General features: G+C 40.3%; 4 protein-coding genes across 8 annotated transcripts; 1 reads left to right on the top strand and 3 right to left on the bottom strand.

The window, feature by feature from the left end:
• The first annotated feature begins 6,586 nt into the window (after positions 1-6,586).
• Positions 6,587-46,327, top strand: kmt2d (lysine (K)-specific methyltransferase 2D). 4 transcript variants are annotated; one of them, XM_084721011.1, is made up of 55 exons: positions 6,587-7,204; positions 10,218-10,300; positions 10,626-10,737; positions 10,869-11,071; positions 11,223-11,332; positions 11,977-12,139; positions 12,612-12,780; positions 12,945-13,059; positions 13,265-13,443; positions 13,551-13,846; positions 14,786-14,899; positions 15,042-15,823; positions 15,950-16,063; positions 17,289-17,402; positions 17,516-17,620; positions 17,707-17,888; positions 18,162-18,326; positions 18,533-18,642; positions 18,779-18,823; positions 19,378-19,566; positions 19,671-19,850; positions 19,946-20,068; positions 20,534-20,655; positions 20,757-20,892; positions 20,993-21,082; positions 21,171-21,248; positions 21,820-21,978; positions 22,076-22,145; positions 22,350-22,588; positions 22,717-22,790; positions 23,395-23,445; positions 23,554-25,185; positions 25,268-25,435; positions 26,294-26,436; positions 26,976-28,786; positions 28,882-29,005; positions 31,650-31,731; positions 31,822-31,888; positions 32,024-32,256; positions 32,352-35,315; positions 35,884-36,033; positions 36,135-36,299; positions 36,880-37,027; positions 37,139-37,208; positions 37,305-37,477; positions 37,641-37,765; positions 37,861-37,993; positions 38,942-39,063; positions 39,175-40,558; positions 40,642-40,778; positions 41,238-41,368; positions 41,681-41,966; positions 42,121-42,194; positions 42,282-42,390; positions 43,398-46,327. In XM_084721011.1, the coding sequence occupies exons 2-55, from the start codon at positions 10,252-10,254 to the stop codon at positions 43,488-43,490; spliced, it is 15,162 nt and encodes a 5,053-aa protein (XP_084577137.1). In that variant the 5' UTR covers positions 6,587-7,204; positions 10,218-10,251; the 3' UTR covers positions 43,491-46,327. The 4 variants fall into 4 exon arrangements, with proteins under 4 accessions (XP_084577137.1, XP_084577139.1, XP_084577135.1 ...); XM_084721013.1 differs by having other exon boundaries at positions 12,609-12,780; positions 18,782-18,823; XM_084721009.1 differs by having other exon boundaries at positions 12,609-12,780.
• Positions 46,328-50,716: 4,389 nt separating this feature from the next.
• Positions 50,717-71,738, bottom strand: acvr1ba (activin A receptor type 1Ba). The gene is made up of 9 exons (XM_084721008.1): positions 71,505-71,738; positions 56,935-57,171; positions 56,593-56,850; positions 56,092-56,322; positions 54,836-55,003; positions 54,515-54,671; positions 53,179-53,303; positions 52,967-53,097; positions 50,717-52,277 (listed from the first exon to the last, which is right to left on the bottom strand). Exons 1-9 carry the CDS (start codon positions 71,566-71,568, stop codon positions 52,152-52,154), a joined length of 1,497 nt encoding a protein of 498 aa, XP_084577134.1. The 5' UTR covers positions 71,569-71,738; the 3' UTR covers positions 50,717-52,151.
• A 4,601-nt stretch (positions 71,739-76,339) lies between these two features.
• Positions 76,340-93,448, bottom strand: acvrl1 (activin A receptor like type 1). Of its 2 annotated transcripts, none has more exons than XM_084721007.1 (10): positions 93,173-93,448; positions 85,104-85,175; positions 83,791-84,039; positions 82,402-82,607; positions 82,214-82,313; positions 81,987-82,133; positions 81,005-81,280; positions 80,519-80,716; positions 78,499-78,629; positions 76,340-77,424 (listed from the first exon to the last, which is right to left on the bottom strand). In XM_084721007.1, the coding sequence occupies exons 2-10, from the start codon at positions 85,171-85,173 to the stop codon at positions 77,278-77,280; spliced, it is 1,524 nt and encodes a 507-aa protein (XP_084577133.1). In that variant the 5' UTR covers positions 85,174-85,175; positions 93,173-93,448; the 3' UTR covers positions 76,340-77,277. The 2 variants fall into 2 exon arrangements, with proteins under 2 accessions (XP_084577133.1, XP_084577132.1); XM_084721006.1 differs by having other exon boundaries at positions 93,184-93,448.
• A 4,330-nt stretch (positions 93,449-97,778) lies between these two features.
• ankrd33aa (ankyrin repeat domain 33Aa) lies at positions 97,779-104,180 on the bottom strand. The gene is made up of 5 exons (XM_084721005.1): positions 103,918-104,180; positions 101,561-101,878; positions 100,417-100,546; positions 100,180-100,320; positions 97,779-99,072 (listed from the first exon to the last, which is right to left on the bottom strand). The coding sequence occupies exons 2-5, from the start codon at positions 101,816-101,818 to the stop codon at positions 98,246-98,248; spliced, it is 1,356 nt and encodes a 451-aa protein (XP_084577131.1). The 5' UTR covers positions 101,819-101,878; positions 103,918-104,180; the 3' UTR covers positions 97,779-98,245.
• Between the last annotated feature and the right edge of the window lie 447 nt (positions 104,181-104,627).

Raw genomic sequence — 104,627 nt, 5'->3', positions numbered from 1 at the left:
TCACTGTGCCACCAGCTTGACTTTATCACAGTCTGATTTTATCACATGGCTACTTCAGTGTGGTTAAAAGTTTCCTCAGAATCTTAAAGGAAACAGTTTTATTACATCCACAGGTCTATTTGGGTCGACCTCTACCCTTTAGAAGTTTAGCGCAGTTTATTGTTTGCAGGGCTTTGTATTTTGTTACATCCCATCTATGTCTACCAGACATCCACCAGTCTGTACTATAAATGTTGTTCACCACCAGTTCACCATTAACAAGTAAACATTTATTTATTTTTAATTTAAAACTTTTTAAAGGTCAGTAATGCTGTAATGTGTAAGGCAACATTCAGGACATATACAGTAGTACAAGGTTATACACCCCCTTGTGGAGGAAGTGATATTATGTCTGTGAATTTTATTTCATAGAAATGCGCTTGTACATATAATAACTACTCTAGATTAGTGGATCTCTAGTAGGGGTCTGTGGCCGTCCTTTAGGGGTTTTGTGAAACATTTTCAAAGTCATTCATTTAAATGATCATGATATTAAAAAAGATGATATATTTTTATTTTACAAAAGACTTTAATATAGCCTGCGTTTGTTTTAAGTTTAGACATTTTAGTAATCATAACTTACTTAGACAAACTATTTCCTTTTCCCAAACAATTTAATATGTATATTAACTCCCAGACTAGACTTATTATTGTCATTTCTTTATTCTTTATTGGCTTATTTTTTATATTTTCTTATTATTCATATTTTTTAGTGCACTATTAGTGATGTGTGTGCGACATCTGTGTTGACAAGGTACAAGTATTTTTAATACATGTCTAATATCCATCTATACATTACTCTTGTGTTGCTCTTTCACATAAGTGTAAAAAATAGACGAGGACTGTGTCAAATTACACCGACGTGAGACAGTCCCTGGTATACTTTCTATCTTGTAAGACACTGGTTCCCAACCTGGGGGTCTCGACCCCCACAAGAGGTCGCCAAAGCTTAATTTGGATGAAGTTTAGATTATTATTTAAGATACAAATGTAACACAGGATAAGGGCACCGTGACCTAAACTCTATATAAGCTACATTCAAAGAGCCTTCACTCTCTGCTAGACAGACATATAGTTAAAACCAAAGCATCAGAGGAAAGGAAACACTTTATTTGTAACAAAATAAGCCTACTGAATATGTTATATTGTGATTGTTAAAAGGTTTAAAAATACATAATACAGACAGAGAATTGTATAAAAAGTTATTTAAAATATCAGTAAAACTCATCTCTGATGCAAAGTTCACAGGAAATAATGTGATCAAAATTCACCCAAATCCCTCTTTTTACACAAATTTCCTGTAGTTACTGTCTTCAGTACTTGGGTTAATTATACCACTTTATCAGTTGTTCTGTACTGGAATCGTTATGCATCGAATATAATATGAAATATCCATAAAATATGTCACTTTGTCAGGGGAAGTCAGTTTACTGTCTTTTAAGGAAGAACGTTGGGAACTGCTGGTGTCAGGGGTCCTTGGCTGAGAAAAATTGAAACCTCTGCTTTAGACAATGAAATTCAACTTAAACCTTGATTTGCATTGTAATTCTTGTAGTTTATTGGAAATCATTCCTAAACAGTGAGATATTATTCATATGTGATTTTGTCAAGGAATACATTTTTATCGCAAATATTTGAATTGAACACTGTCCGAACTGTGCACTCAGACATAAGTAATATTAAGAAAACAAACCGAACTGCACCCTAATGATCAGTCTGCTCTGCTTTTTTTTTTAGTGCTTTTTACAGTTAAGTACTGTAACAAACTGCACAGTGAGTTCTCTTCTTCTGGTTTATGTTCTGTTGTTAACATCTGTGGAGGTACTGTATTTCTAGGGGATTATCCTTGAGATGCAGGAGGCAGATGGGAAAGCACCCGCTCTGTTGACTGACCAATAGAAAAAGCCCGGTGTCCTAATGCCACCCTCTATTTACTCTCATCGGCCAATCAGTCTTCCAGTCGGTCTCAGCCCCCCCTCCCCAAAATCTAATCCAATCTTGCTAAAGCTGAAAGGGGAGTTAACTAATCCTGTCAGAGGGGCCAGTAATAACCTATTTTCATAATGACAACCTGCACACCCCACATCCACAACCACTGAGAAACACACATTTATAGTCCAACTTTAATAATAACAAAACCTTTTTATGAGAATATTTAATGAGATGTGAAGGAGAAAGGTGCATCAATGGAGATGCCCAAACAAAAAGACCTTTTTTTTGACATGAAATAGTACACACAGGTGTTCCCAGTGATAGTGATTAAGGTTCCATTCCATTCAGGTCAAATAGAGTCTGGGTGCTGCTATTGAACATGTTGGTTCAATGGAAGGGCTCTGCTACACTAAATGGAACAGAACCTTAATTCATTGATTAGTGCTAATACTATTGTGAAGACAGGTTTCATATGAAATGCGCAAGACTGCAAAATTATTTTAACAAAGCAGTGCAAACAGAGCCCATGTGTATAGCTGAAATGTGAAATGCATAAAAAATGTTCAAAACAGTGACAATATTTATGGTTATGAAATGAAATGTATAACAAACAGTGCAAACAAGTTTCTGTATCACAGCTTATCACTCCAAATGTGACTGAAACCTAGACCTAGTCTTTTTATATGCTGATTTTTTTTAGTCATTTAAACACCTCATAATCCAATTATTTATTGTTTAATCTACTGGAGAATTATCAAAAACCATATGACTTAATTCAGTATGAAACCAGTTTTATTTTTTAGGAACCACTGTCAGTAGGATGTCAGCTAATGTGCTGATCATTTTTCAGGTCTGAAAATAAATACAGATTTTGAGCTGAATATACTTGAAATGAAAAAGCTCTTTAAATTTATGTTAAGTTAAACGAAAAGGTTAGCTGATTCCACTGAATTCCCTTTACTGTGTATTTAAGTGTTGTGTGCTCAAATAGCTTATGAAAATTCTGAAAAAAAAAAAAAATAAATTAAAAATCAATCTGTTCACCAGTGGAAAAAAAAAGGGAAAAATTAAAGCTTTAACTAAATTCTTTGGGTGTGTATCAGTTGTAGTGTGTCTCTTAAATTTTATCACAAACAAAACATTCACAGTTTCAGATGACATTCAGAAGACAGTTCTTATTTAGTTACATAAAGCTTCAGCGCTCTAACTGTATTCACCCTGTTGATAAGAACTCCAACATTTTTTTCTTCAGTATTTCTTATCTGAGCCCCGAGGTGCACATTCTGCACATAGATGCCTCTGCACAAGCATTACCACAGACGTTTCACAGTGCAGGGTCAGATGCAGATCAACCCCCGTGCAGCAGGTGGTTGTTCACTGCTTATGTAGCACACAATGTAATGCAGATGAGCTGTCAGGCATTCAAATGTGTGTTCACTAACGTTACCTGTACATTTAAGATCTTTAGCAAGATGCTCTTGTCGACAGTTACTTTAAAGTGTTGAGTTGTAGTGTAGGAAAACCATTTACCTGTAACATTTCAGTGTTTGGCTCCAGGGCATGACAGCAGATATATTGTATGGTAGCTGATGTGGATTAAACCTGTGACCTTCTCATAAAGGGACAGACTGTTACCCAACCTAATTTTCTCTAAGTTCACAGGATCATTCCAGTGACATCCAAGCTTCACTGCGTGTACTGCCTCAGGCTTTTAGTTCACATTGAGGCACATGAATGGATGACATCGGGAGGATTTGCAAGAGCTGATAGTGCGCAGCTTAGTAGTCAACAGAACAAAAGGATCTTTTTTTCAACAAAATTCCTTTTGGGCTGTGCTACAATTTCTGAAAAATAAAAAAGAGTCTTGCTAACACTGTATTTGAAGGTGTGTGCACAAGTCACTACCCCTGTCATAACCATGCCATGATGCCTGTCATGAACCTGAAGGAGTCTTGATGAATATTGTCATTAAGTGTCATTCTGTCAATTATGTCATTTTCAAAGTTAACATTGTCTGGGATGTCTTTGCTATGACCACTTGACACTAATTAATCAAATAATGTCAAGTTTATGTATAAAGCATATTTAAAGCAATCGAGGTTGACCAAAGTGATGTACAGTAGAATAATGAAGATAAGAAATACAACGTGGTAAAATAGCAAGAACAGCAGAGATAACATAAAGATATCATCCCAAACACAAGTAGATAAATAGAGAAACAGATAAAATATTAAATGCAAACAAGCAAACAGAAATAAATAAATAAATATTTTAATAAATAAATACAGAAATAAATAAAAGTGAGAATACAACCATAAGGACACTCAAAAGCCTGAGAGAACGTGTGAGTCTTAAGTTTTGCTTTGAAAATATCAACAGAGGGAGAACACTTTATTGAAAAGGGTAGGCTGTCTTTGTTATGACAACTTGACATTAACCAGGACAAAAATGTCCTTGTTATGACAACTTGATATGACACAAGACAACATAACCTGTCAGTGTCTTTGTCATGACAACTTGACATTATCAGAGTGTTTTATGTTTTAACACCATATTAAACTGTCATGTGGGATTGGTTTTGATATTGGCTGTCACAAGACCATTATAACTGTGTCATGAATATTTTCCTTAACCTCAATTAAAGTGGTACATTTTGGATTTATCATAAGCATGTCATTAAGTTTTATTACACTGTCAAATGCTTTTGTAACAGTGTCATGAATAATTTTCTGGACTTCAACTAAAGCGTCACCATTTGGACTTGTCATAAAAGTGTCTTTAAATGTTATAAGGCCAGTTTGACAACAGTGTACAATACAAAGGTGATTTAGTTTACAGAGTTAGCTGATGGACTGACAGCAGTTGGCTACTAAAGTAGGCTAACAGCTGTCTGCTGTCATCTGTGGCTTGTGTTAGCCTGGTTAGCTGTGGAGCTAGCTGCCTAATTAGCTGACTCAGTGATCACATTTGCATGAATGTATTTATTTGGGTATATTTTTATACGGATATTTTGCTCTACACAAAATTTACTAATGGTCCAGTACTTGGGGGATGGGGGGCATTGGGGCAGATGAATAGGAATTTCACTAAACTGTTTTTTGTTCAAGTTGTAATTTTTGTGATATATATGAAAAATAAACTATAACAATAAAAGAGCAGTTCTCTGCACAACTTTCTTGAACCTATCTTTTCTGGGTCACTCATGCCACTGTGATTTTCTCACAGTGATAAGGCAAACTAATGATAAGGATGACCCACCTCCCAACCCCACCCCCAAAAAGAGCTGTGTTATGTTCACCCACAGTGCAGCCTACGTTATAACTGTTCCTTAACTTTAGTTTAAGGCTGGATTTGGACATGAACAAGTAATAAGCAAGTCCACATTTTTCTTTTGTCTGTTTTATTTTAAGTTATTTATCTAAATATACAGGCCTATATATTTAAATTCTTCTGCTAATCTACATTTTTCTTTTGTTTTTATTTAACATGTGCTCCACTGAATTTGCTAAAAATTAATTTAACTAGAGCTGCAACAATTAGTCAGTCAGTCGATTTGTTGTCAACTACTAAATTAAGTTGCCACCTATTTTGATAATTGATTAATTGTTTTGAGTCAATTCTTATGAGTTAATTCTATGTTCATATTCTTTGATTTCAAACTTCACTTTTTTGACCATTTTATGACATTTTGTGGAACAAAAACTAATTGATTAATCAAGAAAATTATCATCAGATTAATCAATGTAAAAAATAATCTAGTTGTTAATTATAAAATTATACAGTGTCAGAGGATAAATGTTTGTCTCCATTCTGCTGGAGGACTGAGCATATTGTCGGCATTTTAAACACTATATAGTCTTTTTTAAAGTCAACAGAATTATTTTATTTTCATCATTCATGATGAAAATCCACATGGATGAGTATCGCATATAACTTGGTACTAAGGCAAAACAATGCGGCCACAACTCATAAGTGTAGCTACACAATACTACACATCAGAAACTGGATAAATAGGGTTTTCTGGCGTTATTATCAGTGAACCTGCTGAAACTCGGTCAATGTTTATTTCAGATCATGGCAGATTCAAGTCATTTCAGCCAAATGCGCAATGCTTAGCAGTACAGAAACAGACGCAGAATAAGGAATTAGCAACCATGACGAAGACCTCAGCAGCCTACTTGTTTATGTTAATCACAAAATTAATTTCGGAGAATTATGAACCTAATCGAACTCAATTAGGTCGAGGCTGAGTATTTATCAAAACACATGCATTCATCTTCAGGCATGTCAAAAAAGCTTTGGTCTTACAATCATAACAATCTAATGAAAAATGGCTTCCCTGGATCCGAAAATCTAATGACCTAATATCTGATATCTACCATATTTCAGTGGTCCTAGCTCTCCAGATTAAAACCTTGTGTTGTGTCGTGATTGACCAACCTCGCACAAAGTTGTCCACTGTTGGACTAAAGCTGCAACACACTTGACTTGTATCTACAAATAAAACACTCATTTTGCTCGTCTTTTTGCATGAATTAATTTTTGACGTAGTTGTTATTAGCTAGCATAGCTAGCAGCGGCGGCTAGCCACTCGGCGGAACAGCCGTGTGTGCAGACGCAACGCAGTTCAGCGAAGTGAAGAGATGCTAGTGACCCATACAAGGGTGTCCATGCAAAGTTGAGCTGCAAATTTTAGGTAGATGAATGTCTGCAGACGACTGAAACTTAAAGCAAAAATGTATTTACTGTCGTGTCAACAAAGTTTAAAGTTGTAATTGTCGGATGCACTATTTTGTGCAAACTTGCAGTAGCTTTAACGACCTCGCGAGCGAGATTCCAGAACAGAGCAGAGGCTAGCTTATTAGCATTCAAGCTAAATCAACAAGCAACGAGTCAGATAGATAGATTTGGGATTATGAAACTGGGGAGTCTTTCTCGGGACTGGTTGAAGGCTTGTCTCAGTGCTTAATAGTCCCCTGACCACTCGACACAAAGCTCAAGTTGCTGGTTAGCTAGGTAACCCTAGCATTATCCATCCAATTGAAGAGCTAGCTTAGCTAGCACCACCGCACAGCCTGCCTTCCGCCGACGTGCACTTCCCCCACTCTCCCTCCAGCCGGCTAGCCGCAGCGTTAGTCCGGTACATAAAATGAAGCGACCAGCAGCATTTTGGGAAGCTGTGTGGCTGTTTGGATTTTGCTGATGTATGAGGAGACGATATTGTTTTTGTGAGGTGAGCTCTTTTAATTATGGCCTCTTTGAACTTCTTGCACCAGACATACCTAAAGACACACCAACCCTGACCTTAGACCGGGTAATGTTAGCTCGGCTTTAGCTGTTAGCTTCCACCAGATGGGGGGTGTCTACTTGCTGAAGAACTAGCTGTGGTACCTGGAAGCTAACTTTAGGTTGGAATATGTTTAACGTTGACGGTGTCCAATGTGTGATCCACATGGTAGCTGATTGACAATAGTAGAAGTAAGTGTGCCTGTGCATAAGATTTGATTTATTTCTCATAGTTTTGCCTCTTCGGGACACTTTGCTGCTACGTCACCATTGGTAGTTGTTAGCTTTTCCGTATCAGCCTGTCGTTAGTGACAGGGACCAGGCTATTTGCTGGACAGAACCAACCCTTTGAAGTCGGTGTTTACATTGAGGAATAGTGCTTAGCTCTGCAATTATTTAACTATAAAACCTCGATAGTTTTTTACCGTGGCACTGCAACAAACAGCATTAACATTATAAAATAAGAGCAAACATATTGACCGTTAAAGTTAAAGTAAAACATTAACACTTCATGGTAACTCAGTTAGCCAGGATGTTAAGACGTTAACTCAGCCAACATGTCATCACTTTTTGCTGTGGACAACTTCATTTTAGAGACAAAGCATTTTTAGTACTCTCATTAGCTGCGTTATAACATCAGTTAATGTTAGGGTTTGTAGGACTTGTGGTTTGACGTTAGTTTGTTGTCGATGAGAGTGTGTGTTTCCAGTGTTGCTGCCACCGAACACATTTATTACGTTATTAAGATGTAACGTGAACGCTTCACAGATAAATTAATTTGTGCATTCTGCCTTTAACAGCTTTCGGTGCCATTTGATAAACAACGTTTTAATGTCGCGCCATTAGATTAATAGTGCAGGTGTGCTGGAATATAGGCTGTGTACCGTTAAAGTACTGACTGGACAGGCATTGAAAACACTCTGGAATGATTTCAACAAAGATGTATATATGTAGGTATTGGTTTGGTGCTATAAATCATTACATTCAGATCTTAATTTGTGATGGAATCTGCTCTTATACATTATAAACACGAGAAAAGCGCACCCGTCCTCGGATCTGTTTTCAACTGCCTGAGTAACGATGAACAAGGAACATTTCGAAATATGTGATATCGTTAGCTCACAGGAAGGGGTTTTTTAGTATGACTGCACAGCTTTTGTTTTGTAATGTAAACTGAAAACACTGCGAGACTCTGAGCTGGATCTATATTTCATTGTCACATTGTCATTGTCACATTTATTGTCTTTTGAACCCACTGGGACAGAGCATATAGCTCGGCATCGTAGGCTTTTCACTCGATTAGTTATTTTCTAACATTCGGTGTGATATTAACATATTGGTGAAGCAATTCTGTACTGTAGTGTCGAATAAACCATGCAAGTCAAAGCCGATTGACCCTTCCCTTTAAAGTATCATCCGTTAATAGCTCTCAACGTTAAAAGCGTGATATGACTTCCTTTTATTATCTTCATGGATGAATGAATGTTGAGCCCGTCCAGTCCTGCATTGTTGTTTTACTGTATTTTTTTTTTAATGGCGTGAATCTCACAGCGGAACTAAAATGCGAGCGACAAAGGTTCCGCACGAGCGGAGTCCCGCTGCAACAGGAAGTTCTACACACGGAAGTTGTGTTTTCTTTGTGTATCCCGATTTATGGTTGTTTTATTTAGGAAAACACCATTTCAGTTTTATCATTTCGTGCTTTTTCGCGCAGCAGTTTCACCGATTTGGATTATGCATTGCTGGGTAAATAATAACTCGAATTGTTAAAGCGGTTTCCGATTGATCTGTCTCATGTAACCCTCGCGCTATTTTCATGAGTTTGCGAGAAAGCTCGATTGCATTAGTGCTAACGATAGTCAGATTAACACACGGAAATCATCTAAAGTGAGGACATAACAGCCATATTTAATTGGGTGCATTGTTCGTTCTAGGTCTTCATGTGAGAAGGGGCTTTGCATAGTTAAGTAGAGTGGTGTGGCAAGAAAAGATTGATTTTTAAGGGATTGCTTTTAAATGATGATAAACATATGTTGGCTTATGAACAGTGTCATTTTCTATCGTGGTAAGTAAGTAAGACCTCTTTGACACTGAGCTGTTATTTTTTTTATGGGAACAAATCTAAATTTCCCAAATTTAGTAATTTTTCCCATATCATTATCAGATTCCCAGAGTACATGAATGTATGTGGAAGTCATGTAAAACACTGTGCTCTGTATGCCACTGCTAAATGGTCACCTCTGTCCACAGACTTTCTGATTGGTTGGTTTTAATGTATCAAACTTACTGGACTTGTTCATTGTTATCTGTGTACATACATGTGTAGAAAAGCAAAATAAATATGGCCTCTGATCTCAAAATATTTTACAGATGCTGGTCCCCAAGTTAGAACAAAGCTAAGCAAATAAAGCCCATTCATCCTGGAATAATTTACAGAAGGACCTAAAATTGTCAGAGCTGATCACTAGGGGGGGATTTAAGTCAGTTTTAAAAGATTTAGAGAACGTTATCCTTGAGCAGTGTGATTGCACATAAATTTACACCGAAATAGTTTTAGATAAATGTACCTGCGTCATAATTCTGTTTTTTTCTTGGAAAAAAAATCATATTCCATATTAATTGGATATTGTGTTTCACCCTTTGTAGTATCTGGCAGTTGAATTTTTCTGTCTGTATTATTTGTTTATTGTTGTAACAATGTTTTATGCGTCCTTCTTGGCCAGGTCACTCTTGAAAAATAGATTTTATTGTCAATTAGGCTTTCACCTGTTTAAATAGAATATCTTTCATTCATAGAATATCTTTTCATTCATTACACAGCAATAGCCGACCTGATCTTAATGGCTTACCTAGTTAGCAGATAAAATGCACACAGATTGTTTGCACACTGAATTGTTTTATTAAAGCATTCTGCAGATTAACAGTTACAAGTTGATTCTACTTATGTTTTTAAATTGCAGATCTCTGTCAAGGAGGTCAAAATCAGTACAGGGGATGGACGAGCAGAAATCAAACTGCGAAGAGAATGACTCTGAACCAACAGGTAACATGTTCTTTTTTAAAATTTTCCCCTGTCCTAATGTACTCTAATTTAAATGTTCATTATTCTGCAGGAAGATGAATAATATCACATGTAGTTTTGCTATGATAGAGAAATGTAATTGGTTGAGAAAGAAGGATTTTGTTTTCTTTTCCCACAATAGAGATGTGTAAATGTAATTTTTTACTATAGGTTATTATTATAAATTCTTTTTATGACCCCATAGGAGATAAGTCAATATGGGTTTAGTGAGAATTATTTATTCTAAATATTTCATGCAGTGTTTGCAATAAATCAGTTCTTTCCTTTTTTCCCCCTCATTCTCTAGCTGATGACAATGCCCCTTCAAAGCAGCTTGTCTCCTCTGAGGAGGAGTCCAAAGCCCTTCCTGCTGCTGAGGATGTGTCTGGTGCTACTGCAGCCTCTTCCAGCACACCTGTGTAAGTTTTTCATTCAGATATTAAATGATTTTGTGTATACCTTTGTTGTCTTCATCTCAAAAAACTCCTCATGCAACACCGAAAACTGAACCTTTGTTTTTTTTTGAACAATTTTGCTTGTGGCTGTACAGAGAGAGCGTTCGAGCCTGTGCGCTTTGTAACTGTGTGGAGCGGAGCTTGCATGGACAGCGGGAACTGAGACACTTTGGCCCATCTTCAGAGCGGCCGACCCTCAAGCCATCAGCTTCTCCACTGCCTCAGCCTGGGAATGATGACCTGTCTTCCATTGGATTTTCCGACTCCCCCTGTCTGGCGGCACTCTTTGACGACTCAGGTTGAACTACCACTAGTATCATTAGTGTGCAATAATTAATTGCTATTAATTAGTCATATTATGGTTTTCCATCTAGTATAAATGTAGAACACAGATGCAGAATTGAAGTTTGGTTAGGAATTTTACTGATGTAGGGCTTTATAATGAACAGGGGGCTGTTGGGTTCATCACTGGTGTGCGGTATGGTCGGAGGGAGTGAAGCGGATGGAGAATGAGGAGCTGGAGAACGTGGATAAGGCCGTTATCTCAGGGACACAGCGGGTAAGTGCACTGTCCATTAGTGTTGTCATGATTCTGGAATTTCTAATTTTGATAGAATAATTTGGAAATTTAGAAGAGCTGTCGAATTGTCTTTATGTGAAGATTGTTGGGGCAGAAAGCACTGATGAGATTAATTGTATTACAGCTATAAGGTTCATGTAGCACTCGGTTTCAGTTGTTCATGATGTTGCACTGTTGAGTCATTGTTAAGTAACATTATATTTATTTTACTTCTGTAATGGCAGTAAAGATTTGTTTCCTTGCCTTGCTACAAGTTTTAGTGTGATGTTATAGCCATCGTGGTTACTGCGACAGCTGATGTTAAGTATTCAGTCAGAGTATGCCAATCTCATTTTACAGTTCTTAAATGCTTTAAGTTAACGCTGATTATCAGCTGGTTTTCCCACACTCCGCCCTCTTGCTGTTTCTTCTGTTGCTATCAGAGAGGAGAGGGTGAGAAAGTGCAGCTGTTACTGGTGTATTAACATCTTTTCAAATATTCAGAATTGATAGGTATTGAAAGATTGATATTTTTGACAACACTACTGTTCATAAACTTACTTAAGACAGTATTGTGTGGGAATACAAGGATCACCAGATGCTTCCTTTACAAAATCTGACTTGTTACTATTGGATTGTTTCAGCTTTGCGAATACTGCAAAAGGCTGGGTGCAACCATTCGATGCCATGCTGAGGGCTGCTCACGGTTCTACCACTTCCCCTGCTCGGCAGCCAGTGGATCCTTCCAGTCCATGAAGCAGTTGGTCCTCCTCTGTCCAGAGCACATAGACAAGGCAGAGGAGCTGGGTAAGAAAAGCAGACATTTTTGTGATTGTCATTACTTAGGAGACGCTCACTCACAGTATAAGGCCTGTGCTGTGTGCACATTACAAAGATGATGACAAGCTGTAAATATCATCAAACAGCACTCATGTCCAATTTCTGTAAGAGAACCTGTGTACTGATTTTGGTGTATCAAATGTGTACTGTTATTCTGCCAAGGCTTTGAACATGTTTATGCTCCTTGCTGTCATAAAATATCAGCTGCCTGCATAAATTAAACAAAATCAATCATTGGTGGTCTGTTTTCTACAACTTATCTTAAAAAGAAAATTTCACTAAACAATAGGGATCTTTAAAAAAATGGCTACTACCTACCTTGTGGTTATTACCTGCTGACTTCCATGTTGAAGTAAGAAGAACAAAAAATAAATCATACTAATGTGATATTATTTTTTATAATACTAACTCATATGTATTTTTTTTTTTTTTACAGCAGGTGAAGAATCTTGGTGTGCAGTGTGTGACTCAGCTGGGGAGCTCACAGACTTGCTGTATTGTACGGGTTGTGGCCTACATTATCATGCGGCCTGTCTGGAGATTGGTGCCACGCCCATCCAGCGGGCAGGATGGCAGTGCCCAGAGTGTAAAGTGTGTCAGACTTGCAGGTGAGTCCAATCATGTGAATCAAACTACCCTGCACAAGCTATTCTTAAGTCCTGCCCAGCATTTTGCATGATATTTGCATAGTTTTAAAAATACATTTATCCTATTGTACACAAAACGTATTTTCCACTTCCAAGAGTAATGTCTGGATTATTAATTTCCTCAGACAACCAGGGGAAGACTCCAAAATGTTAGTATGCGATGCCTGTGATAAGGGCTACCACACCTTCTGTCTCCAGCCAGCCATGGATTCTCTTCCATCTGATCCATGGAAATGCAGAGTAAGTCACATTTATCATTTACATCTGTAGAGAGATGTGAACTTTTCTTGGAAACCTACTATGAAAACAAGGTCACATTCTTCTTTGAAACAGAATCTTGCGGTCAGAAAATGTTTTTATTTATTAAGACATTTAAAGAGTTATCAATGTGTTTTTTTTGACCATTCATTTTTACATTTTCTCTCCATAATCTGTACTATTTCAGAGGTGTCGCGTATGTACGGAATGTGGTGTCCGTGGACTTGTGCTGCCTGGTTCTGCCCAGTGGTTTGACAACTATGCTGTGTGTGAAGCCTGTCAGCGTCACCGCAGCTCTACGTGTGGCGTGTGCAGCAAAGCTGCCAACCCATCTGTCACTCTGCAGTGCTGCAGCATGTGCCACAGGTTAGTTTAATGCACATGCGCAATAGTGTTCATTGGAGGAAGCTATCATGTGTGGTCTTCTAGCTCATATTGTCATAAAATATTTTCTGATGTCTTTGTTGTTTTAGGTGGGTGCACACTGAGTGTGCTCTACTGGGGGAGCTTCCAGAAGCCAAGTGCATTTGCCTGCTTTGCAAGGAGCAGCAGCCTGTCACTCAGCCGTATACAGCAGAGATACAAACCAGAGAGGCATCTGAAGAGACTGAAGGACATGTGGATTTGGTTGAGATGACAATCCAAACAGATGCAGAGATGGTGACAGAAGAGCACACAGACTTATCAGAGGTGACACCAGGACAGAGAGGCACGTCAGAGACGAGTCAGGCTGAAGGCACGACTGACAATGAGACACCCATGGAGTTGGGTAAGTCTGAGTCAGACATAGACATGAAACAATCAATATTATTGTGGTTTAAATGTTCTGAATGTGTTCAAAATATACTGATACATATACTGAAATCATTTTACAAAGTTTTATATTGATGATTTGAAATATCAGCATGTCCTTTATGATGTCAGTGTTTTTATTGGCGCAAAACAAACCTGTAGCTGACTTTCAGGGTTTGTCAGGTGCTTGAAATCCGTTTGAAAACGTTTGAAAAGTGCTTGGATTTTGGACAAATGGCTTGAAATTGCAGTTGCATGACTTTCATAATAAATTGCTGCCTGACTGTGTAGTTTGCTCTTTAGATAAAGAAATAAAGTAAGACAGATATTGGCTCAGCCAGATTGTAAAAGATCCCAGGTCTGCTTACAGAGAAGGGACACATTTTGAAACATGAAATTTTGTGTTTTTTTTCTTTCATTTGTCAACCTTTTGTAGAATTATATCATGAAACATAATATTGGTTGTTTAAAGCACAGTCACATCTGATTTAATTTGATAAAGAAGTTAATCATTTTGAGTATATGTATATAAATACGTGATTTACAACAGGTACCGGAAAGGTGCTAGAAAAGCTTGAAAATGTACCTTGAAAATTCTTGAAAAATGCTTGAATTTGACTTTTGAAAAAGGCGTTAGATCCCTGCACCTTGGTTAATGCTGGACAGTTTTATCACACTTGTTTTTCCAAGTGTGATAATCAAATACGCTTTCAAAGATAATTAAAACTGAGATGTAATACTAATCCTTTGTAATTTTACTGGAGTTTATCACGAAACTGGTAACGGTTTCATCTCTCGGACATAAGATAACACAAAGCCTACAAAACATGGCAGTCTTGAGTTTTATTGGACTAGTAAAAGACTGCACTGTTTATGTCCTAGGTGTTCCTATTTAAGTTAACTTCTTTTGACTTAGGGGTGGAGTCTGCAGGTGTTAAGACAACAGAAGTTGGGGAGATGATCATGGAAGAGCCAAAGGTAGCAGAAGAATCAACGTCTGGGGCAGCCGCTGCTCCACTCCAGTCTACAGGTAAACACAGAACACACTGTAGACATCATATTTGAAACTGAACACAAAGCAGTACTTTATTATGATGATGGTGTGCTGTAACTAATGATAGATTTGTAAATGTTAACTCTAATAACCACGCATTCCTTAATCTCAAATGTAGAATGTGCAACAACAGAACAGGGGCCCACTTGTCTACCCGCTGATGAACAGAAAGCAGAAGAGGCAGTCAGCCAGGTGACCCAAGCCACCCCTTCCCAGGACCCCACAGCAGAGACACAAGTTGAGCCACCGGTGTCACAGCAAGGCCCTGAACAAATGGAGGTGGAGAAGGAGGAAGAGAAGCAGAAGACCACTCCCTCAGTGGAACAAGAAGTATCGTCAGAGTTATTAAGTAGTGACTCTGATGGCAGGCCAGTCACAGAACCATCCAGCAAGGATCCACCAAAGTTACCAGCTTCTCCTGCCTCTGTGGATAAAACCGAGTGTTTGACCGTGGCTGATGAGCAGGAAAGAAGTCCATCTCCCTCTCCTCTTTCTTTATCAGTAGACACACAGGAGGCCCTCTCTGCTGCTGAAATGGAGGGGAGGTTACTACCTCACTCTGAGGAGGACGAGGAAGAAGAGGATGATGACCCAATGAAAGGAGAAGAACATAATGTGGACATGAAGCAGGAACTGCGGGAGCGAGGTGTTAAGCCGGAGTTGCTGCTGGACGAGATGTCCAACATGAGCCATGGAGACGAGAGCAGCAGTGGATTTATGGGTTCTCCTGGAGAGCCTGATCCTCAGCTCTCTATGGAGCTCGGGCTTGTATCTGCTGGTCGCTCACACACAGATAACCTGCTCACTGAGACTGACGACTCACTTCCCTTCGAACCCCTCAGAAGCGACAGAGAGAAGGCGAAACGCAGAGGATCGCCAGGCCGCTCACGGGTCAAACAGGTGAGGTCGCCATGTACAAGCTGGTCTGTGTTTATGTCTGACACGGCTGACATTTAACTTTTAGCTGTTTTCATAATGTCATCATGACATGACTTGACAATGCTGTGTTTTTAATTCTGCTTGCAGGGGCGAAGCAATAGTTTTCCTGGGAAGCGTCGACCTCGTGGAGGTGGTGGAGGTAGAGGACGTGGTGGGAGGTCACGCCTCAAAGCCATGGCCTCCTGCATTGATGCCTTCTTGGTGAGCTGTGAAGTTCTCCGATTTTCAGCATTTTTGCTATTGCACTACTTTAAACTTATGCTTAAAGACATTTCGGTACAGGTTTAGCTAGTTTTAATTCTTTTTAACACTATAAAACTTGAGGGAGCATTTTGTATTCATTAAAAATTTAGTTTTTTTCACATTAAGAAATGCTTAGAACAGTTCCCTGCACTTTTTGTTTTAAGATACGTTAAAGCGATAGTTCACCCAAAAATTTAATTTCACCCAATATCTTCTCACCTCTGTACTGATGTGAGGATGGGTGAACATCTCCAGTTCACAAAACACTCCTGGAGATTCAGCGGAAAACACTGTTGCAGCCAAATCCAGTACAATTGAAATGAATGGTGACCAGTTTTAAAATGCACAAAAAACAAACACAAAAAAACACAAAATGTCTCCATACTGGAGATGTTCACCCATCCTCACTTCAGCACAGGGGTGAGAAGATATTGAGTGAAATTTCATTTTTGGGTGAACTATCGCTTTAAGTTCTGTTTTAATTAAACAAATGCTTAAAGGCATTTGAACAGAATTTGTATGGAGTCCATGTTTATGATAGACCTTTCCTTATTTTCTCTATTTTTTTTGTTGGACAGCTTATATGGCCGTGATTTTTTTCAGAATTCCAGCTATATAGAACAACTACCAGACATATGTTATAAATAGCCATATCCAGTTAATTTCTTTGTCCTTTCCTCATCCACACACATAAGGGATGTTACGAAAGATGCCAAATTTTAAATGCTAATTTCACTGCATTACTGTTTAATTCAGCATGCAGCAAACTTATAGAATATAAAATAATAACAAGTAATTCACTTTGTCTTTTTGGCAATATGCTACTTTTATTTTTGATATTTTATATGGTCTATTTAATATATTTTGCACTGGACATTGTCTGTTTATATTTTCATCTACCAGACAACTACATGTGATACTGGCAAAAAGTTGGCATATGTTGGCTAACATAAACCCTTGTTACTGGGATAATGTTATTCAAAATTTTAACACCAATGGTTTCAGTTTTGCCGAAAATATATATTGGTTATCTGTTTCTTTGATTAATCATAATCATTATTGGTATTGGCCCTGAAAAAAATGGGGTGATCTCTAACTTGGTCATTGCCCCTGTTTTTATTATTTGTCATTTAATTACATTTTTGGCAATAAGTTTGTAACTGTTAAATCCCCTTGTCCACAGCTAAGCATGACCTCAGACACTGGAATAAGTAAGGAGGAAGATGATGAGGAGGATGACACCATGCAGAACACAGTGGTTCTTTTCTCAAACACTGATAAATTTGTCCTGCTCCAGGTACAGCTATTGTTACAGTGTGATATTTTTAATTACCCTGAGGCATCAACACAAATGGACTCTTTGTTCCCCCTCTTTAATTTCTCCTTCTCATTTTCTCTTCTCTGTTTTAGGATATGTGTGTTGTGTGTGGCAGTTTTGGAAAGGGTGCAGAGGGCCAGTTGTTGGCATGTGCTCAGTGTGCCCAGTGTTATCATCCTTACTGTGTGAACAGCAAAGTAAGCATAATGTCATCTTTTGATTTTCTGTTATTTATCACTGTATTTTCTAAATCCAGATAGCTTAAACCCGACATTTCCTGCAGATCACCAAGACGATGCTCCGTAAGGGCTGGCGCTGTTTGGAATGTATTGTGTGTGAGGTGTGTGGAAAGGCTTCCGACCCCTCCCGTCTGCTGCTGTGTGACGACTGTGATGTCAGCTATCACACCTATTGCTTGGATCCACCCCTGCACAATGTTCCCAAGGGTGGTTGGAAGTGCAAATGGTAAAAAAAAAATATTAAACTCCTAAGAGCACAATGCTTCGTTCAGCCTTGTAGTTTTGAATGGGGTCAAATGGAAATGAATACATGTAAATTTGCATATTATGTAAAACACTCATGCCACAGTCCTGCATTAGCAATTCAGAGGCCTGTCCCTTTGCCTCCTGCTTCTTTAGCAACAGAAAAATTGTTACACCACTCACATCGAGATCTGTATTTTAATATTGTATATATATGTGTATAATTATTAAAGAGTGCTTCATTGTTTCTGTGCAGGTGTGTGTGCTGTGTGCAGTGTGGTTCCAACTCACCAGGTTTCCACTGTGAGTGGCAGAACAACTACACCCACTGTGGCCCCTGCGCCAGCCTTGTCACTTGTCCGGTGTGCAGGGAGAACTTCATGGAGGAGGAGCTGCTGCTGCAGTGTCAGTACTGCGATCGGTGGGTGCTGCTCATTAGATTTACACATGCACATATCAGCCACAGAAACTGAGGTATTCATGAGAGCACAGCTAATGAAGACAAGCGGGGAATAGATTATTTATGTATTTTTCATGTCATGAATTATTCTGTAACATCTTGGATATTTGTGGTGTGATCTGTTATGAAAAGTATGCGTATCAATGTATTTCTGTGTGCCTGTGCAGATGGGTCCATGCTGTCTGTGAGAGTCTGTACACAGAAGATGAGGTGGAACAAGCTTCTGATGAAGGCTTTGCATGCACATCCTGCACCCCATATGTTCCAAAACCTGTGGGTAAGTCTCAGAACGCCCCCATTTTATAACTGATGATAGGAAAACTGTGGTTTCAAAAATATACACAGGATATTTTTGTATGTACTAATGAATTTCTTTTGCTTTCTCTACCTGCTTTTGGTATTTTTTTCCACAGTAGTAGAGTCCGCCATTATGGCTTCGATAAAGATCAAAGAGCCAGGTTAGTGAATTTTGTTTAAAGACTGTTTTTCCCTATGTTAGCGTTTGGTCAGTAACTTGGACGTGCAGCCATGTTGGATGTGCTGGGATGTAAACAACAGAATGGATTATTTGATAAACATTCAATTTAGGCTGACTTTAGGATGTCTAAACCACCGAAAAATGTTTAGGAAAACATGTGGAAGCTGCTAAAACTTACAGAGGAGGACTTGGCCAGCAGGGAATGGTGCAATATTTTCAGATACTAAGAAAGAAACAAACTGTCATGAACATATAAATAATTAAAATGTAATTTAAGATGTCAACTGTGTAGTTATTCTTACAAGCTTGTATTTGGTTGACCAAAATGGCCATTTTGAGCAACAAAAATCAGGAAAAATTGTGAGTTTGGTTGCGTTGCTGACATTCAGTACCTCCAATATTGCCAACCTCTGGATTGATTATGTGCTGTGAAAACACACTATGCATACTTATTATTGCATTGCATTATACTATGTTGTCATCCTTTATTTGTTTTATCATGAGTCACTCAGATACTCAAACATCACTTTACAGAGCCCCAGTTCTACCGGTTGGAGGGTGTGTGGCTGACGGAGTCAGGTATGTCCCTGCTGCGCAGCATCTCCATGTCTCCCCTGCACAAGCGACGGCAGCGTCGCTCTCGTCTCGGCACTCTGTGTTGTGAAGGAGGTTCTGATGGGATGGACCTGAGGGAAGTCGAAGGAGATGGGGAGGAAGGAAAAGGTTTGTGCACTCTCAGCTCATCCAGTCTTGTATGAACAATTTTCAGGGGTGTTTTGCTCCTTTTTAAAATTAAGACTTTGTGCCAAATCAATGTTATGCTGCAGGGGAACCCATGGAATGTGAATCCAAGCTGGAAAACCCAGGGAGCCCTGACAGAGAAGGTGGTGCCGAGAGGGATGCAGGTGCAGAGGGAACTGAAGGCATGGCTGACTGTGAGGGTCTCAAAGGAGGAGCAGAGGAGACAGAGGACAGCAAAAAGAGAAAGCGGAAACCTTACAGGCCTGGTATGTTAACCAGAATGTCAGCAACTCATAACATCCACACAGATGTCTGAGCATCCACAAAATATTTACAAATATTTTATTCAAAATTCTACCAGGAATTGGAGGCTTCATGGTGCGACAAAGGAAGTGTCACACGCGGATGAAGAAAGAATTTTTTGCCCAGTTGGCTGGAGAGACTATGTTGGATGGACAGCCAATAGAGAGAACCATCGATGAAGGTTCGTGACAGCAGATTGTTGAATTTCTTTTTCATCCAATGTTTCAGTTTGTTAATAAAATAACAGAATTCTCATACAGTTGATGTCAGAAATTATGGCTAAATGGGATGGGGGTTCACTTCCTTACGAAGGAAATTTTTAAGTTATCGAATTGGCTGTTTGGAAAAAACTTACAAAGATTACATTTGTACAATGAAAAATTAAAATTTAAGACATTTTCCCAGCTACAGAACATGGTACCCTTTGCTTATGGCCGTTCCTCACTAAGGTTGCATTCAGCCTTGTGTGAAAAAATGGAGCCATCTCATAACGTAGAGGGATTAAGCAAATCCTTTTTAAATGCATGACTGTTTTTGATCTGAATCCCCTCATCATCCTTCCATTACTAGAGGCAGCATGGAAGTATGTGTTTTTAGTGAATATTTTAAGTTTGGGAAACTGAATATTATGGTTATACATGCGCAGGACCCCACCCTGACACAGATAACATAATGGATCCTAAACCGGTGGAGGGTGAGGAGCAGGCCAAGAAACGTAGGGGCCGGAAGAAGAGCAAACTTGAGGACATGTTTCCAGCTTATCTCCAGGTTTGTCATCTGTCTACGCCCCACACTTCAAACATTTTTTTTTAACTTATGGTGTCCAGTGACATATTGTTTGTATCTTTAATGTTTGTAATTCTCTACAGGAGGCCTTCTTTGGGAAGACACTAATAGACTTGAGTAAGAAAGCCGTGATGATACCTCCAGGGCAGAGGCCAGGCGCATGCCTCGTCCGACCTTCATTACCAGCACCGACAGGGCTTAAACCTGCTGCCCCAGAGAGTAAGAACACTAGCTTGACCTGTGACACATGAAAGCTATGTGACACTGAGTGTGGAAAAGGTTAGATCATGGTGTGTGACCTTTGTGCTTCTCTCACTAGCTGATGCCAAGGATCGTGTGGTGAAAGGTGAAGGTTTTCCTCTCAAGCAAGAAGGGGGTGAGGACCCCCAGGCTCAGGGAGAAGGTGCAGGTAAGAGTCTGATTGGGCTCTGATGCCACTGTTTTATTATTATAGTCTTGAAGTGATTGCAGGTTGTATTAAAATTTCACATCCATAGGAGCTTCTGCACCATCCTCATTGCTGAAGGACCAGGCGTCAACTGATCCTCAAGACTCTGATGCAGAAAAAAGTGAAGGTACTCTTTGAGAGAATACTTGTGTTTAGATTAGGGGTTCTCAAAGTTTTGATTAATGAGAGCCAATTTAGGGAGCTGGTATATGACTTAGGGCCACACAGGAAAATCAATGAACTTCTTGTAGGATTTGTTATCGGTCTCATCATTGCGCTTAACATAAAATTCCTAGGGGACCAAATTCCCATATTTGTGGATAAAGGTACATCACTGTCTACGAGGTCCAATGAAGTAAGATGTGATTCAGTTAATTCATACAGTGTTTTGTTGCACTGTTTTTTCTTTCATCTAACTTCCACATCAAACTGAAATCGCTTACTTTAGCTAACACCACTAGCATTGATGACAAAGTGTGTTTCCATGCAACCACTGGCTTCCTACAAGTTGTTAATCTGGCAGACACTTTTTAAGAGGGCACAGTTTGATGCAGTAGATGAGTAGTGTGTTAAATGTAGGCTACTGAAAATATTGAAATGCACTTGGAGAACCCCTGGTATATACAGTATGCAACATTAAATTGAAGAAATATTTGAAATCTGATGTTAACATCATGCTTTATGGAATGTCATTACAGGTCTTCCGCAGGGGGTGGAGAGTCAGGACTCTGAGCAGTTCTTCAGGAAGGTTCTGGGGGTGTCAGACGGCGCCTCTTTGGGGGGCATGAAGCCCATCTTGGAGGGCAGTAAAGGAGAACTCAATCGTAGCGCTCTGCCGCAGAGAGCTCTCCTCTCAGGTGTGTGTGAGGGGATGCCTGCAGATGATCATATTACAACTTTGAGGCTCAAAACCATGTTCATTCTATGATTGAGAAACTTGAAAATCTCTTACAGGGTCCCTGCCCTCAGCTGGAATGATGGACGCCTTCCCTGGCCTCTCTCAGTCACCGTTCTTTGACATGCGGTACGACCAATACAGAATTACCTTGTGCATTTTATTTTCCAACAAGCTGTTATGTAGTTGTGCAACAACTTATGCTGTACATCACAGCATAAAAGTAGATGGAATTTATTTTTTTCCAACGTAGAATAGACTTTTGTTCCTGTTGTTGACACATGCAAGCCTTTTATTTTATGCATTACATTTACCCTCTTGTTTGATGTACAGGGACCGAGGAGGACTGTTCAGTCCAGATGGGGGTGAAGAGAGCCCATGGGCCACTCCCTCTACCCCAGCAACCCCCTCCTCCCCACCAACACCCACTGAGGCAGAGGGTGATGGGCTGTCTTACAACCAGCGCAGTCTCCAGCGCTGGGAGAAAGACGAGGAGCTGGGAGAACTCTCAACCATTTCCCCCGTTCTTTATGCCAATACCAACTTTCCCACTCTCAAACAGGACTACCCAGGTGAGTGGAAGAAATGCTATACCAACATGTACAACCTATTATTAGACCAGTCATGCTTTCTCAAAGTAAGTTTTATATCATCACTGTTGGATGTTGAGCAGATTTTTAAAACATTTCTCCTGTCACAGACTGGGCTAGTCGCTGTAAGCAAATCATGAAGATCTGGAGGAAGGTGTCAGCTGCTGACAAGGTTCCATATCTGGTAGGTTCTGTTTGATTTGTTGCTGTTGTTGTTCCTCCAGTTCTGTTTAACACAAATTTCTTAAATGTTTTTGTGATGCCTGACTCTTGGTTTTGATCATATTCTCCCTGGTAACTCATGGTGTCTTCTAGGGGTGTAACAATACATCGATCTGGGTCAATATATCGATTCAATGTTCAGTGATCCAATATGATTGATGCAGAGTAAAAATAATCATCTATATTCTCATCATTAAAACATGCCTTTTTTTAGTTTTATGTCATATCACAAATGCCTGGAGGAGTTCAGACATAATAATGTTGTAACATAATTTGGTTATTTTTTTGGTAGTTTACATAAATGTAATTAAATGTGTTAAAAAGACATGATATCAGTTGATATCAGTGACAGGCCCTGAATTGACTCAAATCGAAATCATGTCATGGCTGACCCCTGGTACTCTTAGTGCTCTTCTCATGCCATAGCCCTGAATGTTGTGTCACGTTTTCCACATTGTAATGAATATCGATATTTTTCAAGGTATTGTATGAAATTGAGAAATTCCAGCATTTTGACATTAAAATTCTTTGATATTTTTATCTTAATATCTAATTTCTTTCTGTAGCAAAAGGCCAAAGATAACCGAGCAGCTCAGAGGGTCAACAAGGCACAGAAGGTGAGTTAAAGCATCTGTTTATTGTCAAGGTGACTGAAAGGTCTGAGGATGTTTCATTAAAGTTGCGATGCAGATCATTAATGTTTCCTCTTCACCCTCTTCTCACAGCAGGCAGAGAGTCAGGTGTGCAGACCAATCAAGACAGAGGCAGGGCGTGTGAAGGGAGAACGGCCCAGTTTACACCTCCAGATCCCTCCACCTTCAGGCTCTGCATCAGTCTCTTCCCAGCCGAGCTCTGCTGAGAGCCCATTTCCCTTCCCTCCAGATTCAGGATCATCCTCTGTCTTTTTCTCAGACGGACCTGTTAAGACCCCCGGGTCAGCTGAAATCCGGACAGATCCCTTGGCTAAGTTTCCTCCTCAGTCACCCCATTCCCACTCCCACCCAACCACACCCTTCTCCTCCCATGCTGGGGCCAGCCCCTTGCAGGCCTCTTCCTCAGGTTATTCCGCTTCCGGCCCACAGGGTCCTCCTCAGGGACGGCCAGCCAGTCTTGGCCCCTTCGACATGCAACCAGGAACTCCTGGAACCCCCAGACGGGCTCAGCAGGTTGACCCCTACTTCAGATCACAGCTGCAGCAGCAGCAGGGTCATCTACCACAATCACAGCAGGGCTCTCAGGAGTCCCTTGGACCTCCTGAAAGTCCTCACTCAAGAGGTGCTGGGCTTGGGGAGTCACCCATATTCTCGCCACCCCACAACACCCACTATGGAGACCCTTGCAGAAACCAGCAAGGGATGGGACGGCCAGAATATGGGTCATCCCCATCACCCTCTGCAGTTGCTTCCTCACCTGCAAGCACAGGGCAGTACAGGGCTGATATGAGTGCACCTTCTCCACGCTCCTCTGCAGTTGGAAGACCTGACCTGTCCACTGGCTCCCCTGCTGGGATGCTGGAGTCTGGGGATGGTTTATTCAAGGCACCTATGACACCACGGATGCACCAAGGGGAGGGTGGGGGACTTCATCCTGGAGCTTCCCCTAGCCACCCCTCTGAAGGCTACAGACAGTCTCCTTCCCACCCTTTCTCTGACCCCCACTCTCAGCCACTGCAAACACCCAGACCGCAGTCAGGCGACAACTGTTCTCTTGGACCACAGAGACACCCTCAACAGGAACTTTGCCCGAGAGTGCCCTCCAGCCCACAGTCCCAGGGCAGCTCTCAGTCTCCCCACACTCCTGGTGGCCTCTCAAACGATGCGTACTCTGTCCAGTCTCCTGCCACCCCTCGTTTCCAGTCCCCAGACCCTTGTTCTCAACCACCATCACGGCCACAGTCTAGAGACCCTTTTGCTACTATCCACAAACCCCCTCGTCCCTCCTCTGTTGCCTCAGAGGGAACGGCAAATTACAAAAGCTCACCTCATCCTAACCAGCCACCTCCACCCCATTCCACCAACAGCTCCTTAGGGGATCCTCTCTCTGGTAAACCATCAGCACCTCCAACTTTCAGCCGCAGCCCGAGCACGGGAGGCTTCCAAATAACCCAACAGCAGAGTCAGATGTTACAGGGTCAGCTTCAGCAACCACAGCCACCAACTCAGCAGACTATGGGGGCAGACAGCTTCAGCTCCAGGGCACCGCCTCCCTCTGGATCTCAAGAACTACCAGCTGTTCGCCCTCCAGATGGACCTCATCAGCCAGCTTTGCCAGGAACTCAAGAGATGCCTGACATCTCAGCAGCACAGGACCCTGCATTAGTAGGCCTTAGCCCCTCTGAGCTGGAGAAACACAGACAGGTATCAAAATATTAACCAGTGAGCAGTCATTCCATACACCTCTGAAGTGTTTTTGCTAATCATTGCTTCTTATGTTCTTTAGCGCCAGAGACTTAGGGAATTCTTAATCAGACAACAAATGCAGAGAAATTCCATTCGACAAGAGAAGGAGGCTGCTGCTGCTGGCAGTGCATCACCAGGCTGGTCTGGAGGAGAGATGGGAAACTTTCAACAAGACAAGGCTCATAGAGCACCACCACCCTATCCACAGGTACACACCTTGGAGAGAATGCCACAAACCTTACAAATGTACAATGATATAATAATGATAGTTTATAGAAGCAGGAAAAAGCCGATAGCCAGTTAATCGGCCAATAAAAATTGACAAGGTCGGAAATGAACAACTTTGAAATGAAAAACTTTGGCTTTATTGGAAACTGTTGAACTGAAAATCTATGTCAAAGTAATAAATGTCTAAATAAATAAAGCTGGATCAGTGAACATAAAACTTAAAGTAATAAATACAGAGCAGAAGTGATCAAATGATCAGCCATGGGTCTATAGTTGTACTAGTCTTCCACTTACAGGTAGCCAAAACAAAACAGAGACAGAATATCTTCACTATCAGTGTAATGCATTAATGTTGCTATTCCATAACCAACAGCCTTACATCATACTCATAATTTATGAGTATATATATTTATTGACTCATATAAAGTTAACTTTCATTTAAATGTAAATGATCTCAGGTAGACAATGACATTAACTTGACTTTGTGTATCGGCCAAACCAATTAATTGGTCCACTTCAATCCCAGCAAGTACCTGCTCTGCTGAGAAGTTCATAAAAACCCCTGAAATTGTGTATGTAAATTCTGTTGACTAAATGACAAAGTGAGCAGGGTAGCTGTGGCTTTGCAGGTAGATTAGGTCGTCCACTTAACACAGAGTTTGTGGTTCCATTCCCAGCTCCTCCTGTTCACACGTTGAAGTGACTTAAGGCATTCAAGCTTTGCATGGTAGCTGCCATCATGTGTAAATGAAGAAGAATTGTAAAGTGTTTTGGATAAACGCACTGTACAAATAAACCAAGTGGTACATTGACCTGTTATTATTATTACTTCCTTCAGGATCGTGTTGCTGCTACTACTACTGCTGGAGCTCAGGCTTCTGTGGCAGGGAAGATACCCATGGCTGTTGGAGGCATGGAGGAGAAGCTCATTCGCCCACCACCTGCAGGAACCCCTGCAATCATGGATCCTAGTGCACTAAGGTAATCACCTCACTGAAGCAGATCTACATTTCATATAAAATAATAAAACTTCCTCTTCAACAATAGATATTACACACCCTCTGTTTGAATAATAGTAGCACAAGGTATTTTGGCATTTGGTCACATACTCAACACTGCACACTCACAGACCTTTACATTTGTGCTGCTTATTTATTTTGCACATATTTGATTGATATTGTATATTGGGTATTGAAATTGTACATAGTGTTCCTTGGTTGTGTTATTTATACTCATTTCTCTGTCTCTCCTGATATCTTAAGTTGTGTTTCTCCTATTTTAATATTTTCTTTGTCTAATGACATTCAGAGTTGAAGGCAAAGGAAGATTTTCATTGTACAGAGGAACTTGTATTTTACTGCATATGAAAATGAACACTTTGAACAAATTGGTCACAGAAATAATTACTTGACCCCAAAGAAATAATTAGCACCCTAAATTACATCATCAAAATATGGTAATTCAGGAAACACTGTTTATATTAAATATATGTTGTTCTTTTTTGCGTCTCTGTCCTTCAGGCCGCCAGGGCCCACCAGACCTCAGGGCATGTTCGCCCGTCCACCATTCCCTCCTCAGTGGCAGGGCCAGGCTCCAGGTCCGAGGAGGTTCCCCCAGCCTGGCATTGAGGCGATGGGCATCAGGCACAACCTCAATCCTGCTGTCAACATCCAGGGTATGGAAGGCATGGGCAACGCTCACCCCATGATACCAGGACATGGAGCAGAGGCCATGCAGCAGATGGGTCAAGGACCACCACCACAGTTCATTGAATTGAGACACAACTCACAGAGGCTGCCCCTCCGACCCCAGTTTATGCCCCGTGGACCGCAGCCCAGACCACGTCTCTTTGTCCCACAGCAAGAGATGGCTGCACCTTTCATTCAGCAACATCCCATAGCTCAGGCTCCAGCTGGTGGCATTCAGACGGAGGGAGGCAGCGACTCACAGCTGGGCTTACAGCAGGGGGAACTGTCAGTTTTACTGCCTCAGCAACCTACAGGTCCAGTAACACAACAACAGCCCCACCTGCAGCCCCAGACAGATACTCCCACTCCAAACAGTCCCAGCACTGGGCGGCTTCCACAACGAACTGCAGTCACAGCACCGCAACCTGCCGCGGTAGAAAACAGTGAGGAACTGCCAGAACCTGACCTCGAGGGGCTTGGGGATGCCCCGGGGGATGGAGGTGTGGAGGATGAAGACGATTTGGCTCTAGACTTAGACCCTGACAAAGGAGATGATGACTTGGGCAACCTGGACAACCTCGAAACAAATGATCCACATTTAGACGACTTGCTGAACAGTGATGAGTTTGACCTGTTGGCTTACACCGACCCTGAACTGGACCAAGGAGACCCTAAAGATGTCTTCTCAGACCAGCTGCGGCTGGTGGAGGCAGAGAGTGAAGCACCATCTTCTTCCTCTGGATCTGTGCTTGTTAAAACTGAAGACAAAGACAAGGAGGAGCCAGAGCATAAGTCTCTTACAACAGCTCCTGCTGCTGCTGGAGGGTCAGCTACCCAGCTGCCACTGTCTGCAGAAACTGCTGATACAACAAAGGTCAAAGTAGAGGACAGAGGTGTGACCCCTCAGCTGCAGCCAGGACAGGCTGTGGTGAAGGACGAAATAGGAGAGGCTGTGTCAATGCTTCTTGGTGGGACCACACCATCAGCCAAGCCTGCCCAACCAGAAAATCAGTCTGCTTCACTCAGTTCTGTTCGATTAGGAGGACTTCCGTACCCCCTGCCAGGCCAAGCTGATCCACTACCTTTTCCTCAAGCTGCTCCACATACTGATATTGGTGATGATCCGCTGGGGCTCCCTGATGTAGGGGGCCAGCACTCTCCTGCAGTGGATCTGGCAAAGGTAGAGAGCTCTTTAGATGGTGAACTGCCTCTTCTCATACAAGATCTGCTGGAGCACGAGAAGAAGGAACAACAGAAGCAGCAACAGCAACAGCAGCTCAGTACCCTCCACCAAGGAGGCATGGCGCCTCATTTTCCCAGCCTCCCAAGTCAACAGCCGAACCCACAAGCACCTGGACAGATAATGCTGCCACCCCACCATCGTCCACCACCCCAAGGGATGATGGGTCAGCCAGGAATGGTGCCCCGTGCCCCACACATGTTGCAGCAACAGCAGCAGCAGCAGCAGCAGCAGCAAAGGCTTATGGGACCTGGAATGGCACCTCCACCTCACATGATGGCCCAGCAGCAAGCCATGATGAGGATGGGGCAGCCGGGGATCCATGCGGGTCTCAGTCATCCACAGCAGCCGCAGCCGGTGGTTAAACAGTCACCTCTGGCCAACAACTTCTTCCCAGATAAAGGTAACCACTGTGGCTTCTTGTCACTGCCATTACTTAATGTAATTATCTTCTTTTCATACTATATGAACAGATTTTGTATTAATCTTTTATTGCAGATTTAGACAAATTTGCAACTGATGACATCATGGATCCCATTGCCAAGGCAAAGATGGTGGCACTTAAGGGTATCAAGAGAGTGCTGGCCCAGGATCCAATGGTTGTTCCTCCTGGCATTAACAGGTATGTTTAGTTGTTGTGTAACCCTGCATTTTTTTTTTAATTAAGTTTGGTCGCTATGTTTTCATTCACCTGTTTTAAGTTCATTTTAATATTCTTACAAAAACGTGATGTAAATTACAGATATTTGTTTAAAAATGTACATCTTTATAGTGCTGACCAACAGCACTGCATGTGTCTGCCTGCAAGAAAGATGAAAAAAATAAGATAAAGTGGAAGGCTCCAAAAAGGCACATGTTGTGTTTGGATGAAGTATACCAAGTCATATTTTTTTCTGCATATGTAGTATTTTTTTTTTACATTGACGGTACACCCCCTGCACAGCACCAAATGGCATACAAATGTAGTCAGCTACCAGCTACTAGCTTGCAAACTTAGTGGAACACTTAGCAGCTCAAGGAGGACAGAACCCTTCCATGGAGCAGAAAGGCAAAAGCTCGCTTGATCTTGTTTTACAGTTTGAATACAGACCGTGAAAGCGGGGCCTCACGATCCTGACTTCCTAATCCTGATTCTGACTTTCTGGGTATTAAGCAGGAGGTGTCAGAAAAGTTACCACAGGGATAACTGGCTTTTGGCAGACAAGTGTTCGTAGCGACATTGCTTTTTGATCCTTTGATGTTGGCTCTTCCTATCATTGTGAAGCAGCATTCACCAAGCGTTGGATTGTTCACCCACTAATAGGACATGTGGGTTGGGTTAGACTCTCATGAGACAGGTCAGTTTCACCCTTCTGATGATGTGTTGTTGCAATAGTAACTGAATATTGTATTTAAATGGCTCCAAATTAATATTAATGTTGCTTCAAAGGTCATGGTGCATGCAGTAAATTTGTCAGGTCTAACAGAGTACAGGATAACTTCTGCAGGAAGGGACATGCATTGTGTGGAAGAGTTGAAGTGTTGTTGCAGATCAGCTACTTTCTGTTACCTAGTGACCTTTGTTTGAATGGGTCAGTGGGTGCAGATGTTCAAAAAAAGGAACTAACCATTGTTTTTTCGATTACAAATTGCAAAACATACCCATTCAGCATACTCGGTTGGTCTTGTACAGTCCATATTTGTCTCTGTGGAAAGCTTAAGTTGTTTAACCAGCTGTTTCGTATAAATACCACCAGATCAACTTCTATCAGTTTCATTCACTTTCAACAGTTACGCACTTTTTGCTTTTCTTCATTTTCATTTGTTGTTTAAAGGTGGATGCATTGAGACTTAGACTTTTCAGTGTTGTCCAAGAAGACACCACCATAAACTCTCAGAACATGTTAAGAGCTGTTGATTAAATTATTTATATTTAAATTATATATACTTATTTTTAGTCCTTGTGCACCTAGTTATGCTCAAGTTATGCTCATGTGTAATTATTTAAGGCATTAAAAATAAGTAAATTAATATATTTTCAGTAGGGCACAGTTGAGGTACCACCTTAGTCTAATTTAGAGCCAGAAAAAACCCTATACAGTAGGGGTGTGTATCTCACTGACTGAGACCGATTCGATTTGTATCTCGATATGTTCAATGATAGAATATATCGAAGACATTTTTAAAATGGCCAACGATTCGGTTCAATATGATTCAGCACTGTTACAATACAATACAGTATGATGCATTGCAAGACAATGCAATGTGTGACTCTACATTTGTAGATAGTTTTACTAAATATAGTAACAGGAGAGACAGAGAAAAGGAGACATTACAGTGGTGTTAACATCTTATTATGAGTCTCATGTGTAAATGAGATACTGTAGCCTAAATGAGAATCTGTGAACAAACTTTAAAACTTTTTAAAATATTAATATTTTTGCAGTAAGATGATCTGCTGCTCTGTTTCATATGAAGAGTGCTGTGGTTTTGATTAGTGTGGAGGAACAGTAATGCTCTGTGTTACCTGCTCTCACAGTGACATGACGTCTGTGGGGGTCAGACTGGTGTCTCTGTTCTCTGCTGTCTGACACGTTTTGCATAAATGATTTGCAGCAGTGTTTCTCATCTTTCTAATAAAACCCTAATTTATTCTGCACTTGCACGTTAAAAAAGTTTGGTGTTGTGACACAGTACAGTGTCACTTCTTTTGCTGTTTTCAGCATGGTCTGTTTTGAGCAAATGCAGAGAAAACACAGAAGAGGGAGGAGAGAGCGCTTGTTTTGTGTGAGCCCAGGAGCAGGTGCAAGTAGAGGCAAGAGATGAGAGAAAGTAAAGGAAAGTTACAGTGGCTGCACCCTGATGCCAAAAATTAAATACATGCGCTACTTAATGAGATGTATCGATACGCTACTGTTGCATCAATTTGTTTCCGATTCATGTTCAGCTGTTTGCCGATACAGGCTGTCTTAACCAACGCACTCATATCTTACACATTAAAGTCTGATGCATTGGATGCATGAGTGAATTGTTACACCCCATACTATACAGATGTCATTTAAATTATGTAGATCTTGATGCACTCTCTTCAAATCAGCATAAAACTAGCAAAAGGAAACACTAATTTGCATTTTTGTTTGCTGACATTTTGGAATGTTATATGAAATATTTGTACAGATGTTGCAAAATGTTGATGGAAACTGAACTACTGCTGTTGTTCAATGATAAGACTATTGCTCACTACACTACAGGTATAGTTATACTTTTTATGTTTGGTTTCTCTTTAGGCAACAAGTTTCTCTGCTTGCTCAGAGGCTGGTTTCTGCCCCAGGCACAGATCCAAGTCAACTTGCATCGGGACCTCCAAAGGTCTGTTATAATGTTTATCTGAAGTGACTGATTAATCTGAAGTCTTGTGTAGCTAATTTATTTAATTAAATGCATTCTTTTTGTGTTCAGGAGGGAGAAACAAGTGACCCCAGCCAGTCAAGACCCAACCCTCCCCAGTTTGTGCAAGGAATCATCAGTATGTTTAACAAATACTGCCTCTTTGTGTTTACTTGAGATGTACTACTGTACAGCAATGTAACATCTCACATGTACTCATCTCACAATGTACTACTCTTGTATGGATGTATTAAGTTATCCTTTTCTGTTTCAGATGATGCAGAACAGCACCAGTATGAAGAATGGCTTCTCCACACTCAGCAGTTACTCCAAATGCAGTTGAAATTTTTAGAGGAACAGATCGGAGTTCACCGCAAATCACGCAAGGCACTGTGTGCTAAACAGCGCACTGCTAAGAAAGCTGGCAGGGAGTTTGCTGAGGCAGATGCAGAGAAACTAAAGTTGGTTACAGAAGAGCAGAGCAAAATTCAGAAACAGCTTGACCAGGTGAGTAGATGTCGGGTTTACAAATTAAACCACAATAAAGACACTTGGCATCTTGATATGCAACTTCATATCTGTTCATAATTATTCTGTTCTAGGTACGCAAGCAGCAGAAGGAGCACACAAATCTGATTGCAGAGTACAGAAGCAAGCAGCAGCAGCATCAACAAGGCTCAAGTCTTCTTACTCCAGGTCATTCTGCCCAGGGGGCCCCCCCTCACATGTTTCCCAAGATCCCTGGCCAGATGGTGATGGGCCAGCAGGGGGCACCAGTAATGGGCCAGCACCCGGGAATGATGCCCCAAGGTGGAATGCCTGTCAGAATGCCCCAAGGGCAGCCCTTTATGGGTGGAGCCCAGCCTGGGCTCCCTGCAAGGCCCCCAGGTCCTCCTGGGGCTCCATCAGGATTCTTCCCACAGGGGCCTGGCATGCAAGGTGCAGACCCCAGACTTCTCCAAGAAAGACAGCTTCAACACAGGATGCAGATGGCAAAGCTTCAGCAACAGCAACAGCAGCAGCAGCAACAAGCAATGATGGGCCAACAACCAATGCCTCACCCAAATCAACCGTCTGGCTTAATTGCTCAGCAACAGTCTGGGATGATGGGGAACCCACTTATGGCCCAGCAGCAAGTGAATACTCAACAGGGAATGCTACCCAACCAGGCCAATCAACAGGGCATGGTGCAGGTTCCACAAGGAATGGTTGGAGGCCAGTCTGTGGCTCCAATACCACAAAACCTTCCAGGAGGCCAGCCCATGAACCACACTCAAGCCATGATGGCAGCTCAACCAGGGATGATCACTAACCAGCAGGTTGCACTATCACAACAACAGAGACCCCAGCTGATGATGGGTCAGCAGGGAATGGTTGGATCTCCAGGTCATCCTAACCTCCGGGGTCCCCACGTCCAGTTGACTCCACAACAGCAGAACATTCTGGCCCAACGCATGCTTGCATCTCAGCAGCAACAACAGCAGCAGCAGCAGAATATTGCAAAGAATATGGCCCATCTTCAGCAGCAGCAGCAGATGGCACAACAAAGACAACAAACACAGTTGATCAGTCAGTCCAGCCTAGAACAAGGAGGGCTCTCCCAACCCTCTACTCCACAGATGGGCTCCTCGCCTTCAGCAGGAAGCATCACGCCCCAACCACAGGGATCTACAGACAGCCAGAACTCAGGCCCCAAAGAGGGTGGGATCCTCAGTCCTGATTCAAGAACGCCACCACAGCAGAGTGGACCCTCCACTCCCAATCAGATGTCCCAAATAGGCGCTGCAAATGATCATCAAACTGACTTGGGGAGACAGCAGTTACAACAACAGCAGCAGCATCAAAACCAGGTTTACATGGCCCAGCAGCAACAGTCAAATTCTCAGTCAGCACCTGAGCAACAAACGGGTCTGATTGGAAGCCAGCAGTCGGGTGTGGTTCAGCAACAGCAGCAACAACTTCTCCAGAGGCAAGGTTCCCTTAATGTTGACAAGCCCGGTTTAATACCCAAAAAAGAAGAAGGGAAACCGGTTGATTTCTTAGCTCAGCAGCAGCAACAGCAGCAGACGGTTCAAAATGCCATGCAGCAGCCACAAGATCCCAGCATGCAGCAGCAGATTGTAGGCCAGAACCATCCTGGCCAGCCACAGCCTAATATGATGGGCCACAGTCCACAACAGCAAGCTCTTATGGCTCAGCAGCAGAAACAACAGGCCATGATGGGCATGATTAGAGCCCAGCAGCAAGGCATGATGGGACAGAGGCCCGGGCTTCCACCTGGGCAAATCCGCACCCCTATCAACATCCAGGCTATTATCGCCCAGAATCCTCAGCTCCGCAATCTTCCCCCAAACCAGCAGATCCAACACATCCAGGCCATGATTGCCCAGAGGCAGCTGCAGCAAGGACAGATGCTGCGGATGCAAATGGGTCAAGGCCAGCAAGGTCAGTTAAGGCCTCACATGCCACCGGGACAGGTGCCACAGGTTGGGCAGCAGATGCCAGGGATGGAAGGCCAGCAGATGCCATATGGAGCCATGGGGAAGCCAGGAGCAGTGGGCACTCAGCAACAGCCAGGCATGATGGGCCAACAACCTGGTGTTGGCCCACAGATACAGCAGGGGATGATGGTTTCTGGGCAACAACAGCCACAAGTAGGCGAGATGATGCAACATATGAGAGGCCAGGGACCAGCACCACCTTCCCCCATGGACCATGGCCGTATGGTAAGGCCAGCGTCTCCACGTCAACCACTGGCAAATTCTCCTGGGGATCCACAACGGCACACATTTAATCAAGCTATGGGGATGCGTCCACCTACTCCCAACCAGAACCAACAAGCACTAATGGCAGCTGCAGGCCGCATGCAGGGCTCTCCATCCCATGCATATTCTCCAAGAGGTCCTTTCGGCATGAGCCCAGCGCACCCAGCCTCACCCCATTCATCCCACGTCTCCTCACCTATAGCTGACAGGGCTGGAAGAGGGAGTCCATACAGTCAAGTCAAGGCATCTCCCCTCAGGTCACCTGGAGCCAAGAGTCCACTTGATTGTCCAGGACTGAAAGTAGAGACTCAGATATCAGGCAGCGAAACATCTCAGACAACTTCAGTTATCCCCAACGGTCCACAGAAAGGCATGAATGTTCTGCAGCAGTCACAGCAGGTCACAGAGAGCCACGGTCCTCATGCACAACAGGGCTCCAGAGCAGGAGAGCTATGCAAGATCACCTTACAGAACATTAAACAGGAACCAGGAGAAGTTCAGTGTGATGGTATGACCGAGGCTCATCCTGGGGGTATCAAGAGAGAAGCAACAGGAGAGGCAGTTACTTCTGGGAACAACACAAGCTTTATTAATGCTGGAAACATGGCTGGAGACCCGGGGACTCAAGGCCCTAGATCTGAGACCGGACAGCAGCTCCTGCAGAAACTCCTGAGAACCAAGAACCTGCAGCTTGGTGCTCAGAGGCCATCTGAAGGAATCCATAACGAAATCAATGGCCACATCAACACCAAACTGGCAATGCTGGAGCAAAAACTTCAAGGGACACCACGAAATATGGAGGTATGTTCTTCAGTGTATTCATTTTTTTTGCCCTCTCCTTGTTGTTGTTTGTGTGGAACTGTTGACTGTAAATAAAGATGGACAACACAGCTCCACTTCCTCCCATTGTACAAAAAATAAGCCAAAATATCCCGAATATGAGTGCTGCCGTCTTGTGCTGGCGATGTCATTTGCACAGTAGACTGCACATTAGTGATCAGGGTTGCAACCAGTTATCGAGGTCCCACCCATACGGCCAGCCCACTGAATCACGAGCCTTGCTCAGCTGTCAATCATGATGTGAAATCCCCTTTTTATAACATCAAATTAAAGCTAATTAACAGCAGACTGATAAGAAAAATTAACACATGAGCAAACATTAGTGTGATAAGAACTATCTAAAATCTGTCTTTGGGGAAAATAAATTGAAGCACGTTTGAGCTAGGTCAATGTCCCATCTGCTCATTCAAGATATATATTATTATATTATATATTTTGGTTTTACTTTTGGGGAGGTTTCATGTTGTCCATTTCTACAAATGTCAGTGGTGTGGAAAGAACCTCTCTTTCATTTTCTCATCTCTTGCAGGATTTACAGTCTATAACAAAAAGGGCCCCTGTACAAAAGCCAAAGCGCACTAATAAAGCAGCTGGAGATCGAGGGCCTAATGCACGGAAGAAGAATAAGAAGGAAGAGGTTGGAAAAAGTGCCGAAGCCCTGATAAAGCAACTCAAACAAGTAAAAGAATGGCAAAAATGAATTTCCTAAATGGTTTTCAGTCATTGATGTTTTGAAAATTGCTTCTTCATCATCTTTACTAATGGACATTTACCCTCCAGGGTCTGTCTCTACTGCCTCTGATGGAGCCATCAATCACTGCTAGTCTGGATCTTTTTGCCCCTTTTGGAAGTAGTCCAGCCAATGGCAAAGCCCAGCTGAAAGGATCCTTTGGGAATGCAGTGCTGGACAATATCCCAGACTACTATTCCCAGCTCCTCACCAAGGTATAACTTAGCTGCAGTATGTACCAGTCAGAAGTTGTGTTAGACTTTGCTGTTGTCCATCATTTTGATGGACAGGGATGTAAAAATTCTGTCATCTATTCTTACTCATCATTTTAAATTTCACTTTTTTATGATAATGAGACATAGCCTATTTTTTCACTTTGTCTCTAAATCTAGTGAGAAAGTAGCAAGTCGGCAAACCTGATCCTAATAATTATGGTGTGGTTTTTAGACGCTCTTTTTTTTCTTTATATATTAAATGTTCCTTTAGTGAATTTGTGATTATTTGGCTAAAGATTGCTCTGTCTGTCTTTTATATGGCTTTAGCTGATCTCTCTCTTGGTGCCACTGATATAACTGCTCATGGTAGATTGACCTCAGTGTTTTTATCTGTGAAAATGACAGACGGCCTTCAGATTTTTCTGTCAGTAGAAAAAAAAGAAAAGTAAATGATGAAAGATATTCAGTTAAGGTGACCTCTGGTATCAGTTGTGACAACATTAGGTTGTTGATTAATACCACTTGAAGAACAAAGTCTTCAAAAGTTGTTTCATGAGGATATTGTTTTGTGCCTTTACAGAGTAACCTCAGCAACCCACCAACACCTCCATCCTCCCTGCCACCCACTCCTCCGCCTTCAGTACAGCACAAGCTGCTGAATGGAGTGACTCCTGGGGAGGAGCTGTCTGAGGGTCAGAAGGACACAGAGCCAGCAGAGGAGCCAATGGGTAAACGATCAGGGATTTGGCATGAAAGTCACGCTTTTCATGACATTGATTCTGTAGTTAGGAAGTAATTGTGTTCTAAATAACAATTTTTCCCTACCGATTCTGTTACAGAGGAGGTGAAGAGTGTAGACATTCTCGCAGCTCTGCCCACACCACCACATAATCAGAATGAGGACATCAGGTAGAATATGAAGATTGTCTTGAGTGCTTGTCAACCAGAATGCATTGATTTGTTGTTTCTGAGTGGCTGTAATTGTAGGAAATCTATTTTTAACAGGATGGAGAGTGATGATGAGGACGCTCCAGAAAGCATCATCCCAGCATCATCCCCTGAGAGTAACGTTGGAGATGAAACGCCACGTTTCCCTCACCTACGGGAGCCTAAAGAGGAGGAGACTGAGAGAGCAATATCCCCCATCATCCCAGTCATACCCCGCACTGCCATCCCAGGTATTATACAACATTCAGAACGGGAACATTTCTTCGTATTGTATATTTTATACACTTTTTTTTTAAATCCAAAAAGTCCCATTTAGTCCCATTTAATTTTACCATGAAATCCATTTATACTGCTAAAATGCCAACAGATTAACTTCCACATTTTCTTTTATAGCATTCCCAGAAAACAAACCGTTTGAAGCAGCTGATGGCAAGGTAGTTTCCACATCCAACAATTGGGACAAGTCCAAAGGCAACGAGGTGTCTGTTACCTTTACACTCTCCTCTGCTGCAGCCAAGGTACGAAGCCTCAATATCACTTCACACAGTTTAACCTTTCCTTATCTTCATGCATAGTTAACAAAAACTTGAACTGAAACTTTTTTTCCCCTCAGAAACTGAACCATGTGATGATGGCCATGGCCCAGCTGCTGAACATCAGGATGCCAGGCTCTTATGAAGTCACTTTCCCTCAAAACACAGACATGACTGAAGTTGATGGGCCTGGGAAAGGACCCGGCCAGTCAGGTATGCGTGTAGAGACTGTTGTTCATTTTGATTGTCCTGTTGTTTCATTTGGTTAGGACAATAACAATAAGAGGGTGTGAATTTATTAGATTACCTTTGCATTAGCAAAAATGAAATCCACTTTACAATTTCTTGAGCATGTTGGTAATTTGATCTCACAGTGAACAGATATTACACAGCAGCATCTGTGAAAACAGTGAAACACAGGCTTGTATAGCCTACAGTACTTAATATTTCAACATGCAGCAGCATGAACCAGCTTCTCAAAAGACGTCTACATACAAACTATAAAAGTGCACAGGCTTTTCAGATCACATAGACACTCCCCACCAATGTTCTCTGTGTTTTATAACTCAGAGGAAGTTTTTCAAAACGTGTGTCGGATACGCGGTTACTCTGACAAGACTTGCAAGGCTAAAAAGCCTCTCCATAGGTGCACTAGTCTGGATGGTATTGAAGTATTGACTTGAAGAAAGATTTGATCATGGGGAATTTCTTCAATAAATCCATCTAGAGATTAGCAGAGATCTGACCCCATGCAAAATGTCTGCTGAGACCATAAGTCTATGTCTGTCCATCAGTGGTTCTTGCAGTGGTGGAAATGCAATGAAATTGTAACCATAGTACACTGCTTATTTGAAAACGTTACTAAATAACTGAGTGTTTGAATTATAAAAGTGATGTGTTCCCTTGCTTGTTACAACAAAAAAAAAAAGAATATCTATCAAAGGGAGCAAAACGTCACAGTCTTCATCTTTTTTAAGCCTCTTGTGATGTGAATTTTTTGAGCGTGTGGGTAGCCGTTCAAAGTCAAGTCTTTGTCACTTTAGTTAAGTCGCTACATAACTAGAGACACCCTCATATTGACATTAATCTTTTAAGTTAACTTTTAAGTTGATTCATCCATAAATAAGACTAATGTTCAGGTGGTCTCGACATGTTTTCTAGGGGCTCTGTGTACGAATGACAGCGCTTCACCCAGTCAGGATGAGTGGCTCAGGCAGTTTGATGTGTCTCTACCAGGCTGCACACTGAAGAAACAAGTGGACATTCTGGCACTTATTAAACAGGTCAGTCATTACGGGGCTTTTGAGAACTGTGTGAATTATTGATCTTTTTTGTCATATTCCAGTTAATACATATTACTTGAAAGATGTGTATCGTGTGCATTTGTCTCTCAGGAATTCCCAGAGAAAGAGGACAAACCGGTCCAGCATTGTTACACAACCAATGTAAATGACTTGGATGTGCGCCACCTTCCCAGCATACCAGTGGAGGAATCTCCACCTCCATCACCATCTCTTCCAGATCCTCCACCATCTGACCCAGTCCCAACAAGTGAAGCTGAACCGTTGAAAAAATCTGCTCCTCCATCCCCGTCTCCCTCTAGTCCCACCAATGTCCAGATCAAGATTGAATCTGGACAGGATGTTGCTCCTCCTGCTGATGCTGCTCAACCAACTGATGTCATAGAATCCGAAGCTGCTGCTGCTCCAACTTCAGAGTCCGTCGCAGAGCCAGCAGCTGCCTCTGCAGCTCCAGATCCTGCTGCTCCTGCTGAAGATCATCTGAATCCTGCTGCCAAGGAGGAGGACACTGCTGCTGATGTAGCTCCACCTCCTGCAGATTCTCCCAACAACAATGTGGAGTCTTCCCCGAAGGCTGTGAAGCAGCGCAGGCCGCTCTCCCCTGATGAAGAGGTGGCACACCCAAAACAGAAAAAATGGAAGGGGATTCGCTGGAAGCGTCTTCAGATCGTCATCTCGATACGCAAGGGTGGCTCTAAGAAGGAGAACAGCCGTGAGGTGTCTGAACTGATGGACCGCTTGCGCATCACTCTGCGACCGGAGAAGCTGCCACGGGACAAACGTAAATGTTGCTTCTGTCACGAGGAAGGTGATGGAGCCACAGATGGGCCTGCCCGGCTGCTGAACATCGATGTGGATCTGTGGGTGCACCTGAACTGTGCCCTGTGGTCCACAGAGGTGTATGAGACACAGGGTGGTGCCCTTATCAATGTGGAGGTGGCCCTACGCAGAGGATTGCGGACACTTTGCGCGTACTGCCAGAAAACAGGCGCCACCAACAGCTGCAACAGACTACGCTGCCCGAATGTCTACCATTTTGCCTGCGCCATTCGCGCTCGCTGCATGTTCTTCAAGGACAAGACCATGTTGTGCACGCAGCACAAGCTGAAGGGCCCCAGTGAGGATGAACTCAGTGCGTTCGCTGTTTTACGGCGCGTTTACATCGAGCGTGACGAGGTGAAGCAGATTGCCAGTATCTTACAGCGAGGTGATCGTATCCACCTCTTCCGTGTTGGTGGACTCATCTTTCATGCTGTTGGCCAGCTGCTACCCTCCCAGATGGCGAACTTCCACTCGTCCACGGCCATCTTCCCTGTTGGCTACGAGGCCACACGCATCTACTGGAGTACGCGTCTGCCCAACAAACGCTGTCGCTACCGCTGCCGCATCAGCGAGGATGAAGGTCGCCCTGTGTTTGAGGTGCGAGTTCTTGAACACGGCATGGAGGATTTGCACTATCGTGACACAACTCCAGAGGGTAAGAACTAAGAAACTGGTCACACTTTTATGTCCCAGTGTGTTGGCTTGAACACCGACTTATTTCACCATCTTCATCCTCAGGGATCTGGGACCGGGTGGTTCAGCAGGTGGCTAAACTCCGAGATGAATCATCCATGTTGAAGCTGTTCACTGAACATGTCAAGGGAGAGGAGATGTACGGCCTCACAGTTCATGCTGTCATGCGCATCACTGAGTCGGTAAGAATATGCAGCAGGAAGAAGAGTCACTTTGTCTCCCATTTAATTTTGTTTTTTTTTATAGGTTTTCAGTTATAACTGGAAGACAATATTCACATAAACTAGAGTCTGACACCTCCTTCTTAATAGTAAACTTAAAAAAAAGACATTTCTGTTAATAACAAAATGGGTAAAAATACATTTTTTAAATTGAAGTAATCCTGGTACATTTCTGGAAACATAAGTATGTTTGCTTAATCAGTACATGATTTGAAATATCTGCAAAAGATGGAAAAAAGTAACCTGATTGATATCTATATACTAAAGCAGACATGACACTATACAGAGGGCTTTACACTCAAACCAGTAGCAGCTGAGACCTGTGGGCTACAGAACCACATAAGTCTGCTTTGATATAATGGTTCTACTGTAGATCAAGCGCACGATTAACATGATTTGTGTGACTTCGTTGTGTCATAGTTGCCTGGAGTGGAAAATTGCCAGAACTACCAGTTCAGATATGGTCGTCACCCTTTGATGGAGCTCCCTCTGATGATCAATCCCACTGGCTGCGCTCGCTCTGAGCCCAAAGTCCCCACACAGTGCAAAAGGTAAAGCTGTATAACGGTAGCAATAAGCCATAAGAAGAAGAACTTTACAGTAGCTCCCAGCCCATTCTGGTTGGTACATTATCAAGTAGGGTAAAACGTGTTTGATGGCATCTTGTCAGAGAGGTTTGTTGATTTTATTTGTGATACTTTTGTACAGTAATTTGGCACACAGAGGCATAATAATAAAGCACGCTAAAAAGTACATGGTTTGTCCTGAAACTGGCAACATTTTCCTTTAAGAACCCTGTATTTCTAAATGTGTCTTCAAATGACTGGATACACTCTCACACCATTGTTTCTGCTTGTCTCAAGGCCTCACACTTTAAACAGCACCAGCGTGTCAAAGGCCTATCAGAGTACCTTCACTGGAGAGCTCAACACACCATACAGCAAGCAGTTTGTCCACTCCAAGTCGTCCCAGTATCGCCGCCTGAAGACTGAGTGGAAGAACAACGTCTATCTGGCACGATCCCGCATTCAGGGCCTGGGCCTGTACGCCGCAAAGGATCTGGAGAAGCACACCATGGTCATCGAGTACATTGGTACTGTGATTCGAAACGAGGTGGCCAACCGGCGTGAGAAGATCTACGAGTCACAGGTATGCCAATTAAACACTGGTACTTTAACCCAAAACTAATACTTTTTGTGTGCTGTGCATTTAACCAACAAGATCTTTAGATCTGTGAAAAATTAAAAATTTGACTTTGAAATTTGATTGTGTGTCAACTGTTTGCTGTTTTCTTCTAACATAGAACCGTGGGATCTACATGTTCCGCATCAACAATGAGCAGGTGATTGATGCGACTCTGACAGGTGGTCCAGCTCGGTAAGTGTTGTGATTGCTTGCTTGTTTGTAAAACCTTGAGTATGCGGTATGTTTTTAACTGAATTTACTTATTTTTCTCTTTCGTAGATATGTCAACCATTCCTGTGCCCCCAACTGTGTCGCAGAGGTCGTAACATTTGACAAAGAAGACAAGATTATCATCATTTCCAGCCGCAGGATCCCCAAGGGAGAAGAGGTGCAGTGCATTAGAAAACAGACCACATCTTATTCAGAGGTTTCCATAAGAGCTGGCTGTCAGCCAAACAGCCAACTACTCATTTAAGTTCAGCTGAGTAATTTATCAGGCTGTTAAATTAATTTTGGATTTTAATAAAATAGTTTTGATTAACAAGTTATGATTTGCTACACTGTACATTTTACAACCATGAGCCAGTGCTTCAAAACAATGTGTGCATGATGAGACCCACCCCCACACACTCTGTGTGTGCGTGTGTGTGTGTCCTGTTGAGAATAGAGGGGAGAGCCATCTTCAGTGTTTGACAAATCTCACCAAAATAATTGATGACAAAAGACGAGAATTGCATTGATTGCATTGATGTGTCACTTTGGTACACTGAAAGTGCTGCATTTTCCATATACACTACACAGATGTTTATGGTCTCAATGAATGAAAGAATTCATTAATTATCATTATTTACATTGTACTCTTTACAGCAGTGCCATCTCTTAAGACGCACTGCAAACACTCATTAAAACAGACAGTGTTGTCAAAGTCACAGGCATGGATTATATGAGGGAATTGTACTCCATGTCTCAGCCTCTGGAATTTTATGGTTTAAAATATTCTCGAGTCTAGATTCTGCATTAAATTTTCCTGCTGTGGGACTAATAAAGGAATACCTTATTCTCAAAATATCATATGAGTACTACTGGTGGTACTCAAGCTCCCTCTAGGGGTCCATTTAGGAATCTCTTACAGGTTTAAAAATGAAATAAATTAGCTTAAAAACGTATAAAAATCAAAGTACTACAAAATTTAGAAGTGAAACTCAGATCATCAGATCACTAAAAATGTCCCCCAGCTGCCTACCTTTCCCCTCTTACTGGCTACTCCATATCCTTGTGGAAAGCCCTGCTTATATTTACACACCCCATTAATTTGACTACTTTTTCTGTTTTTAAGATTCATTTTTAAATCACAGCAACCGTTAACTGTCAATGTCTGTCATTTCTAAATTCCAGCTGACCTACGACTACCAGTTTGACTTCGAGGACGATCAGCACAAGATCCCTTGCCATTGCGGAGCCTGGAATTGCCGAAAGTGGATGAACTAACCAGAAGAAAAGAAAGTAAAAATGGAGAATTCCCCTCTCACTGGTGCCAGAACACTCCTGCGCCAAAGCCTTTGAATCCTACATAGCCAGTGCATAAGCTGTTCTGCAAGACGTGGAGGAGGAGGGCAGGCCTCCGTCGCTGAAAGACTAAAGCGTTGACACCTGTAGCCAAAGGTTTGAAGAGCATTAATCAATAAAAAGCAACCGACCACCTTGTTTGGACTAGTGAATCACCCTCTTTTCCTCAGCCAAAACCCTTTCTCCCCCCTCGACTGTTCTTCTTCTTCTCAATAAGCTCACAGTGGCTGGAAAAAACAATCCTCAACATCTACCAAATGATTCTGACCCTCTGATATCAATACTCGACAAAAAGCCATTTTTAAAATACTAAGAATGAACTAATAATGATGCATTTTTATGTTCTATAAGTCGGACCTATTTCCTGACCACACCTCCCAGAAAAAAGGCACTTTCCCATCAAGTCATCAATGAAGACAACACGGATTATTTGGCTCGCTAGACAATCTTGATGTGGCTCTGCGTTTAAGAACTACATATGATCGATGGAGAAAAAAAAAAAAGATGTTAAGAAGTTAATATAAAAATTTGAGATGCTATTGATGTGTGGCTCCAGAGGCACCAGATGTTGTGACTGTGTGGGTTAGTTGTTGGACCCAGTCTACCTCATTGATTTAGCGGGAAGTGACTGCTTTGTATAAAAACTGTTAAACTGCTACTGTGGAACCGGGGGGTGGGGATGTTTTTACGGGGCTTAGCCTTCTCGGACAAGCAGGGAAAATCTTAAGCAGCAGGTTTGCTCTACTCTATCTACTCTATGCTGATGATGATTTACAATAATGAGCCAACATAATTATTATTCATGTTTATACAGAGGAAATATATGACAGTTTTTGATAAGATTATTGCATTAAAAATCACAATCAGAAGCTTAGCGGGTGTCACCAAATCATCCTGGATATTGATGTAGCTTTTTTTTTTTTTTTTTGTTCTCTTTATTTATGCGTCTCTGTGTGGAAGCACAATAACAGCCACCTTTTTAAGTTGCTTAAAGGCAGTAAATGGTGTGAGTGAACGGCTCTAGGATCACTTAGTCTTTTGAAGAAGGCTACCAAAATTAACCACATTTTGCTTGCTGCTTCATACATTGAAGTTCCACTTGTTGCCGGTGGATGCATGACTACTGTCCCCATTAAAAAATGCTTTTTATTCCCCGACAACTCCACCTTTTCAACCTTAAACTCTGAATCATGCCTCTTCCTCTCTTGTATTATTTCGTGGACTGTTGTTAAAACTTTACTGTAGTAAGTCTTCCTCTGCCTGAGTCCAGCCTGCAGTGTTTCTACTACTTCCTCCCTCTCTGTAGTGTATTTCTTTTCTAGTGCTGGTACTGTCCTCTCAAAGGCTGAACTGATGGCAGGGAAAGACTTATTGGAAAAAAGGGCATTTGTTTTCATTTCTATGTAAAGATGAATGAAAAAGTCTTTAAAAGGGAGCTTTACTAAAAAAAAAAAAACTCCACCCTCCCATACTACTTTTGTTTCCTCCTTCCCCCCTAACCTAAGACCTCACATGATTTAAAAATGCAAAAGTTGTACAAACTGTATATATAGTATATGCATTTAGGGGGACAGCAACTCTTTATCCAGCCCCTTTGTAATCAATAAAGTCAAAAAGTGTAGAGAAATAAAATTCAAGAAAAAAAAATCAACCACTGGATATCATTTTAACAAAGATAAAAGCTGTATATAAATATAAATATATGTAAAATGGCAAACTAATATCTTTATGTATATGAACCAGAGTGTTTTGCATTTACCTGTTTTTCTATTAGTGTTTTTTGCTATAAGCTCTCAGAGACAAGTTTGTTAAAATAGGTATGAGAAAAATGTCTGGTCTTCTCCAATCAAGTGCGACGACGAGAGGCCGATGTGATTATAAAAAAAACTGTTTGGATTCAATGTGGAGGGTTAATTAATTGATTAGACATGAAAATCACTTTCTTGCGTAAAAGCAGTACAATGGTGCATAGCATTTGTATTTATGTAATATTGTTCGTGTTTATTTTTCTTTTTATTTATGCTACTGCTTGTTGATTACCAAAACCTGTCCCTTAATCGGTCACAATTGGATTATTAATATACTCTTGAATGGAAAATCTTGAATTTCCCTAGAATATTGTTAGTGTTTTTTGCTTTTTTCTATCTTCCCTATAGAAGTGAATGTGTTGGTAAACCTTGTGAAATGGTTACTTGGCCTAATGTATGTTATGATGTAATACTCAAAGTTAATCCCATACTTAACCTGGTAATGAATTGCACTCTCTCATAGTATAAACGGAGAACTTCTCTAAAGTGGTAGATATTGATCAAGTATCTGAAGCAGTGATATATATATTTTTTGGTATGTTTCTATTTCAAGGGAAGACCATGACGAGACATTATATGCCGCTCACTGGATTTTAGCCTGAAATAATTTTTAACTTCTTCTCTGAATCTTAATTTAAGTTCTCTGCATATCTTATAATTTAAATAAAGTTTGCTCAAATTGAAGGTTTTTTTTAACCTCACCTACTTTTTAAAAAGATGTTGCATCTGTACAGCAGAGATACTTTTAGGGAATATGAATAAATATAATGATCATTTTTATTGTATGTGGCATGTTTTGTATGGATATTATTTTGAATTGTACATATTTTTTTCAGGACGCCAGAGGTTGCATCTCTTTATATACAGCTTTCCCACTCCCTCTCCCCCTCATCTTATTTCTTTGTCTGCTTTTGTTTCTTGTAAAGGAAAATAAAATGCATTTTAAATATGTCCTCATTTTTCTGTTTTTAGAGCCTGAAGGTTCATTGTTGACCTTGAAAATATTAAATCTTTTCAACTATTAATAATTATGTATTACTTGTTATAATATATTTAATGATTTTATTATAATTATTGATAATTAATTGAATGACAGGGTTTCTGCAGGTCCTTAAAATGTCTTAAAGTTAATATCCAATATGAATTTTTGGCATTTAAATTTCTTAAATACAATTTTGACAGGTCTTAGTTATAAATTTAATGTTACTTTTATAAAGCTGCATTAACTACGGCCATCGTTTTTTTTTGGGGGGGGGATGTTGTACTGATAATGCTAAAACAACTACAAATGAAACCATGGAACCAATAACCTCTAATGACCTTCATTTGTGCAAACATTGCATGCTTGGATTGTCAGATTTCATTAAGAGAATCATATTAATAACATTTATTGATTGTCTTTTTACAAGTATGAATGTGAAGTAAGTATTAAATTGGATTCATAATGGTCTTAAAAACTTAACTGATTGAAATCCGCAGCAACCTTGTAGCTCTCAGAAAATATAGTTTTGCACAATTATATCAGTTAAAATGATCCTCAAAGTAATGAAAACAAGTTTTTTTTTTTTGTTTGAACAAATAATTATAATGTAAGAAAATATTACTATAAATGGTTTTAATCAATACCATAGGTCAGTGGTTCCCAAACTTTTTCCTTGGACCCTGCTCTACCTGCATCTAAGGAAATGTGAGCAACATTAATTGACTGAGTTTACCAGGTCATCATGTGACTTAATTACATGAGTGGGATTGCAACCCTATAAAGCTGATGAAGCCCATGAAACGTAGCTGATAGCTCTTGAAAAAAATCTAATAAGTAGTCCATGAGTTAAGAGTTTCGTCAAAGCTCTGTCGGTGGTTTGATCCCCTCCTGCAGCCTGCATGCCTCGGGCAAGACACTGAACCTTAAAGTACTTTTGTGTGTCTGAGAGAAGGTGAGCATAGAATTATTTTGCAGGATTTTGAATAGAAAGTGCTTTATGCTGATGAGCAGGTTTGGCGTATGAATAGGCAAAGTAGAATGTGTTTTGCATGGTTGTTAAGCTGCTTTTCTTTTTACCAGCTACTCAAAATGCAGTTCATTTAGCGTTTAATACAGACTGCTGAAGCCTCATTAACTTCAGACTCATTTTTAAAAATATAATCTTAACACTTGTTTTTGCTCATATTTTCCATGAGTTTAAGTAAAATATTTGAACTTCTTTGCACAGAAAAAGTTAAATTTTCTCAAATTTGTTAAAATCTTTGTCAGTGAGCATATAGAGATGCTGATTAGACAGCAGGATTATTGCATAGTTGGACTGGTTACGATAAAAGGACACAAAGGTGCAGTTTGATCTTGAAAAAAACACATTTATAAGGCACTTACCTATGGCGAAAATGGTATCCGCACCAGTGTTTCTGCTATCCTGGTCCTCAGAGCTCACTGCCCTGCATGTTTTAGATGTTTCCCTGCTCAAACACTTGATTCAGATGATCAGCTCCTCATGAAGCCTCTGCCTGAAGCCTGATAACAAGCTGATCATTTGAATCAGGTGTGTCTGAGCAGGATGAGGACCAGGACTGGGGAAACACTGCGGACTATACTAAACACCCTTTTATTGTGACCAATCCAAGACACACCTGTCCACAAATCCTGCTGTTTAATCAGTCTAAAATCTATATGCCACACCTGCCAGGTGGGTGGATTGTATCGGCAAAGGAAAAACACAGATTTTAACAAATTTGTCAACAGAATTTGAGAGAAATAAACCTTTTGTGTGCACAGAAGAAGTCTTAGTTTTTTTTAAACTTGTATATGAAAAAATGGGAGCAGAAACTAAAGTGTTTATATTTGTGTTTATTATTTTTGCATGCAACAAGAACTGGATTTTGTTTGGATGCACATTAGGGAGGAATCTTTTAAGGAGGAACTGATTTTACACAATGTCTGTTTATAGGTTTTAGGGAGTTCTACTGCATATTGGAGAAAATAAAATGGTATAAAGCTGTTTGTGGCTCCAAACAAATCTGATAATCTTACTCAAGTGACATTAATTTATCTCAGTTGCAAGTGCAGACTACAAATTTCAAAATAGAACAATAAACTTAAGGTGTGACGTTAGAAAGAAGTGAGCTTACCGGACCTCTGTGGCTTGTCCTCATCTCTGCTTGCAGCTGGTGAATCAAAGCTTTGTTAGCCACTCCTTGCACAACAAACCCAAACCTAACAAGGGACAATCAGCAGTAGAGTTGTACTGTGGGTAATGTAGGCTCCAGGTTTTGACAAGGACAAACTGTGAGGAATAAAAAACAAGTGATAAAATATAAACTGACCATTGTGAACCTTGCAATTTGATGGGAGTTCAATGCCAAGTCAGTGACGTATTGTTTTAACAGCCAGTATGATCAGGAGTTTTAAAGTTCCAGTGTGTGAAATTTAACCAGTCGAGGGAGACTCAAGACTAGCCACCGGTGAAACTTAAAAGAAAAGTTGCCGAGCCGCAGAAGTAAGCTGTGACACACATTTTAGTTGACAAAACACATACAAAATGTATTATTCAGTCTAGAGGCTGCACAGTGTTACAGCTGGAGAACGCAAGAATCACTTTATGCCTGCAAAAAAAGATAAAAATTAAATGGTACGCATTTCCATCTAATTTTTTTGTCAAAGGCACAGGGAGCCACTAGAGAGGGGCTAAAGAGCTGCAGGTTGCAGACCCCTGGGTTATGCCTGTGTTTTATTTACCCCTATAACAAAATAATAATAAAAAATGCACGACACACGACAAAGAGCACCACAGTTGAAGCCACAGATAAGAAAAAGAGGAATTTATTGTATATCATCTATATACACTTTTCAACTAATCCTGAAAAGATTTTGCACAACATGATTTGAAATCTTGAAGTCTTACGTATGAACAGGATGTCTGATGGTCATATACCCATGGCAACAAACCAAACATGGACAGGAGTGTTTTTCTTTTCTTTTTTTTGACAATTTTGGTTCAACTGACAGCAGCCTCCCTCCCGTGAACCCCTCCTGGCTCTTTGTTCTTCTCCGCTCTGCCTGCTGAACTTCTCCCCATGTTATCAGTAGCAGCAACATGTCTGGGGTACACAGCCAACGACCGGAAACAAAAAAAATTTAAACGAAGAAAGAAACAAACAGGTAGGAGGAGGGAAAGACAAGTTTGTCTACCTCAGTGCAGCAGAGGACCCAGTGTTCGAGACAGCATGCAAAATGGATACTAACATGACACATGGGAGTCTGGATCTAATGTTAACTAAAGTCCATGTGGACATTAACAGTGCAGAGCCCGGTGGTGACAGATGTCAGTGTAATACTTTCATAGTTTTGTCAAAGTAGAATGAAAACATGCAGTTTCACTTTACAGCATGTCAGTCTTTGAAGGTAAAACGTCTCAACTATTTTTCACATCTAAGCCATACTGTCTGTTCCCCGTGTGTGAACTGTCAGCAGCTGTCTTTATCTCTGAATAAATCGCCATCGGCAGTATCAGAATTCAAGGTTACACAATGATGCTCCTAAAATATTCCAGTGTCAATGAGAAAGAGAGATGTCACCCCCGGAGGACATTATGTAGAGACAGATCTGCATCACTGTGCTCTGAAAGGAACTCAATTCAACAATTATACATTAAAAAGAAAAAAACAAACAAACGAAATGACATCAGGGATCAGTAGTACCACCAAATCGCCATGAGAGGAGCAAGTTACAAACAAATTCCAGCAGATGACACAGTCTATTTCCTGGCACAGTTAAGAAACCATGCAGACAGACTCCTGAAAGTACCATTCAAGCAAAAAAAAAAAAAAGATCACTGTTCAAATGTCACACTGGTGCTTGTGGCATAAAAAGAAACAAAAATATGCATGTTTTATATACAAATCATATGTACCCATCATCAGTAGTGTCTAAAGAAGTCAAAAGAGAAAACACCCATCATGATGTCTTTACACAAAACACAAAAATATATTTAAAAAAACAAACAAACAGTATTTTTCATTGCCATTTCATACGCCTCTTATTTGCGCAGATGTCGTTGCCTGTCACCAGCAGCGGGGTTATGGCTACATCCATATTTGCACCCAGTATTTTATTAAAGGGATAGTTCAGATTATTTGATGTGCAGTTTTGCATCTGGCACTTCAATCAATGTTCTTCATCAATAGTCGGTGTATTACCTACAGCAGCATGGAAGTCATGCAACAGAGTCAGCAGCAAAATGTATTTTAGTCACTTAAGAAAAGACAAACAAACAATATCAGTTAAGTGCATGCTATATTAAGAATATTTTCTCCACTTAACCTTGCGGTCAGATAGCCTTTTCTGGTGGGAAGCCAAATATTGCTCTCTTCAAACCAGCCAAACTCTGCAGACAAAATCCCTAGTTTTACCTCACAGAACACAGAGGCTGGTCTATCTTTAACTCAACTCGTTAGTTAGTTTGTGTTACTGTGTGACTTTGTTTAGTGTTTTAAAAGAATAGTTCAGATTCACCAAACCAACTAATCGAGGCAGCAACTTCTGTGTTTTGTGAGGTAAAATGACTTTTTTTAAGTGTCTAAAAAACCCTTTTGTTGCTGACCCAGTCCACAGCAGTTCATTGCTTAGCCTCCGTGCTGGTGGTCCTCTCTGCCTCTGCTAACTAGGGGCTTGGCGACCTCTATCTACTATTATTAATACACAGACTATGGCCAAGTACCTCACGCAAACTCACTCCAAATAATCTGAACTACCCCTTTAAATGAATGTGACAACCCCTCTAATCTAACGCCTGAAAAGATGGTGAAGACTTGGACTGAACGTTTAAATTTTCACGTCACAACTCTGGCTTCATCTCACAGTGTTCATCAATAATGAAATAAAAACTATCAACAAATAAATAAAAAGTTAAAACCATCCCAAACATTATTTATCCCTGCCACGTTTCAAACTAACACCAGGACTGGACCACATCTGTCATGTGACGACCTGCAGGTATCACACACACACGATGAGGAAGCTACAGTTGAGTGCAACTAATTTCTGTTTGCAGGATATTCAAGTGAGGAGGGATTAAAAAAGCTAAATCTGGCTGTTCATGCTTTAATCACCAAATGTCCCGTTTCTGGTTTTTTGCCTAATGAACTACAGCCTACACCAGAGGACGTCTTAGAAACATGCTAGTAGTCCAGACACCTTTCACACACACGCGCTCGGCTAGAAACAGTGCTTCAGCCCCTTTCCCCCTCACACACACACTCACAGCAACAGAACATCAATGGCCAACAGAATATGAAGAGTTATTATTCTTAATCTTAAAATCCACAACGTCCTCGACTCTTCCTGGACAACGTTAGTCCGTCATGGGACAGATTTCTGAGAGGTAAAAAAGATCAAACAGAAAAAATCCTGTCACTGTACAATAGTAATAATTCCTGCCATGGGAAATGAAAACAAAACAAGGTTGAGTGTGATGATATTAACAGTGGTAGTGCTGTAGTGTTGTGGCCCATGGAGAAGGGGTGGGGTGGGGGGGGGGTTGAAGGGGACAGGGAGGAGACACAAGGAGGAAAGGGAGGCGGAGGTGGGGTGGGGGGCAGAAAAGTCAGGAAGGGAAAGAAGGGTGACTCTCAGTAGTTTTGGCTAAAAAGGTGAGGTAGGCCTCGTCACAACTTGGAGTGTGGCTTTAAAACTGGCAGGGTTTTTCATTTGCAGTCTGTCTTTAGTGTTTGTTTCTTATGGGAGTGTGGACTGGTTGTGCGTCTCCAGCAACGCCACCTGGCCGCCTCACATCTTGACGTCCTCCTCCACGCTGAGCTGAGACAGGGTCTTCTTGATCCGCAGGGCCGTCAGTCTGGCCGCTCCGTTGGCGTACCAGCACTCCCTCATGATCTTCCCCATCACACGCAGTGACTGCAGGGGAGAGGGATGCAGAGGTTAGGTTTACCATTCATGAAAAAATGGATCCATCAGAGTTCAAGAGGACAGTTAGGACAATTAATAACCTGCCGCGACAGATGATTAGGAAGTTGTACTTGATAGCTATTTGAAAACGGGGAGGCACTCTCAAATAATGGGCTGAGATGATACATCGAGGTGATCAATTATAGAAATTTGTTGATTTGCATAACGTGCCTCAGCGTGTCATAATATCATTAGTCTGTACATCATTGTAAATATTTTCCTTGCCCCACACAGATTCAAAAATACATTTGCCAGTGTATATATTAAGTGTGTAGGGTCCAAACAACTAATCAATACGTCAAGAAAAGGATCGACAGATTAATTGATTATGAAAAGCCCTATTATTGAGCCCTGCACCATCATGAGAGGATATAAAATAAAATAATGTTGGACTTTTTGTAGAATAAAGGGTAGATTAAAACCTGTAACGATGGCGTTCAACAATAAAATTCATTTAAAACTCCCCCAACACTGATTTAGAAATAAGCCATTTATCCATATTTAACATCAGGACGTCCTGTACTGCCCAAGGTGATTAAGTCTGGCTGTCTTTCTATACCACCACTTAGTGTATTTTTAGAAACCCGCCAGAGCAGCTGTTGGTGTAGTATATAGGGTGTATATGGGGTGAGAAATACCTCGTAGCTCTGCCACCAGTTGGGCACATTGGGCCTCAGTTTCTGGTCACACACCACCTTCCTCATCTCCTCTATGGAGGGGTCAGAGGGCACAAGGTCGTAGTAGGGCAGCTGGTACTCTTCGTGGATACCTGCAGTACATGTAGTAGAGGTATCAGCATCTGGTTTCATTAGACGGACTCAGTCGCATCAGCTGCTGGTCGTGTTCTTACCTCCTGCATTGCAACGGCGCGCAATCTCCCAGTACACCAGGCCCAGCGCGTAAATGTCAGCACACTTGAAGGAATCAAAGTGTTTCATGTTGATGGTTTCGTCCAGGACTTCTGGAGCCATATACCTGGGGTGGACACACAGGGCAGCAATGACTAACAGCATCCAGTGAGAGTTTTCATCCTAAAGGGCATGGGTACGGGAAAAAAGCAGACCTCCAGAGGTCTTGAGCTTCAACATAATAATTTTTTTTTATCCCAGTCTGAACACAGTGTGTAGAAACAGTAGAAAAAGCATGCATGTGACTCAGATGTGCAACATTTCCACTGGTTAAGCAGTAGCATTCATGCATAGTGTCAGACATGGCACTCTTGAAAGTCCGTGCTGAGTAGAAAAATGTTTCATAATATCGTTGGTGTTTCCACCCTCACTTAAAGCGATCAATTTACAGACATTACAACAAATACTGTTGTCATCTTTCTTTGTGAGATGAAGCCACACTTTGCACCATTTTTTCTCTTTGTCCCATGACTCCCTCTTATTGCAAGTTTATAGCAGTGTAGACACAACTGTCAGAGAAACATGCTGGCACTGATAAAAGGAACTGATGAGATGGGAGGCGTATAATTCAGATGGATTGGACAATTTGGAGCCAGCTCTCGATTCCCATCCCTAATAAAGAGACTTTTTGGTTATTTTCTGATAACAGTCAAGGTTAATGGAATCAAAATTGTTTTGTTTTGGGATTACACATGCCACGAATCAAAGGGTTTTATATTTTAATGGCCACTATATGAGCACAAATAAACATCCATTACTGTTGTTTTTTGAAAGGTCCAAAGAGCTGAAAAAATAAATGAAGTTGGTGAAAATATTTAAAGGTCATGCACTTTCTTCATTTCAGAATAAAACAAGACCAACTTTATTTTTATAAACTTAAGAAAGAGTGGTCTGGTGATATTCTGTTTTTGTTATTCTCAACAAATTCCACAAAAAGGACCAAAAGAAAAAATGTAAGAATAGCAGAAATTTAAAGGAGCAGGACAATGTTTGAGGTTAGACTTAGAGCATGGGGACTGTGTTCATTGTTAACATGTAACACATTAAAAACACACAGAGCCGCACTATTGAACTGTGTTTAAAGTGTTTTTGGACGACATGGAGTACTGCGCCACACAGATGATACTTGTTAGTGGGATGTATTCACTGCTGTTTCAGTCTTATCATAGATTTGTGGACAGCAAGACTGTTTCCAGACTGAGGCTTAAAAGACCTACAAGAGCCCCATTGTATTTCTCATTCATGTGTATATCAGTGAATGATCATGGAAACATTTACCTCTTAGTGCCCACGCGCTGATTCGGTGCTATATCGATTGTGTCTGTGATGGACTCGTGGCGGACTGCCAGGCCGAGGTCAGCTATGGCACACATGCCGTTCTTCTTAACCAGGATATTTTTAGACTTGAGGTCACGGTGAGCGATCCCAGGCTTACCTGCAGGAGGACAGATAACACATCATTATATTTGCATCACGAGCTCAGCAGAAATAGCACATGCTGGTTGGATGTAAATAACCACTGTGTGCACTTTGACGTTCCTGCTGCTATCATTTGTTTAGTCATCACCAGCTGAGTTTTAACACGACAGGTCGTCTCACCCTGAGTGCCGAGGATCTCCATGTGTAGGTGTGCCAGGCCGCTGGCGGCTGACAGCGCCAGTTTAATCATGCCCTCGATGGTGACAGAGTAGCGGTTCAGGTAGTCAAAAAGAGAGCCGTGCTCATGATAGTCTGACACCAGCCACAGCTGAGTCCATGTGCCATTGTCTGAAAGACAGCGAGAAACAAGTCAGATAGTATACACACACACATACAGCTGCAATGATTATTGATCAATCAATTTTTAAATAATTATTAAACTGATTATTGATAGTTTTCTAACATTTTCTAGACCTCGATTAATCGAGAACACAATTGACAGATTAACCGACAAAATGAAAATAATCACTCAATTAATAGACAGTTTGTTTAAACTAAAAGACCCCATTTGCTCTCGGTGTTAAAATGCAACCTCTGTATGGACATGTTATCCAGAAAAACACATGCAAGCATAACACATTAGTGGTTGGTCAAATTTAGACAGTGAGCAAGTGAGAAGGCTGAAAGAGACACCTCTAATTACTGACCGTCTATTCTATATCATGAAAGCGCCACAGGGATCATTATTCAACAGAACTACGTGACAAATGAAAGCATATGTGGGGAGGAAACAAATTATATATAGTAAGAAATGTGTGTGTGCGACGGTGTGCATTCATCTGTGCAGCTGATCTGCTATTAACAAGACATACAGTATAATTTATCTAGCCACAGAGTATACACATGGAATGAATAACTTGATGTATTACATATGCTGAATATACGAGAGGGAATAAATAATTAACAATGTGTCATAGACAGCACTTCACAACGTTTATAAAGTTTCTCCTAACTCGACAACTTTACAGCAGGCTCGGGCTGATTTGCAGCTACTTCAAACTACCTGTGCAGGTTTTGCTTTGGAGAACTGAGATGCAATCTAAATGAGGATCTCAACAATACCATAAAAATACCACATGTGAATGCAAAGGCAAGATCAGACTGTTTATTCTTCAGATAACGATGATTAGATGCCATTTTAATATAAGTGTAAATAGGGTGAAATAGGGTGTCCTAAAGAGTTTCTATATTGATCCTTTCCACACTTACAGCTCCTTTTAATTTTGATGTGGGAGGACTTATTCTTACTTTGACATTCTTGTAATATTTGTGGAATAGGACTTCACCTAAACAATTGTTCTTTAATAGCATGTGTTAGATAAATGCCTGTAGCGTTTGTAAACGATCCATGTCTCCACAAAGCCCACAGCCCTCACCTTTATTGTCTGCTGCAATGAATCCGAGGATGTTTTCGTGGCGCAGCATGATTGTCTGGTAGATCTCTGCCTCTCTGAACCAGGAGCGCTCCTCTCTGGATGAGAAAATCTTCACTGCCACATCTCCTCCCCTCCACTTCCCTCTCCACACCTCACCAAAGCGACCCTTTCCTATTATCTCCTGCAGCACGATGGTCCTCGCCACCGTCCGCTGCACAAACAGGGGCAGGCCTGCAGGGGGAAGCAGAGAAACAAAATAATCAGCCAGCTTTCCCTGAAGACTTGGTTTGTAGGAGTGGAATGGTGGAGGTATCCTCAGCAGATTCTAGGTCATAAAAAAATCATCAATTTCCTTATTTATAGATTCATACATATAGAGGATTCCTGCTGCTTGGTCTTGCTAACAAGAAAATGCAAAAAGATATTAAAGAAAGTGAGTTTTCCAAATAACTTATTTTCATTACATCAGTGGCTCACATCAGGTAGGTAACATGTACTGACCAGAGCCTGATCCAGAGGTGGACATGTCATAGATGAGGTCCTGAAGGGTCTTGTCCTTGGCTAAGTACAGATGGTCACAGGAGGGGTCTTCCACCTCCAGCCTCTGCCTGTGGCTGTAAGCCCTCTGATGATATTGGAACAGGAACACGCCCACCATCAGCAGCACACAGAGAAGAAACACCGGCCCCGCAATGACCGCCACCAGCTCCACTGGCCCCCAGGAGCTTCCTGGGTCTGACCAGTCCCCCTTTGTTGGGACTAAGAGATGGAGAAACAGATGTTATTACTTATAATTCAATTGACTAAAACAGTGCTATTGTGTGATTGATGATGGAGGCTCACCGGGGACTTTCAGGTCAATACTGTTGCAGTAATCTTCATAGCAGCAATGTGTGTTGAGCAGACCCTCGGCGCTCAGACAGTAGAAAGGTTGTCCAGGGGGGACCAGGTTATCCCGGTTGATGCAGATGCGTACGTGCTGCTCCTTCCCCTGGATGTAGTATGTGGAGGCCATGCAGGCGCCATCTGTCTCACACTCATAGCCTGTCTTCTCACAGTTTGTGCAGTTACAACGTAGAGCTGAGGGAGAAGAAGAAGAAATTTCAGATAAAGTAATCTGTACTACGACCACCCTAACAAATGATTTATAATTACACATAATCACACAAAATACATTCAATGATCACATTCTCCAAAATCAACAAACCATTTTGTCATTCATACTCCACCACTTGCAAAACACTATACTATCTGCCGCACGTTTTTCAACAACACAGTTTTCAAAACAAATAAAAACACACTCAAAACACAATGACAGCAGATTTTGTGCATTTCCACGGTAATCATATTGAAATATATAGAACATCTGAGCAGACCATGCACAATAAAACGAAGTAATAATCATTCAAAACACAGCTGATTGCAACTTCAGTTAAAAACCCCGCTGTACTGTTCCTGTCAGTTCTAATAGTCTTGTTACCAGGCAGAAAAAGGGGACGATACACAATACTCTACAGTGCAAGTGAATTTTTTTTTCTTTTATTAAATTATTATTGCAGCCCTGGGAGTATCGGTACTTTTCAATAGTACATTGTTTAAAACAATACAGTACTAACATTTGATAGCACTGAAAGTATCAAAGCTACAAAAAAGAAAAGATCTAAGTGGTTATTGAAGACCTCAGTTCAATGCAGTCTTCATTGTCCTGGATGAAATTTGGCTTGCAGCATAGCAAAACCAAACAGTGTTCAGTGAATTAATAAAAAAAATAACAAATAAACAAACAAACCAAAAAAAAAAAACATATTTTGTGTGCTACTTTTCTTTTTGCCATGGTATTAAAAGAGGAATTGAGAATCCTCTTTTTATACTAGTATTATATCAAAGTTTAAAATTCTGGTATCGTGACAAGCGTAGTAATAAGCAGTAACTGGAACTTGCCAAATAGTGAGCCCACACTGATGCATGGAGGCTGTTAAAACTTGTTTCTAATTGTTTATTAATGATTTATAAAGATTTTGAACATATTAATAACTTAATTCTAATCCATTTATAAGGTGGTCTTGTTGTAAAGTGGCACCAAATCTTCTATTTCAGTCCTTCATTTTGTCCAGCAGGGGGCAAGCTAACCCCAGAGTTTCCACACAGGATGTACAGAGTGTAGTGTCCCATTCAGTTGTGGGCATTTTGTGACGTGCAGACACAGAGCTTGGAGTTAAGCAGCAGCAGCCAGACGGCCCCGACGGCCCTGAAATCAGATCCTTCACTGCAGATGAACCCAAACACGCAGGGTGGAGACGGACCTGCCCAGTGGGACAGACAAAGTGAAACCCAACAAGGGGAGAGGGCTCCTGCCAAATCCCCTATGCAGCATTCTGCTCCATTCCTCTCCTCTGTCTTTCTCTCACTGACACAGAGAGCTGCCACTGTTTAAGCTAATGAGACAGGAGTTTTATTAAACACAGCACACTCCTGTGCGGGGACCTATTAAAACTAAAATCTTCCCTGTTTGTACCAACTTGGGTCTCTGTCAAAAGGTGTCAGCAGATTTTAGGACACTCTTGAACCAACAGAGTCATCACACGATCAGGCTTTTTGTTCAGCACTAGTGTTGCAACTCACATAGGGCTGCAACTAATGATTATTTTCATAGTTGATTATTTTCTCAGTTAAAAAGTATTTTTTTAACTATTTAAAATGTCAGAAAATTGTGAAAAATGTTGATCAGTATTTCCCAAAACCCAAGATGACATCCTCAAATGTCATGTTTTACTCACAACCGAAAGATATTCAGTTTACTGTCAGAGAGGAGTAAAGAAACAATAATCATTTCAGAAGCTGAAATTAGACCATTTTGATGCTTTTCTTTGAAAATGGCTCAAATCAATTAATCACTTATCAAAGTAGATGGCAATTCGATTAATCACCCTAAACTCACAATTATTTTCACTGTTGATTAGTGTCTCTATTAATCGATCAATTGTTTAGTCTGTAAAATGTCAAATTAAATGGTTATAAATGTTGATCAGTGTTTCCAAAAGCCCGAGATGGCATCCTCAAATGTTTTCTTTTCCACACAACCCAAATATATTAGGTTTGGTGTCACAAAGGAGTCACATTTAAGAAACTGGAATCAGAATATTTTGATTTTCAAAGAAAAAAAAACATTCAAAATGATTATCAAAATAGTTGGTGATTAATTTGAAGGGTCAGTTTGTCCCAAAATCAAAAACACACATTTTTCCTCTGGCTTGTAGTGCTATTTATCTAGCTAGACTGTTTTGGTGTGAGTTGCAGAGTTTTGGAAACATTGGCCATAAAGAAGTCTGCCTAATCTCTGGTATGTTGGGACTAAATGGCACTTAGCATGTGGTGCTCTAAGTGGCAAAAAAATATGTTTGACACTATACCAGTGTCTCTTTCCGGAAATGAAGAGCCGGTTACTCAAAATAATCCACAGACGTTGTTAGGAGCAGTTTCATGTGGGACCTGTGTTCTTTCTAGTAGACAGGAAGTAGTTCTGGAAGATTCTACTGTAGAATGAAAGTAGTTTGGACATCAAACTGCTCACAACAAGGGCTGTGGATTATCTTGAGTTAGTGGGTCATGATTTATGGAAAGAGACATTGCTGTTGAGTTTTTCAAATGTACGTTTTTGAGCTTTGAGCACAAAAGCGGGAGTGTGATTTAGTCCCATTATATTTGAGAGAAAGCAGACATCTCTACAGCCAATATCTCAAGTCTGCAACTCACACCAAAACTATCTAGATGGATAAATCACACTAGAGGTAAGAGGGAAAGTAAATTTTTGTGATTTTTTTGGGTTGATTTTGAGCTGAGTTGTTTTTTTTAATAATCTATTCATACTTGATTAATCATTGTAGCTTGATGTAGTACAGTTCAGTTTAAAATAAATATTCAAAATGACTGATATAGTTATTGCGCCATCAGCATGTTACATCCAAGTGGCCAAAACCACAAACCTCGTGTCATAGGAGTGGTTCCCATCCTGTGTGTGGGAGAAATTTTTTGCATGTAGCGTGTATGCTGATGTGTCTCTGCTTGTCCAGTAAATGGTAACTGGAAATGTGGAACACTTTCAGTAATATTTCTCATCTGTATAATGTTTGTGTGCGTGTCTCTGTTTGTGTGTGTGTGTGTGTGTGTGTGTGTGTGTGTGTGTGTGTGTGTGTGTGTTCCTCTGGAGGAGGTGTGCGGGAAAGTGGCAGGAACTCTTGGCGGAGTGCGTCCAAATTCACTACACTTCGCATGCAGATGGAATTTCCTGCAGATTACAGAGGTGAAGCCGGCTGGGCCTGATAAAGAAGAGAAAAACAACGAGGCCTGTGCCACATCACGCTAATCTGCAACATTAATGGAGCAAATAGTTTGGCTAAGTAAAACAGATGACAGGAGGAACAGCTGTAGGTTAGAAGAAAGCTGGACGACAACACTCAATATCCATCATCAAATCCAGCCAACTTGAATCCTTCCTTTCCATTAAGCTCTTTTGTATGCCTGATGTTTACTGCTTCTCAGTGAAATAAATCAATCTGCAGCTAGTGAGGCCAGACAGGAGCCATTTTGATGAAGCCATCCTAAAAGTACAAAAAACGAAAAACATACACTTTTGAGTGAAACAGGTCTCAACACTACATTCACATTACAGCCAGCTGCTACAATATAAATTTAATGTTTAATTTATCTCATAAGAGAAAAAAAACTTAAGGCTATAAAACAGTTCTTCCCACACACATTGCACCAACGTACAGCAATAAATCATAACGGCAATCTGATAGGAACACCATGATCTGACATGAACAGGCGCATCCATCATGGAGACTCTGTGTGTGGTAAGACAGATGGTCCACAGACATACAGACAGAAGCTCAGGAAGGAAACCAAACATGGTTGAAAACACAGACATTCCCCTCTCGAGGTTGGCCATGGATGGTTTGTGGTCTACCAAGAGTTTGGTTTGTGGCGAGGCTTCCCTTTCGTTAAAGGCTACCTTGTGACTAAACCATATGTAGCCCGCTTCCTTCCACACAAACAAGCATAAACAAAATCTTGGCAGAATATCATGGCTTTCCAGTAAAAAACACTTTTACTTTCCCCAAATTTGGAGAGTTCGAGTTTTTTACTAAAACACACAAAGCCACTGGATCATCTGAACAATGCCACAAAGCTGAAAACAGCTGTTTTTTGTGATTTCATGAAATGCTGACATTTTGGAGATAAGTGGTTTTCACTGGACATGCACTTTTCTAATATATTGATGGAGACAGAAGCCATTTATAGATAAAATAACCTGATCCAGTTACCCAAATACCTAAGAAATTTGGGTCATTTATCAGATTAAAGCAAAAATCCTGTAAACCCAATTCTTCCAAACAGTCCTGCTCACTGATCTGCACCATTGCCTGTTACTTAACCTGAGACAACCAGAAATATTAAAGGGATACCTGTGAGTAAAAATCTCTAACAGCTGAGAAATTACTGACAATATACAGTGTAGAGCCAGACAGATTTATTTTTTGGCTCACATTGGCCTACTACAGCTATATTATCAGTGTAGAGGTTGTCCAATATTTTTTATAGAACATAATGCAAACTGTTTTTTAATTTAGCTTACATGCAACATTTACATATATTTGATCCTTATTCTTAATTCAAGTTGTTCTATGTGGGAACAAAATCACTGATATCTCTGATATTTACAGAAAATATCTGTATCTTAATTGTGCTGAGAACATCAGATTCCACATCTGTATTAAGAAGATCTGAGGAAGAGCATCTTTCTCGTGGTCTGATTACAGTCTGGAAGAAGAACTAGGTTCTGGAAGAAGAATTAGGTTCCCAGAGCAAACACCATACAGGTGCTAAGGGGCAATATCATCTTTTAAAATTTGGTACTGGTACCTTGGTTTCGATACTGTTTCCTGAACAAAACTGTTTTTAAATACCACATTCATTTTATCAAAAGGAAAATTACATTCCCTTACAATTACTCACTTTAAAGGAAAAACCTGTTCAAAAACCAGGTCGTAAAAAACAAAATAACGATCTCTGTCACTGGGTGTAGCAGTGTTTTTCTTGCACGCCTCTACGACCTGTAACGTTAGACAGCCAATCACCAGCATTATTAGCTCTTGGTACAAGCATGCCGCATGCTTAATGGCTCACTGACGCTTATGAGATTTACTGAATGACCAGGCATTTTTTGATACTTTATAGTATTGAAGCAATCTGGTTGGTGCTATAAAAGTATCAAAGTTTGGGACGCCAGGCCCCAGCAGTACAGTATCTGTTGGCCTCTAATACAGTATATCAACATCATATTTCAAAAAAAGGATGGCACAATGTGAAACCGAGACCTTAATAATGAAAAATTCAAATTCAAAGTGAATGTAATTTAAGACAGGACACTGGTATATAACATAACTAAATCAAACAATACCTAATAAAGAACTCCTGGCCCACTAGCATTTACCCAAATGCCACGTTGTTTGCACACTTCTCTGCATATCTCACTGGATCCAGAACAGAAGTGCTACAAAGCTGAACTTGAAGGAATAATATCAAGCCTAAATACACAAGGATCTGAGTGGAGGCCGGGTGTGTGTGGTTTTTGAGTGAACTCTGCTCTTGTATCCACATAATTGGTGGTCTTTACACTGGTCCTTTGTGTGGAGATTAAGACGACATGAGGAGGGATTGGACTGGCCCTGCACGAACAAAGAGCAGAGTGGAGTGGGGGGAGCGTACTTCTGCGTGGAGCAGTGTGGGGGGATGGGCGGTGCACTGCACAGGGGACAGGGCAGGGGTAACAGCAACAACCCCGATGGATGTTTGGGGGCTGCTCTGGGCCAGACAGGATGGGGGCTGGTCCCAAATTGGGCAGGACAATACGTCGGGGAGGGGGCGTAGGGTAACGAGCGGGACTTACAGGGCCCCCCAGCTGCGACTGAGGTCTGCCCGAGTGACCAGCTGCGACCGTCATTAAAACCCAGTCTAGACTTTGACTTACAGGAGGGGGTAAATAACAGGAAAAGGGAACAGTGGAGGAACGAGGGGAGAAAACAGTGCAAAGAGCGACTCCTTTGAGCTGCGAGTGTGTGAAGTTCCTATCATTCCGTTCATGTTGAGACAAGAAATGGCAGACACAGTGAGGAAGGGATTAATAAAACATTGTTGCCATAACCAGCGTCGCCTTAACTTGGACTTGAACTGAAAACCACAGCATAGTCCCAGTCCAAACACCTTCACACATTAACCTTGATGACTGTGTTTTGTGTGTACAAGAGAGACGTGTTGTTCAGACCTACTCGTGCGGAGCTAACCTGTCAAAACAGAGGTGAACTTTCATGATAAAGTCTGTGGAAAATACTCTACACGCATGCTCAGCGCTAGGCGACGAAAGTTACACACAAACACAGTGGGTTTCTGGGGGCTAACCCAATGTACAGACAGAGACAGTCGGCTCGTGCGTGCGTATGGGCAGCAGAGCACCATTACCAAAATGCACTGGCTGAAATTAGATCCATACAGATACCAGACTGAGAGCTGATCAAGACAAGCAGACGCCACCAGACAGTGTGAGTGCAAACACACACACACGCACAGGCGCACGCACACACCACAACTGTGTCCTAATCAATGCTAGGGGAAGGAGGAAAGTCATTACCTTTGTCTGCATCTCAGGGTCAGATTACTGATCTGATTCTAAAGTGAAGTCTCTGGGGCTAAAGGCTGCTTCTACTATCTCTACCAACCACCATCCTCCAGGCTACATCCCATCCTGTCTGTCTGTTCGTCTGTCTGTCTGTCTGTCTGCTGCCCTGGATGAGTTCAAAGGCACAAGAGTGTGAGCAAAGGCTCACTTTGGACCACTACTCAAATTCCAAAACTGGTCAACATTGCTTCCACAATGCTCCAAGTATGTTTCAGTACTGTGAGCCAGTGCATCTACCATGTGACTTCAGCTTCAAAACCCCTTAGGAGTATTAGCAGACCAGAGACCTAACTACTGCTCTTTTTTTTCTCTCTCTACAACTGTTAATAATGTTTTACTCTGGCAACAGTTACGGCTGGTTATCAAACATCAACACTGTTTTGGTACAGACCATAAACCAAGAGCTGACATTGTATACAATGTATTTATATATTTAGCAAAATCACAACATCCAAACCACAGGAGCTGCAAATTTTTTGATAAACCATTAGATACCATCATATATGAAGCACTGTGGCACAGCAGAGATGCCCCCCCTCCATCTCCATATTCTGGACACAGCCATCTTTTACTAGGATCACATTTTATGACATTACATTTTTGGGAGTGCACCCTTTCATTGTCTAAATAATCAATTAGGGTGCCAAATAATTATTTTTTTTATTGTCATTTAATCTCTCAATTATCTTCTTCAATTGGTTGTTTGGTCCATAAAATGTCAGAAAGTGTCGATCTGTGTTTTTCAAAGCCCAAGATGCTGCCCTAATATGTTTTGTTTTGCCCACAACCCGAAGATATTCAGTTTACAGTTATAAAAGAGAAAATAAACTGGACAATATTCACATTTAATAAGCCTGAATAAGAGAATTTGTCCTTTTTTTCTTAAAAAAAGAAGAAAATACTCAAACCAAAAGCTGCAAATTAATTTAATAAGCTCATCGATTCATAATTGATTAATCAATAAATTACTGCAGCTCAAAACTCATTTTATGGGCATTAATGTAGAAACAATACTCAGCTTTAGCTACAGTGAGAATTTGTGAGCTATCATCTGTTACTAAAATCACATTTTATGAAATTAAATTTTTGGCGATGCATTTAATTGTCTAAATAACCAACAGACACCCAAAAGAATAAAAATGTTTCACAGAGATAGTCGACAATAAATCAGAAATGCCATTTCAAAACAAAGATGTTATAATGTAGATAACAATGTCCTGCTGATCAATGTGAAAAAACACAAGACACACAAAGATTATATTAAGTTATTTTGTATACAATGTGTTATCAGATAATGTTCTTAGACCAAAAAACAACCATCTGGTTATCATCATCAAATAGTTCAGCCTGAATGCTGTGTTGATGTAGGAAATACACAAGGACAGCCACAAAGGATTCTACCACATTAATAATGAAAATAAAGCCTGCAAGATATATAAAAAAAATCTTAGTGATTATTGTGACAGATATTGCAATTGCCATATGACTCACTTAGTGGGAATGATTACTTTTGCATTACAATTGTCATTTTCACTGAAAAAATCCTGATGACATAACATTTGTTGGGGTCTATACCAAACAACATTTTTTTTTTACATCTCGAGAACAAAACTCAAAGGCCATCGTCATTAAAGGCATCTCTGCAGCACTACAGTGTTTCATTATAATGCTGCTTTGTTACACATTTTTTCCTTTATCAAAAAATTGCAGCTTTTTGCACTTTCTTAACATTTCAATTAATTGTGTAGTCCTAGTTGAAATAATATGCTCCTACAAAAATGGAGTAACTACTTTGCATATTGAAGTTTACCGCCAGGATGATTTCTTAACTGCCAAGTGAAAAACACTCAGGTTCTGTTTGAGCCAACGTCACTATGGACCCAGAAAGACAAGAGGTAAGATAGGTTTAAACTGTGCTTCAAGAACTAGTTAGATAATATAAACTCACACTACACTCCACTACAAAAAGAATTCTTACCCAATGTCCTATCCTGCATAACACCAATCAAAGCAAATCATTGTCAGAAAAGTATTGGAGAAAACTCGACACGTACACTGCACACCTTCCAGCATAAAACGACGAGGCAGAGCAGGTCTGATCTACATTCCAACAACAGCCAAAAGAACAAATCAAACACCTCTACAAAGACACATGTAATGGAGGACGGGTGTCAGGTTTAGCCCTATAGACATGAAGTCAAACAGCCACTGGGTCTGTCTGGGTGTGCTGTGACAATAACAACCCCCTATCTCCAAGCACGTTTAAGGTATGGCACATTTTACCTCCAACACACGTACTACAACACCCTTTAAATAAAGACAAAGTGTGCCGAGTAAATTAACAGCATGGAGAAGTGGACAACCGAAGGTGAAACTGCTGGCTGTGTGGTCGGCGGTAGTAATCCCTTGTGGTCCAACATCAGTAATGGCGGAGCTGGGTCAGTCAGAGGCTACGCTGTCTGCTGTAGCAATTAGGCCTCTGCCTCCGGGCCAACGGAGGTCATTAACGACACTGGTCATTATGGGGGGAAAACTAGACCACCCCGGACCTGACCTGACCCTGGCTGGCTCAGCGCCACATCGTAGAAACTGTTAGTAAACACAGATTTCTAAAAGAGGAGGTGTGTGAGCCAGGGAGTAACCTGAAATTGTATACAGAGGATGTGAAACTTAATTTGATCATAATTTCGCTGCAGGGAAACAGCAGCCAAAATGTCTCTCCAGAACAAGCCTTGACAACTACTACACTTTTAGGGAAAAAAGTCAACTTTCTCTTTTTCAACCTTATGCCAGCTGGAAACATTAACACCCCCATCCAAACTCTCATCCTTTTACAGACGCACACCTTTGAACCCAATAACTTTCTACCTCTCGCTGTGCATTCCCTTGGCTCTGATCTAATGGGCAGGTGTACACATGTTCCAATCTGACTGGCTCAAGCTTCCTCCACCTGAACTCATTCACATCAAATTTGACATTTAAACAGCACCTGTGGCAGAGCTGAGCCCTGCACAGGCAGTTCCCTGACAAAAACTCAAGAACCAGGGACTTTTCTGTTCACCGATCGTCCTGTCTTTGATTTACAAAGGAGCAGTGTTACTATACCTTTTCCAAAGTAGAATTCAAGCACTTTTCAAGGTGTGTTTTCAAGCTTTTTGAGCACCTTACAGCTGTGGTAAATTACATATTTACATACATATTAAGGTTTTCAAAATTATCAATACTTACAATATTTTTCAAAACCAATTTTTAAAACATTACTAACATTTTACAGTATGGAAAATACTGAAGCTATAAAAAAGAAAAGATCTAAGTGTTAATTCAACATAACACCTTGGCGTGTTCAGTCTTAATTTTCATGCCTGGCATTTGGTTTGCAGCATAGCAAAAGTAGACAGTGTTCAGTGCCCTTTTCTGTACTTTTCTATTAAATTAAAAAAGAAACAAAAATATTCTATTTTGTGTGCCTATTTCGACTTTTTTTTGCTTTGATATCAAAAGAGGTATAGAGAGTTGTTTTCTTAAATACTAGCATTGTATCTAAGTTTCAAAGTCTAGTATGTGACAACCCTGACTTGTTCTCAAATCAGACGTTGCACTATACACAACCAAAATTATTTTTGTGGTAACATTTCTGTAGAAGGGTGATAAGTTAAAGGAAATCACCTAAGATTCATATTTCACAATCTGTTTCATGTCTGTAAATACACCTGGCATCCTTATTTCACTTCTTCATCTAAAAGCGAACTATTCAGCCAGGCAGCGATTTATTATGAAGGAAATGCAATTACAATTGCAAGCAGTTTCAAGCACTTCATCCAAAATTAGAGCTGCAATGATTAAATGCTTTGTTGTGAAAACAAACTATTTTTCATGTTTTGTTTTGTTTTTTTGTTTTTTTCACACAAACAAACCAAACATGCCTTATATGAACTGAGGATGTGAGGATATGAGGATGTCATACTGGGCTTTGGGAAACTGATATTTTTGACAATTTTCTCACATTTTATGAACAACTAATTGATTATTCAAGAAAATAATCAACAGATTATTGAAAATTATTGTTAGCTGCAGCCCTATACAAAATCCAAGCACCCTTAAACCTTGAAAACACTATATTAAAATTCATGTATGGCTGCACAATACGGGAAAAAAAACTGTGATTATTTTGACAGATATGCAATTAGCAATATGAATGTTCGTTTTCATTGGGGAAAAAAACATCAAAACCATGACTGTATGATATTTATTGGGGTCTGTACCAAACAAACATGTTTTTTTTTTAACATCTGGAGAGAACAAGATTTTTAGGCCAGTACATGTCTGCAGCAGTACAGTACTTCATATAATGCTGTTTTGTCACACTTTTTTCCTTTATCAAATGACTGCAGAGCTCTGCAATTTGGATATTACACTTGGCCATACTGCGATTTCAACAATATTTTGATTAATTGTGCAGCCCTAAATTCAAGAGTTTTCAAGGGTTTCCAGTATGTGTTAGAACCTTGAGGAGTCATACCAGCGATTGACAAGACTGTGGCACCATCCTGATGGTATGTAGAAGGCCTACAGTGAGTGCAGAGTTCAAGAGATAGCAGAAGCTCATTCAAGGCCGTCCTTTAACATAGGAGAAAAAAACACAGGCCATGCTAAAGCTTTCTTCAGCACCCTATGGTGGCAGCGAATAAGTGAAAGCAGAAGTGGGCCCACAGATAACAAAGTACAGATTAGATTGTGATAAAGCAGCAGGCCATTTATATGACAGAGATAGAGAATGGAGAGGGCGGGGGGAGAAGAGAAAGAGAGGGACGCGCCCTGCCTCACGGCAGTGTGGTTGACAGTGCCCATATCACATTGCTATTGTGTTCAATGCACCCAGGCAGACTGCGTCACACAGGCATGTAATGCCCATAACACCAGTGACTCGTAATCCTTATGGAGTCAACAACACGTGACCAATTCATCAAACCTGTGAGTAAAGACTATTCTCACAAAAACATACTACACACTCGCCAGAGGCAGCTTGGAATCTGCTGTAACGTAGCTGCTTTCAGGTTTGTCTGGTTTCAGTCTTTGCATGGTGTAATCCATTATATGGGGTGAAACCATGGCTCCAGACAGACTTGTGGGCCCCTTACAACACGACAGACCCCGCCAGCTGGACAAACCCATCATCTCCCCCTGTCCACTCAGACCACACACCCACCCCCACTCTCCCCTAACACATTACTGTTAATGTTGGAGTAACCCAGTCACACAAACAAACCACTCAGGTGTGATCATTTCCTAACATGCCTTATATGAACTGATCAACCTTGGTGTGTACCAAACCCTTATCTAAACTGAGCGGGGGAGGAATATTCATGTGTTTCTTGGAAGGATGACTCAAGTGTTTAAAGCGCCACATACGCTTTAATAGATGACAACACAGCCAGGATATTTACTCTGGCACGCAGAGTTGATTTTTTTTTTTTTTATTACTTAGTTTATCTGTTGAGTAGCAAGTTGCAACAAGGTAGTCCAGCCTCAAAATGCTGAGTTCACAGGAAGAGAAAAAAAATCTATTTATTTTTTTAAACATAATACAAGACCTGCTTGTGTCTCCAAAGTAGGTCTGCAACTAATGATTATTTCATTATTAGCTAATCTGTTGATTGCTTTCTTTATCAATTTATCGTTTTTTTGGTGAAAAAATGTTGATCCTTGTTTCCAAAAGCCCAAGAAGACATTCTTTAATGTCTTGTCTTTTATCCACAACCCAAATATAGTCAGTTTAATATCCATGGGACTAGAAAATATTAATGAGAGATGCTGAAATCAGAAAATTAACCTTTTTCCATTAACAAAAAAAAAAAAAAAAAGAAAAAAGAAAAAAAAAAACACTCAAAACAATTATCAAAGCAGTGTGTGATTAATAGTTGGCACATCTAGTCTCAAGTGAAATCCTATTAAATCCTAATTGTAAAAGTGCAGCATTTGGTGTAAAACTGCAACAACTGGCTGATTAATCAAAAGAGTTACCATCTATTTTGACTGATTAACCATTTCAGTTATTTTTCAAGGAAACATGTCAATTGCTGGTTCAAACTTTTTAAATGTAAGGATTTGCTGTCTTTGGATTTGATTTAAAGAGATGTTGCCCTTGTTGTGGGCTCTGGGATATTGGGGAGAGAATTTTTCAGTTTTTTGACTATTAACTTAACAATTATGAAAACAAACAGCAGATTAATCAATCATGAAAATAACTGTTGGTTGCAACCCTAGATGAGACACCTACAAGTATAGTGCAACTAGGGCTGCACGAATAATTGATATATAACCCAAATGATGATATGCCCAAGTACAATATCCAAATTGCAGAAGCTGCATTTAAAAAATAAAAAATAAAATATAGTAAAATGTGTGACAAAAATAATGAAGTACTGTAATGCTGCAGAGATGCCCAGACCCCATGTTGGTCACCACATGTAAGAAAACATGTTTGTCTGGTACAGACCCCATTATCTCAATTCTATTTTTTTTTCCAGTGAAATGGAAATCACAGCGCAACACTGATTATTCTCTGTAATCATGAATCATATCGCAATATCTGTCAGGTGTTTTTTTTCTTTACCATATTGTGCAGCCCTAATTAGGAGCAAAGTAAAATACGAGCAAAGATGCTGTTGAGACAAACAGCCACAAGTTTAGATGAGCATATATGCAGAGTTGAGGCTGTGGTGAGGAGCTGGGTATCAGCTGCTCCAGCAGGCAGACAGACAGGGAGGATTCAGACTGAAGCAGCCCCATAACTGGCGCCTCAAAAGACCCCACTTGCCACATTTCCATCACAATGAACCCAGACTTCAACTCTGACTTCTGTCTGGGATGTGTGAATACACGGCTGTTGTCACCCTATGCCAGCATTCACTTTCTGCTGGAGGCCACTAAGCAGCCTTTTCACTCCTTACAAATGGACACCAATGGCAGAGCTACCAGTGTTTACTCTCAAAAACACATTTCATGCACAAAGTAGGTTAGGCCTTCATTCAGAGACTCCTTTCTCTGCTGTGAACCACTGCACACAACATGTGACGGGGCTGTAACTGACCACATTGCACATGTTTAACCAGCCTGCTATCATTTACAGCGTTGAAGCCAAGCCGTACAGTGATAAGCAGTCACAAGCCAAGAGATTGTTTTGTAAATATGTTAGCATAACAGCGACAGATAACTTCAGACTGGAGATTATTATTCAGCACTGGTTTGCTCATATTAATTTTATTTTAATTCAGTCTTATAACTGAAAACAGAAGCACAATTATGGGCAATAATTAACTTTAGTCAGTTTATTATCCAGCTAGCTAGCGCCCGTTAGCTGGCGCCTCGAAACAAACAGCCCCACCATGTTGTTGTTGTGGTTTAGCTACTTACTCCGAGCTCAATAACCACCATTAACACGTCGGGTTTTTGTCACTCTACAAAAATCACAAATCAATCACAAACAAACAACGCGACTTTTGGTTGAGGCGAACGGCAGCCGTGGTTTCGAGGTCGACGCTAGCTTGATACGGTTAGCCAAATCCCATAAAGAGCAGCGCCATGACGCCGAGCGACAACAGGCGATGCCCAGCCAGGCAGCCAGTCCAGGAAAACACATCCGAGACAAAAGCCGGAGAGGAGCTCCGCTCAAACTTACCGTCACCGACAGCCACCGACCCCAGCAGGGCCAGCAGCGTTAGGGCCATTTGTTTTAGAGCCATCTCTTCTGAATTCCCATCTCTCCGCGATGAAATGCGTCCGAAGTGTGTCGTTATCAACACGAGCCGACCTGAAACACAACCACAGTCCGACCGCACACACACATACACATACACACACACATACACCACCACACCGCCAAATACACTAGCCAGCCAGCCTCTGAGCCAGCCTGGCGAGTGACGTGTTTAAAGGGGCGTGTGCACCGTGCAGGTTTTTAAAGGGGAGGGGAGGAGGGCTAAATGACTGACTGACTGCTGCATGTACCCCTCTGCTGCCGCTGAGGTCAGGGCTGGAGTTTGGAGATAAAAAACCCTGGATTAACTACAATCCTCCAGTCTCACGTTATTAAACGACAGAGAGCACAGTTAATCCAAAATATGTATCTCCTGAGGAAAACAGTGAATACAGCTCTATATTATCAGTTTACTTTCCATCTATATGATTTATGTAACATAAGTAAGTCTAGTATGATTTATGAAATACGCTCAAAAGATCCTGTAAATCATCATAATGAGAAGCTCTCTCAAAATATGAGCTAAATCTCAAAATAATGAGAAACCTTCTTAAAATATTAAGTTAGTATCTCAAAACAACGACTTTAATATCTCAAAAATAACAGGAAACTTTCTATAATAATATTTTAGTATTTCAGAATAATGAGAAACTTTCTTTAAAATAAGGAGTTAGTATCTCCAAATAATGAGTTAATATTTAAAAGTAATGGCTTAGTATCTCAAAATAATAATAAACCTTATCAAAATAATGAGTTAGTGTCTCAAAGTAATGACTTAGTATAAAAATAATAATGTACTTTATCAAAATAATGAAACAGTATCCGAAAATAATAACAAACTTTCTTAAAATAACATTTAGTGTCTCAAAATAATGAGAAACCTTAAAATAATAAAATTTATCAAAATAATTACTTAGATAATAATTACTTAGTCATTATTTTGAGATACTAACTCATTATTTTGAGAAAATTTCTCATTATAATGACTTAAAGGATCTTTTTTTCATCCAGTCGGTAAAAACAGGCTTCCATACATTAAAGTTTGAGTACATTTAGTGCAGAAGGAGTTATACCCAATGCAGGTTTTGTTTGAAGTTATTTTATGAGCATCTCTATCTTTTGTAATCAGGATGATTATGATTTTATGGATGAATAAGTTGAACCTTCAACCTTGATCACTGATCATTGCTTAAGAAAGAATGACCTATTTAAAACAAAAATATATTCAGGGAGCAAACCTGGCCATCTTTCATCTTTCAGTTATTATTAGCCCACTTAATAATAAAATAATAAAGTGTCTCTTTTCATGACATAAAAGAGAAGAAACAAAAACAGAAAAAACAGTTAAGTCTGTCTGTATCTTATCAGAAAAATGACTACTTCTCTGTATTCAGTGTACTTTCGCAATGATTTTTACAGTCTTAAGTTTATGTTTGACTAAACAAAGGGTTCCTTAATGTATACAAAGGGCCAGTCATCAGACTCATGACTCTAATTTAAACTACGCTACGCTTACATTCAAAGAAGTCAGTCACGACACAGTGTTCTGATGCAAATGGGAGAGGAATCCAATGTGACTGTGACTGACTACTAAACATTTTCTCTTATTATGGATTTAGGTTAGAAGGCAGCAGGGGAATAATTCGCCTCATATGCACAGCAGGTGACTTTTGGAAGGGACTCCCTGCATTTTGTCCTAAGCTAGTCAGACACAGACACGTGTGTCTATACATCCATATTCAATGACTAATCAATTATCAAACAGAACGCTTATTTATAGCCTGCTATAGCTGTGGGGAACTGCAGCTGTCTCATCTATATTGCCATAAGCGATCCCCTGATCAAAATACCCACAGTATTTTGATCAGGGGATCAATAAAAAAGACCTTTAAACTGGATAACACCAACAAGGATTCATTTTTAAGACTGTTTGTTTTGTTTTTTTTTTTTTTTTAAGTTTTTAGTTAAACAACAAACAGTGTAACATTTTGTTAATTTTTAGCCAGCTATCAAACAACATAATTTAAAAAAAAAACTTTTGCATAACTAGCAAAAAATACATTTTATTTGCTTTTTTTTTTTAGCTAGTTAGCAAACAATCTAACATTTTTTATGTTTTTCCTCACTTTTTAGCTAGTTAGCTAACAATGCAATGTTTTGTTAACTTTTTTAGCTAGCTGGCAAATAATGCATTGCAAGTAATACAGAGTAGCTGAAAGTCAATGGTTTTCCCTCCTCTTTCATACTTTCTAGGTCCTGACAGCACTCAGATTTATTTTTTATTTATTGTAATTTGGATACACAAGCATCTCGATATTGATTAAACTCTATTTAATTTTGGTTTACATCATCACTAGACTTGAATTTACTAAAATTAAATTAGTTTTTAATTGTGCAGTAGAGCTCTGCTTAATTTTAAATCTGCATTTTGTCCCTTTACATCTAGTTTTGATGAACTCAGATTAGAGCTATTCTTAGATTAAGTAAACCTTTGTTGTGGCAATCCAGTGTATTGTTGCAGTTCGTGTCAGATCACATATCAGCTGCTGTATCAGATTTGGTTTTAAGTTGCAGCCACTTGCAGAGTGTAAAATAATCATAGACCTAAAGATCTCAAAAGTTGTTTTGGACTAGATCCAGTCAGTGTTTTGTGTCAGTGTGGGGACCCCGCCTGTCTGTAGTCCACTAACACATCCAGCTGCCACAGCTTGTTGCTCAGGAAGAGGTGAGTCAGGCTGCGACCAGGTGCATGTGGGACTTGATCTGTGCCTGCTTTTATCACCTGTCTTCTTGCTAGCACTCTCGCTGATCTGTCCTCAAGCCTAATTGTGTCTGCATAGTCTCCTCTGTGGCTTTGTATCTGTCCATTATCGGCCCCTGTCCAATTTATCTCCACATTTCTTCAGTGTATGTTGTCTGCTGCACAAATCCCTCTGTCTCTACCGAGCCATTTGGAATGATCCCACTGTGAGAAAGAATACACGGAGGAGAGAGGCAGAGGGAGAAGTGAGATGGGCTTCTGCACTCACAGACAGGGAGTTTGGCCTCTCTCGATACTCCAACAACCCCCCTGCAGTGTTAAAAATAACCAGCTCTTCATCTGACTGACCAGACAGACTGGGGCTTTGAGGGAGTATTATCTCTCTGGAGTTTGTTCAACAACTAGGCAGACAGAAAACACACACGCACGCATACACACACACACACACACAACAACTGATAAAGGAAGAGCAAGCAAGGCAGATACAAAAAGAAAACACTGGTATGCAGATATGGGATTCTGCACCTCAGACCTGTTGCTTTTATGCTTTGCTTGGACCACATTTTTTTCATCTTATTATTAGTAAAGTAAAAATATATTTTTAACATTGCAACTAGTGGTTATTTAAATTTTCAATTAATCAATCATTTTCTCAATTAATCGATAAGTTGTTTGGTCCATAAAATGTCAGAAAATGGTTAAAAATGTAGATCTTTGTTTCCCAAAGCCCAAGATGGCATCTTTAAATTACTTGTTTTGTCCACAACCCAAAGATATTGAGTTTATTGTCACAGAGGAGAAAAGAAACCGGAAGATATTCACATTTGAGAAGCTGAAGTCAGAGAATCTGGACATTAAAAAAAAAGACTCAGATCAATTAAGTGTACAAACAATAGTTAGCGATTAATTTAGTAGTTGAAAAGTCAATGATTAGTCAGGTAATTGTTGCAGCACTCAATATTTTCCTGGACAAAGTGTATCAGAATATTATATATCATTATATAAGACAAATGTAACACCTGATCATTCACTATGGTAAGAGTTAACAAAAATGTTAACAAGTTGTTTTGATTTTAAGAACTGTTTTTGGAAAATGTTTTTAGACAGGATCTTTAAATTAAATATCATAAAAAACTCCAAGGCACTCCCTTTGAAAAATAAAATAAAATAAAATAAAATGCTGTCATTACTAAAACAAATTCCATCAGGCAGTTGAAATGTGTTGGAGTTTGTTTTGAGGTCCCACATGAATATGTTGTGACAATAACGACAATTTAATTGTTTTAAAAGAGAGGACCTTGGGAGTTTTTTTTTTTTTTTTTTTTGTGTGTGTGTGTGTGTGTGTGTGTGTGTGTGTGTGTGATTTTTGAGGACACATGTACACCTATCAGTCTTTGGATCTATAATTTATTTTGAATTGAAATGCCTCAGATTAGATAGGCCTGGATGTTTTCATTATGCTTTTAAAAATGACAAAATTAAAAATGTTTTAATGCAAAATAAACTTTTTTTTTGTTTTTTATGTTTATTCATGAAATCCTCATTTAGTCAGGTGTTTCTTACATTTACCTATTTATATTCTCTACTTTATGTACTCTATGTGTGGTTAATGTGACTGAAAAAATGTGAATGTTATCTTAATATATTTTGTTAATTCAATGCCAGTGACATGTGGGCCATTATAGTTGTCCAAACATGATCTATAACTCCCGTAAAATAATCCTTCCACCTTCCCCTGCTTTTGATAACTGTTTAAACAGTTTTTACTGATTATACTTAAGTGCTATGATGGAATATTGGTCTTTGCTTAATGATTATAAGGTGATGCAATGCAAATATAAACACAATTGCAAAACTGATTACACCATTAATCTTCTAAAGTAAGCTGCACCTCTGTAAGCAACACGGATCAGTTCATCTATTATCTGATGCCCTCTACTGGTCATTGAGAGAACTGCAGACATCAGTGGAACAAAACAGCTTTTACACACAAACATCTGAAAAATACAATCCTTTATTCAACATATACAACATTACATGTCTGTTTGTGAATTCCTTTAGTAACGTTACACTCACAGTAATGGTGATTGTACATTTTAGGCCTATAGAAATGTAAAAAAAAAGAAAATAATAATTAGAAAACGTGTTGTACAAAACGTATATAAAATGTGTCTCATTTTTGTGTAATAGAAAATGATACCCCATTTGAAATATATTTACAATAAACCCAACGGTGATACAAGACAAAAGCTTCAATGCTGTTACAATATGTACAACTAAATAACTCAAAGTGTGCATATAATAAATGCTCATTCTATATAAGTTAAATATGCTTACACAGATATTGTGCTTTGGTATGGAGCATGTTATTACTTACATATGTCCTGTATTTATAGTAGAAGTGACTTTCTGTGGCTTTGGTCATTTTAGGAAAACCCTTAAGTGCAATTGTACAGACATGTTCAATAAGAGAATGAGTAATTGTGCTGTGCTAGATTTTCCCCTCTGTCAAATGGTGATGGTGGATTTAGACAGGAATGATGGTGTAGAACAGCCTGTGAATTGTTTGGTTAGTGATTCTGAATTATAAATGTCTGAAAAGTTTAATTAGCTGCATATAATAAGAAGAAAAATACCATGATAAACATTTTTGGTCTTAAAAGTTTTCTTTTTAGGGCTGTGGGGTTTGATGCACCAGAAATATGGCAGTTGAAAATTAGGCTATGCACAAAAAGGAAAAATAGCCTTGGGTGTAGGCCAGTCTAGACACTATTGCTAAAAGTCATATGGTTTTAATGTAATGCAGTGACTGTGAGTCATTAGCTTAAAATATGCTAATGATATGCACCTTGTGCAGTTGGAATGTGGTAAAAAAAAAAAAATCCCTTAAGGCGTTTTCAATCTTTTGTCCCTTTTTCGTCCTGGTGCTCAGGTCTAGACGTCCCGCTTGAGTTTCTCAATGCTGAAGTCGCTCTCCTGGTCCAGTTTGGAGAGCGTCTTTCTCACCCGCAGGGCTGTGAGGCGGGCCTGTGGGCTCTGATACCAACACTCCTTCATGATCTTCACAATGGCCGACAGGATCTACAACACACAGAGACATATGTAAAACACCACAGAACATATGTACCATACTGTTTCTGTTTAAGCACTATAGGGCACCGTTATTGTGCATCTTATAAAGCCGTAGTTCCCAGCCTTTTTCCTTCAGGGACCCATTTTCTATTATTGGGTAACCTGATGATCCTTAACTAAGTGACATATTTATGGGTATTTCATATTATATTTAATGCATAACAATAACAGTACAGAACAACTGATTAACTGTACAATTATCCCAATGAATACAACAACTGCAGCAAGTCTGTGTAAAACGAGCAATTTGGATGAATTTTGAGCAAATGATTTCCTGTGAATATTGTATCAGATGAACTTTGCATACAATTCTGTCTATATTGTGTACATTTTTTAAATTTTTTAATAATACATACTTAATGAGCTTCTTTTTTTTAAATCCAGTGTTTTCATCCTGTCACCTGGCCACTGGTCTCTTAGCTCTTTGGTTCTATAAAGTGTGTATTTTTCTAATGCAGAACGAGACTGTTTAGCAGAAAGTGAAGGCTCTGTGAGTACAGCTTGTGTTCAGGTCTTCACTGTGCCCTTATCCTTTGAGGTTTTCAAGTTTTTATCTTATTTAATAGTCTAAACTTTAAAAATAACAATTTAATTTAGTTTTATTCACAGAAATTCATAACATGCTGAGATATAGGCCCATTTTTTTTAGTTTTTAAAACCAAGAAGACCTTGCTGACCCTGGTGAAGCTTTGGCAGCCCCTTAGTGGGGGTCGGCTGGGAACCAGTGTTTTAGTTTAGTGACATGCAACTCTTGATAATGAATCCTTTTGAGCCATTTTTTAAGAACAAAAAAGGAAAAAATATCTAATGATCTAGTGATTAATCAAGAACATGATTGCTAATGTAGTTGATTATTGATTGCAGCCCTATTGAGTGCATCAGTTTTTATGTTTATTTGTTTGCTTAAATACTTAAATAACTGTGTAAACTTGAGCATATGTGGACTCAAGCTGTGTGTGTGTGTGTGTGTGTGTGTGTGCGTGTGTGTGTGTGTGTGTGTGTGTGTGTGATCAGATGGCCTACAGGATGGGAATGGAGCCTGTTGTGCAGACTGGGCCTCTGCTGGTCCACACACACCACTTTCCTCATCTCCTCAAAGCTGGGATCTAAGGGCACCAGGTCAAAGAAGGGAGGCCGGTACTCTTCCACAATCCCTAAAACAATCCAAAAAAATACTCAATGTGCTGTTTCATCTCCAGTTTAGCAGAGGAACCAACCAAATTACCACAACAACCATCTTACAGTAGGTTGGGATTCAGTGGGGTAGTCAGACAACTGATAAACACCTCATTTATCTTCCCATACATTTTCAGAACATACATTTCTTGTCAGGCATGAAACAGCAAACTTGGAAATTGAGACAGTCTGTAGTGGGAGTTTTGAAAAGTATGTTTGACTAAACAAGAGAGTAGAGAGATATCAATTCCCTGGAGATTGCACTGGGATGAGATCTGCAAGGCCTGCTGTGTGAGTGTGTGTTTGTGCGCATGATTGTTTGTGTGAGAAAACACACACAAACGCAAAGTTATGAAAGTCTCTCCATCTGGACTTAATGTGATCGTGCACGCGTGTGTGCAGGGGATGTGTGCTTGCATCTCCAAAGTGTGTGCACGAGCATCTGGACTATGTACAAGTGAGTGCTGACACCAGATAAGACTGTTTATAATTACTGCAGTGCTAATCATGAGAGAGGATAGTAGAGACAGACACAGACTGAGAAAACACTGGAGTGCTGAGAGACATGGGACTAACTGCCTCTTATGTACACTCCACTAGAGCCAGGCAGACATGACAAAGAAAAGACATTTTCAATATGACGCGCCTGAGTGGATTTCTAATGCATCAACTTATAAAACACCCACTGACAAATACATACATTGTGTACCCTTTTCTTCAGTACATTTTAATCAATGTTAATTTTGAGAAGAAATATTTTACAAGAAGTATTTGTTGACGCCATTTTATTTCATGACTAAATCGTGACCATGATGCACATGAAAAAATATTGATAACATATATTTCAGCAAAATATCTGTCTGCCCCAGCAGAAGAAAAGAAAGAAAAGATATGACACAGGAGAGGAAAGACAACTTGTAGACTCTTTTCTCTTATATTCAAATCAAAGGACAGGCTGAGTGTACCTTTCCCAATGAGGACGGAGCACCTTGTGGACCAAAGATGCCAAAAAAAAAAACTCAACCAAACTGAAAAGACACCTGAAAACGCACCACCCCGAGGTGTCTGCCATGGTAAGTTGATTGATTCAATAATATGTATATAAAATTCCTTTCAGGATTAAATTTCATATAGCTGAATGTTCTGTGTGGATTCAGGGTGGGTTAACATGCACCCTTTACATAGCATTAAATCTAACTGAGCCGAGCTCATAGTAAATATCTAGTCCTTCTAAAAAATAAATTATGATTTCCAACTTACAACTCATAAACAAATAATAACAGATTCGGTGAACATTTAGCATAGTTTGGTTTTAATTTTAGCTCCATGTAAAGTGAAGAAATGTAATGTTTCCCATATAGTGCTCATCTGCCTTAACGATGTGGTTTGCAGATTTTTGCTGCTGATTTATTATAATTGAGTTCCTCAGTAATATATGACAAGTCTTTTCAGTCAGGTAATAAACATTGTCAGTGTCTGAAAACAGATAATGATGCCTCATTAATGATTTATGGATTCGTTTTCATGATATGAAAGAATGTAGTAACACATCCTCAGCCTGGATGACTGAACACATAGTTCAAGGGTGCTTATTTTTCACTGGAATTTTAAAACTAGCAGAAAAATCCTTCAGCAAAATCCATTACAGTATAATGAAAATTATGAGTAAAACACTGACCAAAATTATGACCAAAACTAAAACTGAGTTCCACCGAATCTAAAGACTAAAAAGTGACCTTAACTAACAACAATATCAAGTGGCTAGGACTAAAACTAAATTTAAACTTTTTGTCAAAATTAACACTGGTTTAAAAAGGTACTAACTAAAATAACTCAACAACATTCTGACAGGCGGCCGTCTTCTTACCATTGACAATGGTCCTGCGGGTCACTTCCCAGAAGACCAGGCCCAGCGCCCAGATGTCAGTTTGCTTGTAGGACTCAAAAACGTCCATACGAATAGTCTCGTCCAGCACCTCAGGGGCCATGTAGCGCTTGGTCCCCACACGAGGGTTGTTGCCCACATCGAGGTAGTCATGGGACTGAGAGTGTATGACAGCCAAACCTGAGGAGAACGAAGGCATAGAGCGCAGATACAAATGATCAAAATCAACATGACATACAGCTGTTTTGGCACAGTTACACCGAAGTGTAAAATGCAATGTAGATTAATTAGCACTGTAAGTAAGTAAGTACATAAGTAAGAGTATGTAAGTGTACAAAAGTAAGTAAGTAATTAAATGAGTAAGTATGAGTAAGATAGTAAGTGAGCAAGAGTAAGTAAACAAATAAACACACAAAACAAACAAGATAAATAAATAATTAGCTGTGCTTGCTTCTATACATCTCTCACCTAGGTCAGCGATGCAGCACTGTCCGTTCCTCTTTACCAGGATGTTTCGGGTCTTCAGGTCTCGGTGGGCGATGGCCGGCTTTTCCTGGGAGCTGACGATCTCAGTGTGGAGGTGGACCAGGCCACAGGCCACAGACAGGCACATCCTCAGGCAGCTCTCAGGCTCCAAGCTGCTGTACTGAAGGAAGTCGTAGAGCGAGCCCAGCTCATGGAAGTGGGTGACGAGCCACAGCTGGGTGCTGGAATTCTTGGATGTCATGTCAGAGGCTATGAAACCTAAAGCCAGAACAGGAGATCGCTACTTCAGTGCCCGTCTTTGGGCTGATGCTGTTTGAAATGACTGCAACTTTCGCTGCATCGCATGAATAATTTCTTTGGAATAGTCTGGATTATTTGAAGTGGGGTTGAATGAGGTATTTATTGATAGTCAGTGTATTACACGCAGTAGACTGTGGTCGACACAACCCCAGAATGGAGAAGCAGAGAGCAGCACCAGCACAGAAACAAAGCAATGTACTGCTGTGGATAGGGTCAACAACAAAAGGTTTTTTAGCCACCTAATAAAGGCCTACCTAAAAAACACCTGTGTCAGACTAAGTGTAATCTATATTTAGAATATTTTCACTGCTTTATTTCCCAATGGGAAAATGCTCTCATACAAACCAAATATTGTTCTCTCCGAACCAACCAAACTCCTTGTGTCTAATCGGTGATTTTACCTCCCAGAACAGAGGGGTTGCTGCTCCATCTGTCTGATGTCCAACTAAAGTGGTGAAAATATAAATATAGCATACACCTAAACTTTTGTTGCTGACTCTGTCCACAGCAGTACATCACTTAGCTTCTGTACTCCTCTCTGCATCTCTAAAGAGGGCGCATGGCGTTCACAATCTACTGTAGGTAATACACTGACTGTTGTTAAGAACCTCATACAATCCCATTTCAACAAGTCCGAACTATCCCTTTAAATCTGCTGCCGTACCCAGTATGTTGTCGTGTCGTAGCTGTACTGTATTGTAGATCTCTGTCTCTCTGAACCAGGACTGCTCGTCCCTAGAGGAGAAAATCTTGACAGCCACGCTCTCCCCCATCCAAGTTCCCCTCCACACCTCTCCATACCTGCCTTTACCTGGAAATAGAGTGGCACAGTTACACAACTGCAAAGTGATAGAAGAAACTTGAGCAGCAGTGGTGAGGATGGAGACTGACCGACACACTCGACAAGTGAGATTTGTCGGGCCATAGTCCTCTGGACCAGATAGGGCAGCCCTGTCCCACTCCCTGATGTACAGAACTCATCAAAGATATCCTGGAGACGGAGACACAGAAATAATCAATATGTGGGAACACTTTAACATATTATGACAGTATTGTGTCAAGGATCAAATGTCTCTTACACCGTATGTGGGGTCCTCTCCATTAGGGACCTTGATCATGGTGACATCATGGTCTTCAGCGTTTTTCAGCCTGCAGTGTGTACGTCGGAAGCGCAGGAACAACACCAGGCCACACACGCTGGCAGTAACGATCAACAGCATCAAAGATACAGTGATCCACAGCTCTGGACGGCTGAGGTCTGGTGGTGGTGTTGTTGGTTTTCCATCTGGACAGAAATGAGCATTCAAGCAGAAGACACACATTTCTGAGTTGGTGAAACCAGTTGAGAACATTTCAGTACACTAAGGAGAAGAGGTTTTATTTTGGAATTCTTTCTGATTAAAGATACTTATACTAAAAACATGACATTCAGTGCATCATCAGTTCCAAACAAGGAAAGCCACTCAGTATCAGTTTGCTCTAACTGACCACAAGGGGGAACCAGTTCCTACCTGTAGGGAAGCTTTGAGTCCCATCAGGGCAAAGAAATGCAGAATGTGCTCTGAGCCTGAGAGGACTAAATAAAACTTGACTTGGCATTGTATGAGGTGCTTCTCAACAGTCAATGTAATACCTACAGTAGATGATGGCCAGTACAACCCTCAGCACAGAAACTAAGCAATAAAATACTGTGAAGAGGGCGAGCAACAAAAGGTATTTTATTTATCTAAAAAAAGGTAAACAAAAACAAAAAACAATATCAGTTTAAGAATGCTTAAAATTTAGATAGATTTACACAGCTTTACTTTGCCGTCAGACAGACTTTGCCAACAGGAAACTTCCATTATATAATCTTAATATGGTTCTCTCCAAGCAAGTCAAATTCCATAGGTGACATCAGTCATTTTACCTCACAGAACCCAGGAGTTGCTGCTCTACTGCTTGTGTTATTGTGTGGTTTTGGTGTTTTAAAAGGTAAGTCTGAATCCACAAGTCAAGACACTCTTTCCAAGTCACATAATCATGCAAACAAACTAATAAGACAGCTGCAGATCCACAGTATTCCTGTAATCTTCCTGCAAAATTACTGATTTCTCCTATGGAGTTTGTTTGGTTTGTAGAGAGCAATATTTGACTTTTACATTGGTGATTTCCTGGTGCAAAAAGCTGTCTGACCGCAAGATAAAGCACCAAAGGTATTTTAAATATAAGAAACAGTTAAACTGACATTGATGGTCAAAGGAGATACCTAGAACCGAGGACCCTGTCCACAGCAGTTCATTGCTTTGCTTCTGTGCTGCTGCTTCTCTCTGCTTCTCTGAACTGTGTCTTTGTCATCAAGCATCTACTGTAGGTAACACGCTGTCTATCGATAAACACTTCATCCAACCCCACGTCAAACAATCCGACTTATCCCTTTAATGGATGTGATGTTAAAATATTGTGAAGCAATGGCTTTGGCTACTGACCGATGTATGGAGGCGGTGTGGTGAAGGCGTTGCAGTGGTTCTCTTTGCAGCAGTGGACAAAGAAGCGCTCAAAGGAGGTTGAGCATTGCTCCCTGGAGTTTTCTGCGGAGAAACAACCCCTCTCCTCATAGCCGTGCACCCAGGTGTAGAAGCAGATGTCCCCTCTGCAAGTTCCATTCACACATGTGCCTTTTTCATTCTCGCATGTGCACAGCAGCTTCCCATCATCTTCAGGGTCTGAAGCTAGACCTGGGCAATAAAACACTGGTAATATGTATCTGCAATGGACGCTTCATCAACAGCAATTAGGCAACTGTTTAATAAAATGTTCAAAAGGCGTTCATGGTGATGAAGGTACTTTTCTACATTAAACTCTTCCCACTTTTGCAAGCTTCTATATTATGGTAGTGGAGATTTTCTTTATTCTTGATTAATAACAAGAGGTAACCGAATGTGTTTAGACAGTGATGACCAGGTCACTTGGTAAAGTCTGAACTCAAGACACATAGCTTAATATAAAGTGTTTATCATATAATTATTTATTAACTCTGCTTGTTTAACATGTATATGCAATACTGTTTGTGGTCCTCCTCCACCAAATTTTACTGTCTAAACTGTAGTCAATAAAAGTGTAGCTTACAGGTCAGAATGGTAGTGAATGCTGCCTACTGGTGGTTAGGAGGGTAAATAGCATCCAAGGATATTTATATGCAGCAACTGGTAAAGTAATTCTATTACTTATGAGAGAAACAATGTGAAAGACAGAAATACCCTGGCACAAAACAACACAAGCATCAAATTGAAGTTCTGTTTCAGACCACCTGACAAATATAAGTCTTTTGGCTGTGATTTATTCCACTAATACCTTGAGTTGATATTCAACTGTCCTCACCGGCCACTTGCTTACTTTATCTCTGCATTTTAGGTGGTAGAAAGTCTGCCTGTCTGAGTTTGTTGGAAACGGTTGCCTATTCTTTTACACGGGAGCTGCTGGTGAAAACAGTGAGACTGAACCACTGAGCCAGAGAACCAAAATAGAGAAGTGAGAGCTGCATAGTCAGTGATTCTCATGACTGTTAATTCATTATTATGAAAAAACTATTAAAATCATGATGATGTAACATTTGTACCAAACAAACATGTTTTCTTAAATCTGGAGAGCAAGATTTATAGACCAGGGCATTTCTGCAGCACTGAAGCACTTCATTATAATGTTGTTTTGTCACACATCTTTGCAAAAACTGCAGCTTCCATGATCTGGATGTTGCAATTGGTCATTACACATTTTCTACATTATCTGACCATCACCTCACCTGCATGGAAAGCAGAGATCCCCAGAAGCGCCCCAACTAGCACCACTGTGAGCAGAGCAGAGCTTCCCATCTCTGTAAAACAGAAACAAAATAATTAATAACAGTTAAAATAATCAAATAATGACAATAAATTATTGTAATCTCTTTATTAGGAACTATCATGATGAGAAACCAGCGATTTACTCTGGCATATTATGAAAAAAAGGCCGTTTCCCTGACATTTAATTGCTATGTGATTGAAACGTACAGACTGTAACCTAATAGTAGTGTCTATGAGGAGCTGAGCAGTGGTTTAATCCCGAGCTCTTTGGCAGAGGAAGCTATGAGGTCAAAAATAACAGTCCGAGGGCCCAGCCTGTCTGCCTGTGTTGTAATTGCATTGGGTGGGAGAAGGGGGCTTAGGGGAAGGAGACTGTAACAGCACTCCAGAGTGTTTGTGTATGTGTCCTGAGACTGTGTGTGGCGCTGTGCTACCCAGGCTCCAGGCCTGTCGACTCCTCGACTAGGCTGCTCGCAGAGTAAATATTGATGGCTACACTTCCTGCCATTGAGTGGCCCCACCCGGCTGGCCGGCGGGACTCAGGTCTGCTTATTGTTTAGGGCTGCATTGCTGAGGGTCACGCAAGCAGGAGGGCGGTCACATACAACACAGCCGTTCTCACTGCTGAAGCACATTCTGGTCTGTAACTTGACAGCCAGGTGAGCTTCAAATTATTATTATTTAATTTAAAATACTTGTTACTAGTGATTAAATGTAGTTTATTCATTTTTTTTAAGTGAAGAGCAAGAGTACAATGTTTTTAAAAGCATTAAATGCTAAAAGTATCTACTGTAACAGGTCCTACATCGTTTATTTTAGTGCTACATACACTGCGTAAACATGCAGCAGGCCTAAATAGATGCACATGTGTTTAGTTTTAAAACAAGCTCTGCCAAAGAGCCTCTTGAGTCTTTTATGTTCTCCATTCTTTGTCATTTCTCTCCACTTTGTTTGTCACTAAGGAATTACATAAACTACAAAAACTGTGATTTATTCACCATGCTTTTAACTCTGTCTAAAAAAGCAAACAAGCACACAAAAACACAAACACCCACATAAACCCTGAGGTCTTTTAAGCTCTTTCCTCCCCATTGTTTAAAAGCGGTATTGCTATTACACAAAACAGGGTTCAAATTCAAGCCTTTTCAAGTATTTACAAGATAATCAGCAATCATTTAGACTGTAAATTCCCAGGTTAAACAAACTCATGGCTAGTTTTAGTGTATTGTTATGTGTAATGACTTAACAGGAAGCTACTTGAGGATTTGACCCTCATTTCAACTATAATCTGTATTTTTTGCTCATTGACATGATAACCTCCCAGTATCGTCTGTTAGCCTCCCACTCACTGTTCATCAGAACGCACAAATAAAAAAAATTCACAGATCACACTAAGCATAGCCACAAATGAAACTTAAGTGGAGTTGTTTTACAGTTCACCAACAACCAGTTTAGGCAGCAGTTTAGGCACGATTTGCTTTTATCAGGCTCTGGATTAAACCGAGCCTGTTGGCAGATTTTTTAATTAGTGCAGGGTGAAAATGACAATTGCAAATATGTATTATATGCAACACCTGAGGGCTGAGCAATTAGATGGACTGAGGCAGGCACCGCTTGGGCTGTGGACAAGTCTGCACACGACTGTGTGCACAGAGGCTGACTGAAGTCCAAAAAGGATATGAGATGCTTCCTAGGGCTGCCACCTACAACTGGCACTTTTGAGTCCAGGTGTTAACTGGGGCTAATTTGTCAAAACTAAAGCTAACTTGGCTAAACCAAGGTAGCCTTGACAAAGAGGTGACATTTCAACCAGTGTAGGCTTGATATAGGTGTTACTTTACAACTCGCCTGTGGACATCAGCTGCAGTTGTTGGGGTCAGTGTGGGGGATCTTTCATTGACTTGGCAACTTCATTCATTCATTCATTCATTTTCTGTAACCGCTTATTCCATAAGGGTCGCAGGCTGCTGGAGCCTATCCCAGCTAACATTGGGCGAGAGGCGGGGTACAAGTTTATCTCATCTAATCTTAAAAATCAAAGTAAGGGCTCTAACATTAATGGTGGTGTGATCGGTAACACAAGTACTGTCACCAGTTTTTTAACTGGTGGAAAAATTTCCTCATCATGGCATCACTAATAAAGGCATAATATTGTTGGGAAATATCATGCCTAGTGGGAGACAGAATTTCATAGGGTAAGTGAGGCTTATCAGGGAACCAATCTAAATGGATGATGTCATTATTCTATAGCCATTAGATTAACATTTAGCACTTCAAGCAAAAAAGGTGTCTATATCCACTTTAAATTTGGGATTCACGTTAAGCATCTTGAAAGCAAACCACATTCCAAAGAAAACCGCAGGCTGCATCAATTATTACCTATAACACAATTTGCCCACCCTGAAGGCAGACTTTCATTGTTGTGAGAAAATCAACTGAGAGACTTAAAATGTACTTAAGATAAGCAATCATCATCAATCAGTCAATCAATCAATCAATCATCATAAAAGTAACTGGACTGATGACCATGCAGTTAGGAACAGGGATGGCTCAGGAAAGATGAGCAAAAATCATTCATCACTCTAGACAAACCTGCGCGCCTCAGGGTTGCAATGTGTCGTTCATTGGATTAGTTAATAATAATGCCATAATAACGGCATTACTCTGGTTAAATAGAAACTGAATTAATCATATTGGCTTCAGCAATATGACTGCATTAAAATGTTTGTCTGTTTTTAAATAATACTGTTATAAATGCCACTTTGGATGTTTTAGCTTAAAGCAGCTACAAAGAATTTTCTTATTATGTTAATTCTGGAAGCCCCAGTGGAAAAAAACCCAGCAGTTTCCATAACCACAAAATATATAAATAAATAAAAATAAATAAAAAACTAGCAAAAAAAATCTAATACTGCTTCTTTTTTTTAATTACTGCTCAATGTAACCTGTAACTTTGCCTGGGAAAATGTAAACATAGGCTTCCAGTCTGCAAGGAGAACCTGACTGGTGGCAGACATTAAAGGACTAGTGTGTAGGATTTAGTAGCATGTAGTGGCGAGCTTGGCTGGTGTGTGTTTACCTCTTGTCTCTCTGTTTGTTTGTTTCTTTGCAGGCCCCAGTAAGCCGGGTTCATCCAGTACAAGTGGGAGCACCTGGCTGGTCTCCCAGAGGTATTTAAAAGCCTGGCCTTCCCATTTCATGCCCCTGTCCCCATCAGTCTGGCACCATGTGTTTGCTTGGTTGGCTTTCACTACAGTTTACACCATACGACACCTTCCACATATCACTTCGTCCTCATCCATCTGCTGACACACTGATAATACTGATTTAGAAACCACATCCCTTCATTCTTCTTCTTTGGTTGTAGTATTTTTTTTGTAATAAATTTGTATACCTGTCAGTTTAAAACTAACTATGTCTCTTCTGGGCTACTGTAGAAACATGGCAGCCTCTGTGGAAGAATACCCATGCCCTCTACATATATAGATGACTTATTTTCAGGTGATTATACACTAATGTACTATAGATAGAAATATCCAGTCTTCTCACTGATGGTCTCATTTTTATAAAGGCCATATAGAGGCATCAGTATTGAACTGAGACAGTAAATACTCCTTCTAGTAGGTTTAAATACATTTTTTCTTTTAATTAGTTATGAAAACAAAACCTTATTTACGAATCGAATTAAAAAAAAAAACAAGTACTGAGGTGTGAACCAAACTAAATCACTGTTAAGCCAGTGATTTATGTCTGTACCACACCAGTTAGACAGTCTGTTCCCACAACTTCAAAATAATGTAAAGAACTGAATGAGAATTAACTCAAAACTCAAAATTCAAACTCAGATAAAGTCCTATCCATTAAGGCTGCCAAAAGTATCGATATTTCAATCATTTTCCAATAACATATCTTTAAAAAGGACACTATCTTTTAATCACTGTATTGAAAGTACCAAAACTATTAAAAATAATAATTATTATTACTGTCCAGCCTGAAACTTTTTCTGTACCAGGTTAATTGAAAAAAAGAAGATTTTTTTTGTGTACCTAGGATGTTTTTTTTCTTTTTGCCTTGGTGTCGAAAGAGGTAAAGAGGTCATTTTATACTAGCATTGAATTAAAGTTTAAAATTCTGGTATACAGACAATACTAAATAAGCATATATGAATTAAAATTAAAGTATGCTCTCTAAAGTGGACATATTTTCTAGCAGTGTATTAGCCATCAGCTTTTTAAAGTGAGTAACAGCATGTTCTATTATCAAGTATAATAGTCATCCTACCTCGGGTCTCTCATGGCACATAACCCTTGAACTTCACACATTTAGCAGAGGAACTTGCACATGTCAGTGCAAAACTACGGATATCCTCCTTTAGTTATGATGCATTTAGCTAGATGTATTTAAGTAGAAACTACAGGAAGCCATCATAGCACCTCAGTCATTTCATCCAGTGATGTCAAATGTCACTGAAGAGAAACCACAGGTGTGGAGGTGATTCTCATATGTGTTTTTTCACTGATTTGACATTTTTGTTGTCTGATTTTCTGTCAGCTGCAATCCTGTTATACCTGATTTCTTTAAAATTCATCTATTCCAGGAGTCTTAAATGATAGCATGCTCTGAAGGGGGTTTCCCATCATGTTCACCAAAGAGATAAATCAAGTGTGAAATCTCTGCTAAATAAGGTTATTTCCATTTCACATGCCAAATCTGATAAAAATATCTGACATACTATCTTTAGACTTTCCTCCTATCCGGGTTAACAACGAGGCTCCAGTGCAGAAGATGAGAACTCACTGTACTCAGCTCTAACTCGCTAAAACCACAAGCCATATTTTACCAAAATGAAAAGAGCACTTCCTGTATCATGCAGCCTACATGTCAGCAATCTGCGAAGGAATAACCTAAACACAACTCCACCCACAGAATGAACTTTTGCATGACTGTGTCTTATTCCCCAAGTTATCATTTTAATCATCCACAGGGCTCCCGACACAGGAGAGAGCAGTAATCATGTCCTCCATCGTGGGCATCCTGACTTTAGACTCCAGAACACTTCCTGTCCAACGCTACACCCGTGTGACCCAAGGGGAAAAGATCCATTGTCATCTCTTCCTCTCATCTACAGAGCTTTGACTTGGGGAGGCAGATCTCTCATTCCATCTGGATGACTGTGTGGTAATAGTGGTGGATGGCGGAGGCATGGCAGAGTACAGCAGCCTCCCACAGCCCCTCCACTGGGGCCTCATCACGACGAAAAGCCCCATAACTCTTTCTCTGGAAAGTAACTTTAAGAAGCGTTACAGTAAAAGCCTCTATCATGTGGTTTCAACTGCAAGACAACATCACATTCAGTTCTCTTCTAATGACTTGGCCACACATTTCAAATGCTTGTGTTCTGTGTTTTAAGTGGTAAAAACCCTAAAAATCTGTGATCCAGTGGTTGTGACCGTCTGCTAGCTACAGCAACAGACTGATTGTATCTTCATTTCACAGACAAAACCAAGCTTGGCAGGCGTTATGGCTCAGTTGCTGTCTACATGCTCTCACATGCATACTTAGAATAAATGCATGGCTGGGGAAGAAAAGATTATACCAAACAAACTGGTCTTCCAAAGAATAAGAGGAAGAAATTCTAAAATAAAAGTGACAAATATATTGAGGTTTGGGTATGGGAATGAATGACACACACACACACACGTGACATGATGGAGCAACAGCAGAATCATACTGGACAGAGCCCATTCAACTTCATCATTTCTGAAACCCAAAAAAAGGCATCTCCCCTGTGTGTATGTGCAGTGTGAGTAAAGGGGAAGGTAAAATATGCGTGGAGAAGAAGTACTGCTATGATTGGCAGTCATAACATCAGTAGGAAATATGCAAATTGTGCACATTTTAAGAGGTATGAACTTTTCACCCCAACATATTTTGAAAGAAGGAGCTTACCACAAAGTACAGGCTAATGGTGCAGGAAGTTTTACAAGTAAAACTCCTGCTTTCAAAATCCTGACTAAATGTGCTGCTTAAGGCAGCAAAAGTGCTTAATATGCAGCAGAATGATCCCTGCTGTCAGTGTTAAATCATTCTCTATTATATCATTTGATGATTATTCCTAATGTATTAACAGATTTAGCAGCAGTTTAATGCTATAGCTGTATGAGGAGGAGTTATTTTTAACTACTTTAATTCCCGCTGGTTGTTCAATCTATTACAGTTGATATTTATAAGAAGGTCATATGTTTCTTATGGTATATCTTCATCTGTAAAAGTGACCTGAGTGAATTTTTTGTGGCCAATACTGATATTAGAGAGTTTAAAAAATATGCTACAATTATATCAGTTGACAGTCTTGCAAAACATAAAATATTTTATATTAAAATCCTTTTATTGATTTATTGCTGGGACACGTACTGAGCAGTACATTTTCCAGTTAATTGATAAACTTGTCAGTGTTCGTACAAGTTTCTCTTTGCATGTCAGCCATGATGTTATATACCTGCAATAGACAAAGGCAACATTGGATGGTCTATCTGCCTTTCTCCTGCGGAGATAAATGTTGTGTATTAAAAAGCTGGACCAAAGGTTAGCAGTGAAAATACTCAAGTTAAGTACTTTAAAGTAGTGATAGCTTTCTACCAGCTAGTTGTGCAAAGCTAACTGAACCCCACCTTTATTCTGCAGTTGAGTCTCCCTCTATTGTCTGTTTTATCTCCTTACATCTTGTTACAATTTTTACTGCGTTTTCATCTAGTTACATCTGTTGTGTGCGATATTCACAGGGTACAAAGGAATCATCTTCCTACAGTATGTCTTATTATCCCATCAACTATTACCTTCAAATGAAGTAAAACTACAGTAGTAGAGCGGGAGTAGAAAGTACAGGTATTTGTGTAAAATGAAGGGAGTAAAAGTATGAAGCTGTATGAAAAATAAATACCCAAGTTAAGTACAGATACCTGAAAACTCTACTTAAAGAGATACTGCACCTAAAAATGAAAATTCAGTCATTATCTACTCAACCTCGTACTGATTGAAGGTTAAATTTAAGTGAGTGTGGGCCAGCTTTTAAATGTAAAAAAAAAAAAAAAAACTTAAAAAAAAAAACATAAAATAATAATTAATTAAAGTCTGCTAAAGCCCCAACATGCCGTTCACCTGCACACACACCACATCAAACCACACACACCCAGTTCAGACGGTGTGCACACACATGTGAATGTGGCTCCAAGCTAAGGATCTACAGTGGAGATTTCGGCTAAAAACATGGTATAAGTTACGTCTTTCAATTAAACCTGACATGTCGGGGCTTTGGAGACTTGGATTACAGCAGGCGAGCCGTATGGAGGTGTTTTTTGTTTTCCTGCGAAATTACAGCAGTGTTTTGTGGACTAAACTAAACCCAACCTTCAATTGGCATGAAGGTGAGAAGATAATACCTGAATTTTCAATTTTGGGTGAACTATCCCTTTAAGTACAGTAACATGGTATTTGTACTTTGTTACTCCCTGCCTCTGTTTAAAACAACATGTTACTGGCTAAGAGATCTATGTATTGATTGTAATGTGCACGGAATAATGGAATTATACATTACTTTTTAAAAAATGTGATAAGTGACATATCTGTACCAAACAAAGATGTTTTCTTTCACCTGGAGAACAAAATTTGTAGTCCACGTCATCTCTGCAGCACTACAGTACCTCATTATAATGCTGTTTCCTCTAACATTTCCTCTTTTTTTTTTTTTTAAGTGTTTTGGTTCTGTGATTTGGATATTGCACTTGGCCATATTGCAATTTTATTGCAGTTGCGATTAATTGCGCAGCCCTATGGGAGGATAGCTGTCTCGAGGTCAGGTAGGACACTGCTTAACACCTGTTGGTTCACATCTGGACACGCGTGAGTGATGTATGACACCTTCACAGGTGACCTGCTGTTCAGTGTTAGCTGTAATTTACATCTTAAGCTATTTGTCGTGGCGCAGCGTATCGTTAAAACACCAACAGAAAGAGAAAGTCATGTTTCTCACCGTCAGCCTACCTGTTTTCTGCTCGCCTTTTAACTTGACAGCCGCACGTCTCCCATGTCAGGGTCTCAGCTGGAAGAGTCCCTCCGTGGCCAAAGTGTCTGAAGTAAGAGTACGGTTTAAAACACACCGGGCTCCATGTTAGGAGTGGAGTTAAATTACTTTTCAGCGGCAGATGTTTCATCCGCAGAGAGTTCACATCCTTTCCCTCTGCGCTGACTGACGACCGTCACTTCTGGGAAAAAGTTCATCCGCAGTTTTTCCTCTTTGCCCCCCTCCAAAATTCTCGTTCGACAACAACTTATCTCTTTGAGTGTGAATATAAGTGAAAATTAAGAACAGAACCAGCAGCTGTTTCCCGTCAGGACGACTTAGTGAGCGCGGGCTGTAGCCTATCTCATCTGAGTCCAAATCTGCGCTGATAAACCGACAACACGAACCACGGTCGTCGGTTTGGATCCAGCCCAGACTCCTTCCGCTTCACAAGGGACGGCTCTCTGCTGGTCCTGTCCCATTAAGAAAGGACATGTTCTTTTTGTTGTTGTCTTAGGTCCTGATCTGAAGGCGAGATTACATATTTTTAAATAGTATACAGTTTTGTCCCACCCCTTATTGTCCCGTACTGAGTCTGCTCTGCCCGCCTGGAATGTGTTCTCATAGCGGTTTTCCTGTTTCTCGCTGAACCTCTCATTTTCCTCTTTCCCCTGTGGACTGGTGTCTGCACTGCACTGACAGGAATGTGCTGCTTCAAAGACCCCAAGACACAATAACATTTTTTTCTGGGGAAAAAATAAAAACTACTTACCACCAGTTAGTAGGCTAAGTCACAATCAAAAGTTCAGAGGCCCACTGAGGCTTTAGTATGCATTTTAGCTGGTGAACTTTAAGAGCACCGACAGAAAATGTTGAGAACATATGAAAAATACTTTGCTTGGAATAATAAATAGCATTTAATGCGTTTTTCCACAACACATGTTCAATCGCTTTGTTAAAAATTCTGATAACCTACTTAAAGGACCAGAGTGTAAGAGTGTATATTGGTAAAATATGGCAGAAATGAAGTTTTCACATAAGGTATAATGTACAGTGAACAGGTCATTATTGTGAAATAAACCCCCAACAGGGTGATGCAGGATCCTGACAGGAAGCCAGGTGTTCTTGAATCATCCTGAAGGGGTTTATTTTACAAGAACGACCTGCTCACTGTTCATTATTCTACTTATTACATGGTTACCTACCAAAAAACCCCCCAAAAACGACAAAACAAAACAAAAAAGCACAAAATGCTAATTTTAAAATTAGTTAATGGATTTAAAAATCATCTTATCGCTCCCCCAGAGTTGTGATTAGACCTGCATCCATAGCAACAGCCTGGTCACCATAGCAACTATCTGTTGTACATAGCAACAGTCTGCTATGAAGAAATAGTAGACCTCAGAATGTTATATTTGACCATTCAGAATCAAACATTAACAAAGCCATGTAATAATAATGTATAATCATATACATTTTTTTTTTCATTGTGTTGTCGTTTTTTTAAGTTTCAGGATTTGCTTCCCGTTTATACGGCTCACTGAATATGCATAGTGGTGTTTCACTCCCAAGCCCCTGCCTGCCAATTCCCACGTCATAACAGACTTTGTTTGCAGTTTGTGACATCCTGTCAACAGTTTTACAGGTGTCTCTTTTATAATGGTCCATGCGGGAAAATGCTTCTTGGGCCAGAGGGGAATTTTTCGCTGCCATACCACCTGTAGCCATATTCTGCACAGTGAAGCTCAAACAACCATGTGAAGTAAGAAAACCGCCTTTTTGAATGGATGAGGACATTAAGATTAATTTCTCTTAAGAAACAGCATAATCCTGCTAATCAGTGCATCTAATGTATTTGGTGAATATTGTAACGCTTATATCCCCTCAGATTCAGGATAGCACAACAGTGCTTAAATGCCTGTCTGTGACAGCAGTCAAAGAGTGTTTTAATGACAAATGCAGTTGTCACTTGGATGCCAAACAGACTGTCCTGTGCAAAAACATTCATTCAGCAGAGCCTGAGAGAGATGTCTTCATGTCTGTAATATAAATACCCCTCCTTGTTCTCAGGCTCTGTAATCTCTGCTTTTTTGGCTTACAGCTGAAGAAACAGCTGGAAGCTCTCACATCATCTGTCATGTAGAAAAGAGAGCAAATTGTTGTTCTTTTTTTAATCAGCACTTATTTTTGTTCTTTACTAATCTCTGTGATTCCGAGAACCATTTTCTTATTCCCTCAAGGGTTTTCTAAAAAGCCTCTTCTTGTTCTATAATCTATTAGAGCAAAGGAAATGTGATTCTGCTTCATCAGACATTTTTCATGCTGTCAGTTTTTCAAAAGCAAATTCTTGTTTCACCCCCACTTTAGTACTATTGAATAGTCAGTGGCGATATGGTACACTGCACATAAAGTCAAAATGTAATGCTGACCTAAGTTATATTCATTCCTTACAGTGTGATACTTTACTGAGGTCAAAATCCAGTCTATGTGTTACAACTGATGAGGGATATGTGTTTACGGTCGGAGTCTTCATAGAAATGGTTAAAATCTGATGTGATGTGTGAAAGTCTGAACTCTCAAGAGGTATTTATTTTTGATCTGACCTCATGTACCCAAGTTCCCCCCTGTGAAGAGGAAGTGAGCCACGGTATGAATGCAACAATGTGTCAGTCTTGCAATAACCAGCTGCAACATGTTTTCGTAGACATAATTTCAGGAAATATTCTTGAACACATCAAAGTAGCCATATTTATTTTATGTTACTACCAATTAAAGCTAATTGTTATGTAAGGATACCGCACATTGGATTAAAAGATTACAGGCCAGAGTTCAAAAGCCATCTCATGCCACTCTAGAGAGCGCATTATAGGCTTCCTTAAGAAGCTCAAAGTTACTTTATTGTGGAAGAGTAACCATGGTTACGTGCCAGACAAGAGGCTCATCAGTCACATGCATGCCAGTTAAGGAAAAGCTAGTGTGTGAATACCAGATATTCATGTCACAAAATATTGACATGTTTCAGGAAGTTGTGTAAGTGCACTGTTGAGGAGGAATCTTTAAAATCTTCTCACCAAATGTGTATCATGTCCTGTAAAAACACCACATACACTAATACATAGTATTTTGTCCCTTTTAGATCACCATCTGAGGTCAAGTAAAGGTGCAGTGAAGAAATACAAACTCATTTGCAAAGGTCAGTAAATTTATTCCAAGCTTGCATACAAACACGTTTTTATTTGTTTCACACAGGACCTGAGCTTTCTGAGTCTCTTGCTTTCACTTTAAGACAGACAGCTCCAGAAATGATCATCTAAATCTTTTTAGTAACAGTATCTAAATACATTATTTTTTTTAAGGTTACGCATTTAAATATATTTCAGTATGTATTGCTGTTACGAGTTGTGACTGTAGCAATTACCAAGTTGATCTACACACTGAATATTTTATTTTCAGTGCAAGCTGGACCCTAAATAAATCCGTCTTTATAGATGCTGTATGTATACTGCCCAAAGTATTATTACCATAACATTTCCTGAGTAACATCATGTACAAATAGTTTCTTAGCTGTGCATAGGTAACTCAAACATGGTACATTAAATACCAGTCGACTGAGGAGTTGTATACCAGGGAGCAGCTTTTCTCATGATCAGACAAAATGTTGCAGATATGGCTCAGTTCCTTTTTTCTGTATATTCACTGCTAACATCATGCCACATCCAAACAGTATTAAAATTATGTCAGAAAGACATAATAAAGGCATCAGGTAGATGCTACATGCTGCATACAAGAGATCGGATAATCAGTATAGATGGAGAATAATATTAATGTTTTGATAAAACTCAACTTGGTGACTGATTTAATTAATAAAATTATGTTCTGTAAAACAGAGCTTGACCAAAGGAATATAATTTTGAGGCCCAGTTAAGAATTGTAAGCTCAAACGTAACTCAACCTTTGCCCTAGTAGTGGTATCTGAGGACTGACAGCTTTCACTGGAATTAGATGTGTTTTGTGTGAATCTGAAGACAGTGATGATTCACTTCCTCTTTCTGAATCTTTCCCACCAACCTCCACTGTACATCACAACAAATCCGTCTGAAGCAGCAAAACCATGCAGAAAAAAAAACATCCCGCACAGCAGGTCAACTTTACAGAAGTTGATGCTTTTAACAAAAAGTCGAGTGTGTTCAGACTATGGTCTGAAATGGACCAGTTTATATACACCTGTCAAAAGGGTTTGTGTGTAGATGAAAAAGAGATCTCGGCTCTGGTCTGATGACAGCATGACCTTTGTATCAATTCAGATAATGATCAACAAAGCAAATCAAATGTAACATTGATTTCAACTGATAGTGATACAAGAGGGATCGTTAACAAAGACACAAATCCCATCTGCGCATCCATTGTGTGCTAATTTCTATAACAACTGGTCGGCTCCATTTGATGTCATTACTCCCATTGCAGAGTGGATAAAGATAAAAAGTAAAAAAAAAAAAAAACTCACAATAGTTGGGTGTTGATGCACACAACTTTGTTACTGCTTTGGTTGAAGTTGAATACCATGACGGCACACTACTTAGAAATTATTCACAACACACAGATCAGTAAAGTCCTTACAAATATCCAGTGTTTTCAAAATGAAATAATTTAATCCAGTATAACTTTGCATCCCTCTGAGACTTAATCTGCCAATCCATCAGGTAGGAGTTGCAATAAGAAACAGCCATGCTAAGACATGTCACCACTGATCTCCGAAACCAAATAACATTTAGTTAATATAATTTTCAGCATTCAAAACATGCTGATAAAAATACATCACATCAAGTAAATCCAAGTGTCTCCAGTTTCTTCATGTTCATCCCAAGCCAAAGTTTAAACTCATCAGTGAGTCTCAGTTGTCCATTGGCCACTTTCAGACGTGCTGTTTTGCAATCTCTTTTTTCATCTGTTAAAACTGGCCTTTAGAGTCACTGTAGTCACAGTCTCAAACCTCACGTGTGACATTATCACAGTAAAATTCCCTAAAGAAAAGAGAATAACACTTCATTTTTTGCTTGATGACTGTTTGGACCCCTTACATTTTTTCTGCTGCTCTTTGTCCTTCTCCTGCTGCTTTTTCTCTCTCTTCTTCTCCTCCTTGGCCTCCTTGTACTTCCACACAGGAGGCTCCAGGTAGCCCCTCTGCCTTTTCTTCTTTTTCTCTTTCTTTGGAGTGGGTTCCCCAGATTTTGTCACTTCAATCTTAGGGATACAGCCTGAGGGGAAGATGCTGTTCCTGTGTGCCATGTTGCGGGGAATGAAGCTCTTCATGCCGCCTTGCACTATGCTTTCCCTGCGCTGTGCTGCGTCCTGGCAGCAGGAGGTCAGAGACACAGAGGCAGCTGACATAGCAGTGGGAGAAGCAGAGGTGACGGAGCCTTTACTGTGGGACACTGTACTCTCCTCCAGCTCCTTGATGCTGTGCTTTTCAAGCAGTTCAGGGACAGCAAACCGTCGCTTGCCGATCTCTGGTGGGCTGTTGGGACAGAGCGGACGACAACCAGTGGCTATCAAGGGGCTGTGGATACCTGTGGTCATCCGCACCATATGGTCCATGACCCCGTTGTCTTGGGGGTCCTGAGGGAACCTGAAAGAAAAGCTGTCCTTTAAGCGCTGCCTCAGCTTCTGACTGGCTGTTTTTGCGGCGGTGGCCTTTGCTACCAGTTGCTTCAACTCAGGCCACTCTGGAATGTAGCTGTCACAGAACTGCTCAGCAATAGGATGAGCCTGCAGACGGCGTATTCTTTGAAGAGTCTCAAACCCTCCAGTCCTGAGAACCCAGTCCTTTAAACCTCTCCCCTGGACCAGGTCCACTGCATTCATATCTGCACCTGCACATGGAGAGACAAGAAATTAGAAGAATGCAGTGAAACTGTAGCAACAAGTTAATAATCATTGGATGCTGAGGGATGTGAGGAAATCAGCTTAGTAAAATTACCCCACCATGTGGTTGCTTTTGGAGCAGATCTTATTGGATTGATGTGTAGAGTATCACTACCAGAATTAAATCAGGTCATTTCACAGCATGATGGAGTGGAGTTTAGATTGTATTTAGGTAAAAACAAAACACTAAATCAGGCCAGAGTCCCACTCTAATGATATCTCGTTGCATTAATTCCATTTAACCCATTTTTAGAGGAAGTTGTGTCAATTTCAAAGACTATGACAAACTACTTAATGAATAATCAAGGCTTTAAAACAAATCCAAACATATATTTCTATACCGCACATAGCTGTGATTACAGCTAGATAATGGACTAATGTTGTCGATCTGTCTCTGACATAATCAGACTTTGAATAGAACTTGGATTTTTTTTATGGCACTGTCCTAAATGTGTTGCTGTACCGTTTGTACAAGACTAATCACTGCAGCCAGAGAAAGACCAGATTAGTTCACAGATCAGATGTCCTGCTTTACCCTGTATATCACATGTATACAGTGTTTAAAGTTTTTGGTATATGTTTTCCTGGGCACGTGCACAATAGTTGTCATCGTTGCATGCTGACTGTAAATAACTTACTAAATATTACTATTATTATTAACTATTATTATTGTTTTCAACCTTTACTATCAAAAGAGACATTTTTGGCTCTAGAGTCACAGGTTGCAGACCTCTGTCTTAAACTATGCGATATGTACCATGGATGAGGTTCCTCCTGTCTGAATTAAAGCATGGATACATAGTGTATTTTTGTGTCATTGGACAAAAATTCATCTTTTCTGCATTCTGCTCCTCCTCTTGGCTTTTACAATATCTAGCCTGTGGCTGGAGACTTTGACCAGTCACTGGTCAGTTGATTGTTGAGTTTCATTCCCACAACAAATTTCCAAAAAAGTTTGACATCCTAGAATTGAGACTCAACAGCTATCTCTCTCCAGAATTAGTTTCTGTACCTTAAAGACATACTGCAAAGTATATTATGCATCATAAACCTACCATGCATTATCAGGGCAGACACACACTCGTTTCGGCCCTGCAGGCCTGCCTTGATGAGGGCTGTGAAGCCACGGGGATCCCTGACCTCAGTGTCCACACCAGAGTAGTAGTTAATGATATAGTTTAGAATACTGACAAAGCCTGGATTGAAAAAAAAAGTTGTGGTAATGTTAATATGGTAGGATTGAACTAAGACTAGAGGTTGAGGTTGTGTGCTGTATATGTAATCAAACATACCTGCCTGGGCGGCAATCATGAGGGCAGTATTGCCATCATTGTCCTGGTGGTTGATGTCTATGTACGGACACATGTGCAGCAGGGTGACGATGTCTACGAATCCCTTGGCCACAGCCAGCATCAGCCCATTCTGAGGAGGAACAAGGTATGAATAAATTGATCTTCGTCAACATTTTTTTTTGTTATATTAAGAAAGATTATATTTAAACCTCACTTAATTTTTTTTCTCTAAACCTAGATTAAATTTATATTGCAAAAAAAAACTTTAAACTCAAATGCAATCCAGTATTAACCTTAAAGTTACACTTGAGGAGGTTTAACTTTTAAAATGTCTGCCTTTTTGAAATGGATTGAGAAAAATTATGAAGTTGATAATTTAGTTTTTCCTTTAAAGGAGGAGAATTAAAGCTTCTCTGTCGAGCCATCGCAAGGAGTCTAAGCTAACTTTTAGCTAGCTAGAAAAAATGTAAAATTTTATTAATCTGTTAGCTAGCTTGAAAACAATGTAGCATTTTTTTTTTTTTTCATTTTTTTTTTTTTGCCAGTTAGCAAACAATATAACATATAACGTACAATGTATAGCAAACTATGTAACTTTTTAGCTAGTTAGCAAACAATATATTGCATTAAAAAAGCCAGCTAGCTAACAATAAACATTTTGTAAACTTTTTTGTTAATTTGTCAACTTTTTTTTTTTTTAGTTTGTAGTTTTTTGCCAGCAAGTAAATGATGTAACATTTTATTTAGGAATACAGAGAAGGGAAAAGTTAGCTATTTCCCCATCTCTTTTATACTTGAAGGTCCAAACAGCACTCAAATTTATTTATCTATTCTAATTTTGGTAAGCAAGTATCTCAATATTGCTTAAACTTAATTTTGGTTTACATCACTAAACTTGGAATTCATTAAACAGAGATGAGCTCTGCTTAATTAATTACTTTAATTAAATCCAGATTTACTTATTTTAACCCTATTTTTTTAAACACTCATTAGAACTAATCTTAGATTAAGTAATCTTTGTTGGTGCAACAAAGTCTAAGTTTAGCTTTATATTAAATTGTTTACATTCACAAATATACATTTCTGAGATTCTGTCGAAGTCATTTTCCTTATGTGATGAAAAGAAAAATGAAATCCCTCTCACCCTGCCATTGATGTCCAGCTCCATGGCCTCCTCTCTAGTGACTCCTCTCTCCATGATCCTGCGCAGGGATGTGGGGTCATTCTTAGCGCAGGCCTCGTACAGCGTTTTAGCCGGCTCCGTATGCTCTTCTTCCCCTTCATAGTCGGGAAGCACAGAGTCATCGGAGAGCACACTGTCTGAGTCAGAGTCATCCAGGAGGATCTCAGAGTCATTGGATGGGCCTTCACCCAGGTGGGGGTCGTAATTAGCAGTGGCCATTGGACCCCCTTCTGTCTGGGATCACACCTGGGTGTCAGGTCTGTTGCACGAATCCCACATCTGGAATAGGAAAACATTAAACGCACAATATGTAAGATCTACCGCTAAGGGTCTCTCTCATGTTTAATACAATAACAAAGATGTAGTCTAATCACGGCTCCTACACCTTGAAATAACACTGTAACACTACACTAGTTCACACACTGCAGTGGTGTGGGATCATGGGAGTTTTTTCTTTATTGTTAAACAACCTCAACTGCAGATGAAAAAGTCCCTGACTCAAAAATCATGTTCATGGACGAGGTAAGGTTTAACCACATGACGTTTAGTGACGTTTGCCGACTTTCTTCACTCTCTGATGTATCCGTCATATTTCGTATTTTCATGTGAGTTATAGCAACTAATGGCTGGTATGAAATGGGTCGTTACCTGGAATAAATTACAGAGTTTCCTGGGTGCAGAACTCAACAAAATATATAAGGTCTGTCTAGCGTTTTGTAGACACCGTTGTGAAGAAATGTTACAAATTATTAGTTTAAGTTATATTAGACACAAAATTGACAAATTTTCATTAGATAGATTTTTCCCCCAGCCACATGACAGCCATGCACCACCTCTGAGCTCAGAGTTGTCAAAAGAGACAAACCTTGCATTACTGGCCCAGTCAGAGCTCATTTTTTATTGTAGATAACCGTAATTTCACTGACCATTTGGGTGCAGTCCGAATGGCCACTACCACTAAACAACTGCTGTGCATGTGAAAATTATTGGTGATTGTGGAAATATTTGTGTGCAGGGTATATCATAGCAACATATCAACAGCATTTTGCTTAGCGCTGTCCAGATTACGAGTTTGTATCATTTATTTTCTTCAAAATAAGAATCATACACCAGTTCAAGTATAACTGCAGATCTAATAACGAAACACAGTCAGTGTTTTAAGTTAGCGTGTTAAATCTGAAGACCTGAGAGATCCTTGTCTATAAGACATGATGCCTAAAGAAGATAAGGAGCTTCACCTCATCTTAGCCCTCCTGTCAGAGCAGCTCATCCATAAGTCTGTGATTTACATGATGGGCAAGCTGACTGTATAACATGCTTTTTGCCACTGTTTGTTCACAAGCTCAATGCATTATAGAATAAAAGAAACAACATTATGCCTCTGAGAGTCAGCCATATTTAGTAATACTCAGAAATTAATAAAAAATGCCCAAGAAATGTATATATATGTGTACAACAGCAACAGTAAATGGTCAAGAAATGCTTTAAATCCGCAGAAGCTCAGTCTGTGAGAGTAATGTGAATGAAGGCATAGTAGGAGGAGTGTACTGGGTCGAGAAAGGCCATATGGTGCCGGAAGCAATGGGAGGCCAGGCTAGTGACAGCATCTGTCATGGTGTCTCATCCGTGTCACACTGCCCTGCAGCACAAGCACACAGAGGTATCCAGTGGTTTTCTGCCATAAATCAATAGACTATGCACATTTGATGTTGAAGTATATTTTGAATCCAGGCTCAGATTTAGGATGGGGGGGATTGGCTGAGTCATCCTTAATGTTTTGAAGGAGCTGCAGATGAGGGTGAGAAAGAGCTTGACTGCTGTCCAGCGAGAGATTGAGGGTTTCAGTCGTCAAGCTGCTTTGGCCCTGCATACATCACTCCACCATATCCACACCAGGCACAAATTCACACAGATAATTGTTTGCTCAGTCATAGTCTTGCACCTGCTGACAATTATTCCATTAATGCTAACTTAATAGTGTAACAGCTTCTTTTGGATAAGCTCTTGTTAAATGCCATTGAGAACTCATTTAATCTCACAAACATATGTTTCTGTTGCAGCATTGTGTGTCATGCAGAGGAATGTTGATAACTATCACACAAGCCTTTCTCATTCTGCACAAACATAGGAAGCCCCTTCTTTTCACTTTAACTTGTGGCCTGCACTTCCTGCTGAGCAAAAAGCTTCTTCCTCTGCATCCTAAATATGAGCTTTCTCTGTTGCTTCTCTAAACTGTGCGGTGAACACATAAAAATATACAACCATTTGTACCAAAGCAAAACACTTGCTAGAATAAATAGTAATAGTCAAAGTCTCACCCTAAAACAATCCAGCCATGTTAGTCCTCTTCTTGTTTTTGCTCTCCGTGGTTAAACCATCCTCATATCTTGTTGGACCTCCACTCTTCCTGTTGGCTCTTGTTGTAGAAACTGGTGAAGTTTAAGTTTCCCAAACTGCCTCCAGCTGAACAGCTTCCCCCTCCCTGCATCTCTCCTACTGGCCACTTAGGCTGCCTCATCAGCTGCCAATCCGTCCAGGTCCCAACATAGACTCTGCTGTCCTAAGTCAGGCAACATGCTCTCTCCCTCTCATCCTGATTACAGAAGATTTAAGGATTAAGAGAAAGAAACAGACAGCGGCCAACCTTGTTCCCCTTGCAGTCTGTTGAGTTACTCTGCTCTCTCAGCTCTCTCTGAATCTGTCCATCCACAGCTCTCTGCTGCCCGTCTGTTGTGTCACAGCAAACCTCTCTAACAGTCCAAATAAGTGCTGCTGTGACTAAATCAAGGAGGCTATGGCTCCCAAATCGGCTGAGGACCCCCTGCCTGAATAATTTCAGTGTGTCTGTGTGATGCAGGACAGTGTCTGGGGTCTGTTTTCCCATGGAAATCCATTTGCTGGGACAACAAACTAACCCTGCTGTTACTCTAAGCCAGGGGGCCTTGGAAGTAATTATTCCCATGACAGGGATGACACACAGACACAAAACACATGGGCACACAAATGTTCAAATAGAAGACATCGCACA

This window comes from Lutjanus erythropterus, chromosome 6, assembly GCF_056507025.1.
Source record: "Lutjanus erythropterus isolate fLutEry1 chromosome 6, fLutEry1.hap2, whole genome shotgun sequence".
Classification (NCBI taxonomy): Eukaryota; Metazoa; Chordata; class Actinopteri; order Lutjaniformes; family Lutjanidae; genus Lutjanus; species Lutjanus erythropterus.
This window is presented reverse-complemented; position numbering and strand designations above follow the sequence as displayed.

Coding starts and splice junctions, on each gene's coding strand:
- kmt2d (XM_084721009.1), top strand. CDS start 10,252: ATGGACGAGCAGAAATCAAACTGCGAAGAGAATGACTCTGAACCAACA. Junction 12,781..12,944: donor AAAGTGTGTCAGACTTGCAG/GTGAGTCCAATC, acceptor TAATTTCCTCAG/ACAACCAGGGGAAGACTCCA. Junction 20,069..20,533: donor AGAGAGAACCATCGATGAAG/GTTCGTGACAGC, acceptor ATACATGCGCAG/GACCCCACCCTGACACAGAT.
- acvr1ba (XM_084721008.1), bottom strand. CDS start 71,568: ATGGCTCTAAAACAAATGGCCCTAACGCTGCTGGCCCTGCTGGGGTCG. Junction 53,098..53,178: donor GCGCCGTTGCAATGCAGGAG/GTAAGAACACGA, acceptor CATGTACTGCAG/GTATCCACGAAGAGTACCAG. Junction 52,278..52,966: donor ACTGGTGGCAGAGCTACGAG/GTATTTCTCACC, acceptor TCTCCCCTGCAG/TCACTGCGTGTGATGGGGAA.
- acvrl1 (XM_084721007.1), bottom strand. CDS start 85,173: ATGGGAAGCTCTGCTCTGCTCACAGTGGTGCTAGTTGGGGCGCTTCTG. Junction 80,717..81,004: donor GTGCTGCATCGCTGACCTAG/GTGAGAGATGTA, acceptor CGTTCTCCTCAG/GTTTGGCTGTCATACACTCT. Junction 78,630..80,518: donor CCGCAGGACCATTGTCAATG/GTAAGAAGACGG, acceptor GGATTGTTTTAG/GGATTGTGGAAGAGTACCGG.
- ankrd33aa (XM_084721005.1), bottom strand. CDS start 101,818: ATGGCCACTGCTAATTACGACCCCCACCTGGGTGAAGGCCCATCCAAT. Junction 100,547..101,560: donor AGCTGGACATCAATGGCAGG/GTGAGAGGGATT, acceptor GTTCCTCCTCAG/AATGGGCTGATGCTGGCTGT. Junction 99,073..100,179: donor GTCTGCCCTGATAATGCATG/GTAGGTTTATGA, acceptor CTCCATGTGCAG/GTGCAGATATGAATGCAGTG.